Below are 144,179 nucleotides of genomic sequence, written 5' to 3' on the forward strand. Positions count from 1 at the left end.
AATAATTTGGTATGTAATTTTAATTTTTTTTTTCATTTGGGATTTTAATCAAGAAATCTTTATGGAAGTACAATCTTTACTTCCCTACCTGGTTCTACTGAAACTTCTTCACCTGAAGTCCTAGCCTACTGTTAGTAATTTCCTGAAGGATTGTTAGCGATGTTATAAACAGACTGGTAAGCTGTCTTGGATGAAAAGACAGACCTTGTCTGTCTGTCTGTCTGGTAAGACCTTGGATGAAAAATCAGAAACAAGAAAAATCTCTTGGAAAGGGATCCCACACTTTGAATGGTATTGGTTTGAGATGTGTGGAGGCTTAGGAACCAAAGCTATGCATCAGAGCGGCTAGCTGGGAATGGATGGATTAGGCTTAGTTTTTTCAGATTGTATTTCTGTCTCAGAAAATAAGCAGAGAGATTAGGCTTGGAAGGGTTTATGTGCACTGAAAATAATGCACTTCCAAATCTTCATGTGTTTTAAAAATGGATTTAATGAAAAGCATCATGTGGGTTTACAAACTTTCTTTCCCCTTTTCTGTTGGTTTTGCAAACCAAACTGAGAAAATATGCCATATATTCTTGATGGAGTTTTAAAAATAATTTCAGGAGAACTTCATAGGATAGGGAAGTGCAATACTGATACTCAGAAAGCGTGAACTCCAGGGCAGCCCACTATTCTGCAAGACTTTTGTCTACATTCCAAGCCAATGACCTTTGGTGAGATAAAGGCGGCCCTTTCTCGTCTGCTTTTTCAGTGAGAAGACTGTCCAGAGCAGTTGTGTGCATCACGTATTGACTCTTAAACAGCTCCAGCCTTGCACATGTGCTATGGTCTACACACAGCAAGAAAAATGCCACTTAATAAAAATATTTGGCAGTGAATAGCATCAAAAGGTGGCAAATACTCAGCATTATTGGTTTTGCATCTAAATGCAACTTATCTTCAGCTTTAAATCTGTACCTGAACGTCTAAATAGAACCCAGTCTACCTCAGCCATTCTTGTATTCATTTTCTCAATCATCTCAATTTCACTCTGTTTAGCCTTTTGAAAAATTAAAATGCTTGAAGCACATATAATGATGCCTGTTCGCAGACTAAAAATTTAAGTTAATTACAAACTACAAAGCTTAAAACTCTAGACAATAGAAAACTCTAAGTTAAGCAGAAACCTTTTTTTAAATAAAAAGCCTCTAGAGTGAGACCCAGGAGACCTGTTCTGCACCTCTAGACTATACACTTTGAAAGTATATAGATGGAGGCAGTGTCTCTGTAGCAGTTGGCTTGCAGCACGCATGAGTGACTGTGGATAACAACAGTAGCAAAGATGCGGTGGCATTGCCTTTTTCTCCAGGCATCCTGCGTGAGCAAACAGCACAGATTGTAAAATCTGCACCAAATCTTGTACTACCAAGTCTCTGCTGCAATAAATCTAGCATGGCTATGCATATGGTGTAGTAAGGAGTCGGACTGGGGCAAATAAATGAAAGATAATGGATTTTGTCCACCCTTTACCTCATGTTTTATGACAATCCCACAAAATATATAAAAGAAATTAGGATCCCTCTTTTTCTATTGAAGGAAGAAGCATTAACCTTTTACCTCTCCTTTTACCTCACCTGCCTCAGCTTGCAAATGTAACAGCTGCAAATAATATTAAATGTACCCACTGAGTAGTGATGTAGTGATTCAAAATAAAATACTGCTTTGGCATGTTTATTGTCTTTTACAAGACCTGTATTTCTAAATGCTTTGCAAGAGTTAAGTAACTGCCAATACTATATGGTCAAAATTCCAAAACAGTGGAAAAAAGGAGATTGCATATACTGAAAAAAAAAAAATTAAGACATCCAAGGCCAATAACAGACACCAAAATAACTTGAAAGGGGCAGGCAAGGGGAGAAAGGATATAGCTGAAAAATAAGTGGAGAATGGTTAAGGCAGAGGGAATTATGGATAAGATAATTTTGTCTCTGTTAATTGGGCAGAAAATAGACTGCTATCAGAAGAAATGAGAAAAGGCAAATAGTCTATGGTGGGGTGGTGGAAGATGCATGTGCATGAATGCTTTTAATCAATGAGGAAAAAGAACTGGTGAAGAATGAGGTGAGCTGAATGGGGAGCAATTTTTGTGTGCCTTGGAGTTTGCATGTGTACAGAAATCTGTTTTTCAGCCTATTTTGTGAGAGCTGGAAGTGGCAGTGAAAGAAAGATAGTGACAGAGATGGTCTGTATAACTATCTTTACATATAACCTGGCTAAATCCAATTTTGATCACTTCCTAAGCTTCCACTGGAAATTTCAGTTAAAGTAATACTCTTCACTTTTTTTTTTTTAAAACCCTAGAGACAGTAATACATACTCAGTGCAGGTGGAATGATACCTGCTTAAGCTTTTACTGTTTCTAGGTCTTGTCTCAATTCTTTTGGCTCAGTATGAGTAATCATTAGGCAGGAACCCCATTGATGCAATCCACTGGGGACGCTTGCAGGATCAGAGTTATCGCCTGTGGAGCATTTTAGGATCATGGTATTGCTGAAAGGGGAAAAGTAGCAGGTAGTGTAGATTCATAATCTGGCATTTTGGGACCATGTCTGACCCAGCCTCATGCTAGTCAGATTCTGAAATCCTTTAAGGACAGAGTTTCCACAGCCTCCCTGGGCAAACTGTTGAAGTGTTTGATTAGTTCTATAGTAGTAATAATTCCCCCCCCCCCCCCCCCCCCCCCCATAATCTAGTTGAAACCTCTCTGGGTTGAGTTTACTTGTGTGATCTTCTTGTTCTCCTGCCTTGCACTGCTGTGAAGAGCCTGTCTCTGTCTTCTCTGTAATCTTGTCTTGCATATTGCCAAGCTGTGGGTAGGTTCCCTCAAAGCTTTCCCCTTTTCCAGGCTAAACAAGCCTATTTCCTTCAGACTCTATGTGTCTGTCATGCTCTCCAGCCCCCTCAGCATCTTGGTCAAATTCAACAATCAACATCCTTTTAGCATTGGGATTACCAAAACTGCATGCAATATTCCAGGTACAGTCTAATGAGTGCCAAGCAAAGGGGAATAATAAAAATCCTGAAACCTTTGGGGAGTGATGTTTTGTGGAGTATAATGGATTATACCTTTTACAGTGGCAGTGTGATGGACCAGGAATTTTTCTTGAGGCTGTATCTTGCTACTATCCTAGAAATAATTCTTCAGACAGCATTGCTTCCCTGGAAATATGTTAGCTGGAAGTTTGGAGCCTGTGGAACCATTACATTGTATGTCTCCTGTCTTGTAAAAATGAAAAACAATCACAGACTTGGTTTCTAGGGTTTTTTTTTTTTCTTCTTATGTGCAAAATGCTAGCAGAAGCTGTGAAAAAGCACAGTGGAAAGTCAGTAAGGACTGATAATCTTATTTCCCATACAAATGCCATAAGAGCAGTTCTGGAGCAGGAGGAATGGAATGATATCTTGGCACCAATTTTTGGCAGGAAGAAATCTATCTCCATACTGACTTGGTTTCTGGAAATGCTAAGAGTCTTTCCTCATAGTAGCCTTTGTAGTTGCATGTGAGAACCTGATGAATGAACAAAACCAAATTGGGTCCAAAGTGTATGCTGGTCTAAACTCTGTCTAGTGAACCTGCCTTACCTCCAACCTTGGAGGTCTAGCTTTAAGGATATTTGTTGAGGAATTACAGAACAGAATATAAAAGTATTTTAATTTCAAGTCTTAAGTGTATAATGGGAGAAACAAGAAATGGTACAAAACTTTACAGGGTTGTCTGTGAATCATAGAATTTCTGTGATGGTTCTATCAAGAGACTGGGATGTGGCAACTGTAGCTGGACTGTTGTTGATATGAACATCCTACTTCATGCCTTAAGGTGGGAGGGCTCTGCTTGCCTAATTATCAGCAATCCTCAATCTCATCTGCAAATGACATCTTTCTTGTTGAGGGAGGCTCAGCTGAAGGAGTTGAAGGATTTTGTTTTTTCACTCAACATGAAGCTTTCCCTAAAAGGGAAGGATTTCTTTGTAGGCTGACTCGCCAGCACTGTGTAGTGAGGAGGCCTTTTGGCCTTGATCAGAAGTGCAATTGGGAAAATACAGCTGTTTTGTTAATCATCAATTCTTACTGAAAGTCATGGTACTCCTTCACCCCTCACATTTTTAAGTGGAGAAGAACCTCGTGCTTCAAAATCAGGGAATTTGTAAAGTCTGGAAAGTTTGCACCATTAGTAGGTTTAGGCCTGACCATGAAGTGTCTTGCTTGAGGTTTGCAGTGAAAAAAAAGAATTGAAATCTTGCATTTCTGCCACAGATCTCATGGGTCTTTGTGATCCTAAGCCTGTCTAGGAGAGAGGTTATATTCATGTCACTTCCTATTTGGAGAGATTCAATAGGAGAAACTAGGCTGAGGTTTTTAGCAGGGTAGCATAAATACTTACTCCAAGGCCACCTGACTACTTGTTGAGCATGATCTGTGCTAGCGGGCGTGAGGAGATATTCCTACCTGCAAAATGATAGGGGAGCAGGGAACCATATCAGTCTGCGATGACGGCAAGAAGCTACCGGCTTGCAAAGCACAGCAGTCAATGGTGAGTGCTGGAAGCTCAAGAAGCCACATTTGAAAGAATTTGATGATCTTGCCTATCTCATGATTTATGAAGGAAATCGAGGCCTGCTAGTTCTTGGAAGCACATGATTATACTGGTTCGTTTTCTGTTGTGCTCTGTGGCCTTTGTCATCAGAAAGAAGGGATGGCATTTCGGTAGCTGGTGTGCCTCGTGAATAGCTGCATTGTGCCATACAGCCCTGACCTTTTCAACATTCTGCCATCTGAATGCCAGTCGCCTCTTCAGAGCTTCAATAGCTTCTGGAAAGTGTGATGCTATGGGGAAATGTACACTGCTGAAGAGACAGAGTAGTGTGGTTCATTGTCCTACACCACAAAATATGAAGGGTATCGCTCTGATGCAGTGCTCTGAATGATTTCAGTGAGGATGGGCTGAGGGAAGCTTAACGGTGAGCAGCTGTGAGCTTGTGGGCTTTCAGAGGCCTTCTGTGCAGAACAGTGTGGTTAGATAAAATAAGTAGGAAAATGGTATTTCTGTGTGTGAGTGAGGCATCGCTCACCATCAGAAAAGGTAAGACTCTGATCCCCAGGTGCTGTGAGCTGCTGGCAGGATGAATGATATTCTGTGCCTCCCCCTCCCGTGTCTGCTGTCACTCTGGTCTCTTTGGGTTGTAAGGTCTTCAGGGGACGAGACTCTCTTCCTTGGCTCAATACAGCGGGCCCTCCTTTGTCTTTGGCTGTAACTGTAGTGAAGAAAGATGGTAATATTTGCATATGAAAACAGTTTGGTTGGTGTGTTGGTTTTTTTTAAATCACCTTATGATTGTGCCTGTAAATCCATGTCAGTGATCTCTGAAGAAACCTTGAAAGTTATGGGGGGGAGAGAGTTCACTTGAGTGCTGAGGCCTCGTACTTATCCAACTCTTTGTCTTGTTCTGTCTCCCCATCTTACACTGTCTGATCCTTGCTAAAGTTGTTAGCATTCCCTTTGGCAACCCTTGAGATCTTCCTGACCTGTAAAGCCTATTTATTAGTACAGTGTATGAGTAAGTGAATAAGTAACGGGGGGCGGGGGGGGAATGGAATTTTAACATTTATGTGATAAATAAGTGGCAAAGCAGTAAATGCCATTTAGGATCCCCCGTGTCAGGAGAACTGGATGCTTTTTTCCTCACTTGCTCCGTTTCTCTGACCTTAGGCAACTCACTTCACCTCTGTATATCGGTTTTCCAAACTGTAAAGTGGGGTTAATAATCTATATCAAATTGTACTTTGTTGTCTTGATGTATGTACAGAGGAAGTCATGTTAGTCACATAGTTTTGAATGATGCTGGAAAGCGCTAGAAGCCAGGGAATAAAGTGTCAGCATAGCATCAGTCTGTTTTCTCATTCTGAGTCTGTTTTCACTCACAAACGGTATTTAAAGAATATCCGAGTGCTTTACTTTGCAACAAGTTACAAAATGCCAAAATTGTTAGCCCATACTTTTTTCCTACAAATTCCTTAATTCCTACATCATCGAGAACATCAGTGCTTGCTGAATTCTATATTATGTTTTCTATTTTTTTGTTCAAAACATGACCTGTGACTCATTTGCTGTGTGTTCTTCAAACCCTGTTTTGAATAGTAACTTGTTAATTTTCTTCTTGCTTTTTTCCATGGTGCTTATTACTGCAGGAACCATGCTGGGAACAAGTGTTTGAGTTTTGTGCTAGTTTGGAAACTTGAAAAATGTTTCTGTTCCAAGTCAGTGTCTTCTATAGAGCAAAATTTTGAAATTATATTTTGGAAGAACTAGAGATGTGTATGTATTTGCACACATCTCTGTGTAACTGTAAAACACTTCCTTAAAAATGTTTAGCTTTGGTGCTTTTGATTTTGATTTACATTGCAAAGTGGAAATAGTTTTACTTTTCAAAGGTCATGTTACTGTAATAGTCTAAATGTTTAGAGTTATTGCATTAAATATTGGAATTGTGTGTATTTGGTATTTTAAAAAAGAGGAGCAGAAAGATTTACCTATATTATGCTGTAATATTAAGACCCTACCTCGCCCAGTGAATTTGGGAACCTACCATGCGTGTAGCCAGAAGACTTGAGGAATTTAGCAGCTAATAGGGGAGGTAACTCAGTTTGGTTTCTGTTGAAAGGCTCAGAGGAGTTAGTGGTACTGCAGTATGTATGCATTCCACTGAAGCACAGTTTTCTGATGGAAACTTTTTGAACAGCTTGACTAATTATATGCCTAGTCCATTCCCCGCACCCCCCCCAGCGATTCCTTCTGCTGAGGTCAAACATGTTGGCAGTTCAGTCTAAGATGTTGAAGATAACTTTTGGAATAGTTTTGCAGGTTGGTCTGCGGCCTCCTGTACATGCCATCTCTGGAGTACCATCACATACATGCTTGACACGCGCCTGTTCTGCGTTACTGAATAATGTATGAATGAGGGATTGCATTAACAGTGAAAATTAGTGAGGTGCCTAGGCTTTGCTCCAGTGTCTTTGCTCTGTGTAGTGCAAAGCAGCTGGGAAGCTGCCTTAATGAGAGAAGGGAAGATTTATATTGGCTTAAAGGGAGCGTGGGATGTCTGTCCTTGCATGACTGGAAGGAAGGAGGGTGGGAGTGGGAGGAGCGCTTTGTGGCTGTGTGTTATTCAGGGACTGTGTTTACCTCTTACTTGGCCCAGACTTAGGTGGCAGTAGAGAAAAGAAGATAATGCAGAATGGCTTAAAAATCCTATTTCTCTCTCTCTCTCTCTCCCCCCCCCCCCCCCCCTTTCCAGCCTCTGGAGCAGGGAATTCAGTCCTTTGGGAATACTTGTACTGATCTTGCTGTTTCATCTTGAAGCTCGCATTTGTGCATTTTAAATGTAAGCATGTCTGTAAGAAGGACTCTTGGGACATGAATGGCTTCAATTGCTGGAAATCCCTATGTACTTTGTTTTTTCTTGAATTTTTTTTTTCCTTAATAGTAAGGCTTCTAAATACCTTTCATCCTTAAACTTACTTCTGTCCAGTTTTTGCTGAGAAAACAAGGAGAGGGAACATTGGTACTTGAAGGTACACAGGCTTTTCTGGTCTCTGTTTTTTCTTGTGCTGGTATCATTTCTGTCCCCTCGTCCTAAACCACAAATCAGCAAATGTTGTTCTTTCCCAAATCTAAAAGGTTCTTCCAAAGTAAGATGTCTTTCCTTCAAAAACTACAGCATTTTGGAACATTGTCCTTAGCAGTCTCTGCCCATGAGAGTGGAACTTGTATTAAAAGCAATGTTTACAATATTAAAATGGAGCAATCGTGGAGTTTCAGAAGTACAAAAGGTTCTTATGCATCCTGTGACATGTTTGATTCATTTTGGAAAAGCACATTCAGATAGATACTAGTTTTAGTGGTAGGGAAGGACAAGCAATCTTTCTGAAAGAAAAGCATAATGAAGACCTGTGTATTTCATGATGTATCATGTGCTGTTCAGGTGCAGAGGCAAAAATTCAATACTTTACAAGAGCGTCTGCCCAAACTGGAGCAGAGGTAGCTATTTTGCATCCCGCCAAAGTGTGTTTGATCTTGGAAGTTATAGAATATTTGTTTTATGACTATGAGTGTGCCAAGAAATTCTTTGAAGCAAAGTCTGTAACCTCCGAGGCTCAGATGGAATAGGATGAAACAGGAAAGTTACTGGAAGATGACATTGTTAAAAAGAAAAAAAACCCCAAACCCAAACACAACAACCTTCCCCTCCAACTCTTTTTAAGCCTGCCTCTTTTAATTATATTGCCTGTCATGACTCTAATTCTTTAAATTAATTATGGTGACTGATATGGAGTCTGAAATACCTTTTCCAGTGTATATGGGATATGATGGATTGTGACTGATTGAAATATAGAGGTCTGAAGTTTGATAGCTTGTGAGGTACAGTTTGTGGTATAGCCTCAACTTCCATTTTTTTATTGAACTGTGTCTTTCTGAGTGTCATTAGTCAGAATATTACACCCAGAGGGAGACCATATAAATTACAGATCACTGCTGAATGAAATTCCAAGTTTTCCTTTTTTCTTTCCAGACTGAGGTAGCATATTGCACTACTACCCTGACTGTTTTATAGGCAGAAAAAAGCAGTGACAAAGACTTTAATTTTAAAATGATATCTGTACTTGTATAGTAAAGTGTTTGCTGTACTGGTCCTTTGTGGACTTGCTGGGGTAGCACAATATGTAAGTGTAGCTGGAATTGTTAAATAAGAATATATATGTAAGTCCCTGCCAGGGGTTTCTTGTTTTGTCCGTTTTGGTTGTTGAGTTCATCCTGCTGCAGTCAGTTGTGTGACACCATGCTGGAAATGTTGAGTAGAGGGAGTTGGTTGGTGAATAGAAACAACTTCAAATGTCAGACTTGCCTAAATGACTCCTTGTCAAGTGTTTAGATCTGAACCAAAGTCTGTCTTTCAGCCTTCCCTCCCAATAAAGTAAGTTCTGGGCAGCTCTTGTGAGAGACCTTTAACTTTAACAACTTGACTAACTCTTCTTCCAAATAATCCTACAGTAAGCGTGTGGGGTTTTGGGGGTTGTTTTTTTTTTAATTGCCTTAAAATAATCTACAGTGGGAGGAGTATCTGTATTTGTGTGTTGTACAGAACCTAGAACAGTCCTAAATCCTGAAACTAACTTTAGTAGGTGTAGAAATAAGATATTTAGAACTTGCAACCAAAGTCTTTAAAAGGTCAGATTTTGCTGCTGCTTTTAAACCAATCTGAGGCTCCTTTTGTGCCATTGCAATTGGGTGTTGCAGAGGTTATAGATCTCTACCGTGCATGAAAATCTCATGGTATGAAATTATGATGTTTTCTTGAAGAGATCAGTGAAGGCAGTACACATTTACAGAAGCAACTTGAATAAAATGTCTTTACTATCTTTTATTCCTTTTCTGTACCACTACAGGTAGCTAGTCAGGTTTAATTTGAATACTGGACATGACAGCAATTCTTTTTAAAGATCAGACATGAAGAAAGGGGTTACCTGAAAGAAACTTGATGAGCAGAGCTAGTGAGAGACTCTAGTAGAAGGCAGTTGCTGTATTGTGCATCAGGCTCACAATAGGCAGTTCTGCCGTAATACCTGAGCAGTTTTCAGTTAACTTTAGGCAAAAGAGGCCAACCCAAACACCGTCATAGCATTCTGAAGAGTAATGACAGCACAAAAAGAAAGTAAGGCTCTCCCAAGTGATTAAATGCTTTCATGCTGAAAAGCCAATATTTCAAGTTTGGGAGGTTAACTGAATGTCTGATAAAGGGCAAGATTGTATTCTGGAACGTAACTTTCCTGAAGGTCCTGTTGAACACTCAAAGTTTTATACCTAGAGAAAGCAACAGATATGTGCCAGGACTTGACAGAAAAACCATGATACTAAAAGTAGTGATACAAGAGTACTGATACCAGAGAAAGGCATGTAAAACTCGGTTACAGTGTGCAGAACAGCCTATGGAAATGTGCCCGTTCTGATAACCTGTGCAAGACGATGCCTGATATTTGGAGAAAAAGATAAGTGAACAGCAATGGATCATATTATGTTGCAAGAATTCACAGTGTGTGTGCGACCTGGAGAAGAAGGTTGACAATTAAGCTGTTAGCCCCAAGGAATACTTCCTGGGAACACCACCATAGAAGAATATGAACAGAGCATTGCACAGATAGCAAAAGGGCCATTTATTAATTTTAAGTTGAGGATGCTGACACTAAAGACAGTATATAACAATGAGATCAGCACTGAAAAAAAAAAAGAAAGCAGTGGTCAACTGGAACACGACAAGGTAAAAATTTATTCTCAGGAAGAGATTTGTGAAATAATGGGGAATAGCAGTCTACCTTTGAACATACAAGAAGTATTTAGTCATCTTTTGGAGGATTTTTTTCCTCTGCTGACTGTACAAGAAATGTAGACTCCTAAGTTAAGGTATACAGCAGGTTGTTACCCTGTAAATGTATGATTGGACATCATTGCCTATTTAATCCCATTTTCAGGGGCGAAGTATCCATGGTAGGTTTTAAACCTACTAAATCTTCAAATTCTTTGGACAGGTGAATGCCAAGACAGATTTGGGAAGGTGACCTTCAAATCCTCTTTTGAACAAAGAAGTCCCAAATAAAATGGACTTGACATAATTCAACTGTGCCCCAGTTTGTGATTCTGGGAAAAATTTTTAAAGGTAGAAGTCAAAAGCAGTGCTATCTTGTTGATCTGAAAGAAAGTAGAAAAAACTACATGTTAGTAAATTTTTAGAACCCATTTCTATGAAATGCTTGTTGTTCTCAGTAAACAAAAACTGGGATCATTTTGTGAACAGACCCCCAAATAACTAAGTGAATTTAATTACTTCCTGCTAATTACCATGAGAAAACATGAATTATTCAAATACCTTTTTCATAACTACAATATTCTGTCAGGTGGCTTAGAAACACATGACTGTATGGGACATGTTGGAGGTATATTGAGCATTTGCTGTTTTTAGTAAACAAAAGAAAAAAGGATTTCAAGTTGTAGGTATTAATATATTAGTCTGAGAAGCATGTCGGGAAATACAACCATAGGAGACATAAGTGTGGACCAAATGGCATATGAAATATCCCTGGATGCATTTATAACCCCGGCATTGAATGAAGCACCACAGGTAGCCATCTCAGTAGCATAATGAGCTCAGTATTTCTTAGATCTGGGCTGTAATTTCAGTGCCTGTGCAGGCACTGCAGGTCTCTTAGATCTTCCTAATTCACTGTGCAAAAGAGGAATTCCCTGTCTAATCCTATCCTTATTTAAATTTTTATATAGGATCATTAGTAGGGTTAGCTGTAAGTTGTTTGTCTTATTACTGTATTGCTGAAAGAACTTAACCTCAAGAGCTGCAGCTTCACTCTATGTTAAAATGTTATGCAAATTCCCCATCTCACTCAGGGAATCGGAGTGAAACACAGATGCTGTTTTATTATTCTCAACTCACTTTTGACTTTTTTACTAGGCTTTGGGCTCAACAGGCCCAGATGTAATTAAATGCTTCCTTTGTGCTATTTGGAAAATCCTTCATTAGCGATGTTGGCCTCCTTCAAAATTAATTCTGTGCATGCCAAATTGACCTGCGGAGAAGAAAAATATCAAAATCGCTCTTTAAAACCATAAGGGAGTGAGAATTCTTCTGCTTTGTTAGTACTGTCTTAATCTTAACGTAGATTACACTTATATACATGTATCTCATCTATTAGAGAGGGGGCTATTAGAAACCTATTGTTTAAGGTTAGCCTGGGGTCTTTACTGATGTTGTTAGGAGGAAAGTTAAAGCAGTGCTCTAAGAGGTCAGCAGGCTAGGTAAGGATTTTGAAAAGGGGAGGGAAATGTGTGTGTGAATATTTTCATAATGCTAGTCCAAAACAAGACAATGATGGTGACTTTAGCTGGCTTGCTTTTAGGTTTGAGGCTGTCTTGATCCCTACACTGAAAGTATGGCTCAGGAATATTAACCTCTACAGATTAAAGTGAGGTGTACCTGAGTCTTCTCTACGACAGAAACATATTAAAGAAAAATCTCCTGTTTTAGTGGTAGTAGGATACCATTAATTAGGGGTATTTAATTTCCACCGTGCGTTATTTTTAGGTTAGCTTAACTAATACAGTACCCATGATAACATTCAACCAAACTGCTGTTACAATCAAGTCAGTTGGCCTTCTTGAGCAATCAAAAATCCTTAATTTGGAATCTGACCCCACTCCCCGCCATGATGCAATAGATTTGCAACTGTCATCTTGTAGGTATTTTGTCATAATTGATGATACAGTATTCACAAGCTGACTTGGTTATTGATCCTCCTTGCTGCTGTGACTGTATTGGCTTTAGCCAAGAGGTGGCTCTATGTTTACATGGAGTACCTGGGAAAGGAAGACTAGTTCAAGACAAGATACCTGGTTTGGAAATTCTTTGAAAAACCTGCTGAGATGCTGGGCTTTTAAATATTGCTTCCTCTTGACCTTGTAACAGATCCTGAAGCACAGCTGAACAAAAGAACTTTAGCAGATGTATCTTTAAAGATGATGTCCTTCAAGTCAGTGCGACTGTTTTTTAAGGAATGCTAGTGTCTTGAAAAGTGTTGTTCTTTGTCTGAAGAAGTTATGTCTGCTTTGCCTAGCATTTAGAGATGGTAACATTTTTGGTCAACTAAATGTATACAGACTGTCTAGGACCAAATATCTGGTGTTAAAGAATGCTTTGGTTTTGGAAATGCTTCCTGTTGACTCCATGGCATTGGTCAGAAGGTATTTTAGAGACTGGTAGTTAACCAACCTCTTTGTGTTTGGTAAGACACATTAATAAACCTAAATACATAGGCTGTTCTGTATGAGGCTGGGAGAAATGCATAGTTCTATTTGAACAATCATACTGATAAACCCAGAAGAGGATGAGGGCAACCAGCAATGCAAGTGTAATGTCATATTGCTAAAAGCTATGAATGTCTTCAAGAAACTTTGTAAAAGTCATCTTTCGTAGTGAGAGTTCTGCAAAGTTTTGAAACACTAAGATGACTTCTCTCCTTTTGTTTCCAGGCAAGTCATTTCCAAAGCCAACACAGTGACCTGGTATTATTTTCCTGAATTCTTCTCATATGTAAATGTGAAAAACTGATTGTGTCAGTACAGGTGTGTTACCACTGCCTGATGTAGTCTGCAGTATTTCTGAAATCTTTCTGGGGTGTTTTGCTCTGGGCTTGAGTTGAAACATTCTACCAACTTATGTAGAAATTAAGACATTGACCAGTAGTTCTGTGAGGGACTTGGCTTATATGTTATAGATATGTTGAAATTATACAGGAAAAAGTAGCAAGAATATTTCAGTTGAGATCAGCAAGAGTAACCAAACCTTAAAACGAGACTCACAACTATTTGAGTACATTTAACTGAAGCATGGTGAACTCTACTTGGTACGTTGTCTTTCATATGCCGGTGAAAATGTGAAAAGATTATTTTCCAGTGCACTTCAACCTGCTTTATGGCAATTATAGGCTCTGGTAGCAGAACATAGTATGAGAACTTCAGAAAATTGGACGAGTGGTTGTGTTTAACCTTCTTAAATAGGAACACTTGAAATGGTTTGTACAAGGTAAAAGCCGGCGTGGATATGGCGGCAAAACCCCCTACCCAATAAGCCTCTAATGCAAAGCCTTCCTATGAGCTTTTGTCTATAATGACACTTGTATCTGCTTGTGAAGATAGGTTTTTCAAAACAATAGGAAGATATTCTGCCAAAAGATTTCAAAATCTTTTGGAAATTGTAAAGTAAAGCAACGTTTCAAACTCCATAAAACTTCTATTAGGTACTCGTCATCTTTAGATTAATAAATTGTAAGATTTGAATCTACAGTGAAACCTAATAAGCCTTGGTAAGATCAGCATGACTTTTCCTCTTGAATGAGTTTATGGTCAAATAACAGACACTGTAATATTGTTATGACAACATAGCACACTGAAATAATGCTTGAAAGAGTCCATTAAATGAAAAGCTACTTGGGTACTTGACTGTTTGATTTGTGGAACAAACATTTAATTGCTGTTTATAGAGGATTATTTATTAGGGTATTTGGAAATTTCTAACAAAACTAGTGTCAGAAAAATGCTATGAGAAATTAAGTTTTCTTTTGAAAGCATAAGATTGCTGTTATTGGAAAACAGTGACTTTTAAAAATTACTTCTTATTATTGAGTTTTAAATTAACTAATGTAACCTAAGACTTAAGTATTAGAGCCCACTCGGTGCAAACATCTCTGATGTACAGTGGCCATCATTAATAGAAAAGCAAAACGTTAGCCTTGGTAAAAGAAAAGAATAAAGGCTATGTTTTACTGTTGAAAACACGGGTGAGATTCTCACCATTTAAATATTAATCTCTCCTCAAATATGGAGAGTGTTGATGCAGTATTCTAATTCTGGAGTCTAGCTCGGGGCTGAGTCTGAACCCTTGGCTCCTGCAGTTGCCCCAGCACCTCAGGAAGAGCTGCCATGGAAATATCTCCAGCAACTGCAGTTGCATCTTTGGAGTCCAGTCAGGGGTGCATAGATATTAGTAGACTGGAATTTTCCTGGTTCTGAAAACTTTAAGGTGCAAATTCTAATAGTATGTGTTTTTAAAATATTACCAGCTAATGATTGTGAATCATACTTCCCTTGAGGCAGTGCATCAAACAAAAAAGGCTGTGTGTTAATCCTTTTGAACTGTCCTTGGTTTCATCCTTGATTGGGTTAAAATGCCATATGAGAAAACAGGGAGGATAGTTTAGTGTTGTCATCCATCTAAGTAATAATGATGCACTTTAATTTATTGGCATCTAAACTCAAAGGCTTGTGAATATCTGAAGAGAAATAAATAACTAAAATCAAACTTATGACAGAAACAAAAAGCATACTGATATATCCTATTGGTCTGCAAATTAAAATGAGAGTATGCAAAACCCTGTTTTTATTTCTGGCAAGAGATTAAGGGAAATGATTTTTTATTATTGTTTAGAGTCTTGAACAGATAGTGTAAGTAGAAAACTGATGAATACTTACCTGTTTTTCTTCTGCAATGACCACTTGCATCCTAGTCAAAGTTTTTTTGTCTCTGACTTTAGCAGGGAGGTTCTTCAGTTTGTTGTATTTTGTTTTGAGAATGCATGTAGATAATCCTAGAAATGCGGTATCATCACCAGAGGCTGTGCAACCTGCTGCTATTTTACCAAACGTAGCTAGGTAGCTTGCCTGCCTTGCCTTTGTAGCTTGGAAGTGGAATGCAGTATTTCAGGAGTTCATAAAACTGTAAGAATCTCCAGGTTTGGAAAAGCAATCATTCTCTCAGTGCCATGGAAGGCTGTTAACCTTTCTAAGACTGCAAGCGAGGTGCCAGGATTGTACTTCCTTCATATTGTATTCAGAGAGCTCAAGGAGTATGTCATGGGCAGAGGAAAACACTGTTTTGCTGCGCTCACTCAGCAACATTTCAGGCCAGGGTAAGGTTAAGCGTGTAGTTAAGGAACTAAGGCAACTTGATGATATTTGTGGCAGCATCCCTACAGTCTCATTTCCTGGGGAAGTGGATGCCCTGAGTTATCCAGCAGGCCCCACTGAAACCCAGCTCCCAAGGAGCTCAAGAGATGTTGGCCAGTCACTCCTAGCTCAAGAACAGCTGCCAGTCTTGTTATGTAATAGCATCTCGCTTGGCTTCTGCTGCAGTTTGGGTTCCACAAATGAAGCGTAGAGGAGAGAGCTGTGGAGAGAAAGGACTGGGGAGACCAAAGTAAACTGACTGTCAGAGAGCGGGGTGGTACCCAAGAGTTTATAATGTTTAACTATCAAATAAATGTTTTGCGAACTGTTTGGTTGTTACTGGATGTTTCAGCCTAGTAAACACCTGTTTGCATGACATAAGATCTTTGGGAAAAAAATTGTGAAGTTTAATAGTGGGATTTGATGGCTTTGCTGAGCTCCGCTGGAATACATTTACATTGCTTTGGCAAATAACATCTGCAACTTAATGCAGGGTTGAAAGGAATTTATTTAGCTGCAAAATATACTACAAAAGTACTAAGCCCCTCCTATTTCCTATGAAACCTCTGTGCACTAATGCAATTTCTACGGTTCCTCCACAGTTTGTTTTCTTTAAACTTATTTTTAGTCTTTGTACTACTCCAAAGGTGTCATTCTGCATCTTCTGAGCTGAAACTTCTGAAAATGTGAAGGGCTGCCACTGTGTGGCTCTTCAACATTGACTAGCTTTTTTTTCACCCAGAGTAAGATTTGATAGGGGATTTTTTTTTTGATTTATTATCAAATCCTAAAAATGCTAGTGTCTGGTGCCCACAACTTTAAATAATAAAACTCCTATATTTGTTTGCAGATACTGTAATCTTGTTGTTAATAAACTTGAAAGAATACAGCCTTGTCTAATAAACACATCAAACTAATGGGTACCAAAGCAGTTCAGAAAAGTGTTTGTTGTTTGGTGTTTAGATTTCAGTCAAAATTAATCAACAATGGATGGAGCCTGCTGTATTTATTAGCAACACAAATCCCTGTGATTCAGTGCCAGGTCCCTTTGACTTGTTCCAGTGTATGCTGGCGGGGGTACAGGATTGGTAAATACTTACATCCTTGTGACTGTGAAAGGAAAAGGAGGGGGAAATACAGCCGAGAAAACAGACCTCATGGTTGGCATGAATTCCTTGAGAGCCATTTTGAATCTCTTTCTATACAGCGAGCTTGTAAATGGGAAGTCATTGATTCAGGAACAGTAGAGGCTTTTTTTTTCTTTGTGAAACCTTCAGCTTTGCAGATGGCTGGCCGCATAAGCCTGCATGTTTCTGTTCTTGCTTCCCCTCCAGGATACTCTCCCTCCCCAACTTTCATTTTCATTCTCCTTTGCTTTTTATTGAATTTCTTAAAGAGCTTCAGTTATTGAGAGGAGCAATGCTGTTGCAGACATACTCCATCTTGGCAGCATCTGTAATGGTCTAAAACATCCCTTGTCAGAGGAATTGAAGTGAAGGTGTTTGAATGCTTGATGCTTACTTTTTAAGTTCCAGTTGTGAATTAAAGGCAAATCATGGCTCATCTAGTGGAGAGTACAAGTGAACTACTAGCACCAGAAACGTTTTGCGCCAGCCACTTGTGAAACTGGAGATACAGAGGTTCCACTCATGGTGATTTTCTGTCTTGGAATAATGGGAAAGGCTATTTTCCCTGCAGATATCCAAACACTCTCACTTTGCTTCTGGAACCCTAAATTCTGAGTCTGGGAAGTAAAAATGCTCCAATTCTGGACAAGTATGTTGAATTTCTTATAAGAACTACTTAGTGATAAACTGTGCTAGGAAACAAGTTGCAGCATGTTGTTCATGCAGTGTTGGAATTTCAATAATGTTATCTCCGAGACCAGGAGTTGCACTTGATACTGTGACCTGACTGGTTTATTTACCAGTATCTGCTACACATTCTTGCTCTTGACATGACACTTGCTGTTTTATAGCTTTGAACCCAATTTTCTTCTTCTAATGGGCAAATGACTCAAAGTTCAGGATGCTTTCTGAGGAAGAAGGGCTTGCAATAGAAGGGACTTCTGAAAAAACTATTTGAACACAGAGAATTCAGTTATTAACTATGGGAGAAATGAGGACACAGGAAAAAAATATTGTGGCAGTATTGCTATATGTCAGTCTAATCACAGACTTTGCTGCTATCCACTGTCCCCAGCTTCAGAGTTTGCAGCCATTTTAGGAGGTGGCCAAACTGCAATTAAAATTAAACAAAATTCCCCTTTTGTATGTAACTCTTACAAAGAGAATTTTGCAGTCATGATACAAGTGTAAGAGTTCTGCTTGAATAAGGACAGCCAGGTGAGGGGGCATGATAGCACACAGCTCTCAGACAGAGAAAGCTACAGGAAGAATCAGTGTGAAGTTTGTTTCTATTACTACTGCAATTTTAGTTTTTTGTGGTTTTAATCTTCCAAGTAAAAGGATCATGTTTTCTTTTCAAAATTCAAGGATATATTTATTTTTTAAAGCCAATCCAAATGTTGGTGTCGTTGCAACGAATATTTGGAGGTTTCAAAGGGGTGGGAGTCACAAGAGGAGTGTCCAATGCACTAAGAGGGGAAAAAAAGTACTTTGGTTTAGGGAAGAACAAAACTCGCCTGTGGAGGTAAAAAGTCCCCTTTTTCCAGAAAGGTATTATTGGAGCAGGGGAAGAATCAGCTTCTACTTCACAAATTGTCCTGATATTACTCCTGACGTGACTCTTGACATATCCTGACGTGACTCTTGACATATCCTGACGTGACTCTTGACATATCCTGACGTGACTCTTGACATATCCTGACGTGACTCTTGACATATCCTGACGTGACTCTTGACATATCCTGACGTGACTCTTGACATATCCTGACGTGACTCTTGACATATCCTGACGTGACTCTTGACATATCCTGACGTGACTCTTGACATATCCTGACGTGACTCTTGACATATCCTGACGTGACTCTTGACATATCCTGACGTGACTCTTGACATATCCTGACGTGACTCTTAGACTGGGTATGAAAAAACACACAAATTGTGTTTTCACAGAAAAGACAGTGCTAACTCCTTTTGAGTCTGATATCATTATCATTTGTCATATGAAAGAAAAGCAGGACTGGTTCTCACTTGCAGATAGAAACGGTTTGTGGACAGTGTTTGTGGAACTATCAACCAGCTTCTCCATGAGACTGTGCGTGTGACTCTCTCTCAGGCTAGTTCCCTGCCAGTAACTGCTCTACATCAGAGGCTGCCCTTCCATTGTGCGTTTTCCTTCCTGAGAGAAAGCCTATACATATAAGGCGAGAAATGAGTTCTTGTCACTCGAGAGCTTCATCTAACAATGATGGTGCTTATATTTTCTGTCTTACTGAGTATGATATGGAACACGTGCAGTTTCTGTTTACTTCACTGAGACTAACTCAAGTCTCAAGATTAGCCATTTAATGTCAGCTAATAACAATAGTGTCTATCCCTTAGGGTCATTGGGGAGGGGAATTAGGAAAAACAGGGAACTACAGGGAAAGTGAGTTAGCATCTCCTCATGGAAATCATCAGGGAAAGAGAATGATAGGCCTCGCATAGTGTAGGTCTCCAGCAGGAGGTAGCAGCATGGCTCACAGCAAGCATGAATCTATGGCCACTAAAATAGATGCAGATAGACTTTCCTAATGAGCCACAAAAACTGCAGCAACAGGCCCCTTGCTGGATTAACTGCTTGACTATTTGCAAGTTTCAAGACTAATGTTAAGCACAGGACTGTGCTCTTCGCTCTGGTCAAATAGGAGTTGTTAGTGTATAGGAGTTGTTACTGCATAGGAACTGAGCCCAAATGTATGGTAATATACTGTACAAAACGAGTTGGTGGGATGAGCATGAAACAGTTATACAGATGTGAATATGACTGAGTTTAATGGAAAAAAATATAGTTTTCAATTTTAGCATGAACTTAAGTTGTTTAGTGACAAGCTCTATAGTGTGATGAAACGTCCTAGCTGAAACACTGTACTGACTTAAGTTTGACAAACTGATCAGTGTAAGAAGATTGAGATTTCCAGCCTGTATTCTGGGTCTTCCTGCTGTCTTTCTGCCTAGGATCCCTCCAAGATCTGTTGATGAACAGATTTATCTATATAGTATCATCTTCTCTTGGGCTTCAGGAAATCCATTCTGCCTGGCTGAGCCCCCTAACAGCTGCATCTTCAGTGTAAGAGACTTTGTAGGAAGTATAATCTATAGAGCCCCTTTTCCTGGAGGGATTTAGATCAGTGACCTCAGGACTAGATTGGAAGGGGGGTTAAGGATTATCCAAACAATTGACCTGTTACATACATGAGCAGAAATGAGATGCTCGGATAACACACAAACCTGGTATAAATGGTACAAGTCTTACCACAGTAGCATGTTCTTGCAGATACCTTGCTTTGGTACTCCCATGTGCTTTACTCATAAAGTGGCTAATCTCAAATCTTACCTAATCCCCCTGTGATTAAAATAAATCCTGCTTTTTTTCTTCTTATTATTAGGAAAATGCAGAAAACACAGACTTCCTTCATAAATAGTGAGGCTGCCTGTGAAGGAGTTCGGTGCATGGAATTACTCACAAAGGTAGTTCAGTACTTTGCATAGCTGCCTTGGATATAATTTGGCATTTTCTAGTTTGAGAACGTTTGTTTTACTGTTCCTCTCCCTCTTTTATTGTCATTCTAATTGATGTTCTCTTAGGTACGGAGTTAATATTTGGTGAAAAAAATGGTTCAGGAGAGGAAGTTTGATTCAGAATATGAGCTATGTATGAGTTATAGTTCTCACACATTTATTTTTCAACACTATTTAGCAAGTGATCTAGGAGAATCATCTTTATGATGCATGTTGTTTAAGAAATCTTCAGTGTCTTCTCAGGCTGAAATAGCTGAGTTCCAAGCTTTTAAGGCTATGAAATTTATGGCTTAGCATCCTGTGGTATCGTATCTATGGCCTGATTATCTGAGTCTAAGTCAATGATCAAAGTCCTGATTTTGAGGTGAATGCTTTAATTCAACTTTGGCTCATACATAAAAATATTTGTATAAAAGGTTCCTTTCCTACCACCATGCCTTTGAGTAAACTCATTTGTTAAAACAATTGTGGAAAGTGATTGCATAGAGATTGTTTTGTCTTTGCCCCAAGCATTCGCTGCCTTTTTCCTTCCCCGTTGGCACTTCTGTTTAGGTAAGTTCTACAGAATAACCACATAGCCTCATTACACACACAGCAGCTATAAAGGACTACGTTCCCAGGCTCCACAGTAGCAAGGTTGCCAGAATATTCAGCAAACAACTTTCCTCAGTAGAACCTGGTGTTACTGACAGATGGCTTTGCAACTTTGAAATACGGCTTACATGGTTTTTTTACATCTCTTTTCCCTTTTAGGATCATTTGGGTTCTTGCAGAAAATTCGGTTTCAATGAAATTGAGGCAGGTGATGAAACTGTTTCCATTGAAGTGTTCTGAAGAAAAAGAGGAAGGCTGAAGTGCCTTTTTATCATTAGGAGACAAATTTTTGATATAGTAATTTCAGAATACTTCTGAAGCATGGAATCTGTACTTTGTGGTGTTTAGGCAGTGGGGGGGGGGGGAAAACCCCAACCCATAATGTGTTTTGGGTTAAACTTTTTTCATTCATTTAACTTTGGATTTTTTAATTCCTAATCAAAATGAAACTAAACTTCAAGATCTTCCACTAAAGGGAAATTTTCTACCTGGCAACTGTTGTTCTGAGTACTTACTGTACTTTTCTGATGAGTAGATACAGTTTAAAATTCGGCAGATATCTTGAGGAGATGCAGCCGACCTCTGTGTAAGGATTCAGAACATGGGGGCTTAATGGTTTTAGCTGTCGCATGGACTAAGTTCTATGTGGAGCAAGCAGCTGAATACTCTTCTCTTTTTATCTGAAATGTGTACATATGCCAGTCTTCCCCTTCTCCTTCTCCCCCCTCACAAGTTCTTTGGGCATTTGAAAGTGAAATAAGGGACTGGATTCATAAGAGTTGTGTTGTGACTGTGGAGGGATTTGGATCAATTGCCTGGACTGTGGGAGGTCCAGGCGTGACTCCTCCTTTGCCAGACTGGTGCAGTTTGTCACCATTTCTCCAAGAGCAAATGTGCTCACTACCAGGCTGCTCTTAAGCTCTGTAGTTCTTTGATGTTATTTCAGTGGGAGACCATCTGCTGAAACAAGGCCTGTGACAGTGATAGGTCATCCCTGGATGATTACCCAAAGTGAGAGTTAGAAAGCCTTTTGACTAACTTTGTGTTTCAGCTTTGCAAAGTGTATCAGCTTCATCAAGATGGATTGAAAATATTAATAGCTGGAAATTTCTTCACCACAGGGTGAGTACCTTAATTCAGGTTACCTTGGACAGAGGAAGGAAAGTAAATTTTGCGAAACCCAGATTTAAGTGAACAGAAGGAAGGAGGGAGCAACAACTCTAGCGTTAGTTTAGCCTTTCATTCCCCCAAACAGATGAAAATACGAGTTCAGAAACAAGTTGGTCACATGTTTTTTTGATAGCCTGAGTAATTTTTGCCATTCTATGGGAAAATGAATATTCTCTGGAAAAATAACTGAATAATTACCCAAATCTATTAATTATTACTAAGTGCGTTGGCTGCCTTCCCTATTGCTTTGCCCCTTTGTCATTAACCTTACTCTGTTCTGACTTTCTTATCTAATTCCAAGGAAGAACTTATCTTTCCTGGAAGGAACCCTAGGAACCACAAAAAGGGAGGAAAAATCCTTATTTGAGCCAGAACCCCCAAGGACTTTGCATTAGTAGAACCACGCTTATTCTCATCAGTAGCAAACTTCACCTACTCCTCCCACCTTTAGAAACCACAGTCAACCTTGCATGTATCACTGCCCTAATTCTATATACCATGTACTAAAGAAAAAACTTGCCAATGTTGGCTGTATCCATCCACACAGGCCTTTCACAGTGGAGAACTTGATGTGTTGCCAAGACAAGATGTTGAATTGTTTTTTCTAAATGTTTTTTTGACCTGAGCTGTTTGTAGGGTGTATGTTAGCTGTACCCTTAGAAGCACATGATTGAAGAAGCAGGATAAATTCCTAAAATAGGCTTTTAGGTTTTTATTGATGTAATATAGTTGAGTAAACTAGAAGCATTTTAACTATACTCCTTGCAGGTGCCACTGTAAACTGTAGGAAGATTTCAGAAGCACATAGTCTGGTCATCTGCAAGACAGGAGTAAGATTGCCAATGCTTTCCTTTTGACAGCATCTCTGCAAGATGCTGAGGAGCCTCTTCTCCAAATAAAAATTAAGGCCATACAGTGCTTTTAAGGACTATGTTTTATGCAAGTGTTGTGTGTGCACACTAGTAAAAAGTGGACACACAGCAAAATAACATCATCGTTATGAACAGTAGAGTTCATTTGAATAGCATTGATCTGTAAAATATGTAAGGCAATTTCCACCCACCCCTCACCCCCAACTACACAGCACAGAGCTCTATTTCTTCTATATTTGGTCACAAACATCTGACACGAGGTCAAAGAGCAGTGTTCTCTATATTCCTGATGTTCTTCTGGGCATTGCACTGGCAGGAAAGCAGAAAATAGGATCCAGAATAGATGCTTGGACAGGCAGATCACACAGAGCAATTTGAAATCCATGTTGGGAATCTGTTTGCTTATATGTACAAACATTAATGCTGGTTTATATGATCTGGGCTCTCATGACTTGCTTATGGATGTCAAAGTTAAAATCCCAAATTCATTAATATAATGAAACACAATTTACCTAGCCAACCACTAGAAAAAATCAGGCAATTTATAGGTTCAATAACTATCTTTGTTAATAATATGAGGCCGAAGGTGTGGAAATGGTGGTTCGATGAACAGAGGAGAAATTAATCACCCCGAACACAAAACACCTTTTTACATGCTTCCCTTTCGTTACTCACCACAAATGAACTAATAATACCTAATTTGACTGAGTAATTATTTCTCTTTGGGGACATAGTAAAATATTCCGAGATAAATAAAGACAGTGTGACTGCAAGTCAAGAATTAAGGGATTATTTCTAATTTTTGCTGATGACAATGTATGACCTTTTGCAATATCAGGTCAAACCCCCCCCCAGTGGAACAAATCAATGGGAGGAAAAAAAACATTTAATATTTTGTTTCTGGCTTGAAGACCCTGACCTGTAGCTCATTTAGGGCTGAGAGAGGATACAAGGAAAGACCACTACTTTTCCAGTTTTCATATTTTGCTATTAATATGTGTTACTGATTACTGTCATACTTGTGACATTGCACACAATGGACCTTTGATCAAAGCTTGTATAGCAGTCGTCATCTTTTTTTATTTTCTTTGTTCCATGTTTGCATACTGCAGTAGTTACCATTTAGGTCTGCAAAATTCCTGTTCATTTGCCACCTGATAGCATAACTGCTTGAGAACTTCTGGTAAGTTCATTTTTTGCTGGTTTATACTCGCACAGCCACCCAAATCTTGAGAGCGCTGGGTTATTAGGCCTCAACTAGCATGATTCTCAAAGTAGGTATTTTCCCTTCCCACTCATCTCACCTGACTTGAAGTATGTGCCAACTGAATCTAGCCAAAAAGTGCTCCCCATAGCTTAAAGGGAAAGTAGACTCAAGTATAATGACACAAGGAAAAGCAGGGACTTTAAGAGGTTGTCAGAGCCTGCACCAACATATATTGAGATGGTGATGTAATGTTCTGGCTCTTACTTGTGATATATGGCTCTTCAGTCTTGCCAAGGGGAGCTAAGCCTGTTCTCAGCTTTACCCCTGCTCATTTCTTCAGCTAGTAATCGGGTATTATAAAATGACAATTGTAGAATCAGGGCAGGGTGCCTAGCTGGTTAGAGACAGAAGCAGAGTTGTCACTTTCAAGTAAACTGTTAGTGGTCCACTTCATGCATCTTCTAAAGCAGGGCTAGAAAGACAGGATGCCAAGCACTGCCCTTTGCCACAGACCCTGACTGTGTTATATGTCCTGGTAGGAACAGGTGTAAACTGAAATGGTGCTTGGGATGCAGACATCTACACAATCTGTGCATTGTAGGGGAATTCATCCTGGATTGGCTCTAGTCTGGAGTGAGTGTCCATTATTTATGGATTGTGTTAGGCGCATTCCTGGAGTGCATGTCCCAGTTTGATCCAAGGAAGATGAAACCAAGTTTCATGCACTGTAGACTAGTTCTAGCCAGGTCTTATGAAATGAATGCTTGTTAGCAACTGAAGCACATTAGGTGTATACTTGGAGCTTATGTGTGTCTACTTTTCACCAGAAGTAGCCAGGTCACATGCTTTGAGACATCTTTGCAATATAAACCAAAGTGCAGTTAAGTAAGGAAGATGGAGAGATTCACCTCAAAAACCCACTCCTGATCCTGAGATGCTGTAGAATGCTCTCTTTCTTGGGTTAGCTGAAAAGGACTTGAAAGTACTCTTTCCAGTACAGTAGCAGGGAAATAGTAGCTTGTGGACTCCTTCCTTGTAAAGGGAAAAACTTGTAGCAGCTAGTGGCACTCTGGAAACCTGGGTAGTAATAAGAATGTACAAGACACGGCATGATGAATAGAGGAAAGCAAGAGAGAAATCGTATCAGAAGGTAGCTGGAGGCATTATGTCAGTACTTCTGTCCGGTGCCTGAAGGTTAGTCATAGGACAGGCATAGCATGGGCACTGGGAAAGCAAATGCTTCATGCTGCCCCATTGGTGTTGTGAGAAGGACTGCAGCTAAGAGGAGTCCAATGTTGAAGGCTGGCCGGTCCTTAATCTGTCTAGTAAAACTGCTGCTGAGATCGCTATTCGTGCCAAAGTGGCGATTTTTAAGCTATGAAGCTAAGTGTCCAAAGGTGACTGTAGTCGATCACTTAGCTTGATTTTGTACAAGTTGTCGAAGAGCCAACAGATGACCATAACTTTTGACCTCTAAGTTAGCTTTTGTCACATGCAAGTAACAGCTGTGAAAAAACCAGAAGTGTCATATCCTCAGATCACTTCCTTTTTTCTATCCCTCAGGCTCTGTCATTTTTCTTCAGTGTTTATTTGGTTAACTGAACGCAGTTCTTCCTTGCTTACCTCTTCTCAAGTACTTCCGTTGGAAAAAATGAACAAAGAAGCCCCAGCATGGAAGTTTCCAATGGCACCTATTTGCATATACATCTTGGCCAAAAGCCTGACTTTACCAGTTTAAATGCAGATCTCCCTACCCCCTTGATTGTACTAGAAATGAACATGAAGAGGAAAAATGTAAATTTGGCTGGTAACATCTTCTGGAAGGGTCAACCCTGTGATGCACTGGGGTAGAGTAGGAGGAGTTTCTGATGTTAGCTTAGTGATTAAGTTACAGGAAGGAAGATCACAGAGTAGCTGCATGAATAGAGAAGGAAAATATCTTCAGGAAGGCCACCCACACCCCACCCAGGTCCTAGCTACATTCTTTCCAAATGCTATTCAGAGAAGCCCCCTTCACTAAACATAGTCAGTACAAAACCCCTCATTAAACGATGTCAGAAGATGTGGTAAGGCATTCTTTATTTTATTTTTATAATATTGTTTTGATTTTCTTCTCAGCAAGCATAAATGCTTCTTTTATTTTTTGTTTGGTATTTGTGAAAGGAACTCTTGGGTTCCAACTATATACCAGTTGCTGAAATAGTCCTTTTGCATTTATGGGACCGTAGTTAACAAAAATTCCAGTTGCAACCATTAATTTAACCTGTTTTCTTCCTGGAGGTATATTACAGGTCATTCCTTCTCTGCTAGAAATGGCTGTGGGGGAGCAGGCAGGAATGAAATTAAGCTACAGCACAGGCAGAGGCAGTTGAGCAGCCCAGGTTTTGGGTATCCTGCTACCCCCTGGGAATCTGCAGCTCTAAGTCAGGTATCCAGGCGGCTTATCAACTAGAGGCTGGGATCTGGGTGGATGCATTCAACAAGTAAAATAACTTGCTGACAAGAAAGGTAGTAAGAGATGCCCAAGAAAAAAATATGGGATTAGGGCAAAGGAAAAGAGTAAGGGAGACTAATGTCACCATTAAAGTATTCATGTGGTGTATGCATATCCACTGAATGTTGGCATATTTGTACAAAGCAGAAGGATAATAGGAGAAGAAACAGATTTTAGAATCAGGCACCTTCTAGAGATGTGGATTCAAGTGCTGTCTCAGAACTGGGCAGAAGTTGTATAATCAAGCTTTTCTCAGTCTCAGGGATAGCCAGACTACTTGCTTGTATTTAACTCACAGTTTGGGGAATGCAATTTTTCTAGACTATGTGACATGTTAGCTGAGAGGAAACATATATGCATTTAGCCCTGCAACTGCTAGAGGTTGCCTGAGAACCAGATTGACTGGGAAAGAGAAGGGTTCAAAAGCTTCTCGGTGAAAGAAAAAAGCCCCTGGTTGTGCCAGGACCATCTAGTAGTATGTGAGACAGGAGTTCATGCTGTATCAGATCTTCCAGTGAAGAAGAGAACGCAGCTACGAAAACAAAACTTGATGGGAGAAGGTTATTGTGTAGGAGGGAAGAGCGGTATCTATGGCAAGGGAATGATGCAAAGTATGTTGGTTAAGTGTTGGACTGAGCTACTCTGGCAAAGTGAATCTTTGCAATTGGTTAGGCTTTGTTGTGTGCACCTTCAGACTGTTCAAGCTGGAAGGAGTCACGAAAGCAAGGTGTGAGTCAAGGGTGGAACTAACGCCTGTTTCCATACACAAATGGAGAAGATATTTTTTTCTTACTGGTGGGAGGAATGGAATACAAACATGGAGGTAAAAATGTATCTGACTCATGGCAAAGAAGTCATACATCAGTTTGATAGATTCTGTCACGTTTCCTTTGTGAGTATTCAGTTCAAATAATGTGTGACCTGCCCACAGTCTTTTCCATGTCCAAAAATGCTCCTGCATGACACACACCGGAGTAGTACGAGGACTTTAATTTTAAAGTAAAGCTGTTATGATACCTTTTGGTCATAAAGGTATAACTGTTTCAAGAGTAATTGTCTTGCAAAAGGAAAGTCAAGGTTTTGCTACGGCTGTAAAGGCTCTAATACTTAAGTATGTGTTCTTCTGTCTTTTAAACCATGCAAGTTCCTAAACATGCATGCATCTGAACTACTTTAGTGAGGTTACATAAATCATGTCATTGACAGTAATTATTAGTTTCTTAGGGTGATGACTTCAGAATAAACCCTTATTTTTCCAAGCATCAGAACTTGAAATATGTGCATCTTTTCATGCCAATAACAAATATGTTAGCACCCTGATTCATTTCCCTCCCATACAGTCTTTGCCTTTTTGTGTTTCACATGTTAGAGTTAGTGGAAATGGCTGTCAGATTTAATTTTTCACTCACCATGTGTTATTAGAATCCATGTCTGAATTTCTAATAGAGCAGAAATATGTATCTATGTAATAACATATCCTAGCTGCGTTTCTTAATCCAGGTACAAGTCTTGCCATCGGTGTGCTGGGTCATGCTCTTCTGTAGGTTCCTACCTCTGCTCCAGACAAAAGATGATGAATGCCCCCCTACCCTAATCATTAAAATGATGAAAGATGCGGAGTTCTAGAATATCATTAGGGCCTACTGGTCTTGTATTTTCAACTCGGAGATGTACTGCAACTCAGGCTGTAACACCACCTCTGCACACTACTACTGGGTTACCATTGGCTACTTCTGCAGCAAATGTGTGGTTCCTCATTACTTTTGTGTAGGTCCATTTACCAGGTGAGACCCACTGGCTTCAGTTGAATGTATTGTCTCCCATTTTTAAGTTCTTTGTGTCAGGGTTGCAGTACCACTAGATTACAGTGTCTTTTGGGAGGTGTTTTTTTTTTTTTTTTATGTGGGTGATAAGCAGTACAGGAATCGTGGGCTCAGGCAACAGCTGGAACATGTGATGTAGCAGTCAACTGGATGAGGCTGCTGAGGAGGGAATGTAACTAAACAAAACTGATAGATTTAACTGAGTAAGGAAATGTTTAACTTCCAGATGTTTAAGCTCTAATCCCTCTGACAAAAAGTCTTATCCTTTTGTGTTTGGAACGAATGGGTAAGCAACATGCTGCGCCCGCCTGGTTGCTCGCATGCCGCTGCAACACGCCCAAGGTGCAGCCCTCCGCTGCCATACGTGGTGCGGGAGCAGCAGTGGTTGTGCTGTTGTTTCTTCTGAAGGGATACTAACCATTTCTCCTGGTGAATGAGCGGGTGCCTAGCGGATGCACTATGTCTTATGTGTTTTAAATTAAAAAGTGTCAATGCTAGGTATCATTGAGGTAAAACTGAAAATATCTGTCATGAATCCACAAATCCTTGAGCCCGGTTCATCGTTAAAATGTGTCGCTGCAAGCCAGCTAAGGCCTCTGTAGCAGCAAACAGCCAGGCAGAAACCTCTCCTCTGTCCAGGGAGGAATTCCCCTAGCATGGAAAATCCCTACACGTGGTAACGGGCTGCTTCTGCCAAATTGAAGAGGTCTGTGCAAAAACTGTTGGTATGGGAAATATCCTAGGGGTGGTTAGTGTAGGCAATGTTCTCTCATAGAACATGAGCTGGGTAGTGGCATAACAGGACTTTGTTCCTGTAATAGCACTAAACCAGAACTGGAGGCAGACCTGATTATAGGTGCTTCTGCCACATGTGGTGTTCTTGCTGTAGGCATGAGCTTTCTTCTTGATGCCTTCCATGAGGACCTCTCCTTCTCCCACCAGCTTCTACCTCCCTGTGGTCCTGGCCATGGTCTCCTGTTTCAGAGGAAGGGAAGGCTGCCTGTTCGTCTGACACTACATGCTAGTTATTTTTACTGTTTTCCTGGGTCTCCAGCTAACTCCTGCAACCTTTCTAACTGCAGCTTGTCTTTTACTTATCTGGTGACAGGCAAGTCTTGTCATTGCTTCTTTGTGTGATTGTCCAAGGATCTCACGCACATCTATTCTTCAAAATGGCCCGAGGCGCTTTGCTCCTTTGTAGCTGAGCCATTCCCTTTACTGCTTGTGCAGCTGTTGCTCTTATGCCAAGTAGGGCATGTTGCCCCTTGGGGGAACGGTTGCGGTTTCCAACCTGCCATTCTTCTGGATTTTGTCTGGCTTTTCAGAGGATGTAATGGAATGGCCCAAAAAAATCCAGGTGGGGATTTCCTCCTGTTCTGTCTTCAGTGGCCCCACCAGCATCAGTGGGACTTCAGGTTTAGCTCAGAGACTATACAGGGCTTAGCACTAGTTTCAGCCTGCGTTTTCTGTTCTGGGTAAGGCTTGTGGAGGCTGTTTCTTTCGTATTTTGAAGAGATTCTGGCGATAGAGAATCATAGAATAGCTTGGGTTGGAAGGGACTTCTAAAGATGATCCAGTCCAACACCTGTACTTGCAATATACATATGCAACGTCTGTATTTGATTTGCCCTATTTCTTTGCCAATAATGGGCAGTATTGCATGTATGATTTTTCTGCTCGTTGGGATTTTGAAAGATCTGAATACAAAATACATCATGCACATCAGCAAATGTAGTGCAGTGACTTTCCATGGGAATTCAGTTCATGTTAGCTGTGAGGAAAAAAGTGAAAGTCTTCTAGGCTCTGCACTTTCATTTCTGCAGTATTTAAAGGCTCACACTTCATTGTGCCTCAGAACTCTCTCCCTTCTCCAAGAAAACCAAGTACCAAAGGATGTTGACATACAGACTGTTATCTTAGGAGGTAAATTTACTTAACTCTCAATCTGAGTGAATATATCTTTTGCATAACTTCTTATTGAAATCACACTCATTGATAGGGAAGTTACTGAAAAGGAACAAGGTTCTAGTAGTTTCTTGTCTGCATGCATAGAAAACTAGATATTAAAACTGAAAGATATTGAAAAGGTCCTGATGAGATAGAAATCCTCGTCTTTTGTAATAATAGTAGCAGCAGTAAATGATGAGATTTAATGCATCCAAGATTTTCTCGGACCCCAAACAAAACCCCAAAGCCATCTGTGCTCCAAAACATGTTTTCTTGCTACAGAACCTGAGGTTCCGATAATTTTGGAAATTTCCTCCACATTATCATTTTATAAATTATGTAGTATTTCCTTATGCTAAAAGCATACCAGATCTCAGGAGAATAACTGGTCAGTGTATACACACAGTAATTTCCTACTACTAGTTTTACATTTTATTTTGGTATGAATGCAATAGGGCAGAAAGGCACAAAGCTTGACCGTATTAGCTAACCTAATTCTACAACAATAAAAGGTTTTATACTGAGTCAATGTGGTTTGAAGGCTCAAGAACTCACTCTTCAACATAAAGAGTCAGTCCCTAAAAATAAACAGCTTGATTTGAGGAAAGAGTTGACTATTCAAAGTTGTCTTGAGTGATTTTTATAATGCACCTTTGTGAACAAAGCAGTGACATTGCACATGTCATATTAGCAGGACATTGTCCCCAAAACTGTACAGCCATCCACAAGATAGGTGCCACATTAAGTCATTTCTTCATCTTGTTTAAATAGAAAGCTGCAGCAATTCTCACCTGTCATGAATTAACCTTCCTGATTAGCATGTAAGAGAGGCATGTGAACTGGAGCCTGGCTTTGTGTCAGCTCGAGGAATTCAGCGCGCCATAAACCCCCGGAATTGTGATCCTTGTGGGACTGGGCTCCAACCAGTCAAACATCCTATCAATCAGGAGGACCCCTGCGCAGTATGGCATTAACCTTTACAATTCAGCCTAGTGTGGGACTCTGCTATACTCAATCCATCAGTCAAGTCTGTCTGCACAGTTCTCCACAGGGGATACCTCAACCTTTATAATGCTGGTCATTGACAAGCTGACTTGTGATCAATCAGTCAGTCTTCTATCATGCTGCACAACTGCTGCAGGATAACACAAACTAGACTGCCCCATCAAAAAAGTTAAGTAAAATAATCTTAAAAAAAGCCATCTATTCTTTATGTATTGCCCCTGATGACATCCTCCCCATTTTTCTGTCAATTATTTTGCTCTCTTTTCCTTTCCCAAACTCACTTCTGATGAATGTTTTTAATTATGTGTTTTTTTTTATTAAGTTTTGTGTCTGTGCGTGATTACCTAATGGTTTGGCACAAAGAACTGTCTCTGATCAGGCCCAGGCCTAGAATAACAGAAGCATGGCAGGTCAGGATGGAAGAAGGTGGATTGGCACAGCAAGTGTGTTTACATCATCCTTGGCTCTAGCTTGGTTTATCAGTAGATTTGGCCCTATTTACTGTTTCTTTATAGTTAATGGTGAAGTAGATCATATAAAACAAGAATGATGTACAGGATAGTAATTGTTAGGAAAACCTAGTAGTAAATGAAACTAAATTAGAGAGAGATAGTGAGATAATATGCATGGTGTGTCCCATATGTGGGCAAAGGATGTGGTAGTACTTGGGCGTTCATATAGTTACTAACTTCTGCATGCCCCGGCCCCCCAGTTTTGGTAGAAATGAGTAGATCTTATTTTTTTTTACATACGTATAGCTGTATCTATAGATATAAAAATGGTGTGTGTCTCTCTATAGATATATATAAAACCCCATTTTTTCTGTGGTGTCTTGCTTCTCTGTCACTTGTATCAATGACTTTCAGAGGGGTTTTCTTCGCAACACTTTTGTATCTGGGAAAATACTGTAATTATACTGTGAAACAATCTCAGTTTTTAACAGTTGTTAAGTATTTTGTAAAATTATAGGAAAAATATGTCTTCTGACTCCCCCAGGACTTGGTAACAATACAATAGTCTGATAATACATGCAGTTATAACTTGTCTTTTCCATTGATGGAGCCACCAGTTTGCCAGTATTCTGGGCAAGTAGACATTTTTATTTAGCTTTAGAAAAATTAATAACGTAAAGTTCAATGTGATTGAACCTGTTCCTCTGCAGTTCAACAAGTGTTAGGGATGGGGAGTGCCACGAGGGACGGGCTCAGTTGTGCAATGGTAACTAACATTCAAGTTGCAGGGTTTGTGCTGAGGAGAACACTTGGAGTAGCATAACTTTGTGGTTCAAATGCGCTACTTTCTGTGGCATGGGTGAAAGTACCCATGGTAGTAGCTGAGTTTTTATAACTTTCAGGAGCAATGCTTCCTTAGCAGTACTCAGTGGAGCCAATACACTGTTAGCTCACTGCAGCTAAGAAAATTAAGTGCCTGAAGATTTGGTGAAACACTTAAAGGGATACAGAAAGACCCAAACCTTGCTGCTTATCCCTCATCACTTAGTAATGTGAGTTAGGTAGCTGTTTGGAAGGGGAGATGCTCTGGGGCACTGGTCCCTTATTGTCCACATCAGGTCTGGAGCAAGCTGGGACGTGTTCCTGGCCTGGATTGAAAGTTTGCCTTTCTGTTGCTGTCTCAGCTGTTGAACGCCTGGCGACCTTGGCCAAACAGCTCCCTTTCTTCTGCTACCATTTCTCCTTGGAGACCTCTGCTATGTCCAGCTCTGAGATCTGCTAGTGTAGGGCAGCAGACAAGAGCTGGGTAGATTTCATTGCAAATCTTAGACATTTTTTGTAGTAAGTTCTACAGCAGTTGCAGCCTTTGTGCAAGACTACTATTGCTTCATTCTTTCTACAGGAGGAAATTCCGTGTCCTACTTCCTTGTAGAAAACACTGGAAATTTTTATGTTTTGGGAAGAAATGAGAAAGTAGGAAATAGCTTGTGAGCCCAGCCCTACAAATACTTAAATACCGGTGAGGAAATTTGCTAATTTATAAGCCTGCATCTTACTTGGCAGGTGTGGAAACCTCGGAAACCTCTGTGCCAGGGAAGCAAGTAGTGCTAATGAGAAAAGGCAGGCAGATTTGTGTGAGGCCTGGGGCATCCTCAGGCAAGGATGCAGTGGATTTCCAGATCTCAGCATGATAGGGAAAGGGCATCACTGTTCAAATAGGCCACAGGGAGGCAACTAAACTAGAGGAGAAGAATTAAACCTTACCTTATCCACCAAAAGCTTTCTATATAAAACACAGGCCTCTGTCAGCGTGGGAAGAAGTTCAGGAAAAAAAAAAAAAGTTGTACTGGATTCACTAGCTCTTCCCTCCTCTGTATCCTGCCAAAAATGCTATTTTGCTTTAATTTTGTTTTTGTGTTGTTTTTCATGATGGTAAAGTATTGCTTGAACACACATGTAAAACATCAGTACAGTACTGCAAGGCGTGGACCACACAGACATGCAGTCCCTTTCAAAATGCAAACCAGAGGAAACTATCTGCCTTTAAAATTAAACTTCCTCATTAATTTCATTAAAAACGTGTGCAGCTTCTAGGGAATGGCAGAGGATGACTTGAAGGTCCTTTCCAACCTAGTGATTCTGTGAAAACATGGCATTATCCCTTGAATACTGGCAGGCGGTGAATGTGCTCTGGAGGAAAGGGGAGGAAAAAAAAAGACGATCTGAAAGGAAGGTTGGGAAAAGGAAGCGGATCTCCTGCAGCGGTTGCCATTTTCCTACTCCTGTCTGCTTTGCTGTACTCTGCAGACACACAATAATAAGCCCAGTGGGCCCAGGGATCAAATGACGTGTTGCTGAAGGATTAGGAGCAATTCTATCCCCTTGGCATGGGTTTAGGAATTTTCATTAAAATGACCTTGGGTGTGGTGAGAAAGGAATTTGGGCTGCATGGATGGAGAGCTAAACATCCTACCTGGGGAACAACAAAAGGGCCTCTGCAAGCCTTGCCTCCCTGGGCCCCAAGCAGAGCTGTCGTGCTTCTTCCCCCTCAGCACAGTTGTTCATGGATTAGCTAGGAGATAGGTGGAGGGTCAGAATTAAAAGGGGATGGAGGGGGAAGGTGGGACAGTGGAGGGGGGGAACAGGCAAGAGGGCTTGTTTCCTGGAATTGCTTAAAAACAAATATGTATGCGGTAGAGAGCGGAATTGCATTCAATTAAGAAGGGAGCATTGTGCCTAAGTGCTGCAGCAGTAGAAAATGGAAAATTATCGGTAGGTTGTGCAACCTCCTCTTGTTCATCTACACACGCAGCCCGTAGTTAGTGAATTTCTTGCGTATGCGCTTGCTCGAGCAAAAATTTTTATTCCTGGTCTAGGAGGCCTGGTGAACGTCTTCTCACAGTTTGTATATATTCAGGCAGGCAGCATCTTGCACCTTACAGTATCACTTTTCAGATCACTGTGGCTAAACCCTGTTGTTTTTGAGGAAGCAATTAACTCGTAATTGTAATGCAGATACCTATGAAGTATGCAGTTATCTTCATTGGTAGCAACGTTAGAGAAGAAATGGGTTTATCAGAATGAAAAGAAAGCATGATGATGTTAGCAACAGAGCAAATGTAAATACCCATGCTTAAGTTTATAGGGCGTGTGGTTGAATGGTTCCATGCTTGTATGCAGTCTTGACAAATTTAATCCCCTCTTGGTGAAATGTCCCTCCTTACCTTGTATTCAAGATAAATTAAAAGAAATGCTGTGAGCAGGTGTCATTCTTTTCAGGCCAATCTGTTGCCTTTGTCCTCAAATTCCACTTCTGTGTCACTGTCTCATTTGAGCGTTCTGCAAGCTTTGCATCTCAAGCTGTTAAGCCCTCTAGGCAGGCTCTTTAATGCACAAGATGATGACTGAGAGGCTTTTATCAAAATAGTGATAGAAATGATGAAAGAAGGAAAGTGGTGAAACTCACTGACCAAGCAAGTTGAGTTAGTCTCCTCCCATTCCGAGTAGTCATGTAGTAAGCACATAATACTATAGTAGATACTGGTGACAGCAGTCATTCTGGAGCATTTGGATGTAACAAAAGGTTTTAAGAAGCAAGCACTGAAGAAATCATATTATCTGTAGTTCACTTTTTGTTTGGTTTGAGAGGTTTGTTCTGAGCTGGAACTGGCAGTGACTTTGGAGATTCAAACTCATTCTGGAAGATGTCAAGGAACTCTTGATGTCTGAAGACATGACGATCAACACCTGACAATTAGGTGAACCTGAGCTATGTCATAGGTGTACCTGTGCCCAACTGATCCTCATTGGACTTCCCAACCTGACCCCAGACTTGACCTGTAGCCTTACCTTTTTGTACGGTCACTGAGCTGTAGGTGAATCTTCTCACTGTCCCATCTCTGTTTGGCTGCTGGCTTGTCTAGTCTGGCTCCTGCTACTCCTAGAGAGTTAGTGCAGGGAAGGAGCAGGATCCTGGGCAATCAGCTCTCATGGGATCCCTGGGGCCCTAAGAAGAGAGTCCCAGGTGAGGGTGATCGGGGCAATTGAAGCCTATTGGTGCCCTCAGGATGGGGGACCTAAAGATCTCTGACTTCATCAGGAGAGTGGGGCAGGGTGTGTGTCAATTAGGTCAGCACTGGCTTTTTGTGAGAAATTGCACAGCTTCTCTGTTGGGAGAACAGATATTTCCTCTTTGCTAATGTCTTAAGAGGGAAAAGTCATTAAATTGGCTTGTGCTGTCCTGTCGATGGAGTTGAGAAAGCTGGGAGAGAGCTGCGTACCATGATTACTTGCAGTTTGCTGAGACAGGAGGAAACTCCATTACTTTGGGCCATGAGTGCAATCTTGTTGAACGTAGCAGACAGTTAAGAGCCCGTTAGTCGTCCTTCTTTTGATGGTCTCCCTCTGGAGAAGATCGGTTTGAGCTTGGCATGGCCAAGTACTGTCTTTTGGGCGAAGAGACAGCCCAGGGATAAACTTCCCTGGACCAGAGGAATGTCTGAGCATTTTGCAGCAGGTGCTGTGTGGCTGGCCACCCAGAGTCTGTAAACTAGAAGCTGATTGACTGTGAAGCCCTGTCATGTCCCCAGAGGGTGCCCTGGGTGGGATTGCCATGATAGCAACAAAAGATTAACTGTTCCAGGCCTCTCGTTCCTGAGCCTACAGAAACACAATCCATTACTTCAGACTGAAGGAGTTTATTTCAGCCTGATTACATTGCAAGAAGATCCTGGAGTAAGTTCATGCATGAGCGGCAGAAACCTGTCACATTTGAGAAACTGTTTGTCAGTATGCCTGGCTTGTTCCCCTCAGTACCTGGAGGCAGAAGGTGCTGTGGTTAACGGGGGGAAGCCTGGAAATACTAATCAAACCTGTAATCTCCTACAAAGACATGTATAGGCACTGCTGCTGAAGACTGTTATTCTAGACACCTTATTCTGATCTCTTGAATCTGATGTGACTCTGGAAGGAAAAGGAGAATGTAAATGTGACCAAGCTCAGTAAGTGGCTTTTGTGAAAATAAGCTTAGAGTGATTTTTTTCCTTTGCAGAAGACCTATGTAAACTGCATGGCATTTCCCTGAATCTCTGGAGGTTGCTCTTCAAGAGATACATGGGGCCCAGATTTGTAGAGCTGAGGATAGTAGGACCTGTTTTGCATTTTCTTCATCCTGTACCCACAGGTAATGTGGTACAAGTTAAGGAGGGATGTTTTCTTCTTGTTCTGCGTGGCAGATCTCTGCCTCCTTCCCCTGCTCTTACCAAGACTTTTCAGTGTCCTGGGAAAGATTTTTAGTAAATCTTTTTTTGAGAGCCGCCTTCAGTCCACCTGTCATGGGAATCAGTGGAGCTGGAAACGCCATTCTTTCCTTCCAGAAACAAATCTAAGGTGTCTGAAAGCAAAGAGAGCAACTTTATTTGTGCTGGGGCTGCCTGTCCGTTCTGCTCCATGAGGTTGAAAGACAATCAGAAATGCTGAAATATCTGTCATTCCCACTGAGTGAGGAAAAGCAGAGTGTGATACTTTTATAGTGCCCATCTGTCAAGTCATTATTGCTTAAAGGTTTTTTTTTGAGGTATGCAAGTTGGTATACTTATTTTCATTTGCAGAAGGGTGATTTGATGCAGAGAGAGGTTAATCTCTTATATTGGCCAAGTTATATTAGCACTGGCCAAAACGTTCAATAGAGTTTGTTTGCTCACTGTCACTATGCATGGCTAAAAGCATTGGTATGCATTGTCTCTGCCTGCCTATTATGGGCTATCTCAGGTGGCCTGTCCAGCCCATTGATAAGGCCCAGTGGTGACACTGCTGTGACAATGAAATTGTCAGGGAAGGGGTCTCTAGCTGAGCTGCGAGTCCTAAGCCTCTATAATGTGCCCAGCCTAGGTTTTCCTAAGCTGACAAATGTATTCACTGTGGCCAGGGAGTACAGCAGAGGTAGCTAACTCAGCAGTTTGGCAACCCATAGTTTTCTAGTCTAGTTGTGGGGAGACCCAATTCCTCTAGAACCATTTCACTGGCCCCAGAGAGACAAGTTGTGCTTGCCTCTGGTCCAAACCAGGTGACAGTTTTGGTGGCTATTAGGTTTTTTTCTGTTTTCTTAGATCCCCATATTTAGATGTATTACTCTCATCTCAAACCCAACTGTGTTGTGTTCTTGCAGATTTCTTTCAGGAGGAATGGGAGAGGATGTCCAGTAATATTTACTGCATGGGAAATGTATTACTGCCAGTGGGGGGGGAGTATTTAGTGCTAGTGGAGGGATATTTGCAAAAGATACAGCACTGTTTGACAGGATTTTAGTAATTTTGTCAATATCAGTGTCCTGAATCCAAAAAAGTTGTCGCTAAACATGAAGGGGAGGTTCTGGCTACTGAGACCTGTGCATCATTCTTCCTCTCTGGTCCTGCCTGTGTGAAGACAACTCTCGAAATCTTGTAATTCAGAATTTAGAAACTGAACTGGATAGAGTACTGAAAGGGTCTTAAACACAACAGCCAAGAGTTTATGGGAGAGGTTACACAGATCTGGGTATCTTTTCCAGTTTTAATTCTGAGTTTTGCACATATGAAGACCTCCGTGTTGTACTAATGCATGGAAATGAGGGCTATATTTGAAATCCTGAGCTTCTTTTTTATGCTTTTGTCCATGTTTGTGATGTTTCACCATATAGTCATTCACCATATAGTCAGTGCAGTCTCTGACTGACACTTCTCCCCTTGGAACATGTGTGGTGTGGCTAGCAGATTTAAAAACAAACAGAATTGCTTTATTAAAGCAGCTAGACCAGAAGAGAAAAAAGGAAAAAGTAGTCTTGAATTGGACCTTCAGTTGCTGCAGAGGTCTGTTGTCCCTGGAATACCTTTGCAGTATGTGCTAAACGGTCACTTAAAGTCAGCATGAAAAAATGATTTCCGAAGCTGTTGGACAAATAAGGAGACTCATTCTGAGCAGGGACTAAATTGGTTTGGAACATATGCTTGCACTGAGCAGCCAAAGTACATAATCAGGTTTAGCAAAACAAAGCCTGATACCAAACTTGCCAGGAAAAATTGTTTTGTCATTTTGAAATCTGCTCGGTTTTTAAGCAGACCTTCCCAGAACAGAAAACAATGTGTTTCATGCCCCACTTCATCTGCCATTGCTGTATTTTTCCTCTGAAGATTTGTAAGGAAGGAGAAGAATACATAATCCCTTTGTTAAGATATTTAAATTAAAAGCTTGCTTGTGTTGAACTGCCCTTTCAGTTGGGATTAAGATTTGTTACCCAAGTCTATATACCCTGTAAAACAACGACTAATCCAGACATTAATCACAGGAAACATTCTGGACCTTTTAAAAATAAACCATGACATTCTATGAAGAATACATAATTGAGAATATCCTGGACAGGTTGAAAATTAGCCCAGTTGATCGGTTACATAATGATCAGCTGGGTAAGCCAAGGGGAAAGAAAAGAGCACATGGGGCGAACAATGCAGCAGCTTTGTGCTATTGTCTGCCTTTTCCTGTCCCCGAGTTCAGCTCGGTACAAACATTGTCTCCAAACCAAATGATATTAACAGGAGGTGTCTGTACCCCCGATCAACCTCGCTTCCTTGCTCTCCATTTTTACCAACCACGGTTTATATTTTTTCCTGCTACTCTCTTCGCCATTTCCAACCAGTGGTTCCCAGCCCCGATCTGTTGCCCAGAGCAACTTGTGCAGCAGTTGGGTTGTGACTGATCCCTTTCTTCAGGCAATACCTGTCAATGTTCCTCCTCCCTGCCAAAGGCCAGTTACTCATGTCAAGGTCAAACTGTGGACAGTCATTCTGCCTCTGCCCAAGTTAATCCAAACCAAACATACCATGTATAAGTAGCTTATCTCCCAAAATAAATAGATGATAATTAGCATAAGCTACCGCACCCACTCCTTTTCCATTCCTCTCTGAAAAATCCCTCCACCTGAGCAAATCAAGATGCTTTGTCTCACCCATTCTTATTATGTTGAAAAGCAAGCGAGCAAACTCTGGCTTTTGCTTGATTGCGTTTGCTACCTGGCTTTCCTGGACCCAGCCAGTCTTGGTGATGCACATTTGCATGCATCTCTTTCTGCTTGTAAAGGAGATGAGATTATGCCAGGAATTCCTCAAAAACTATCATTTGCAGCAAGATCTACCCCCAGCTCTGGGTCTATCATCATCAGTTGCACTTGGTGTTGCCCTGGTAGTATAAGAGGGCATCACTCCTCGGGCACAAAGGTCCCATCACCGTTTTTTCAAAGACAGGAAGCTAAAGCAGACCTGGCTGTGCAAGGAGACCGAGGTACTTGGAGTTACAGTATGGATATGAGTCAGAGGTGTATTAAAATTCCGTATTTTGTCTGTGGGGCTTTCACTGGAGACCTGCCACACACCAGCTTGCTGCTTGGTGGGCTGAGCCTTTGAGCTGTGGCACTAGGCGACTCTGTAGTGAAAACAGTGTCCCTCCCTGGTGCCACAGAAAACATAGGGAGCGATCCTGAGGGGAGAGAGAGGTAAGGACGAACGCTGATGCTGTCAGGAGGGTAAGTGAAGACGTGATGTAGAAGGAAGAGCGTGAACAGCCGAAGGTAAAGGAAGCTATGGGTCTGAACTGCTCTCTGCCCAAAGTGTGAAGTGGTGATTGATGGTCAATCGTTTACTTCTGTGGAATCATTGCTGGTGGAAAAACAAAAAAGTGGACTGTGAAAAATCCCAACTTAACTTTTAGAGAAGCAAACTGCCTGACGCTGGTTGCTGAAGCACAAGCTGGCAATGGAGTAGGCAGGTGGGATTCTGCTGTGCTGGCAGACAAGAAAAAAATTTTCAAATTGCCTAAACTTTTTTCTACTGTTTTTAAATATCCTATAAGAAGCAAGAAAGTCAGGAAATAATCCCGATGTTTGTGTTCAATGTTGTAGAGATAACATATATGTAACACTTAAGTATTTAATAAATGACTAATAACATGAGAAAATTCTGGTCACTACACAGGGTTTCCTCTCTTATTTAGGCTTGTGTAGCTCCTTTGACCCTCTTGGGACATGTGATTTGTTCTGGAAAAGGGAGTGTCTGTGAGAAGGGAGTTAAGCACCCACACCTTGGCTAGGTTATCATGTAAGGTATAATTTCTATTTAGGTAATTTCCTTTTTAATCTGGGTTTGTGCCTCTGTCACTCAATGCCAATGAAACAAAACATGAATATCTTAAGGGGAAAAAAAAAAAGAAATACTCTAGGATAAGCATGATCTATAGGCTTTATGCAAGAGTAAGAGGATGCAGTATTTTGGGGTGGAGTCAGAAAATTAAAGGGTTAGACCCAGGACACACAGGCTCTGCCATGGGCCCCCAGTCCAGGGGTTTCCAGAGGGAGAAATGAGGTATAAGGTAACCATGACGCATTTGAGTCAAGTCCCCTGTTGGGACAAGGTCCTGGTGTGGGCCAAAAAATGCAACTGCCTTACAATGAAGATGTTTCAGTGGTGCTCTTGTGCTTAACCGGACAGATTTCAGTTTAATGAAGCTATTTGCGAGTAGAGAAAGACAGGCATGTTTTGGATGTGCTTTTAGCCAGCAGCAGAAGTGGCCCAAAGCACGGTTTTAAAAGCAGTGTTGGTACAGTCTGGGAAGCTACACTAGCTATAGCAGCCCAGGAGCACGGCAGAGGTGGTGTGAAACCTCTTGGGGGGTTTGGTTTGGTTTTGTGTAATTTCCATCAATGTCTACCCATCCTTCCTCGGCTTCTGAGGCGCGACCCAGGTGTGCTTAAATGCTGCTGAAACTTGGCAAAAGCTTCTGCGAAGCGGGCGAGAGCTCTTGGGGGAGGGAAGGAGGCAATGGGGAAGTTTCACCTGGTTTCAAGTTTCAGGATAAAACTTTTGCATGAGTAACAGTTTCCAGCTTCGAGAGAACTGTGACAACATTGCAACCAGAAATCCAAAATACTGGGTTTGTATGCAAGACAGGAGCTGTCCGGCAGACGAATGGGATTTTAAGGCAGAATTGAAGAATAGGATAATGTGCTTGTTACTGTACAGGATGTGCTTACTGGAAGTCTGTGGGAAACATCTTTTTGTTAATCACCCAGATTTGGCCACCCTTTTTCTCTCATGGTAGGGGAGGGCAGGAAGGCTTTTGAGGCAGTGGAGTGGCAGTTGTTTCCACCATCTTTTTGAGAGAAGGGCGTCATCTGGCACGTCGCTCGCAGCCGAGCTCAGCGCTGCGTTTCCCCGGCGTGCAGCTGGCCGCAGCTGGCCGCCAGGAGCCTGAGAACCGGCTGCTCCCCCAAGGTGGTTTAGGAGCCGCTCACCAGTGGTGCAGTGCTGCTCATGGGCCATCTGCCAAGTTCAGCGCCGGTGCCAGAGGGTTAAGCTTGTAAAGGAATTACATTGATCGTTGGGTGTAGCTAAAATGTGCCCTCGGTAGAAAAGTCATACATTAATTAAGTTGATGGCCTGTTTAGCTTGTAACCTCAGCAGCAGAGTCTCAACCTCTCTGTGGTCAAATAGATTTACCTAATGTAATGAAAGGCCATACCCTTTCCATTTCCTTCTTTCAGAGCCTTCTCACCACAGACTCTTCTGGTGAGGCCACTTATCAGTGACAGCACATTTTTCATTACTAGCGGAGTATGTGTTAAGATGAAATTTTGAAACACTTTTTCAAATATCACACAGGCTACACTGCATATCGACTGGTCAGTAATCAATCCATCAATCAGTTATCTTTGAAGAATACTTTTTTGTTTGCTTTTTTTTTTCTTGAATTGCATTTATTTGAGACAATGCTCCTTATTCCAGGTAGGCTTGTAGAAAAAAATGCAGACAACTGATTTTTTTTGTCCCCAGTTGAAACATTAATTGCTTCATTGGCTTATTAAGAACATAAAAAATTTATTTTGTACATCTGAAGTAATTGGTTTTATTCTGCAATTCTTCCTGAACTAAAAAGAATAAGGCTGTGTATATATATACATATACATATATATAAATAAAACACTTCTATTCTTGTAATATAGTTGTGTGCTAATACCATGAGATACTCTCTGTTAGTGAGGTCTCTATTTCATATATTCAATGAATGTTAGTAAACAAGGGGTGAATTTAGCTCGTGCACATATGTTCAAAATGATCCTGCACAACACACTGATTATGTAGGTTATGATGCTGCTTCAAGTTAATGAGAAAATTTTTATTTTGCATTTGATTTCGTACTAGTGTGTGCTGATGTCATTCAGATTACTCTCATTAAATTTTACAACAGAGTTCTTGAGTAAAGAATCTGTGTGTTGGGATTTTTTTGCTTTTTTGGTCTTTTTTTGTTGTGTTGTTTTTAGTTTGGTGTTTTTTTTGTAAATGCAGCAATGATTCAAGGATCTGCCCAGTGGCTGAGATGGCTAAAGTTCATGTGCGTAATGTTTTCTATAATAAGGAAGAAGTGTCAAACAGAAAGCAAAAGGATGTAGGAATAGGAATTTGTAGATGGTAGGATAAGAAATCTCCGGAACGGCTTAAAAGAAGAAAAATTGTGCAAAGCATTTATTAAGATGGAAGATTTTCACTTGACACTCATCTTCTATAACATGTTCTATTATATATTCCATTTATTTTATACTGTAAAGCAAATCTGTGATACTTGAATTAGAATCTCAAGTAAATTCAATGACAATGACCTTACTGAATGAATGCAATCTCTAACACATCTGTAATTTCAGGGCTAAAATCTCCAAAGATTTTTGTTTTAGCTATGACTATTACTGTTCTCTTGCTTGGAACTGATTTAATAGAATAGCACAAGTGTCCATCTGTTGAGGATGTTGCTGTTTCAAAAAGGTTTTAACAGGATTAATTGTCAGAGCAGTTCAGACCTCAGGTGTTTGTAGCCTGGTATGCTGCTTCCAGCAGTTGCCAATAGCGACATTTAGGAAAGACCTGGACAAAGATCTAGTTATATATGCTGGGATGGATTTCATAGAATCATAGAATGGAATCGTTTAGGTTGGTAAAGACCTTAAAGATCAAGTCCCACTGTTAACCTTGCATTGTCAAGACCACCACTAAACCATGTCCCTAAGCACTGTATCTACACATCTTTTAATTACCTCCAGGGATGGTGACTCAACCACTTCCATGGGCAACCTGTTCCAGTGCTTGGCAACCCTTCTGGTGAAGAAGTTTTTCCTAATAGCCAATCTAAACCTCCCCTGGTGCAACTTGAGGCCATTTCTTCTTGTCCTATTGCTTGTTGCTTGGGAGAAGAGACAGACACTCACCTTGCTACAATCCCCTTTCAGGTAGCTGTAGGGAGCGATAAGGTCTCCCCTCAGCCTTCTCTTCTCCAGACTGAACAACCTCAGTTCCCTCAGCCGCTCCTCACAAGACTTGTGCTTCAGACTCCGCATCAGCTTCGTTGCCCTTCTCTGGACATGCTCAAGCACCTCGATGTCCTTCCTGTAGTGAGGGGCCCAAAACTGGACACGGTATTCAAGGTGTGGCCTCACCAGTGCTGAGTACAGGGGGATGATCACTTCTCTGGTTCTGCTGGCCACACTCTTTCTGATACAGGCCAGGATGCTGTTGGCCTTCTTGGCCACCTGGGCACACTGCTGGCTCATGTTCAGCTGGCTGTTGACAAACATCCCCAGGTCCTTTCCTGCTGGGCAACTTTCCAGCCACTCCTTCCCAAGCCTGTAGCGTTCCATAGGGTTCTTGTGACCCACTTAGCTTTGTTGAACCTCATACAATTGGTCTTGGCTCACTGATCCAGTCTGTCCGCATCCCTCTGTAGAGCCTTCCCTACCCTCAAGGAGGTCAACAACACTCCTTCCCAACTTTGTGTCATCTGTATTATGATTCAGTGAAACCTTCAGCTTTCCGTAAGAGAGAAGTCACAGAAGCAGTGATCTGCTAAACAGGTGTGTGGTGGTTTTTTTTTTTTGTCATGAAGGTATCCACATTGGGGTGAAACTGAGATTTCTTTAAAAAAACAATTTTTTGTTTGTTGTGAAGGAAGAGTGAGACTTTGCTGAGTAGTTAGTCAGCCTTTTGGTTAGGGTACTATACTGAGATTCCTTTCCTAATAGAGAATGTGGAGATGACATGCTATCTTTACCAGCTCAGGAGCATGCACTAAATACTGCGCTGAAGGTTTCCTAGATTGCCTCTTTCCTGCTGAAACGCTCCATGCTGTGGAAGTAACTGTGTGCTGGGCATCTCTTTTATTCCACCCTGATTAATGTTCTTAGTTCAAATAATTTCCAGAAAATTTTGGCAAATTTCTGATAGAAAAACCATGTCACTGGAAACCTCCATTACCTCTTTCTGGAACAAATCTGGGATGGCCTCATCATGCTGCTGTGTTTGGTTTTGTCTCCTTGTAGCCATTTTAATTCTCAGATTTGTTTTACGTTGTTAATGTGCTGGTGTTTCTAATGCTTAACATGTACAATTACTGCTCTGTCGAAAAATAAAGCATGCCGTGGAAGCTGAAACCAGAGACTGGAGACTAAGAGTGAAAACAGCTGAGAGCAGCAGGGAAGGGGATGCAAGTGGTAGGGCAGGCTCTGGTGCTCTGTGGTGCCGAGATGCAGAGTACTCCTCACTTGTCACCATTTGTGGGGAGCTAAATAAAAGCAAAGTCAACCTCTGGTTTTGTAAGTTACTACTACTATCTTAAGAATCTTCAGAAGTGGAGGCAAAGATAAAGGGTGGAGAATAATCCAGAATCGATTTCTGATTGCTTTCTGACCGTTCCTGTTCTGTCACGTGATGAAAAGATCTGGAGCAGAGTATCCTACTGTTGCAATTTCTCTTTATTGTAGAGCAGGACTCACGGTGGGAGGATGACTTTCAACAAGATGCCAGGCAACTGGTTTATGTATACTCTCTGCATTTATGTATCGGCACAAGTAGGACAAAGCAAAAAGATGCTGGGAGGTTCAGTGGAGTGGTCTTTAAGCACTTTGAGCTCCTAAATGATATGTTGTTAAGCAGAAAATGACGGTAGACTGCCCAGGTAGAAAGGGAAGCTGTAGAAATACAAGCAAGGAAATTTATTTTCTTACAGAGGGGAAGATGAAACACGGATTCACATGATTATGCAGTAACTCTGGCTATCTAGCTAAAGTGATGTATGTAAAAGGAATAATTATTTTCTTTTCTGTTTTAAACAACACAGAAAATATTTAGGGAGTACAACGGAGGGTGCCCTCTATTTTGCTTGTGGCGTTCTCCATTAACGGCAAAATCTGTACGTTTCTGTTTTGTTTAATCAAATGCGATGGTGCCATTCATGTGGCCTACTTAATGGGGAAACCCGTGCCATGTTAAGTGCCTATGGTGTCTGTGTCTGTGAGGGAAATTCGGATACGCTGCGAATAGGATGTTACTCTCAGTAGTTAGTAGACAGAGGCTGTCTCTATATTAGCAAGTAGTCATCGCAATAGTGTTGGACCTGGAAAGGGAAAAAGTTCATACTGAGGACCTGATGCCTACGCTATAGTATATTTTATCCAGATCCAAGGACTGAACACCTGTTAATGGAGTGCATTAGGTACGTTTCTGGAGTGCATTTACTGTATACCTTTGATACACATGACAAAGGTAATGTAGATGCAGTCAGAGAGCCTAGATTGAAATCGGGTAGATCCCTCCTCCCTCACTGAAGTTTCAGGTTTGAAGTAGAATAATAATAAATGTAACGGCAAAAGTCTAGGTGCAAGAGGCACTGGATTGCAAATACTGTTCTTGTAGCATTGAAATGATGAACTTAATCCTGCAGCCATTGCAAAGAAGGATTATATCCTGTTTATGAAAGTATTTAGTTCAAACCAGATTTGATGGTTTTAAAACTCGGCTGTACTAAAGGCCTGAACACAGTGTTCTGCTGGCCTTTAATGCAGTGTGAAAACATTAAGTAACACACAGTGAAATGCTGTAAGTGCCTGTGCGGTATGTAACTCCCCCAAAGCAATATTCCAGTTCCTGAGAATCCAGCCTCTGTGTAACTGTGGAAGCAGCAGCCAGGGATGGATGATTTTTATCTTGCATCTTAATGTGAATAAAATGCGTTTATACTCAAGGAATCGGAAGGAAGGATATACTGGACTCTATATATGCAGCAAAGGGGTTACATTCCTGCTCTTTGTGAAAATGCCATCATAATGACTTAGCAATAGCCAATACCTGAACAATGAAAGAAAACCAGAATTGTTGACAGGGTAAGATACTCTCTTATGTTAAGTTTTATCATCCTAAGGCTGAGTGGTAGCAGATGTTCCTGGTCATGCAAGCTGGTTTCCCACTGGATGAGAAATCGGTGATGTGGAGTCTGGGTATGTTCTTAGTTTACTTAAGACTGCATTCACCAGTTGTGTGACAGGGATGGTCAAAGAGCATACAAGATGTTCTCCTTCATCCTTGTTTTCTTTCCTAGACTGCTAGAACAGCAATGCCAATGGAATGACTTTATTTCAAGAATTAATTCTAGTTAGAGATACTAAAGCAGAGAACAAACTGCCTTGTTAACTTGTGATAGCTCCCTCAAGAAAAGCAGCAACTTAAGCCTAAAAATATTAGCATTTCTTGAAAGATTGAACAGCTAAATGAAAGATGTAAAGTGATGTACAATGGCATCCCTTGACTCTCACCGTAACTATACTGAAATTGAGGATGTAAATTACAGCATAGAGGATGCAAGATACAGCATGCAGCACAAGGGGGTACAGTGCCAAAATAGCTAATGAATTATAATTCATCTGTTTTTAATGGTACAGTCACTCCCCCTTTTAATCACTTCATCTCTTCTGAGTAATGACACAGTCCAGTTATTGTTCTAATGTAGGCAATAAGTAATCATCAAAAACAATTTCTGTACCTGCTGTCTCCCTCTTTCTGAACATAGGAGATTATGAACCTTAATTCAGATTGATAAGTAGGTCCTAGAAAAAGCACATCATCTATTTAACGGCTGAAGTTGTAAACATACATCTAACACTGCTGATTTTATATTCTTCTAGCATGTAAGAAAATTAATTTGGGAATCTAACCCTGAAACACTTTGCATAAAAATACCCTAGTCTCAAAGCAGAAGTTCAATTTCCTCCTTTGCATCTGCTGCAAGTGTTATATTTCTGTTTTGTGGGGGTTTGTTTGTTTGTTTTTCCCCTGTGCCTGAGAAAAGAAAGGGTCTCTTAGTATTTTTCCAGCAGGACTATCTGTTCAGGGAATTTTTTAGAGTAGAACTTCAGCTCCAACAACATCAACTGGAAAAGTCCAATTGTCTTCAACAGAACTAGAGTTTCACTCCAGTTTTCATGCACACCGGGGTTGTGCGCTTCTTCCAAAGTCCAGTTGCATTTAGTACTGGAAGCCCTATTTCTCTTAGCTCTGAGAGCAGCTTGGGGACTCTTGTGCGTGGTAGCTGAATCCCTGAAAGCTATAAGCTATTGCTTGAGTTAGTCTTGAGACATTTAACGTTTCTGAGCTGCCTTGCGGAATTTTTTGTTGGGAGCTGTGTACGCTTGCGCTTGGTTCAGCACATGGGTTGGTTATACTTCTGCCAGGAATGCTGCATGGAACACAGTTGGCTAATGTGGTGCACCCCTCTGGACCCCAAATAAACACCTGGACTGTCTAGTATGTCAAGGTAGCTTACAGTATAGAGTGCTAAGTGACAGCACATGTTCACACAAACATAAAATGTACTCAGTTAAAAGTTTTTTTCAATTATAAAGAAGAATAGTCCAGGAAAAAAACACTCTTGCTGTTAAAATACAAACAAACCAACCCCTCCCGGCATGTGAAAAATGTCATGGCAGAGTCATCTTTTTGGAAAGTTGGTGATGCAGAACAGCTGTGTTTCTCCACATCAGACAGGAGATCAGTTGGTAGCATGATGGCTTCTCACATGTTGGTATATGGTGTCACCCTGCAGACGGCAAAAAGCAAGTACTTATCTTTAGTCTTAGCTCCTATTTTCCTTATTTGTTACAACTTTTGCTCATTTATTTTCACTTTCTCTGATGGTGTTTGGCTGTCTCTTTATTTTCTGAACTGCTAAACCATAACCAGATTTGCCAGTATGTTGAGGTGTGTTTGTAGCTGGCCTGTGGTATGGGGAAGAAAGACATTCAAATGTCATCTTTTTCCAAAAGTGATATTGATGGAAGCGTCGGTTTTGATTTGAGCAGTCAAACCTGAGCCTCACATCCTTGGCCATAGGCAAAAATTGTCACTTTTCTTATTTGAAAAACTAAGGTTCACACTAAAAAAAAAACAAACAAAGGAGACACCAAATGAATCTTTTGCTAAGTCTGTATTTTGCATAAGCGTTCAGAAGGTTTTGGTTTTGTTCCTGTGAAGACTAGTATCTGATGATAAAATCTCCAAAGCTGGTGCCAAATTGCAACCCCCGGTCATCTGTAATGAGGCTCGTAACCATTGGTCCCCCCGGTCAGGGAAAGACCTGTGTGTTGAATTAACAGCAGCTTTCTCATATTATGTGCTTCCTACTCCAGGGTAGTGTATCCAATTATCATCTGTTACCAAAAGCCAGGAAAACAGCGGGGTAGCGTGGCGAAAAGGCTGTATCCACAAAACCATATTGATCCCTGAACAAATTTGTCTAGAGTCCTCAAATACACATAGACACATGTGCGCACGCACACACACAAATTCCTGTGGCTTTGCCACTGCCGCTGTTTACGTGGGTTGGTGTATGCCCCCTCAAAGCTTCACCCCTTCGCCCAGTAGTTTTTCTGAAACTGTCAGTGCAGGTGTTCCAGAAAACGCCTGCGATACATGAGTGGGGATTAGAAACTTGCTTCCTGATAGCTCTCCTGACAGCTGATGGATGGTTCTTTTATTACCAAAAGTTTAAAAAACAAAAGGATCTTGCAGTGGGGTGGCTTGGAGTCAAAGCAAGCTAAACAAAGCTGAAAATTGAGTGTATGTATTGCAGCTCAATTATTTTGAAGGTTGAGGTTTCTGCTTCAACCTTTCATAAGGAAAAAGGCAACCTTAATTGAAGCACTGTCTTTTATCATTCTCTGTGATCTTTCTGTTTTGGTTTTTTGTATGTTTTATGGAAAAAAAAAAGTCAATGCATTTGTTAACAGGTTTACTGCTACTGAACTTTAGTAACCCTGAGCAATGCTGAAGTTCTCTGAATAAAGTAAAGCATTTTAATAAGGGGCACTTCATGAAAGGCGTTTGCTTTCTGGCAGGCAATGGCCAGAAGTGGCCCCAATTTGACGTGCTTCCATTCTGGATATTAACCTTACTGTCCTGAGACTTCTGTTAAAATAGATGGGATGTTTTCTGCCAGTCAATGGGAATAAAGGGAAATTAAATGAAGAAGGGGCAGTGTAGCATTTGCAGGCCACGGAAATGCTTAAAAGGTTCTAATAAAAAGTGAACAAAAATGAGACTGTCCTTCTCTTGCATTTTCTCTACTGGTCTCTGCAGGCAGGTTTTGATGAGATGAGGTATTTGATACCAGTGGGATATTTGCAATGATGCCTGTGATGCAAACTGGTTGGCGAGTCCTTCATCCCACAGTGAGGAGAAACAAATCACGTGGGGTAAACATGACAGCTAGCCCACACCTTCAGCCTGTCTGGATTTGTAACTGGTCTTTAAAGAAAATCATGAGGTACTGAAATGCTTGTATATGCTTTCTGTTGGCTCCCTTTGTATTTCTGTTTCTGGCTGAGGCAGAAAGCAGAAGGGCCAAGAGTATTGTTGTATTCTTCTTGAGTGCCTTTTAAGCACATTTGGTAAGCAGGGCAAGCATCCAAACAGCAACTGATCATCACATCTTTTGACACTCTCCCGCTCCAGCTGTGGACAAATGACCTGGCCTTCAGCAGCTCTGTGGTATGGGATGTCTCAGTTATTTTTGTGTTCATCCACTGTCCTTTTGACTAGAACAAAAAGGAAGCAAAGAAAATTTGGCTGCATTATTCTGCTAGTGCTGTCACCATGTGGTATGTGCAAAGCCAAGGCTTTGGTTCTGAGTTGCATTGGTTTTGGGGTAATCCCAGCGCTTGCAATGGGGTGACTGTAATTTAACTTACAGGCTATTTCCTGCAGGAGAATTTTGCTTAAGAAGTTTTTGTAGGTGTATCAGTGATGTTCATTGTGTAAGGGAGAGTCAGCAAAGTCTTCTGGCATTCTCAGCTTCTGTAGTGAAAATGCAGTCTTTGACTTCCATATTTCTTGATATGAAATTATTTTAAACTCTCATGGGTACCTGAATACCTAGGTAGGAGGCAGCAGGAGGATACATTTCTTCCCTACTTTTTGCAGCGTATCTTCTCGGTAGATAGAGATAAGAGTGTCCATCGCAGTACAAAAAACATCTTAATGCAATCGTAAAATGCGAGCACAAATCAGCAGGAGTAGGATCTACACAGATCTGACAGAAAAGAGAATCTGTGTTCTGAAAAGTTACGTTCCCTAATCCAGTAGCCCTGTGGATTCGTTTAATTATATATGATGTCTTTGACAAAGAAGCTGGCATCTGGGCTGATGTGGTGGTTGAATTCTCGTGCAATGTGCTTGGAAGGGGAAACTGATGTGATGAGAGCTGTATCCTTCAGTTCCTCTTTCAAGTCCTTGCTCACTTTCTTCCTCTATATTCAAAATAAGAATTTGTGTTGGCCTGATACTAAAATTTGGCGGAGGGAGGGGAGAGGAGGAGATCTATTACTGAGTAAAGGACTACTGCGTCCTGTTGGCACTGATGCACATCCTTGGTTTGATTAACACGCTGTGTCAGTTCTTTGACTCTCAAGGGTTTTTGCCTGGAAAGGTTGTTGTGCAATGCAGATGTGAAACGTGAGTGTAATACAACATAAATATGAAATAAAGCTGAACTCTTTAGACCTCACTTGTCATTCTTTCAGTAGATAGGTGAGTTTATTTGTAGTACATGCTTGTTGTACTGAGTACCCGATAAGAGGAGAAGAACAGAATTTTGTTCATTTATCTTAAGACGACATTTTAGGATAAGAGCTGTAAGCTCTCATTGTGAATGTGATTACTGTAGCAGCTGGTCCTCTGTGGTTACAGCTTGCTGCTTCTCACATCTAAACCTGTTACTTCTTTAGTAAGGAGGATCTGGAGGCCTTGTGATGGTGGGGTTGAAAGCCCAAGGTTTGAACTCTGTCTGCAGAGTTCATTGTCTGTGCATGTAAATGGATTATGATTTCTTTAGTTGGGAGCGTAATAGGGTATGCATGCTCAGGGCCAGCTGTGCTCTCCAGTCCTCTACTGTAGTGTTTGGTTATGGATCGGCCTTGTATTTTTTTCTAAAGCTCTTTTGCTGCTTGAGAAGGATTTTGATTTTTCTTTGATCAGTATTTTCATTATCGTCTAGTAAAAACATTGGCATTGTTTTGTTTTTTCATGCACAATTAAATACAAGAGTTAACTGTGAACTAGAGCGTGAGCAGTAAGCAGCCTTTCTGAGTGCTGGCTACAGTGATCGTGTTTTGGGATCTGTGATGACATATCTGTGACACGAGCTGAGCCTGCATGGAGACCCTTTTTTTACCTTTTTGCTTGCTTGGTTTGGTTTGTGTGTGTTGGTTTTTTTTTTTTTTTTTTGTCTGCAGACTCATCAAAACTATCTTATTAACTCCAAAATGCCTATATGAAAGTGTTGGAAGCCTCTGGGGCTATGAGGTCTAGCTGCAGGAACTAAAGGATTTTGCGAGGAGAATGCCACTGTTATTTGCCTGTTGTTGCACTGCAGTTCATATCCTGTTCGGCTGCATGCCAAACCCACAAACTCTCTCTAGCCCTGGTAACTGAGAAGATTACTTGCTTATAATGCTGTGAAATAAGCACTGTACTATTGTGAGCATATGTAAGAAAAGCCTTTAAATTTGATACTCTTTATGTAGAGTGTCTGAACCTTCCTACAACTGCATGATGACTCTTACTCCTAATTTTAAAAGTGGTAAAAAGTTTGCAATATTTTTGTCTATGTTTAATAAGTTAATTTATGTAGAAGCCTCTTAATTTATATTTTTTTGTGGCATGTTGATTTCATCCCCAATAAATTTGAAAGGGCTATTGTATAAAGATTAATGCTGGGCTGTCTCTTGGTAAAGAGTAAATGCCCAAGAAAATGACAAAAACTTGTACTTTTGCAACATTTATCACTACCGGTAAGGAAAGCACACCCCAACACACAGAGCATGGATGCTGGTAGCAGTGAACAGTCTAGCGGATCTTTCCCACCTTTAACTTTTAGCATTATTTAGCAGTTCTCCAAACTTACAGATTAACAAGTTTTCCTCAGTCTCAGAGAAGAGAGTCTAGTAACAGCCTTGCTGTCACTAAAATGAAACACCACCAAATGTATGGGGTCAAAATGCAGCATAGTTAATGTATTTTACCTGGTCATAACTTTGCTGTTCTCCTTGAAGTGTTCTGGTTGGATCCAAAAAATGAAGACCAGAGATGCTGTTCTAAAGGTGGTGTTTTGTTTTGTTTTAAATTAAGACTGAAGAGCTAAGTATATCAAAAGACTACTGTGAGCTTGCTTGAGAGGGAATTCCAGCCCAGACTTGCTGTCCCATATTAGGTGAACAAACACCTGGATCTTTGTATACTTTCAGCCTTCCTGGTACTTCCTTCTGTAACAATACGATAGAAAAGCAGATTGTGATTTTTGCCCAATTTGTGCAGGAGAAGCATCGTGAGTGAATTATTCTGCCCACTGAGTTAGTGGGTTGTTGAAAAACCTCCGTGGCTGTGAGCGTGCAGCACGATGGACTGTCCCTGTGCTTCTGAACAGGCTGAGATGTACAGGGGGGAGCTTCTGTCCCAGCTACTCATATAGCTGGAATGCACGATCAAGTATCTGCTGTTCAGTGCCCCCCTTTTTTCACCGATATCTGGAACCATAAAGAATATTAACCCTTCTGAGCAGCCTTGCCCTTCTAACGTGAAATCATCTTGGATATCGCGGTATTAAGGTAGCTGTATTTTGAATCTTTTCAAGCACTCTGTCATGGTTTGCTTTTCTGAGAGGACTTTAGGTACAGCGTGCTGGAGGATGCTAGTCCTGAGGAAAAAAAAAAGATTAATTTTTCCCTGTGTCTACTTGGGCCCAATTGAAGTCCTTTACAATGTCATGATGTGATGCTGAGGTATGAGATGTCTCATAATCTCAAGCCAGATACAGCTGAGTTTACTGAGGTCTGATCCTATTTGCTCTGTTGTTAAGAGGAATTTAGTAAGTTATTTCACCTGTTGCAAGACTGCATGAATAACTATTGGGTTAATAGATTACTTTTGAAATTATGATGATCGTATGATTAAAAGATGGCGACATTGCAGAAAAAAAAAAAAGCACTACAAGCAGATTTTTGTTTGCTAGGGTTCCCATGTTTCTGAGTCTGTGATTTCATAATGGTATTTGATCTGAATATCCAACGTGCCATGAAGGAGAGGAAGAAATGATTAAACTAAATTTCAGTTGAACTGCCAGCAACAGTACATCATGCTGTGATGGATGAAAAGGAAAAGATGCCTGTATAGTAATGACTTTCTATTATGCCATCAAGGATGTAAGAAGAATTCACACAGCCTGATCTTAGGAGGATAATTTTTCCTTTCTATTCCACAGAACTCTTTAGTTCCAAGAGAACAAGCCCAAAGAGCTTGGCTGGTTCCTAACTTAAGGCTAACTAGTACAAGGTAACTAGTAAGGTAGCCATGAAATACACCCCAGCCTTACAGAGACTGGCGCTTTGCGCTCAGTGCACTAGTTCCTGGGACGGGGTGCAGGACTACCTACCTAATAAAGAGGATTAATAGGGAACGCTATTTATGCTGTTTTTATAGAATCACTGTGGTGAGATGGAAAGCTCTAAGTCAGTTTTGGTGGAGAGTGGGCTTGCAGTAATCCACTGAAAGCTTTGGTTTATCACTTTGCGTTGTTAAAGCTTTTGTGGCTCCTGTGGATTATCGCTTCATGATGCTTGGACAAATGTCAATTAGTATACATAAAAAATTTTCTCATTTGTGTCCCCTGCAAATGGAGGAGGCCCAGAAGACACAATCCAATTGAAAACGGTGCATATGCAGACTACAGCCAGTCAGTCAAACGTTGTGGACGACGTGATTTTGCTGATACCGATTCGTTGGAAACATTATATTTCTTTCTGAGACGGGAATGATTATAAAAGCAGATCTCAAGAGTGCAACTTACTGGAAACCTAAGCCGTGCTGACTAGTAAGTACTTTTACCTGAGTAATTGCGGGCAATTTGCAAACTTTGCTGATGTGTTTATTTTGGGATTGCAGTGGATGTTCTATTGCTGCTGTTGTGGATTTTTATATTTTCCAGGCCACATCTTTTAAATATTCTTTTATGAGCCTCCAATAGTTTACATCCCCAGATATTGTGTTTGTTAACAGGAATGCATGCAATACAATGTCATGCAAATTTTACTCACTTTATGTATCCGCTTTTGAAAAAAGTAGATCATCTGAAGAGATTTGTCGAGTCAGGTGTACAGCTAGGTCAGTGTAGACAAGACTGTATGTATGCTGTTGGTAGTCTTGCTTAGTTTCGAGAATAAGCCAATTCAGTGAGACAGGTGGTAGAAAAACCCATTACTAGAATTTACGTCAGTCTTCACTCAAACAAAAATTTCTGAGTTAAAGTGAATAGATGTGAGAATTTGCCTGGTAGGAAACCTCGTGACAAGAGAAGCTGGATTCTGTGTTGAGGAGGTCCTGCTAAGCGTCTGCCTCTTGGCCTGGTGCCACTCGCTAGTTTTACTCTCTCTGTGTGGTACCACAGGTAAGCTGAGAGATGATCTTGGTATGCTTGGCCTATAGAGCAACAGTATGCATTTTGTGTCGGTTTTAAAACAAGGGTTACTCAGCAGGACAGTAAGTTGGGAACAACAAAATGAAGGCTGTATTTTAAAATCTTAGAAAATTCATTGGGCCGAACTCAGCCAAGCTTCCTTGTGCTTGGTCTGCGAGGTGAAGTGGAAGGAGACTCTTGTGTTTGGCTACTCTGTTTTGATTAAGTGTGCCTAATGGGAAAAATGGTGCTGTGTGGTACTGGCTAGACTGTAGAAGTGAGTGTGAAGAAAAATATACAGTGGAGTACCTCTAGTATACTGGGGAGACTGCTCACACGTACTCCATTAAGTCTGAGTGGAGCTGACAGGATTTGTCTTTGGGGTCGACTTGTCACTCAGTTTCAAGTCCCTCATTTTGCCCGGGCTATTCAGTGTAGGAGAGTGATGGGATTAATCAGAGGGAGGAGTTCTTGGGTGGGAGAAACAGATAAAGGAAAGTGAGACCACCTGTGCTGGCCGGGTGCTCTCAGAGCTGCTCTCAGGTATGTGGACAGGTCCCAGGAACCCGACAGAACAAGATAATCTTCTCAAGTGGATGTTGGGATAAACTGATTAAAAGTGGTACCTGTTGTGCTATCAGAAGGCCTTAAAGATTTAAATGTTAGTTTTCTACGTAATTTTTCCACCAACTTGCTGTTTTGCTTACATATCATATGGCAGTATCGCTTTTAGATACCAAATGAAAAGCACGTGTAACAAAGTAGAAATGTTTTTCCACCCTGTGTAACCAAGGGTAACGTCCAATATGAAAAATGGATTTTCCTGAAGTGGAACATGCTACTTTAATTATTACTTGCAGTTTGGAATCATGGCTATTTATACAATTAGAAGTTTTGAAAGGCTTCCACAACTTCTTTCTACTTGTGCATTAAAGAGACATTTTTATTTTTATTTTTTCTATCTAAATGCAAACTGGAAGATGAATACCAAAAAAAAGCTTGGAAGTCACCATGGCAGAAGAAATATCTGGAATACTGGTATTGCCTGAAATTCACTAAGTATTTCTTAGCTGAGGATTCAATACTCTTTAAAATCTCTGCAGACCAGTGCTGGAAAATAATCTTGTTGAGAGGGAATGGCTGCCATGGCCAAAACACTTTACAGCTTCTCTGCTATTAAGGTTGAAACTGTATTTCGGTATGGGCCTTATATAATTTTAAATTGACAGCTGTTTTCTGGTGTGGGTTTTGTTTGTTGTTTTTTTTTTTTTTAATCGACTTTATTACATAGTGGTGTGCAGGCTGAATTCTGCTCCTCATTGATTAAAAAGTGGAGGGTAGTGGGATCTATTATTTGGCATGTTCTCGAGAGTGAATACTTTGAAATAGTTTTGTTATCGCATTGTAAAATGGCATAATCTAAGCAATGGGCAAAACTCTGATCTTATTGACAGTGGTGTAAATCTAGGTGAATTCCCCTGAGACAAAGCTAAATACGTGGATTTCCTCTACATTTCTACTGTTGTTTTAAAGTGCTGAATCTGCCCCAGTGGCATGATTGAAAGAGCCACTGATCACACAAGAAATCCCCTGCTATTTGATAAGGTTCTATAAGGAAAGTTTATCCTCATGAATTCCATGTATTTTTAATGCAACTTCTCTTTTGCTGAATTGATTAAGCTCTGTTGAAAATTCTTGAATGTGGAAGCAAATCAACTGTGACTGTGGGAGGGATTGGCTGATAATTTAGTAAAGAAAAAATTAGCATGTCCGTAGACTTCTGAAAAGATGATTTCCAGTAGCTGTGATTTTCGAAATAGGCTGTTTTTGAAGTTTGACGGTACGTTCAGAATGGAGCTCTTCCTTTGCTTTAGGCTCTTCATGCACTTTACCAGGGGTCAGGAAGTTTGCATGAAAGCAGGGGCAGTAGGTAAAATCTCTCTGAAATCATGGGTAGAACTCTCAATTAAGCAGAGTCAGGATTATAAACCGTGTCGAATGCAGTAGACAGACTAATATTATCTGTGGAGAATTTGTGTATGAATAAGGTGTGGCTAGTTTTCCACCCTGAAAAGAGAAATACACCTGGTTTAGTGTACTGTCATTCCCTTTTTCTTAAAAACAACGTGGTACATTAATGTCACCAACCATTTCAGCAGTGTTACTGTAATGCTCTGGTTCATTTCTTAGACTGCTTGTAGTATTTTATAGGGATTGTATATAAAGGGGACCATCTTGGTAAGGCAAAAAACTGATCTGCTTATACATATTCCCAGGAAAACTGTGAAAAGTGAGTGGAACTTCAAATGACCACGGCTGTACCAGTTTGCACACATTTCAGTTTCTTTTCTCCAGAAATCATTGGGGGATTTCTGTATCCACAGGCATAACAAATGAACTAGTCTTCGTTTTTTAAGTTTATATCAGGTCTGAAGCATTGCTGCTTCAGAGAACCAGATCAGTGTTGTTGATTCATGTGGATTCTAGCAATTGCAAAATGTACCCCATCCCTGATGTTCCTTTGGCAGATGTGTGTTAGACCTATTGATCACTGAATGAAGGGAATTCTTTTATTCAGTGACCTATGATTGTTAGATCTTTTGTACGGGTCCAGAGCCACCCATTTTGCTTTTTTCAGAGAGATTTCCATCTGGTTGAGTGATAAGGACCTTCCAGCTAGATGATCTGGTCCATTTTCTGTGCACAGTCAAAAGAAGAGTATCTGGGAATAGACTAAGAAATGCTATGTGTCCATGGCTCCCTGATTAAGCATTTGCTGGCAAAATCAATATGTAAGCAATTTGTACATGAAATCAAGTCACTCTACAGTACCCATCTAAAGAAGTAGAAACTAACAATATCAGATAAGAGACCCGATGACTTGTCTTTGCCTTCCCTTTGAACCAGATGTGCTAGGAAGGGAAGAGACAGGGAGGAAGGGTCACTGACTGAGCAAATTCTCACACAAATGCGTCAAGTACCTCCTTTCCTGGGGTACTTTAGTGACATGAGAGTGAACGGAAATAATGTAACTCAGTGTTTTGAACCAAGTGCTGCGCACACAGTCTTTCAGAAAACCCTTTCCTAATGCTAAAACAGAGGAGTCTTCCTCTTAACTCCTTTACCTCTACGGTGACACTGATTTGTGAACTGACTTTTAGGTATGACCTGATGTTGCCAAAGCAAATCGAAGTCATGTCTGAAGCATAGTCCAAGAGACCGCTCTGTTTTCTGGTCACAGTGCTATGGGTCAATGTTCAGGTTACAGACCCCAACTTTAGAAACTCCAGTGTATACCTATGAATAAAAAATCCGCAAGTATGGCTTATCTACCATAAAGCAGTATACAACTTATAATGATGCCTGTCATTCAAGGCAACATGGTACTGTGTTATTTTTTTGTCTGCTTGGGTACAACAAACTGTCTGTGTTTTCCAGCACTGCATTTTACACTGTCCTTTACAATGACTGAATTAAAACGAAAACATGTGAAGCCTGTTTGGTATGGGGGTCGGGCATTATCCAAGGTGGCATGGGGTGGAGAACAGGCATCTTCACTTGAAGAATGGCAGGTTATAGTAAAGAATGAATTCAGTTCCTTTGTCCGAAAATCTTGGTTGCTCAGAGAATCATGAGCAGAGAAAAGAGAGAAGGATGACTGGTAATACTCACATATGTAAACTGCCTTAGTGCAAAATGAACTTCAGCTGTATTTGGATGAAAGGGAAAAGAAAGGTGAATTAGAAAGTGGTAATAATCATCCAGCAGAAAGTCTCCTTCCACCCATGCTGAGCACAAACACAGTATAGTGCTAGGAGGTAGGGTTATTTGGGGTGACATTTAACACAGTGGTCAGAACAAGAATAAGGATAATTACATCTTTGCAGGTCCAGACTTCCATAAATATGAACAGATTAGAACTGTACATATTGGTTATAAGCCTCTAAATAGGGGGATTGAAATGTTTTGCAGTATCAAATACAACACTGTTTTTCAGTGGGTGATAATTCCATTTTCCTTCATTTAAAACGCATCTTGTGTAGATATAAGTAGATAGTTGTTTGTTGGATATATGGTAGAACAAAGCAGCTACATCTCTCTAATACAGAATCTGCATTCTGATGTAAGTAAAACTTTATTTTTCTTATATCTTTCTGCTTAAATCACTCCTTTCAACTGCCTTTACTTGAAAATGGCCATGAAATTGTTTTGCCTCTTACTCCCATGAAAATCTGGGACAAATTATAAGCTCACCAGCCCACCTCCCTTTGACAAAAATAGAAGAAGTTTTCAATATATTTTTATTTTACCAAAGACTGTTATCTCTTGTTACCAGTCTTTGGCTGATAAGTTTAGACTTGCTGTGCTTTTCAGCTGCTTGCAAGAAGCCATGAGTGTGCTGTCTTTAATCTTTATCATTAATGTACTTCTAACTTCCTAATTCCTCTTCTCTCTTTGCCACATGTCAGGTATGACAGTCCCACACGTATATCGAGGTCTGTTTTCAAGTTCTCTAACCAGGCCTTTCAATGCCTCTTTTGGAAACAAAAGGCACCTTTTGGAATCTGGAAAAAGCACTTGCTCCAAGTCTCTCACCATCAGGTGCATTGTGTCCAGATATTGCTGGATCTGTTCTTCTACTTCATTTTATACTAGCAATAATAACAATTTGTAGCAGGTATTATTGCACATAAAGGAGGTTCTTGCTCTTTGCAGAGTAAAAGATGGACACACTGTATATGCAGATGTCTTCATGGCAGTGTGCAATCTAATAAAGTTTATGAAACACTGTGTGGAATACTGACGTTACTGGAAGAAGCCCCTTGTGCTAGGAGCTTTCTCACACTGTTGAAGTAATTCAAGAATAGTCAAAAGCTTGTGTTAGTCTGGGCTGTTCACTACAGATTGAAAAAGCTGTATATAGTGGAGGTAGCTCTGTAAGGCAATTGTTCTGATCCTTCCTTGCCTTGTTTCCTAGTAATTTATGCACATGGCAAGTGGAGTTTCCCACACATGCTGCAGACCTCATATCTGCAGACCAAATCAGAGAAGTCAAGACTAGAAAGTCCTTGGAAAGCACAAGACTGCAAAGAGGATAAATATGCTAGCTGGTGTTGAACTTTTTTGCTTGGTGATGTGAAAATAGGTGTGTAAGAGGCCATGATTGTTTGCCTGAAAATAAGGATGTGGGAGGGGGCCACAGTCTTTTGCATGATCTGGTCACTCATCTGGGTTCTGGAGAACAGGGAATGAGAGAATCCATGTGGGATTCCTTCCCAGCATGGGCATCTGGACCCATCAAGCAGCAATCTAGTCCTTGGTTGCTTGCTTCTTTACCACCTGCCATTTTATAAAAAATTGGATGTTGTACTCAATTTCTTGTTCTCAGACCTTATGGAAATCCATCTTTCTTTTTCCTCCCCCGTTTCGTGTGCGTAGGTGTACGCTCGTGCGCATCTGTATTTTTGTGTGCTGCATGTTACCCGCGACGCTCGGTCATAAAGAACACATGACAGCCATGACCGTAGAGCTGTGATATGGTTATGTTGTGTGAAATGGAGCTGGGAAGGGAGGGCGGGAGACCCATGGTACACATTGAATGTACAGTCATTCCCTCCTTTCCTTGTCTGAAAGGTTTCCAAATCTCATATATTCACAGGCAGACCCCAGCCAAAGCCCGCAGCTGTCATGCATTTTCAACAGATTCCACAGGGCCTAGATGAGGTTTGAAGACATTCCTTTGCTCTTACACATTAGCTAAAAGGAATTACCGTAACATCTGATATTGTGGAAGTGGGAAATTTGCCATCCTGACCTTGCCCAAAGCATTCCGGAACTGGGGGTCCGAGGATTTATTATCTCAGATGGCCTCCAAAGGTTGTCGAGGGCCAGTCTAGCGGTGCTCCAGCACAGCTCAGACAAGCAATGTGCTATTCATTTGGAGGGACTGTGCTAGGCTTTTTCTTTTTGTACGGCTGAAATAATGGGCAGACACATGTTACTGCTGCTCTCTGGATCTTTGTCATAGGAAAAGCATGTTCCATTGGAGCAATTCCCAGCTGTCAGTAATGTGCTGAAACCCCACAGCCAACCATCAGAGAAGAGGCCAAATAAACAGGATGTTCACAATGTGTATGATTGCATGAGTGTGTAACAAACTTTCTGCACATTTCACAGTCTCATAATGAGATTGACATGCATTGCTTAATCTGCATCTGTCTGTTTGGGGAAGAAACACATAAACACCATGGAGACCATGTGCAAGAAAGCTCAGTTTCTTGGCTGCGTGGCTGTTGATATGATAGGACAAAATCTGGTGCGGAGTTGGAAACGAGCAGTGCTTTAGAGCTATTCATTTAGCTGCTGGGAAGTGCCCTATAGTCAGCCAAGCACAGTTTGGTGAGTGTTCATGTAATCAAAGTGGTTATTATAGCAACAGATGACAAAAGTGCCGGAGGATGATGCACAGAGCTATTTTTTAAGGGAATATCTGAGGCGCCATTTGTTTTCTCTTTGTTTTGATTTCAGAATTTATTTCAATTGCTTTATGTATTTAAAAAAAATCCATGCACGGAGCAAACCAACAAAGGAAAGAATGTTTACAGAAATCTATAATTACAGAATGGAATAGCAAAAGCCATTGTGTCTTTAATTTGAAATCAGGACAGTATAATTAGAATGGCAAATATAAAAAGGAAGTCAATGTCCTCACCCTCCAAAGCGTGCGTTTTTCCAGCAGTCAATGTTCTCATCCCCAAAAGCATGCATTTTTGGAGCAGAGTGAATGTTAATGCATGTTAACTATCTAGCTGCACGATCTTTGAGATGCAAGACACAGATAGTTTATCCCACAGTTGGACAATGCCAACTTCTTCCCTAATCCCTCTTTTCCCTGCTGCTAGGCTTTTTCATGGTTCTTTGCTTATAATGTCCTAAAACCTATATGCATTTTGTTCTCGTGAGATTTTTATGGGTGACGTCTGATGCCTATTACCTACCTGAAAAAACAGATCTTAAAAAAAAAAAAAAAAAGTCAAAGATGAAATATAAATCTGATAATCTGTGTTATAGTAGTGGACTCAGATTAGTCAGAGGCCCTTGCAGAATCTGTGAAACTGTGTCTGAAAAAGCTATCATCTTCCCTATCACAGTACTCAGAAGTGTTGTTAGCTTTTCAGTCTTATGGGAGAATGTGTAAGGTGTGGTTATTATGAACACATCCACCATAACTTCACAAAGGCTGCTTTCTGATATAAGCTCCAGGAGAAAGCTAGTGCCTGAATGTCTTTGCAATGAGCTGCTGCAGAAGACATTTCAAATGCTACCAGCGTTGGATGATGATAGTGATGAATTTATTTACTGTAACTGGATAGACTACAACATAAGAATAAAAAAAATGCAGAGTATGTTCTGACTGACTTGTCCAGCTTTGAAAAATTGGCCACCTTGCATTGCATGAGACTGAGGAAAGTGATCAAGAAATTAAAATGGTGCTTTACAAGATAAAGCATTCTAGACATGGTATTCCCTACCACTCTCTTTCAATTTATCTTGGCATTTAGGACATCCAGAACCTTACCCTCTTTCTTTCAGAAAATCTGCATAAAAATGGGCAGTTCTTAATGCAAAACACTAATAGACTATTTTCAGACTATGGATTTAGCATTTCTAATGTGCAGGAATACTGCTTCCCAAGGATGATTGTGAGAAAGAACCCCTTTACTCACAAGAAAAGTCACAGGATGTCCAACAAATGGAGTGGGGAAAGGAGGAGTCAATTATTGGCAATTCTAGCCCAAACCTCTGGGAAGATGTAGGAAAAGGTGACTTTGGCACAGAGTCTTAGAGTATGACTCTTCTGGAAATGCAAGTGCTGTAGCAAAGATTCAGGCAATATGAGTCAACAAACAATATGAGAAAGAACAGAAAAAAAATTTGCTATGTATCTATGAGGAATCCAAAGTTGCTAGTAAGCATAAAGTCAGAAACAATTCCCAGTTCATGGGGTTAGAAGAGAGTCTAGGAAGAGGTGGGTTGCCAACTCCCAATATGTTTGACATAGATCTGGCATAGCTTATTTGAAGAAGCCGTTTTGTCTCAGTGGCTATCATTTTCCAGCATAATCTTTAGCCTTTGTAGGTTCTACAGGAATGGAATTTATGGGAATTCTTTGTTGTTGCTGACTTGTTTGTAAAATGTGGGAAATGGAGGGAGATAGTGATATTTCAGGACAGGTCTTGTCGGACGGGGCATCTAGAGCTTGGAAATGGAAACAACAAACTGTATAGCAGTTGGCATGAATCCCAAGCCACTGGGCCTTAAACGTGCCCCAAACTGTTCTTTTTTTAACTGCTTTGTTGGATTTATATCTTAATCTTATAAACTAGTCACATCTTTCATGTTTGAAGTGCTATCCTAGCTCCCAATCACTAAGAATATTAGGAATTTCTCTTCCCCTTTGTATACCATTGCCTTATGTCCAATTCTACTTGATTTTTCTCCATGAATTATGTGAAAGCTCCTGTTGATTGAAAATAGTCAATGCTGTATTATTTCTGCAGATATGGATTCAGCAGGGTAGAGGCAAAAGTGTGGCAGCAGGTACTGAATGTCACCGTTCAACAAGGTGAAGAGCACCTTGTCATAACAGTTCTGTACCCTGGGAAATCAGACATACAAGCTACAGCCCCCCTCCATTCTCAGCACCCACATGGGCACGTCCGTGGTCTTGCTTCTTTTGCTGGCACCTTCTCCCCCCCCCCCCTACAGTGTTCTTGCCACAAAAGACTGAGCAACTTTCTTTCCCAGCCTTTAAACACTTACTGTTTAATTTCCCACCAACTGAGAGAAGGCCATCACTGGTATTACAGGTCTGTTCAGGTACCCTGAGAAGGGTAGTATTTAGAAACTGTGGCTGAACATACTCCTAAGCTGTATAATGAAAACTAATGTAGCATGCAGGGTTTTGTTTTCCGAACTTTATTAAATTGTGAGATGCTAAATGGATGGATGTTGGTACAGGCAGAAATAAAACCAGAGTAAATCCACTGCAGTGCTCTAAGTTTATATGCAGATTATACAATTAAACCATTACAGCGCTGCCACCCTGATGTATTTAGTATGACCTGAGATGTTTGTTAGCCAGGACATTCTAGATCTCTTACAAATCCACACTCATGAGAATTAAATGTTTCCACTAAGTTAAGCTACTGCAGTAGTGACATTTTTCCCTAGAACAAAATAAGAGGATGGCTAGCGTTTCCACAGAAAAACACTTCTTTAAGTAGGTATTTTTCTTGTTTTCTTTCTTGCCATTACTGCAAGCTAAATCAGACTTTATTTGTTCTCTTTAGCTTCTGAAACTGTATTGGTTTGTACTTCCCAAGAGCTTGCTCAGCAATGCCAACGCATTATGGAATCAATGGGGAACAGGAAGACGACAAGCAGGAAACTGTAAGTGTCCAATGCAAATGTATTTCTATGACTTTATGATGGCTTGAACAGATGTGATACTGTCATCTAGGTGTATACGGTTATTAATATTTTAAGGCTTTTCCTGACCAGAGTTGCTGCTGCTGTTGCTAATCAGTAACCCTTTGTTTATTTCATATGTTTTCAAAATGAGTAGTCATCCTTACCCATGTAACAAACAACCTGTTTCTCTTTCAAAATGAACTTTACTTTTTAAAAGAGCCTTCTTAGCTCTTCTGGTTGACTGTGCAACCATGTGTATTTGGCTGATTACCCATAAAACATTTTTGGGAGTGAATTCATTCATTTGTCTTAGTTTTAGACCTCAATAAAATTATGACTTTATGAGATTTGAAAATTTTAAGTTATTTATCTCCTGCCACTCAACTTATTGAAAAGTGGAGCAGAGATAAATCTGGTGATTTGGTAGAGAGATAAGAAGCAGAGAGGAATTCCTGTAGAGGAAAAATACAAATTGTCTCTGATTCTCATTGCCAATCTGGTCCCTCTATAGTTTTTCAGCATCTCTTCCTTACGAGATGAAGGTCATACCCACCAACTGGTAAAGCTTTGGGAAAGGCTGGGATCAGCAGAGATTGAGAAGAAATGGCAATCACATGCCTCCACAGCATATGTTTTCTAGGAGCTTAATTTGGGCACATCTAATCAATTCCATGCCACTTCAGGAGCCTCAGGAAATGGTGATGTATTGATGTCTCCCTGATTTAAGGCCTGTGGTGCACTGTTTCCAGAGAGCTTGATACAGGATTGTGAAGTGAAATGCAGTGACAGGAGGTCACACTAGATGATCTAATGGTAGAAAGTGGGCATGCTTGTATTGGGTCGACAGTTGGACTTGATGATCTTGAAGGTCTTTTCCAACCTTAATGATTGTATGATTCTGTGAAATCAGCAGTCGATGAACTAGTGGTACTTTCCAGGTTTAAGAAGCTCTGAGTTTACCAGTGGGGTTAGAACTGAACACTGTCATAATCATCATCATTACTATCAATATTTATATACATGTGTGGGATGTTATGTTCTTTATTTTCATTTTATTAATGATTCTGTAGAGCCTGTTCCTGACTTCATGCATCTCTTCTTAAATGAATCTAGTAAGGTCCTGTAAAACAACAGAAATTTAACAGGGGATGTGGGGTGTGTGTTAAGATAACAAAAATGGCTTTATTTTTTTTAACACATATATCTATACACGCACACAAGTAATCTCAGTTAATTGTAAGCAACATGGGAGAGGTGAATTTTTAAGAGGACATTAAATATCAGTAGGGGAAGAACCATGCATATGGCTTCAGGAGCTTGTTCTATCAGAGAAGATGCTTGAGAAATAGATAATAGAGGTGATTTGTGAATGACTGACAGACCAGTAGACAAGGTGCAACATTAGCAAATGTGGATGGTAACACAAAGCTTGAGAAAGAGAGGTAGAGTCAAGGGATAGTAATATAGAACTTGGAAACTGATGACAAGGAACTTAAATATAAGTTTGCAACTGATGATTAGAAAGGGCTCTGAAAATGAAGATTGCTGTGGTCAAACTGATGAGTCAGAAAGGGCAAACTTTGGCTGTACTTTGCATATTGAGAGGAAGGAAAACAATAGTAGACTGGACAAGAAATTTAGAAAAGGAGAGGGAATAAAAATAAGAGGAAAAGGGAGGAAAAGTTTTCATGGTCTCTGGTTACACAGGTAAGGGTGAGGATAAGGAAGGAGGCAAAGAACAATCTCTAGGTTGTTACACATCGCCCGTTTTCTGGAGTCTATGTTTGTACAATGTATAGATACAGAGTAAGATGTTACCATCAGTGAAGGAAAGTGGAGGAAATATGAGGAAAGAACAAGATTCCCTATGCCATAGTTATGGAGAGAAACAAAAAAGTCCTTTAATTATGCAGCTATCTCCTTATTCATGCTCTCTGTTTTGTTTTTAGAAATGGTGGACACAGGTGAGAATTTACTCACTCGTACATGCATATCTGTAGTCTCTGTGTGTGTATGAAGACCTGGGCTAGGCCAGTTCGTTCAGGGGAAATTTCAGTTGGTAGTCTTTAGTGAAGGCTTCTCTTAAGAAAACCTCTAAATAAAGTAAAACTCACCCTGTTAATGCAGAGAAAGAATCAACGATTAAAGAAATGAGAAAATGTTCTGCTTTTGAAATGCTTTTGCAGTGCTGAAGGCCTCGCGGAAGGTCACATGGTGTAGCCTTACAATTTGAAGCTGTGTTTTGTACCTAATTATTTGCTCACTTGCTTAATAAAATGAGTTGAGATCCTCAGACAAAAAGTGTTATTTAAAATGCAAATGATCTTCTGTACTTATTTTATTTAGGGAGTTAACAAACTCTATGAATAGAAGGGCCAGACAAACCACTGTAAAATTTCTATTCCATTACTTTGGAAAATCCTCCCCTTTGCCCTCCCCCTCCTAACCACAACCACACATATATCTGCTATTTTGAGGAATGCCAACATTGTTCTCGCTTGTATTTTCCTTGCAATTTTAGTGGTTATAAATTGAATTCTTCATCTTCTGCTCTGTTTCATATTTTTTAACTTAAATCAAACTCATATGTCAATCTCCAATTGACTAATGCATACCATATAAACTTAAGCAACAGGATTGTGAGCCATATACTGAGAATGACATAATACTTGATAAAATATCAAATATTTACCAAGTTAAATCCAGTGGAAATGGCTATCAGGGGCAGCAGCAGAATTGTGAAAGGCAGGGAACATCAGCTAACTTAGCTCATTTTGACGAGAAAATAACTTTTTCAGTCTAAAAATAATAGTTCCTTAGAGCTGCAAATATACAAAGTGTGCTATTTGTTAGCAATGTTGTTAGTTAATGACAAACAGGTCAATACCCGCCAGTAATCGTAAGCTGCTATAGCTCCACTGAAATTCTTGTAACTCCTCTGATTTTCATCTGTTAAACATCTCTCCGCAAATCTAACAATGAGCAATACTGGTAGTGTGAGCCAACTGAGTTTTTTGAAATCCACATAGACCCACAGAGTCTCCTTTTACATTTCCCTGACGCTTGTGACATCCACTACTTTGGCATTCCGAATAGAAGCAGGACCCTTCCCAGTGAACATGAAGTGCATTTGCCAAACTCTTTCCTTACTTACCAGCTCCATCACGTTGCCTCCCTCTTTTGTGTATTTCTACTGGCTCCTCATCTGGTACTGCATCAGGTTGAAAGAGCTTGCCCCTACTTTCACAGCCTTGTGCGTAAGAACAGCTTGCCCTCCTTAGCTGTCCTCCCACAACAAACTTCCTGTCCCCAGTCCTCCCCATCTGCTCCTCCAATATTCCCAAACCCATCTGCTTCTCATATTATCACCATCTTTTTTTTTATGCTGTCCCTGCTGAACAGAGCAGCCTGCCTGAGTGGTTTGTAAGGCTCTTGCCTTATATGCTTATAGTCAAGCCTTTTTAAGGCTCCTGTTTCATTTGTGACTTGCACTTTAAAGTAACCCTTTTCTTTATTCCATTTTGTCTGTCTCCTCTGAAATAGATAGACAGGAATGATGCCTTCCTGAATGTCTAGGAAACATGTCACCTGATAATAAAAAATCTTCACAGTGGTAAGAAGAAAAGGATGGAAATATCCTCATAAATGTACTGCGAGACGGCATTGGAATTGTCTTGGGATTTTTTTTAATTAAAAGCTCCTATCTTCTGTCCTTATTTACTGCTTGAAGACTCAATCTTACACGAAGCCTCTCCCCTTCACTTGTGGGAGGTGGTATTTGGATATTCCTATGGTACCAACCTGTCCAGCAGTAGGTCCTGCAGGCCCTTCTGGGAAGTGGTGTGATTTGCCAGATTTGCCAAACAGCCATTTGCCCAACTAAGAAATTCTCTTTACAGAGGAAAACACAGGAACTGCCTTGAAAGGGGATCTTGTGAAGGAAAGGAGGCCACGGCTTAGTCAGAGACAATGTACCCCTACTTAGCAGGCCCATTTTGTTTCTAAACTGATGTTTGGCTTTAGTGGATCTAGTGCCTGCCCAGTGGAAGTTAAGGGAAAGCTGAATCTAAACATTACGTAGAATTAAGTTCTGACATAGCGAAACGGGATACAGGGCACAAATATTACTGAGAGGAAGGGAAGTTGGGGCGAGACCCATGGTCTCTGAGGAACAGCACAGTAGGAGCTTTTCATCAGCTAGTCATCAGAAAAGGGCCATCAGTGGCAATTTATTTACCTCTCAGTGATGCAGACCTGAGCCAGCCTTCTGAGATTTATACCCAGTATTTAAGTCTTTTACATATTTCTCTGGCTCTAACTAGCCTGGAAAACATTTTGTTTAACTCAGGCTTATATAGCTTAACACAAGAAGGACCATGAGATTATCTGCCATTAACTTCTGACTAGCTAGTTCTCTACTGAACCCTATTATTTAGGTTTGATAGAAGTATATTTTCTGGAAAAGTGTCAATTTTGATTTGAAGATATGTAGAGATGGAGAATCTATTACTAACTTTTCTTTTTTGTCCACGAATAAATCGTTAGCTTAAAATACTTTATTGAAATTTAAATACACCCAGCTTCGATTTCCAATCATTGGATCGCGAAATACAGTTCTCTGCTAAATTTAAGAATTGTTTAGTGCCTGTATATTGTCTTCATGAAAGTATTTACACACCACGATCCTTCTCAAGTATTCTCAGTTAAAATGAACAAAATGAGATCTTTAAGTGTATCTCATTTCTATGTAAGGAATCTTCTCAAGCTCTCATTTTTATAGCTTTTCTCACCTTGGTCATTCCAGTTTTCCAATCTTCTTTTTAGAAAGTGAATGTCAAAACTGTGAGCAAATATTCCTTAGTGATTTAGTCAGCTCTAGTCTAGAGGTTAAAACACACTTCTACTCAGTACTCCTCTGTTTATATATCTTCGGTTTCTTTATTTACACTTGCCAAAGATTAAACTCAATTTAAGTTACCTGCATACTCTGACACCTGAATCCCTTTCTATTGCTGCTTTTAAAGACATAGTCTCCCACTGTATAGGTCTATAGTGACCTATATATATGTGTGTGTGTGTGTGTGTGTGCAAGCCCCACGATGCAGGTCAGTAGGGATTAATATTTATAGATCACCCATGAAAATGCTGACTTGCATTGGACCCAATGCCAATTTGTCAGGGTCCCTGCTAGGAAACTTCCATTCAGTGACTGTTCCTTATTGAGAAAATATTTTAAGCTAAATCTTAATCCATTGATATGTATCTCATTGATATTGGATAGGGCTATACAAATCAGAAGTGCATGTCTTATATAAGTCTAAGGCTATTGCATCTGTGCAGTTGCTTCTGTTAATGAAATATATAATCTCCTCAAAAGATTGAATGGGATAGGATATGTTTGACAAGATCTACTTTCCATAAAAACATGCTGGCTGGCAGTAATTATGTTGCTGTCCTCGAGTTCTTTATCAATTCAATCCCTTATTGGTTTTCCATTATTTTGCTTAAAGTAGATGTCACACTAACGAGCCTGTAATTACCTGGGTCATCCAGCTTGCCCTTTGTGTGTACTGGCAAATCATTAGAATTCTTCCAGTCTTCTTGAATTTCCCGTTATTAAAAGATTTATTAAAAATTAACTTCATCGGGCCGGATATATAGTCAGCCAGCTCTTCCAGGAAGCTGTGCCTGTTACCTTGGTCAATTGTTTTTAAAGTGTTTATAGCTAGCTGATACCAGTTAGCATCTTCCTTGACTGTGAACTTCATCTGGTAATATGCTTTGGGTTTGTTGTTGTTGTTTGGGTTTTTTGGGGTTTTGTTTTCTTTTTTTTTTTTTTCCCCCTCCCCCTGTAAGGCTTCTGCTGTTTCTGCTTTCATACAAACATCTTAAACATTCTGAAGTATGGTGCATCCTGATCACAGCACTAGAATTTTTTGTAACGGATTCATTAAATACCGTTTGTTATCCTTAACACTGCCATGATTCATTTTTCTTTGACAGTTTTCTGCACAACTCTCAATTTTTATGGATCACAGTCTGCTATTTTTCCATGAATTACGTACTGTAATCCTGCTCCTCCATTGCTGTGTTAATTTTGACCCAGCTAGTCATTTAATCGAGTTATTGTCTGTCTTTGGATATGGTTTTGTGGCCTTTTCCTGTATGATAAACTTTTTCCTAAATAGTTTGATTCATTTATTTGTAAGTTTGTAATTTTTCTTCCCAATCAGTTCAGCTCAGTTTTTTACTTTGGGACGCACGCTGGTTTGAAGCAATAGTGTATATGTCTGAATAACCAAGTATGTCACACTAACCGGGCCTGCTTGCCCTGCAGTATGCTCTAGCCATGTAGGCTGGACCTTGTGCTAGTTAGGTCAGCTTGCTGCAGGTGATTCTGGATGGACTAGTGGCTCTTACTCTGGAAGTAGGCATGCACAGAAGTATCTGGAGCTGATTCCTTCTGATCTACTGTGTGTTTCTCGGAATGCTTCTTTCTGGAAGTAAATAATTTTTCATGTCGCGTGGTTATATAGCATGAAGTAATGCGGCTGAAACCAAAGATCTGCTACCAATTTATAATGATCATGTCAGGTTTTCTTTCACAAACTTAAAACTTGTCCAGACCATCGGAGTGGTAATAGTTCTTGTTGAAAAGAAAGTCTTTTTAAAACAGTTTGTCAGTGTTAGGCTGGGGCTGGTGGAAGTAGGGATATTGGTTTAAAGATACAATAAAGGGATCAAGAAACTTTCAAAAACTGACTCTTAGAAGGGCAGTATTTTCACATTTACTATGGCTTTCAAGAGGCAGAAAACATTTTTTTCAAGAGTGCTATGTGCAGTAGCCCACACTTCATATCTGGATTATTTTAATGGGGTGGTTTTCAGACATGAATGCCTGTCATGGCATTGAGTCAGTTTTTAGAATAATAACTCTTGTTTGTAGCGCTACTGCACATGGGTATGTGGGTGACGGTAAATCCTTATGTCTTCACCTGCCTTCAACATTAATATGAGATACAAACAAATGATTGATTGTAGTAAAAATAAATAACCCATTAGATAGCTTTCAGAGGATGTGCAGCTCTTTTGGTTACTGGCTTTGGTTAATGAAATAAAATTGACACAGGAAAGCCCAGAAAAGTTTTATTGTTACATAAATCTTAGGTATATTTTGTACATCCTTGGAACAACAGATCTTTAGACATTAGCTTTAAATAGATTTACAGGAGTCAAAGGTCATAGTTCCTGAAAACAGAGGAAACTATGCATAGAGATCGTGTTTATTTTCAGTCTCTTAAAAAAATCAAATGAAACCATTCAGTGTATAAAGCAGAAGCACTTTGTTATGAGTAGCAGAACCAAGGACTGCAGATATTTTCATCTCCCTGGTTACAGTGTGTAACAAAAACAGATGTAAAAAAAGTTGTGGCTTTTTTTCATCATTACTTGCCTTAACAGATTTTTTTTTTTTAATACATATATTGCAGTTTGTTTAAATAAATACAGTAATTCTCTGGGAACATCTGCCCATAGAGCATGCACCAGAAAAACCCACAGCAGTTTGGAAGAGGAGGCAATATGCAGTGGCCTCTGAGGAGGGCGTCTGGTAATAGATCTGTACCACCTTCCTGAATGAGTGACAGCTTTAATTACATGGTTTTACTGTAGGATAGATGAAGATAGATTTACAACATAGATGAAAACCCAGCTCTGAGACATTTTTCCATAGATTGAATTGAATTTAATTTTAAATAACCCCTTTTTAAATTATAAACAGTTTTAAATGAAGATTATTTTCCTGAATTGTTGAATACAAAATGTCATCATTATTTAAAGCTGAAGCCCAGAATGATTCAAATCCCCTTTCTGACAAGACTGGGTGTAGCACTGTCTGCCTTTGGACAGGGTGCACAGCAGAGGCTGGGTCATCGTTATTTGCCTGGTGATTTCAGTATTTTTCTGTAGAGGACTATCCAGGATCATATTTATCCTTTCCATCCCTTTTAATCTAAGCCCTGATCTCTACACTAAGTACCATTTTTCAGGGCTTTCCTAGCTTTATGTTTTGGTTTAACTAGTTCACGGTCCTCCATTTACTACAGGGACAAATTGTACTCAGTGCTTCCTACAGATTTGCCCTTCATAGTGAATTATATAGCTGTTGTTCATAATGCTTATGAATCAAACTTAGCGTTCCCTTCTTTTTCCTGCTACGGAACAGTGGCTGGTCATGCCACTAACCAGCCATAGGATTGTTTGCAGACTTCCATCTCTGCTTCCCCAGAAGGCTTTGAACAGTCTCTTATCTGAGTGACCGAAAAATCGGGTCATTTGGCTTACATTTTGATGTCAATTATCGTATCTGTGGTTCATCAACTTGTAAGTTAATGGATTCCTCCTGCCAAACAGTTTCTTTTGGGAGCATACTGCTGCGTAACCTAAGGTACTAATGTATTTATTTATTTGTGAGGCCCTTATCAGAATAAGGGCTAGGTGCTTATTTACAGAGTAAAGCTAAATCGCATTGAGTCAATAGCATTGGAATTGCTGCCACTGCCAAGCTCTGTTCTGAATACACTTGTGAGTGGAAGTATCCAGGTCCTCTGAATGCACTGGGTGTAACGGACATAGAGAGGCTGAAATACCTGGAGGTTGTAACAGGCAGAGGAGAAAACACAAATGGAAGGAGCGTGAATAGAAGGGGAAAGAGGAATGCTCACAGCGTTCATAATTTGTGTTCCAATAATAGTAGGAATACACAAATCTTTCTGGTTTTAGATTGGGCATCACAGAAAGTGCGGTGGTTCATAGACAGGGGTGACAGCCTGAAAATCAAGCTTTCTGAAGAGTCTTATGCTTAGCACTTCTGCTGCTTATGCGTTAGGAAACACGGTGTATTTTTCTTTCACAGACACAGGTATAATGGAACTCCTACCAGATACGTTGCACTTACTACAATTTCAAGGACAGCGTTCACAGGTTCTTTGTATGGCCTGATTTTAGTCACTCATGTCACGTGCTGATTTAGAAACTTAATTTCGCAGGTTTCCTGTGTCTCCAACAGAAAGAAAGAGGCTAACATCAGTAGCAAAAATGGCCTGTGCTTTCCTACGCTCCGATCTTTCAGTTGTTTTGCTAGAGTTTGCCAGTGTCTCCTTTCAGCTTCAGTTAGGAGACTTTAATTGTGTTTGTACAATATATCAAACATATAATGTGCAGTTGATATTTAGGATCAAGATGCTTCAGTGTAATTAGGCTTTTGAAATAATGTATTCTGAAACATCTTGTCTTGAATTTTCCTTTCTTTTTACTCTCTCTGTCACGCTTTCTGAAGTGATTTATGTGATATCTGCCCCAAAAGCTGGCTGTAGAATCCTTTTGGACAGAGGGCTTCCTTAGAGGCACAAGTCAGTGTTGTTTGTGCCCAGGCCAACAATTTTGTACTGGTGTCTCTCTGAGTTCTTTTTATTATTGTGATTGTCTGGCAAAGTTCATCTCTGGATCAGTCACTAGCCAGCACTGTTGTCACCTGAGCAGAGGGTCTCACAGCAGCTAGCAATGCTTGTACCTGTGTTTTGTCATGAAAAAAACCTTTGCTTTTGTGATATACCCACCAGTTCCTAGCTCTCACCAATTGCTAGGAACGAGGTCTCTCAGTGCCGGAGTAAAGTGAGGGTAGGAGGCAGACACTGGGCATTGTGGAAAGTGTTTAAAGCACTGTACAAAGCCAGATTTAGCTGCTCTCAGTCAGTCTAAGCTGACCCTATAGGTATACCTAGGGCACATTCATAAGGAACAAAAGGTCAAAGTGTCAAAGACTCAGAATAATCAGCCAACTAAATGAATGGAAAAAAATACTGGTTCCTTTTTTCCCCTTCACTTGGGGATTGGATATTTGCCACCAAGCTTCAGACATAATTAAAGCAGGGGCCTTGTTCACAGCAGGTACAGCAGAATACTTTCTTTCATAGTTGCTCGACTACAATAATACTGTTTTTCTTGCATCAGAATGATTGTTTTGTTCAAGTACTTCTCTGGGGCATAGCTCTTCCTACACTTTGTGGAGCAACCCATGATTCCAATACAGGTCATCTTTCTCTTCCTTCCAGGCCATGCTGTTTTAACAGGGTAGCGTAGAACCTTCCCGATCCACAAGGAAGCTCTGGAAAGCTGTGATTGCACAGACATAGCTACTGGCAAAGTAAATGGTAATGGTGTAAAGGACATCATTTACTAGTGGTAAATGATGTAATGTTAATCAGACTACAGTTTTGCTTTTGGAAGACAGTGAAAAGTCTATGAGGTAGAGAGGGATGATATCTGCATTGGTGTGTCCAGACATGTCCTGTATCATAAGAACAATGAAGATGTGCATAGTTGTGCCTCTGCAGACAGATATAATCAGTTCCTGTATGTAGTGTAGCTATTGAATGTCACATTTCCACTTGAATATGACCTCCAAATATGATCAAGTTATGAAATAACTAAAATACATGGACTAATATCATAAAATCAGTCACGCTTTTTTTTTCTCTAGTGCAGTTTATCTCTGTGTTATGTAGGAGAGATGTGCCATTCTGAAAAGGTCTTGAGGTTTTTCTGCAAAGCTTTCAGAAAACTGTGCTTTTCCTTTATGACTGTGAGTCAGGTAGGAAAGTCTGTGGGGATGGTGATGGAAAGATTACATTTGTGCTTATATTTTATGTACAGACCTTGGGTCCATTTCCATAAAAAGCTACCTTACAATGCTGCTATTTTGTGAATATCTCTGCTAAATTTTGAGGAATCCACTCTGAACTGGTTCAGTTGAGTATAGTAGACTTAAGTATATTTTACTGTTTATAAATCCAGCTGGTTTCCAAATGTTCTGGGGTCTAGTCTAGCCTTCTAATATAATTATGAAAAAAAAGGTCAGGCTAAATGTCAGGTGTTGACAAAGTACTGATTGTTTCCACTTTGCAGGCTTCATAAATGTCAAGAGAAAAGAACTCTGCTGTCTTGCCTTATTAGAAAAGAATTCAGTGAATGTAATGCGTCTGAAGAGTATTAGTGTGGCCGCACAGCAAACAGTCTCAGTCTCCTTCCATATCAGGTAGCTCATGGAGGAATGGATGGATATGCAGGTTTCTCCATTTTGATTTTATGCTGTATATCCACAGTCACTCAGAGAAGTTATGGGTATGTAACTCAAAATCTCTCTCATTTTCCATTTCACATTTTAGTCTTTCTGCAGAAGTTACCCACTACTCTGTGTTGTTTTTGTTTTCTCTCATTGTTGTATGTTTTTCCTTTTATTTGCTTGAACAAGTACTCCTTGAAACATCATCTTCAGAACTCCTTGTCAATATTGTTACAATCACCATCACCCTGCACTCAACTTTTTCTGTTTCTACTAGTTAATGCCTATAGTAACAAGATACCTGTTCCCAGTAAGAATATCCTGCAATATTCTTGATCGTCCTCATCAGTCACTAGGTTGTATCCACCAAGTAAGTACTTGGCACATGATTCAGAACTGTTGATTGCCTGATGGTCCTAACAGGTAGTAAGAGAGATTTTGAAGAAAGTTAAATACAGTAGAGTAACTATTCTCGAGAATTGCAGTATGTGATCGCAGCGTGTCACTTTTTATTTAACCAAACTGGAGCATTATTTAATCGTTCAAAGCCTGAGAGAGGGTAAGAGAGCATTTCTTTAGGAATGTAGTCCAGAGTTCTAAGTGAGCCCCAGAAAGCTACAACAGTATCATTGCAACCAGATATTGTCTTCTGAGTGTTTGGGAAAGGGCAGTAAAACAAAAAAGCATACAAAGAGCCGTAGTGACATATTTTGGGCTCTATTTAGTTGCTGACTGGTGTTATGTAAGACTTTTTCAATCCAAGATATTCCTATTGGGTTGGGATGTGGGACATCTGTGCTCTTATGGAGAGAAAGTTGGAAGCCAAGTGGGGATATCAAGTGTCTCTAAATGCTTATGTTTATACAACAGAATAGAGTCCATGAGGCCCTTCTAACTGCTTCCACTGTCTCCCGCTAACATGCAACTATGGCCTTGCAGTCATTCTTGAGTTGCAGCACAGCTTTGGTCAAGGGGCCCTCTCTTTTAGACAAGCACTATCTTAGTACACCTGGTTGAATCACCTCCCAGACTTAGCCCTATTTCAGCCTCCTCTCTCCTCTCCCCTTCTAAACAGCTAAGTTTTAGTTGCAGCAACCTGATAAACCATTTGTCCTTAAATGGCAGTCCAGTTTCCAGTCCTTTCCTTCCCACATCCATAGTCCCTTTGCTTCCTACCCGCTGAAGCATCACGGTCCCCGTTTGGACCTAATAGGTCCCGTTAAGCAATCTATATACATAGATGTGCATATATGTTTACCTATGAGTTCAGTAAGTGATAGCTGAGAATACTGAATGCTTTTATTGAGAAGTGTATCTGATGTCTATTATAAAATTAATACCATGAGCAGAATTAGGTGAGGACCTTTTCGACCTTTTCTAGGTTAGAAGTTATTACATAATGACTCTGACCTCTGAATGTCACGTTCTTTCCTATCCTTAATGAAGACGCCTGGAAATTAAGATTAATGCTGAGAATAAATTTGCAAATATTCGTGAAATTTTAGTTTCCACATGTAGGATCAACACACAAAGACTGGGGCTGACCCGTTCAGGTCAATGGAGACTTTCAGGTGACTAACAGTATGCATATACACTTGCAAGATTATCTCAAAACCTGTAAAAGACAACTTTAAAAATAGCTTATTTAAAAACAAAGTAGTATTGGGACAAAACAGAATAGTTGTGCCATTATGAATTTATTTAGAGTACATCGTTTGCCTTTTAATGTATTCTGCTCAAATTTGCTTGTTTAAATCTCGGGAAGAGTAAAAGTAGGCAAAATGTTCTCTTCTGGCAGAAAGCTGTCTCTGCATTTCAAACACATACATTAAGGCTTGCTACCAGGGATTGCTCTTTCTGTATCTGTAACAGTGTGCCAATCCTTTGTGTGGCATCTTTGTCTGTCACTGTGTGGTATGGCACAAAAAGGAACGGATAACATAGATTGCTCTTGATCTGGGAAACTGGTGGCTGCTTACAACATAGGAGTTTTTTTCCATGCCACTTGGGAGACTACAAAAGGCATTCATTTTAAAAGTAGACCTGGGTAATTACCACTACATTTATGTTAGAGGTTAACATTAGTGTCATTTCCTCTATTGCCTGGTTTTACAGAATGTTATGCCCCACTGCTTTTATTAGATCCAAGCAATGGATGAAATAAGTGTTATTAACCTCTAACACTTGAAAAAATTAGTCTTAAGAAAAACAGAGACAAAGCTGGGCAGTTATTTTTCCCTGCTCGTTGGGTGAGGTGCTGTAAAACTTTGCAAATGTAATAGTTATTTCATAATGTATCCATGAAAAAAAAAAAGGGAAACAAAATAAGAAAACAAAAGTCAGTAAAATGCTTGCAGCTTTTCTTAAGTCATTAAACATTTACATAAAATAAAACAATAGAAGGTTTTTACTGAGTATGAGGTCATTTGAACTAAAGAAACACTAATATGAATCTTAACATAAAATGTTAACCAGCTATATTTCATTGACACCGTATTTGAGAGTTGAAAACATTTTAGACACTTTACTTTGTGGTTGCACACAGGACCTCAAACAACGCTAGTTTAAACAATTCCAAGACCCATGTGCTTAGTATAGTTGGTGACTGGTTACAGCATCAACAGAAATAAGAGCTGAAGAGGTTTCCCGCACAGTACAGATTTAGCAAGAGTGCATATCCTGTCATCGTTAGAGAAATCCCCAGAGGATGAAATCAGAAGAAATATGGCTGGATATACTGGGATATGGATTCCTGAGGTCCCTTCCTAGGCTGGTCACAAACCGCATATATTTAAGGCCATGGATGCACAGCTCACTCTTCCTCTTCCTTGCCTGTAGCGTTCAAATAATGGTGTTTCTTACCATACTGTCCTGAAGTTCATGTGATGAATAATGGGAATTTGGGAAACTGAAGAGTAATATACAGGGGCTGTAAAAGTGCCTATGACCATGGACTTTTTTGAGATCAGTTGTCCTAGGAGTTAAAATACAGTACAGAGTTATGAATACAATGTTGGATGTAAAATTTTTCTGAATTTAAATTATTTTAAGGTCTTCAAATTTATTTTTAACTGCAGCTAAAAGTAAATAAAATTGTTGTTTTCAATTATTTTTTTATTATGTTATTTCTGATTTCTCTTTGTCCGTTTGCCAGCACAGCCTTTGCTAACCTTACAAAGATTGAGGTCCTCCCCCATGCTGTCCCAGTCAGATTTGGATTTGGTTTGACTTTTAGTTTTGTAGATTTGGACGTGGTTTGACTTCAAACTTCTGGTTAAATTCCATTTTCTTCCATCTGAGTTAAATATATACCCAAGTGCTCTTTGAAATACTCTTTTATCAATATGTTTCTTCATTTCTTAATAAGAATTTTTCATACAGTGACCTGAGGAACAGTGGGGAAGAATGAAAAAGATTTTGAGGGCGGGAAAAAAGAAGTGTTGTTTTAAGGCCACAAGTATTGTCAGAAAGAAGTAGAAACAAGAGAATGGATGTACCAGAGAATTTTAATTTATTAAACACACACATGCACACCAACCAACTAACTTCTTATTACTGGTGTTTTTCTAAAAGCTGATATAATCAGCTTACAGAGCTGTCCCAGTACTCAGTGCTTTTGGAAATTGAACTGGTGATCTCCTTGGTCTTTCCTATCTCTAATTACTACGAGGTTATATTTTATTTCATGTTGGAACTTTTTAAAAGATTATAGCTAATTGCTGGTGATAAGGGTATGTGTAATTTAAAAGAATGCTTTTAAAGGTGACATTAAAGGATTCTGTAAGACTCTTGTAGTATAATTTCTGTGGGGAGAAATTATGGTAGAGAGCATGCCCTTGAAACATGATTTCTGTAAACATGCATTATTGCCGTTCTTTAATATTGCTGAAGTTCGGAAAGTAAATACTGTCATTTTCTAAACATCTAAACTATTCAGTGACCCAACTAATTTACTTTCAGAACATTCAGTTTTTACTTACTTTGTTAACTCTCTCTTCAAAGCTTAATTGAGTATTTTAAGCCAATAAAGTGCCCTTCAACATTTCTGTCTGGAAGCTCAGTCAGTATCCAAAACAAGCTTGTCATTAATGAACGCTTTCTCAAACAAAAGAAAGGAAGGCAGCAGATCTGAGTTGTGGACGTTGTTTGGTTCCCTTATTCTAAACACATTAGTACACTGTATTTCCCCCCTTATATAGGCTTTTGTATGGTGAGCATGTGACTGTTCAAATGTCCCAGCAGGACATCCAGAGACTGCAAAAAGGAGAGGGAAGGGAAAAAAAAAAAAAAAAGGAAGAAAGAAAAAGAAAAGAAAATTGTTTGGAACAATTTGCATTAGTTCAAGGGCAATGTTAAGCATTTTACAGCTGGTTTATTGCTATTCTTGTGCTGTTTAAACTGTCTTTCATGTCAAAAGTCCTTTCCTGCTTACAAATCATCAGGAAGAATTGCGGCCACCACGCTGTTCGGCTAAGCTCCTCCAGGGGTTCTGGCCCTTTGATCACAGATATCGTTTGCAATCGAGTTAAAAATAGGGGGCTGCTGAGATAAGCCGAGGCTCTGACAGGAGACCAGCTTTCCTTTCTCTTTCGGACTTTGTTCGCTCCTTCTGTAGTATGGGAACACGTAATCTTGGCACAGAAGGAGTAGTGTTATGGCTCTAGGAGATGCGTTTGAAGGAGTCGGGGAGGTCATTAAAGAGCGCAGCCCCTTGCAAGCGCAGTCCGGCTTGGCGGGGTCCCCGGCTTCAAAAGCAGACTTGTAAACTAGAGCCGCAGTACATAAAATGAACAAAGGTAAGCCTGCATCTGTCTTTGAGGCAGATTCAACTCCATGCCAAGATTTTAGCACTTCCCGGCACTCTGTAGTCAGGAGAAAACTCTCTTTAAAACCGAAGACCACTTCCTCAGTAATTCCATTAAAACTGTCAAAAGAACCCTGTGCTTATTCAAGTTGATCGAAAATTCTGGCTGACGTCGGTGGGCATTAGATCAGGTTTAAAGTAAGTGGCTGTGTTGTGGGGGAAAATCTCCAGAATAGCACATGTACTTTCCTGCCGTAGGTGGAGCAGGGAAAAGTTTTTCTTGAACAGTGTCCGTATGTGCAATCTGAAGAAGACAAGACTGCACTGCCAGTGAGGCTAATACCCCCCTCTGAAAGTAAATTAATTTTATTTTTGTGTTATTGCCTTTTAAAGTTATTCTAACACCTCCTTTTAGAAACATCTGGGGTTAGGGTAAAGAGGTCTTTAATTTAAACTGAAAATTTTTGTCCTTAAAAAAAAATCCAAATAATGTAAGGCATAGTCCACACAGAGACTGCACAGCCCACATACAGGCTACCCCTATTAATATTATTTATTTGTTTGATTACATTGCTTAGGAACCTAGGTCATGAACCAGAGGCCTGTTGGGCTGGATGCGAAACCAGAAAGGCAAATAATGAAAATACAGTTTCTGCAGGCTTTTTGTAACCGACAATTGAAATACAGGGAGAGGCAGACCAGCTGTCACAGCACATCAGCAATCTTTGTTTTTAGCAGTCCTTGTGGCAAAGGAGATGTTGCAGAAGGGATTTGAATGCGGATGCAGAGGTAGCTTTACAACCATTTTTTGCAAGACATGCAGCTTATATCTCCTTGGGTAGAGAAGAGGGAGACAAGATGTATAAAAAAAGCGCAGTGTTGTAACAGCTATGATGTTTAAAGGGTGTTGGGGAGGAAAGATTAGACGGGGGAAGTAGATTTTACTAGTTGGATAGATTTATTGGGGAGAAAACCTCACAAAGATCTTAAGAAGGGCCTTTGTGGCTGGAAGTTTTTTTTTCCTCAGCATAGCAATTGGTATAATGGAAGATGTTACTCTCCCCATAAACTGTTTCTTCTTCACAGAGAAGACTTACATAGGCTGTGAAATAGGCTACAGATATGATCGTGCTGAGTTTTGGTTTCACTTATGCCTTGATCGGTACTGTAAGAGGAATCTTTTTGCTGTTGTCCGACTAAAAGGAATCACTGCATGTTCTTGTCCCCCAAAATAAATGGGGATGGCGGTAGTTAGGTCTCTGGGGTTTGCTGTATGCAGTCACATAGGAGCTGTGATCTGACCTAAGTAATTTCATAAGAATATGATATTTTAGGAAATCAAGAAAAGGTGAAGTGGGAGAGAAAGTAAATCAGAATTGAATTTTGTGTGCTGTTGTTCAGCTGTCACAGAACTGCCTCAGTGTATGCGAGATTAACAGGTCGGAACTTTTACTGCTGAGTTTTGCATTTGGGAGTCTTTTAGTCATAAATACCACTGGCGGTAAAAAAAAAAAAAAATCACTGGAAACTTTGTGGGGAAAAGGTTTTCAGTGGGTTTTTTTCCCACCTTTTTTCTGGTAACAGAAATTTTTTTTTGGATACTTTTACTGGTATATATCTTGACAGAAAAAGCATCAAATGGCTCATTTATCTTTACAACAGAAGATACTTTTTTCCCTACGTATTCCAACTATTTGCTTAAGATTTACTGTCTATAAAATAAAAGGAGAACCTTTATAATTTTTTAAAAAATGCAATAAATATCATTGTTAATATCTCAGATTCAGTAGTCACGGGGAATGACAGTTCTTCAGTTCTGCCTTATTTTGTGCTCTCTCTATTACCCTGTAGACTGTTGAATTACAAAGCCCATTTTCTCTATCACTTTTTGTCTTTTTAATTGACTATTATTGACCAGAGAGCACACAAGAAGCCTGTGATCTCATAAGAAAAATTGCAAGTCTTTGCTAATAGTTTCTAAAAATTGTCAGGGAGAAATTCTGTATTTCCAAATAGAATTCCCTGATGCTCTGACATAGGTGCAAACGTCCCGCCTTGTGAAACTCAGGTGGGAAATTAGTCTGGGAGTCCCAAGAACAGAACTGAGGCAAGCCACTACAAAGGCAACACAGCAACCTCATCTGGAATAAAGAGAATTGTTTTCTCATGAGCAAGATATGTGATATGGCCAAAGATGACATAGCACAGTGAAGTGGGGGTCCTGGACTGGGGTGGGATCACTTGATTTGGTGATGTGGTTAGTTGGAAAGGAGAAGGAAAAACCTGACCAGGTGCACATCTCTGCCTCTTTGAACTTTCATAGCAAACGGGGAAATATTTCTACTATAGGACAGCTGATTCTAAGGGTGGCTGGCGCTCAAGTGAATGTGTAAAACAGGTCAGGCAAATTGCATATTAAAAGTTTTTGTCTCTCTTCATTGACCCTGAAGGAGAGGCCTAAAACAACTAGGGCAGTTATCTAAGACGATGTGATGTGAATTACAGTCACCCACACCAGAGGACAAGGGTCCTGTCGCCTGCTGTAGATGTAGCACAGGGAACGGGCTTACTTACGGTTTCCTTTTGATGGAGAACTAAGGCACCTACTTCAGTTTTCCGCTGGCTCTGTTACTCCCAAAGACTGGAGGTCCTGTCCTTGGCCTGGGGAAGGCGGTGGGCCAGAAGACCGCTGTCCGCTGGGAAACTCCTGACCCTGGAACTGAGCTTTTATGGATCACCATTTGATGTCAAGTGGAGCTGCCTACCCAGGGGTGCTCCCACTGACTGCTTAGCAATGCAGGGAGGGAACTGCAGAAGGGGCACGTACAAGCTCTCTTCGGCAAAACGCTCGGTAGCCTTCTGGGCAGCGTCGGGTGCTCTCTGGACTTGCCTCTGATGTGTCTATTTACATAAGGGATTCGTTTTTAGTTGGCTTAATATTGTAAGAAGAATGCAGAGTAGATTAATATTTCTCCCATGTGAAGAAAGCAAAGCATTTATTTTAGACATATGTAAAATGTATAATTAATATACAGAGAAAAATATTTACTACTCTTTAATAGAAAACATAATACAGTAAGTGCTCATAACAAGCCACTGTAATTCTATATTGTTGACAATGTCAGTGTGCTCATCAGATTCAGTTATCATAGTGTTGATGCTAATTACACAGCTCATTTGCTAATTAGATGTGAGCCCTTCTGTAGCTTCTAGAAGTGGGGCTATTGCAATTTGTATTACAAAGCCACTTAACTGCATGATGTTGAAACAGTCGTGGTTGGTTTTTCTTGAGACAAATGTAATCAAAATTGCTATGCTCTTGAGGCAAAATTTGGGAATGTATGAACCTTGTCTCTGGGTCTCCCTTCTGCTGTCCAACATGGGAGAAAGTCTTTGCATTAGTCAGAAAGATTAGGATATTCTTAGAAAGGAAGCTTTTGGGTGTGTATGTCTTTGAAAGAGATCATCTGTCACATGGCCTTGAATTTAAGAAATTTGCGGTTCTAAACTAAGTTCTGTGACTGAGGAAGGCAGTTTCCAGTGTAGTCCTGTAGTCACTAATTTGTAGGCTTGACCTGCCGCGTACGTAGGCTTTTGAAAACGGAAAAGTAACGTGATCAGAGATGTTAGGTAGGTATCCCTGTTTGAGAGGAGATGTAGGCTCTACACTCGAGCCTCGACTTTTAGTGTAACATGGCGGGGGGAAGATGTTTTGCTATTTGATAAAACCAGCTTTCTTCCTCCTCAGCCTTTAAAAAGAGTTTCTTGAAGTTGGCCTTGCTTGTAATTTACTTGTGCAATCCAACATCTCCAGTAAAATGGCTTAGCTCTAACATGATTGAAAATACCAATTCCTAATGTGTTGCCTTTTGTATCCGCATTGATTTCCTTGTTCACTGTTTTTTCTTACTCTGTTTCTAGCATATTGCAAAGTTCTGTGTAGTGACATCTGTGGCAGAAATGACATGGTCTTTTCGTATAAGGTATAGCATAAAAACAACATTCAAAATTGTCTGAAATTTCTTTCCAGTGATCTGGCCTGAGGGAGGGAAGATAGGGGAGGGATAGGAAAAAAAACTTTGAAGAGAAAGGAAAATCCATTTGCACAGATGTCTGGAAAATCAGTTTCCTTCTAAGCTGTTGTAAGACTTTTGAAGAAATCATTATATTACCTTTTAATCCCCTAGTGCCAGCAGTTGCCTGTGTGACCAGACGTTGCCAGCAATGGTCTGTGTGTCTGACAATCTTTCTTCAGTGTCCACATGTTAATTAGATTTGCTCCTGTGGAGAAGCACATTCATGTGCACATAAACACATGCATTTTTTGTTTTTCAAATTTTGACAGAGATTATGAATTGCAGGTATTAATAGAACCTGTCAAACAGTATGGAACACGATTTATTTCCTTCTTGGCATCAAGTATATCCTGGCCCTCTAGTGAGGAAGTACTACTGCAAAAATCTTGGCATCTGCCTTGCTTGTGATAGCCCATTCACCAAGAAACTGGGATACTCAGCCTTCCTTTCTTCTTTTTGCAGGACAGTGTAAACTGAATATTATTCTAGTATTTTTTATATATCTAATTACATATTATTTATTTCATATATTTACATCTGTATAAATGTGCACATTAGAAATACCTGATGCCGTAATCTGTGGCATTACTCTTGCTTATGTCAACGGTGGTGTGGTGTATAGACAAATATCTGTCACGCATGATGTTACTAGCATTTCTATGTACGTGACTTTACAGTTGTCTCCTGGGAAAAAGAAACTGTAGAATGACGTACTGGAAAATTTGTAATACTGGTGCGTGGAGGACTGGGCTATAAGGGGGTCTTCTAGGTGCACAGGGAATACTCTGTGTTTTGTATGCATTTTTATATGTTAAACTGCTGTCAGTTAAAGGGTTGATAGATTATTTCATGCTCTGAATACTACCATCAATTATCTACAGCCAAATCTCCATCCCTTATTTACTCAAGTAACTGTACAGAAGTGTGAGATCTTACCCACCTAGGTAACGTTAAAAAGAAATTGTCTCATGTTGTGTAAATGATTGATTATTAACTCAGTAAAGTTACTAATGTAGAGGTAATACTACGTAGTTAATATGATATCCCACGTAAACAATACTGTCTTTGTAGTCTTACTACTGAATACACAAATCCACGCAACTCTTTGAGTAACAAGGCTTTGCTTTAATTGCTAACAAAATCTGGAAAAGTTCTTGTTGAGGATATGTCTTCATATAAAATGTTTTATTGGGCACCCTTGGGTAGGAAGTGGTGAGCCAGGCTGATTGCTTAAGCCTCAGCCACTGAAATCATAACTGTATGTGTTGGTGACCCAGGGATTAGGATAAAAGAAAGTCAGTCCCTCTGTTTTTAAGGTCATGTTGCTGTGAAGATTTGTTAGAGGAGACTATTTTCCCGTTGCAAGGATGGCACCTCTCCCTCCCCGCCCCCCCGCCCCTTTTTTTTTTTCTTTTCTGATCCCCATACGAGCGATGTGGATGCTGTCTGAGCTTTGTTTACCCTGCCGCAAGGGTGATGTGCCCAAAGTCAACCAAGTAACCTCTCGAAGCCACTTAAACGTGCATTATCTCGAAGGCGTGAGCAGACACATGGTAATTGGCTTTCTCCTGGTGGTAAGTAGAGTTATGTTAAATGTGGGCCTGAGGGGAACCCCTGTTTTGGGTTGTAGTTTATTATTAGGTGAGGAAATTACTGGACACCTCCAGCTGCCATTAATCAGCCGTGGAGTCTGACTGGAGCCAAGTGAGAGGCCTGTGGGTGGATGCCGCTGAACGGCAGGGAAATACAACGAGACAGAGACAAATGTTTTCCAGCTTAGCAGCACTAAACTCTGCCCTTTCACAGTCCTTAACATGCGTGTTCAAATTGATTTAGTCTGTTTACCCCCTCAGCCTAACCATCTATTTCCATTGAAGACTGACAGTTTTATGTGTTGCTACCATGTTATTATGTGTTGTTGTGCTGCCAGTAGCTATAGTATTTCAGAAGGGCTCACTTCCAGACATAAAGGGAGAAGGGGGGTGGGGAGCTTCAGTCACTTAATTCCTTTTTACAGGGTGCAAAACATGTTGAGCATGACACCAATTCTCTGCCCCTCTCTCGTTCTTTTCTTCCTTCCTTTCTTCTCCCTCCTTTTATTTACGTATTCATTTATTTATTGATTTTGGGTCAACACATGCCACGAAAAAGCCTTAAATGAACTCGCATGCTTGAGAAACACATCTGTCAGGTGATGTAAGTGTCTGGCTTATTCCTCTTTCCTGTTTAGTTTACAAACATGCCGTTCCCTCAGGGCTCTGGTATGCTGACCGAGAGGCTGCCAGAGCTGGGTGCTGCTCAAGCAAGGAGGAGCGCAGGTAGCGAACCCGGGAGCTTCAGCTGACTCCTAAACGTGCTCTGGGCCCATTGGTGCTGCTCAGCTGGGAGGTCAGCGTACTGAGGTTGCAAGAAAAGCTGAACTTGTTTATTGTACGCATTCAAAAAATGGACATGCAGGGAAGGAGAAGCGAGGAGTTTTTCTGTTTGGCCAGTTTTTGAGATGAAGCATCAGCTCGTTACCTAAAAGCCTAATTTCAGAGACTTAGACCCCGCTAATGGCTAATGCCTTGTTTCCACGGTTTGAGGGCTGGAGGGTCTAGTCAGCAATGATAAAGGTATAGAGAGAGCGAGCCAGGATGTGGCTTTCTCTCCCCATGGGATGATCAGTATTTTGTCAGTTGTTTTATATTGAAATAAAAAAAAAAAAAACAACTTCTTTTTTTCACTTGAATGCAAGAAGCTGTGAAACCCCAAAGAGAAAGAAGTGGCAGACAAAGTGAATTTTGAGCAGCTCAGTGATCAGGCTTGTCCTCTGGGGCTCACTTAGGTCTGTCTTACGAATTGCAGAGTTCAGAGTTTCAGTGCACTGAGGTGGTTTTCTCTCTCTTCCAGTTTTGAAGGTTTCTTGCTCCTTTTCCAACCTGTTTTCTCTCCAGATTGTGCTTCTTAACTTTTTTTAAATGTGTGCATATATAAAATATATGATAACTCTGTGGAGTAATTGCATCAAAGTTAGCCTGCAGTAGTAACAACATCCTCTGGCAAAAGACTGCCAGTCAATGAAGAGGATTGTTTGGGCTTCCCCTTGCAGTGCCTGACTTTGTTCCTGTTGAATAACAACACGTTCAGAAACTGAAAACAAAGGCAAAAAGTACTTATATACAGAAAATGCTGATTTTTGAGCTGAGGCTGACGTGTACGCATATTACGGCATGCCAGGCCCCGTGTACCTTTGACAGGCAGATCCTGTGTTCTGCTTTGCATTGAAACACCCACAGAAACTCTGAAGTATCTTCAACAACGTCTTGAATGATAATTTAGTAAAATTATTTAGAGAAATAATTAGTAAACTGATGCCATAAGCAGAACAGTCATGACCCACAGTGCACTACGTATACGGAGCAGATATCCCTTGTAGTAGTCCTGTCTCTGTAGGAGAGAAAGGATGTCGTAAGACCTTCCCCAAACTGTCTTTTGCAAGCAGGTGATCTTGCCTGACATAGTCTTTGCTGTCTTGAAGGGGTAATTCCACCCTGAAAGCCTATGCTGGCATCCACGTAACATTCAAATTGGGTAATATCATAGCACTCTCTAAATGAATCTTGCAAAAATTACAAAAAAGTTATGGTCTCAGAAAAGAGAAGCATTGCTTGCGCACTATTTAGTAGCGGCTGCCTGCTAAATTCTTATTAATCCTTTTTTTAAAAAAAGTCTTATAACAGAGTTTGTATCATTTCATAACATCCTATATTACATGGTACTACTTTAGAGGCCTGCTGTTTTGATATAACTAATAATTTTTTCCAGCATTTTGCATTAGGAGAGCTAATGGTGTGACCAATCCACCCCAAAGTTTAGGTTTCTAAAAATTGATTGATTTAAAAAATTATTTATTTTTTTTAAAAGTTACTGTATTTTTATTAGTACACAATTAAGGCATTAGCATCAAAACAAAACCATTTTATCTGCAACAATCCCCTTTCTGGGAGGTGGGGGAGAAATGAAGGCAGGGGCTGAAGAGTCAGGTGCTGTGAAAAAAGTTTCTGTTCTGATGGGTACAGACATCCTCCACACCACATTTCTGTACTCATTTCAAAATGACATTTTTACTCTGTTCCCTGCTCGCGTTTATGCAGGACCTGTGGTTTGAAGTGGGCTTTCCTGAATACTCTTTGCCTGCGGTCATATTCTATCCATGGATAATGGAGTCGCTGTTTACAAACCCTGGCTGCGTGGCTCTGGAGAAGCATTCTTATGGAGGTGGCGGTGTGGCCTGTGAAAGCTGCTGTCAAGCCCCTAATGCCATAAACACTGATCAGTAAGATGAGGAAGAGCTCAGAGGTCAAAGGGTTGTTAGTTCCTCTCCCTGTAGTGGAACCTCTGCTTTTGCAAAGCCAGCTTTTCCTAGCTGGCTCTGCACATCCTCTGTCATTCTCCTTCTTAATGGCTGGTTTGGTGAGATTTTCTTGTGTGCCAGGACAGCCATCGACTCCTATTCCTTCCCAAAGCTGGGCAGGCACAGTGACCGGTCCCTTCCAGAGATCTTTTAGGTCTCTCAACTGCACCAGCTTTATTTGCTGTCTCTTTGCCCTCGCTGCCCTTTCCAGCTTCCTCTACTGATGGTTCTCATCTCTTGACACTGCTGGGTTCTCCAGGATCCAGGAGGGTTGTTCCTGAGTCTTCCTTCTGCTCTGATGTTGTTTTTTTTTTTTTTTATACCACCGTGAAAAAGACTAATAGTGTCAAATTTTATTTTCCAATTTCCAGATTGGGAACATTATGAGATGTAAAACACAATAGCTTTTCTTTTAAAAGTATATCTATTTGTCTTTCCTATGACGGCCGCGTATGAAATAACCCTGAAAAGCTGGCAGAAGGATCAACAAGGTAGGAAAAAGAAAGAGAAAAAAAAAAAAAAAGGCAAATGGTTACGTTAGAACATTGATCCTGCACGGCAAGCTAAGTAACTGAAGCTCAGTAAGGCCAGGGTTTGGGGTTTGGGTTTTTTTTTTTTTCAAATGGGAATAAATTTGAACTTAGATTTTTGGTGGTTATGTTTATGTTTGTGTCAAAGCCTCTGTTGGAAAAAAAGGAGATGAGACAGCAAAAGTCCTGTATTTGTAGAGTATTTTTAATCCTCTTATGTTTAAAATCACAAAGGAAAATTGTTTGGGTCTGTTGATGAATGAGTTCTAAGGTGTCTGTTTTCACACTTATATATAGCTTGGGAGCTTCCTCCTGGACTCAGTAGGAGTCACAGGGAAGTTCACAGGAAACTCGCAGGAAGGACAGGGAAATTCATCCTTAATGATGTGCCAGTCTTTGACAACAAGATAACTTTTGGCAGCAAATCTGTATGCTTACTTCGTGTTGGATACTTTTTTTGTTGGACCTTGAACATATGTAAAATAATATTTGCAATAACATTTGGAGCCATTAGCATCATGATGTTCTTATTTGTGGTAAAAATCATCCTCGGACCTTCACCAAAACAAGGGTAAAGTTTCCATGATTCTGTCAATGACGTGGCAATGGAATCCTTGGCATTGTGTTGTGTATTTTAAATGTTTTCCAAATGCTTGATGAAGAAGTGGGATGAATATTGCGGTTGGGAAGCTGAGTGAGCTGCAGCTGCAAATTGGGGGGCAGGAGTTGTGCGAATACCAAGTGGCTCTCACTGTTGCTTATTGAGTGAAGCCTTTGTTGAGTTACTGTATGTGACAAGTATGACAAAATAGTTGTCAGAAGTCCTCTGTGATGGCTTTGGTTCCAGTACAGAATTGATCTTTGTGGATGAGTCGAGTATTGTACATAATTACTGCAACACTTAATATTTGTAATTAAGTACAGAACTGCTGTGGCACCTTATCTCTGCTGGTGTCTGGCCGCTGGTTGGACGCCCGATGTCCTGACACTGATCGCAGCCCTTTGGGCCCAGCAGTTCAGCCGCTTTTCAGTCCGTCTCCGGGTCACTTACCTAGGCTGTGCTTCATCAGTTTGTCAATGAGGATGTTGTGGGAGGCAGTGGACTTGACTCTCCGTGCTGTGAGCAAGAGCACAAAGCAGGGAAACAGGCCTCTCAGTCACTGATTTGATGCTGGTCATTATTACCATATTTTTAAAATGTGCTTTTGAACATACAGCTACGCCAAATTAAAGCAATTGCCTTGAATTGATGTATACTGCATATACAGTTCTCTTTGTACTAATCTTGTTTAATAATATTTTTCGTTCCCAGTTGTGACTCTCAAGTTCTTGTTTCACTAAAAGTGGAGTTCACATTGCAAATTTTAGACTTCTTTTCCTTGCACGTAGTGCTGAGTCGCGCAGTCAGTCTTTAAAATTTTCTTTCAAAGCATGAATTGTGAAGTGAGAGCATCTGTTCAGCCTCTGCTTCCACTGAAATACTGCTTTGTAAAAGTAATTCTTCAAATTAATATGCATTGAAATGATAGAAAACATTTTGTTCTTCTGGAGCATATCTAACACTAAGACATTGTTCATATAATTGCCTAACATAATTACTTTTTCATCATTAAAAAATTTTAAAAGAGAAAAATACGTAAAAAAAAAGATACTGTTTTAAAAACAACGTGCCTATCTGGAGAATATATAAAATGGTGCTGCACTATTTAAAGATATAAATTGGTCCTGTAAAGGTACCTAAGAATTTCTTTTCAATTGGTTTCTATTCAAAAGGATACAATAATGCTTAATATCTCAGCTTTGGAATCTACAAAAAGTTACCCACATGCTGAGATTTAAGCACGTGAATTGAAGGGACGGTGCTATAGGAACAGCTTCATTGTTTTGCGTTTAAAAGCTGCCTTTTCTGAAGAGGAAAAGCAAAGCGAAGCGTCTCCAACTTTCCAGCATAAATAACAGCAAAGGTGGAGAATACCAAAGCCAGTAATTATCATCGTATTGCTAAATGCGCAGTGCCCAGGGAATTTAGTTCAGGGCCTTTCCTTAACTCTTCCCTGCCTTCAGCTTGTTCCTGTAAACACGCGGGTAACTCCATGTTATAATGTAAGAAATAAGTATTTCTTTATGTAATGTAAATCTAACTTTTGGTGACTTACCTGTAAAATTGCTTTACCCAGTGAATTTTACACGGCTGGCCTATACATCCTTTTCACTCAGCTGTTTTTCCTTCTGGAGATACTTAAATAATATCTTGAGGGTGTTTCCTCTTAATGAGGTAATAACACCCATATCCTGGGCTAAATAAACTTGAGGCCAAAGGCCTAGGTGTTTATTAGCAGAGGATGTGGTTATTAACAAATTTAACAGGAAGCACCCTCGAGTTATTATTTTACTGACATTTCTAATGATTATGCATTTGAGAAATAATTGGTTGAAAAATAATACTTATACTTTTAAGAGGGCAGGTGAAGCAGAAGATAATTTATAGGTTGGCTTATGGCAAACAAAGCTTCTATCAGTCTGGTACCTTCTGAAGTTAAGTGGTGATATCAGAGGTAGGAGGATCAGTATGCTTTCAACTGTTGTTGCCTTGGGCACATGAGGTCAGCATGCCACTCTTCTGAATGCAAGAAAGCCCATGGAAGTGTTGGTTTTCAATTCAAAGCCGGTTAGACTGTGCATCCTTTTAAGAGACTGCAGTTATTTTTCAACAACAGAGGTAGCAAAAGCACATGAATTTGTGAAGTTTGCATGTTGTTAGCTCTAATAAGTGACAATTGGCATCCTAACCCGCTTTAGTAAGGGAATTCTGCCCCCAAAGGAGCAATAATAATGAGCTTAGCACTTAGAAAAACTGGTTCTCATCTCTGGATCTTAATTGGTTTTGCAGAGATGGACAGAGGAACTGAGACAAAGGGAACTGAAAGAGCATGCCAAGTTCCTGTCGTAAGTAAACAGCAGTTTGGAGAAGATTCTGAACTCTAAGTCTGGTGTTCCAGTCATGTTGCTTCCTCTGCCTCCTAATACCACCGTCCTGCAAATATTTGTGCTGCATGAATAGATTCAGCGGCCTTGGCTCCGCTTACCAGGCATCTACCACTGTGGATAGAGTTTTATTTGCAACACTTTTCATTTTGTATGATGCAAATGCTGGCAGAGTGCAAACGTACTGATGAGAATGTGCAAACTACTCACAAACTCAAAAGCTGAGCACATATGTATGTATTTGCAAGATTGGAGTCTGAGAGGGATCAGATTATGCTGTTTAGTTTCACTCATATGAAATCAACAGCCACATAAAATCCCATCAGATTCCTTTTATTGCTACAGAACAGAAACTTACTGGATTTAAACATACAAAAAGAAGGTGATTCAGTGAACTGACAAGTCTCTACTGCTCTTTGTTCAGGGCAGAAATTGTATTTTCAGGATAACTAGCATCTGTGATCCAAATTTTTGCCAAGCTTGATATCCTTCATTAAAAACACGGCAGTGACTAATAGCTATGCTGACAGCTTGCTGAAGTTGAATATAGGATGCTAAGTTCCTCATGTTAGAACAAAAACAAAAATACAATGGTGAGTTACGTTTTGCCTACAATTAACAGAATAAACATCTTAATAGGCAGAGAGGACCCAAACAGATGTTCTAATTGCACATCTGTGAGAAACTGATATTTACTAGTTCCACTGTAGCTTGACCTCTGTACCTCGGGAAGTTTGAGTTCTGTAGGATTTAAATGATTTATTAATTGGGATGCAATGAATATTGCAGAAACATTCTGTATTTCTAAGAAGTTAAATACATCCTCATTCTGGCTAATACTAATTAATGTTTGAAAGGAGTCCACACTCTGCTTCAATTGGAGTGGAGATAGCAACATTGTTCACTGTATCCTTGAGTAAGTGGGAGGAAAGATGAAAGAAGCAGAGGATATGATACTGGGAAACTGGAGGAATGTGGAAACAAGGAAATGGTTCCAGTAGTTACATCTTTCTCTTTAGGCTTCTAAAAGAAGATCTTGAGAGATGGACCAAACAAAATGCAGTGGAAAAAACCACTTTTTCGTAGCAAGCTTGAAAAACCCCTCATACCCTACACTGAAGATTAATTTTGTATCACAGTTCTCTACCCAGAAACTAGAAAAAAGCTTCATAATATGTATAAAGCTTTTTCATAAGCAGAGTTAAGGTTTGTATTGGCAAGTTTCAAAAACAGCAAATAATGAATATTAGTGACTTCAAGACCAGCTGCAACACAGAAGACTGCAAAATAATATCCTTACCTCTACACTGGAAAATTGACCATAGTAAGTTTGTATTAGTTTTATCTTGTTTATTTTTTTGGAATATTTGCTTGCATTGTTTTTGTTGATTATGCCTTTGACACAGCAAATACTCAGTAGCGTGTGTAGCGTTTGTATCTTGGGAGTTCCACTGAAGTCAACACGTCAGACATGGGAAGACTCCAGTCCCAAACTGGAGGGCTATGTTGTCTACCTAGCTACCGATCTTCCTGCCAACAGTTAACACCACGTTGAGCTGAAGTACAGCAAATATCTATGTTTTTAACCGCACTAATTTTTATATGCACATGTCTGAAATCAGTGCAGAGGAATAAACAAATGGCGTGCAGCTTGATTTGTTTAACCTGCTAGAGATCACTGGATTTTTTTGTGGGTTTTGTTTTTTATGTTTTGGTTTTTTTTTTTCTTAAATGTTAAACAAGCCTGAAGTTAATTTTGCTAAAGGAAAGTGAGATTGAGGAAAGTAACAAATCCATTGCTATAGAGGAATGGATGGATCTTTCCAGCTGGGATCAAAATGTCTGCAATCAATAGGGAAGCACCAGGAGCATGTGTTCCCTCCCTGCAGCTCAGCTCTGGCCAGCTGTGTGATGGCCTCCTTGTTTCCATGTGCTCATGGGTGCAATCTGGCAGCATGTTAGGAAAACTGCTAATGCTTAAAAAGAGAGTGAGTTGAGAAAGCAAAATGGTGAGAAGAAAGAGCAGAGGGAAGATAGCGAGGGAGTGAGGACAAGAGTAGAGAGGTAAGAAGTAAAACGGTGGGGTGGAGCAACTCGCTGAATGAGCCAAAAGGGAATGAAGATCTTCCTCCTGCTCATCATACTGGGCCTCCTGCTGATGGTACCCCTGGCTTGTTTTGCTGGGATCTGGATGATGACGACCAGGGAAAGGAGTTGTCTCTTCTTGTCATCGTGCTAGCTCTCTGTGGTGGTTTGGAGATTGCTGAGGGGTGGGGAAATGGAAAGCTGTGATCAGCTAAGTACAGGCACGCCTTGGTACATCAGTGGTGGCTGGATCTTTAGGCAGCTCTGAACTCTTCCACTTGGGAGGTTAATGTTTGTTTCATGAAAGACAGATTTCTTCAACAGAAGGTGGTTATCCCTTTTCTAGGCTTTAAACCCAACTAACTCCTAAGGAGATCCTAGTTAGTATTAGAAAATAAGAGGCTACCATTAAAATACTGTGGTAATATATCTAAAATACAAAGAAAATTCACAGTATCAATAGGAAAATGCACACATGCATTCATGCATCTCTAATGTGTATAAAACTCTCTCTAAAGGATGACTCTATTAAGGGCAGGAATATTACATAGCAAGCAATAGCACAGTGTTTTCTATTTGTTATTCTTTTCATGTAATTTTCATACCTCCTTTTTTATGTCACTTTTTTTGGCAGAGGTGCTCTGCCTTGCAGTTTTCAGATTATTTCTGTGGTGCTTTATGGGTTCTGAAATATTTTATGTGACAGGTAGAAACGTTGAATTGCATATCAAAGAATGATTTGCCTTCTATTTGAGGAGCTAATATATGGCTTCTAAATACGTGGGCATCCTCCAGGTGTTTTCAGTTAACTGTTTGGTGTATTGCAAACACATTTCATACATGTTGTGTATTATGCCCATGTACTGTCTGGAGCTATTGTAAGACAGTATTTACTGAGGAAATCATTGAAGATTTCATATATATGATTTTAACGGCACAATTTCCCTTTCCCTAGAGGTGATTTATATGTATAATATGTCAAATTTAAAATACATGACTCCCAAAAAAGCAGCTACAAAACACAAGACTGTGGTCATATAACACAACTCCAGCGGCAAAGAAAGGCTGTATTTTAAGACTTCGACATCATTGTAATGAAATATGGCTTAATATAAAACTAACTGAAAGTCAGATGTTATTTTGCAAGAGAAAGGGACAGTAACTTCATGTTCTTAAAGTTCCTGCGGTAATGGGATTATGTTACACGCAAACGTTGTGATAAGGCACTGCTAAGGCTAAAAAATGAAAATTAAGAAATAAAAAAGAGATCATGCAGATACTCAATTCCAAGGCAAATTCAGCTGTGAGCTGAAAGCCTTCATTTAACTTTGTTAGTATGTGAATGAGACTCAATCTGGAGCATCACAGTCCGTCTGTCCTACAGCATATACGTGATGAGATGGGGACAAGCATGTCTCTCTCCTTTTCTGTCCTTACAGAAAGCTCCCACGGCAGCAGATTTGGCAAGGTTCTGCTTCTATTTGTTCCCAGCACACCAATGCACTTGTGTCCCTTTGGATGCTATGACTACTGGGTTCAAATAACAAATTAGTCCAGTATTTCTTTATGTTGAAGCTAGTCTATGGACAAAAGCATTGGTATTACTGGATCACTGTGTATAAATTTATGGACAAAACAGATTTATAAAACTTGTGGTTTTTATAGTTGAAAAATGAACTTGATTTCAGCAAGAGAAGGTCCAGAATTACTAAAAATGATTGTACTTTTCAGCGTACAGCAGTCTATCAGGGCAACAGCTTTTTTTGCACAGTTTATTCTTGAGCAATAAGATGAACTTTTTGTCTGTAGTTGTGAAGGAAATCAAATAGCTATGCTGAGTTTGTGTGACAAAAATGATGCGCATATTGTATTTCACCTCCTGAGGCTATTGATAGTGTGAGGAGCTTGCTGTAAACATAGTGCAAGTCTTACATTGCTCTGTATTCTTAAAATAATTTTTACACTCTGGCAGGAACCAGGACACGTACTGAAACTTGTGCTAGTCAAATGATAGAAATCAGATGTAGTGAAAATCAAATGTCTTCATTACTGTGGTCAATGAGAGTCTGTAACTGGTTGCTACGTGATAATTCTTAAGATCCTCAAAAAATAACGGTAGGGTTGATCTTGCAGTAAAAGATACGAGCCAGCATATAAGGATATTAAAAAAAAAAGTTCAACTTATGTAGTCTGGAGAAGGCACAGAGATAATGTCAACTTTAATTACTGTTTTCTTCTGAACACAGGGAATAGGCCAAAGGGCATGAATGGAAATTAAAGAAAAATGGAAAACAGATGGTAGGAAGCATGCTACAGGAACTGGAATACAGGCAGCACTGTACATAATTTACCAAAATTATTTTACCAAAAAGAAAAGGGGCCTTATGAGTTATTTTGTCCCATTTTAAACAACATCATCTTATGGTCTGTTTCACAACAATGTTCTTACTAAATCAAGTCCCTATTGATAGCAACTGCTGTATTGTTGCCAGAATTTAAAATTCTCCCTTCTCCAGCTTTTATAAGACATCTTTGAAATATAGGTCAAGCAAAATTGGATGCTGAAAGATAGCCACATGAGTTAATAGGCTGACATTCAAAAGTGCTGGTCACCAAAGCCATCGTGTATTTCAGGGGGTACTGGTTGAATACTTGCCATTTTGGAAAAGGTTGACATTGATTTAAATGCTTCAGCGTGGGATTAGGAGCCTAATTTTAATAAGAGCTTTTAAATAAATCATGTCAATATTTATGATGATGTATTGCAAAGTGCTGTTGCTTTGTTTTAGAGGCTTTGATCTGGATAGGAAATCATGTAGTCCAGGCAGAATTTCTTTCCCTTTACAGCAGGCTTCTCAAAGTTGAAGGAGCTGATTAGGAAATGTCCCTGATGTGCAGTGGGGAGGTTTCGAAGTCTGAAATCAGGAAGGTTTTAAGTCACGCTAAGCCTTACATTGGTGAAACACAAAACCCAAATGGTAGCCCTTGCAATTAATCCCAAAATTCATGCTTGTTTTTGAAATTAATTTTTTTCCTCCTCTTCTCTAAATTCTGCCCCATGAGGGGCAGGGCGACAAGGCAGGGTAGGCAGTGGGGCTGACGTACTGCTGAGCACCCCACGGGCTGCCCCGGCGGCCGCGCCTGCTTCACTCTCCTGATGTTTTGGCCCTCTTGGGCCGGTGGGGAGCAAGGGGTAGCCTGCGAGCCAGCCCGCTGCCAGGAGCTCACTGCTGTCCTGGCCCTGGGGCTGCACGCTGATCTCCCCTGAGCTGCTGCAGCTTTCCTTTTGGTCACCTTCTCCTTCCAGGTGGGGCCCTGGGGCTGTACCCTTGACTCCGTATTGGGACTGTCACTGATACTCAGCAATGTTTTGCTGCCCAAATACTAGCTGAGGGGTCTTAGTGGACCAATAGCAAAAAGCTGCCTTGCCGTGGCCTCTCCTGTCTTACAGGCTCAGCAACCAGCTGGCCTGCGTAAGTGAACGTCCTCAGTGGCATGGGGGCTGCCCGCTGGTAGCGCTTGTGCCTGCACCGTGCTCGTGCTTGAGATTCTGAACTAGGTTTTGTGTACGTGCGTGAGTTTGAAGCCGCTTGGGTCAGCTGAATCACAGGCACCGTTCCGCCCAGCCTGTCAGCGTTAACGGTGTCACTCAGCGCTATGCAGACCGGTAGTAGCTTTAGCAGCAGACAGCTCTCCTCCTGGCTACCCTATATAATGTTTGTGGGGAGCCAGATCTATGCTTTTCATGAGGAACTTCTAATTTGTTGGGTTTTATCTAGGATGAAGCACAATCATGTTCAAACCACATATGGAACATTACGGGCGTTATCTGAACAGCCTTCGTCAGAAGAGCTGTTTCAAAGGAGAGGGGAAAAAAAGGCTGAATGGTTACTTGCAAACATGTTAACATAAGCTCAGTCGTCCCTAGGCTTCCTGCACCATGATGGGAGAAGGTAATGAGGTCATGGGTTGTTTTTTTAGGTTCTGAAGACTGACTTTGAGATCTGAAGAAAAGTAAATAAAGGATTATTTATTAAATCAAGAAAGGATTATCCATTACAGGATAAATCTTGCTTGCCTTACGTGTACAAATAGTTCCCATTGACTATGAACAAGTCAAATACTTACATAAGACATTTATAACTTTTTATGTAACCTTATAAAACCACATATATTCTTCTGTGTCCTGGGTTAAGAAGCATGCAGATGTTAGCCAGTTAGGTGAATAATGAAACAAAGTAGCCTGATTTTGACTACAGAGATCTTCAAAGATGGGTTTAAACAAGAAAAGGTCTTCTCTATTTAACCACCAGGGAAATCTATCCAGAAAAATATCCAGATAACTAAGCAAGTTTCACTGGAGAGTCTCAATTGCTGTGAGAACAGAGTGGCTGGGAGAAGGAAAGGAGTATCATGCAAAGCATGAAAACATTCAGAAGTTTTTTAAATGGAAAGTTTCTCCTCCTCCTGCGCATTCCTCAGAGTCTCTCAGAACATGGGGCAGGGCTGTGCCCAGGGATGCTCCTTGCTGGATAATGGAAACATTTATTGTAAGACACTACAAATTAATTTCAGAATAATTTTCTTCCAGCCCACTAGCTGTAGTTACTCAAGGCAGATTAACCAGAACATGATTAGTTTCAGCCCCTGTCCAACAGTGCGAGCTAAATACCACAATTACAGGGGATGCCAACAGAGCTAGGGTTAACTGTTAACATAGTGATACTGCTAGCTAATCCCAACCGTCCCGTCCCTGGGCTGAATTTTTCCGAGGTACAAGTGCAGCGTCACTTAAGGAATTGGGAGGACTGAGGCGCTTCTGTCACCCTCTGCGGGTGATGCATGGGTTCATACCCACAAGATACTCCATGGCATATGGGTGCCCTGCTCCTGCCCCAACTTCTGTGTCAGCTATACATGACACGGTTGTACTCGGTGACCATTTGTGCCTCGTGTGTCTGGTGTTAAGTTGCTTGGCAGTTTGTGCAGCTTTTAACTGATGTTATGCTCCATACACTAGATACAAAAACTGTTCTCATCATCTTTCGTCCTTATTGATTCAGTTAGAAGTCACCCTGCCTTATGTTTCCCGTAGTTATTTCAGGAATGCGTGGATAATGGCTTTTCATTAAAAGAGAAGGAAACATTCAGCCTCCTGTTTTGATTTTATTTAGAGGAACAGCTGAATCCAAAAGGAAGGTTTGGATGTTTTCCCCTCTTTCTTTGAAAACTCAGCTACAGAAATTGAGGAGAGCAGACTTGAATCACCACTGGACAAGTGCATTCAGTGCTGCTCTGGAGTAACTCACAGACATTCTTTTCCCTGTGGTGAAATATTTTGAAATCTGTTGTTTTTGTCTGAATGGCAAATGCCAAAACCTCAGCGATTTTCATGAGGAGGAATTCTTGTCTTTTGGCCAGCTCTGTTAGCTTCACAGCAAGAACTGGGAAGTTAAGGTTATGGCAAAGGGAGGATTTCCACATTCATGTGGAAGTAGACAGCAGTTGCTTTCAGTCCTTTGACCTCTTGTAGCTCTGAGATTAGAATCATTAGAATATGACACTGAACAGAAACTTATCAAGTCAACTCAGTTCCTCAGGGCTTTGACCATTATCTCTATCTATAATTTTTCTCTGAAGATGGTTTAGTTAAGCTTAGACATTCATCATGTAGCTAAAGATCATGCCAGGAAATTTTCACAGCAGCTATCAAGTACTCCATGCTAACTTTTTCAGAAAAGAAAAAAAAAAAAGGTAAAATGATGCATTCTGTCAGTTCCATGGTGGAGTATGTTTCCTTTCTGATCACAGTACATATTGCCATGGTCTAACCTATCACCCATAATCTGAATTCAGTCTTCAGCTTGCTCTATGCTTGTGCTGTAACTTTTGCAGATTCTGTTTTACATTAACTCAAGGATAGGGCAGTTTTTATCCAGCTAAAATATTTGACTAGGCTTCTGCTCACGTCTTTTCTGTGACAACTACAGTCCTCCCTTGCTCAGCTCCCCCAGAGTGTGGTTGCCAAGATTACGCTCCTAGAACATAGTTTTGAGTACATCCCCCTTCCTTCAGTGTCCCTTCACTATCTGCTTGTCCTTGGTCTGAAGGCCCTTCCTTACCCCTCTGCTAGTCAGTATTGTGATGTCTCCATCCAGTCTATAACACCAGGCCCTATTGCCAAGCTCTGGTGTTGTCCAACGAGCTCATGTTAACCTTGTGTGGGCATGGCAAAGACACAGAAAGTGACTTCAATGCCGTCCTTTAAACTCCTCTTCATTAATGTGTTACCAGTCCATCCCCTTGCGAAGGGTGATGTTGTGCATGTGATTGCGGGATTGTTTCACCATTTTTTGTGCTTTCCTGCCTGTCCACAGTTACTGCTTTTCTCCCACAGCTTGTGGTACAGCCTTTCTCTTTTTCTGTGTCTGCATGCCATCTGGCATGGCGGCGTGGGGTTTGGTGAGCAGGGGTGCCTTTCGGGGCATCCTCGGGAGGCTGTGGCTGAACATCAACACTCCTCTGCCTCCCAGGAGTCTCGTTAGTCACCTTTGACTCTTCAATCCTTTCCTTAACACATGGGCTTGTAAGCATGACCCAAAAAGTCATACTCATGTACCTTGCTGTGTCCCAATGTGGCTTCATAGGCAGCAGTCTTGGAAACACTGTTTTCTGAGAGGGAGAGAGAAACTACGTGGCCAGGTTTTTGCCTTTGCATAGTTTTTCTCTGGTTGGACAAGTTGGCCACTGTCTTCAGTTGACTGGGTTTGTCAGGTGCTTTCTTCCTTGGCTGATCTCTGTGTTTGTCTGTCTTATGTGTTTCGAGAACAGAAATTAAATTAGCAGGGAAAATATACATTACATGTACTGTAAAATGAATCGGTAGAGGGGCTCTACCCTAAAATGGAGGCATTGCAATTAGCACCACACATAATTTCTGGAAACTCTATTCATGTTCATATTTTTTCTCAGAACTCTCCCAGCCCTCCCAACAGCTAGAAGTAAGAATGCAGTGTTAAGGATGGCAGACATTATATTGCTACTTCCAGTTCTGTCTCTCTCTAGCAAGTACTTCCCATTTCTGTGGGGTTGAAGTGTTCGCTTTTAAAAATAATTACAACAGGAATTAAGGATTTTACAATGGCTTTGTGGTAATGTAGTTTTAAATAGAGGTATATCTGTGACCACTGCAATCTGACATAATGATGTTTCCTTGGAATACTCATGGAATTTATCTTTGGGAAAAAAAAAAAAATTAAAAAATCAAACATTTTGATAGGTTACATCTGCATCTGATTTTCTTATTAGCTGGTTTGGCATGTAAAATTTGCATTGACACCTAGCAGCTTATTGTATGTTAAGCTCCAGGAGCACAACATGCAATTTTCTAGCACTAACAACAATTACGTAGTGTTAATAAAGTGCGTGTTGACCTGCACTGTGCTATATAGTGCCCCACCAATCAAAACTGTCTTCTGAGAGGAGGTGGAAAAAAAGTCTCCAGTAAGTAATACATAAAAGTAATGGTTTATTACACCCCATTAAGCTTCCTAACCAGTTACAGCAGTTAATTCTAAGGAATTTTTAAGCTAAAATTCACCTCATTCAACCTAGTCCTTTTTTCATGTTTTAGGATATTGTTGGTGTTGTTACCACTTGTGACATGACTGTCACTAGAGTCTGTAAATCTTCCAGTGGGAAGGTTGGAAGAGCAGAAAACCCCTAGGTCAACGGACTATCTCAGCTATTTTCCAAGCTAACATATTAGAAATGAATGATGGACTGTTTGTCTTTAGAAAAACATGGATCTTTCTAGAGATGGAAGGTTTCTAAAGGCACTAGGGAGCAGGTGAGGGAAACATAGCAGTAGGTGCAAACCTGGAGATGTAGGCCTGAAAAGGATCAACAGCGCTCTGGAAAATCTTCTAGACACGAAACTGGAAGTTTGAGCCATTTGTGATGTTGTCCAAGACAGATGAAACTCTTGATGGAATAAGTTGTTTACATGCACTTGGCTCCCAGGACTGACTTCCAGCATCAACGCTGCTTGGTCATGATATCTTCTTGGTCAGCACTGAAGTCCAGGCTCCTTTTTTACTTTCGCGCAGTTTCATGTTGCGTAATGGGTCTCGTGCTCCAAATCTGTCCTGCATCCCTGGTTAACTGAAACTCAGGCTCTGGAATTCAATCAGGTGAACTAGAAACTTTTCAGGGTGGACACAAAGCACTGCAAGGCACCCTGTAGAACCTGGGAGCAAGTTAAGCGCTTTGCAATACCCACACTAATAGAAAGTGAATTCAGCAGCTGTTCAGTTAGGTCTCTTCTCAGGAGCTTTCCTGGAGTCATGAAATACTCCGTGGAAAGAAATTAGTCCCAAGAAAAGTATTTTTTACTCTTGAACTCATTATAGACTGTAAGGGCTGGATATTCAGCTTGGTACTTCAGGCGGTGCAGATCTGGGTCTCAAGCAGTGTCACTTATTTGACACAGTTTAAAGTCACAACTCTAGCTGCAATTCACAACATGAAAAATAGTTTCCACTGGATTCCCGTAGTTTTGACTTCATCACTTGAGTTACAATGATTACTTGTTGTGCCTGACAGAGTCCACAAACTCTGCAATTTACTGCTTCCTGCAACAGTCTGACACGGTCCCCTGTGGGAGAAAAAATAAGTTAAACAGAGAACTTTTTCCTCTTAAGGAATTATATTGATCTTGCAGATGTCGAGTTGACTTACTGTGTTTTTCCTTAGAGCACTTGGCTGCAGATTCACTTAAGAGTAAATAGAAGAGCCCTATTATTTCAATTCCCCTTAAGCCTAAGCATTATAATCTCTGTCAGTCACTGACATGCAGTTTTTCTTTTAAAGATGAGATTTAATAGGATGAAACAACTCTTCAGTGTTTACTAAATTCTGTGTCATTATTTCCCAACGATAGCTATTTAATTTCTCTCAAAAAAATCTGTGGTTTATATGCAGCCTGAATTTCAGGTGCAATATATAGAAAATATAAATATTTAAATTTAAGATATGGTTTACACTGTTCTTTACTGGAGTGTCTCTTCTTGTTTCAAAAACCACAAAAGCGTAGCTTAAGTAGTCTACTCGAGAGAGCAAATTCATCATGTGTGTACTTGAAGGCTCTCTTGTTGTTTAAGGGCTAGCTAGGCTGTGGTAAATAATCCACAGACCTTAACAAGAGGCAATGCTGACTCACATTCCTTCTGGTAGAGCACCAGCTTGCATCTTTTGGTATCTTCCTCCTTTTTTTTACCCTTTTTCTCATTTTACCCCCTTATCTCATTTTCTCTAAGATGGGAATGAAGAGGTTCTTTCATCTCTAGAGACTTCTGTGATGTTTATTTGATGCAGACCTTTATAGTTTTATTTCAGCTTGACTGGGCTCCTCCAGGACAGTTTCCATATTCTGCAGCTAGCTACAATACCTTCTTCTCTGCAGACTGTAATCTCTGTTTCCAAAATGAGGACGACTCTTGGCATGTGACCATAGACCGTATGTTCTTAGACAGCATGAATCTGATGGCTTTTATCTTCATATAAGATGAGGAACCTCCTCGTGCGTTTTCCTACCTTTGAAGTTCCTTTCACATTCAGCTTCAGGCACCTGCGTCCACATCAGGATGTATAACGATATACGTGTATGTATATAAAGATACGTAAAGGATAATCAAAGAGTATGTGACCATTATCCTGACCTCAGCCAGGTAGTATGCAGTGATTTTTCTGTCTGGAGGCAACCTTGTGGACATCATCAGGTGTGCTCTGATGAGGCAGGACCACATCCATAATGCAATGTGATTATATTTGGATTTAATGTTTGGGAATCGACCTTTTGTGCTAGGTAATGTAAACATGAAATAAAAGAGGCAGTTTTGGTCCCAAAGGCTTACTATTTTAGTGTATGAATCTAATGTACTAATCTCTTATCTGTTGCTGAGTAGTTGTGTGCAGAATGTGTAGCTCGAAGGGAAAATACACCGCCGTGGCACTCCCTTTAAAGCTCAGTGCGTTGCTCGCCATCCGGGCTTACTCTTACCATCTTCCAGTTGCTTGCTGTATTCCAAGTATTTTGCATACCAATGCGAAGGTGATGTTATGCTATTGGCAGTTTTGCCATAATTCAGCAAAAGCAAGTAACTTGCTTTCATTCTGCAGAATTCGTGTGGCTGACAGAAAATTACCCTGACTTGCAACTTATATTTCCACAGTGAAAGAGACCATGTTTAGTAGAGAGAATGATTTTAACTTCCCTTAGTAAATAAAGGGGGAAAAAAATTAATCTCTGATACTGTGTTTTACAGATAATTGATTTTATAAAATGACTTTGCTTCCTCATTTATAGCTAGGAAGCAATAAAACTACGTCCCTCCCTTCAATTCAGAAAGTCATCACAGAGATGTTGCAAGTAGAGAGAGCCAGGAAAAGAGAGAGTGTAAAATACTTTTTAAACCAGACATCACATTTCTCTATAATGGTAGGTTACCGCAATAATTTTCCCTTTCTTCACAGAGCACAAGGGATATAATGCTCATGAGAATGATGCCTCAGCCCTTCAAATGCTCATTACCCTATTAGACAGTTTAATCAGAGATGCTATTTGTTGAATCGAGCAAGTTGCAGACAGCCACTGGGCGTTACTGTGGAATGCAGGAGTAAAGGGAAGTCCTGCTTCATATTCGGCTTTAAAAGTTGGACAACCGACAGGGTGTAATGTGGCTGGCTCAGGCTTTGGTAACATGGAAGTTCATATAGCTGTGCCTTCTCTTGTGCTGCTGTGCTGAGATCGGGCACAGATGCAGACCCTGCCTTCCCTCCTCCCCTCCTTTCTACCCCGCTCCGGTGTGGAGCTGAGGTCATAGTCTCTGAGGATTGCCAGGACAACTGTGGTGGCACGAGGAGATGGCTCTCCCGGAGCAGTGCACTGCCTTTGCATTGCTGAGGAAAACTGGGGAGAGGGAAAGGGCTAAGCCTTTCCCAATTTAAGTAAAGCAGCACAATCTAGTATTAAATGCAAAATCTGGGGTAGCGCTTCTGAGCTTTCACCTCAGTGCAGGTGTGTGTAAGTTCTCAATGACCGTTCTCCTCTGCTTTTGGCAAAGGCTCATTGCTGATGCTTTTAAGCGTACTTGCGCACAGAACATCACATGCTGGCTTCTCTCTGGCAGTCTTAGCGGTGAGCTAAGAGCCGCCAACGCCGTTTGGAAAGAGGAAGGAGCATCTGGGTACGTAGCCCATGAAGAAGAGTTCTCAAACCAAGGCTAATAGGTTGATACAATCTTGTGAGGAAGACTTGAGGCTTTTTTTCCTTTTAATCAACTAGAGTTATTCAGAGGTGAAGTGTTGGGTAAGGGCGGGGGGTGCTTATGAGGGTAAGAGGAGTCGGTGCTATGCATTTCCATCTCAAATTACAAAATGAGCATTATGAAGAATTTTCATGAGCAAGAACAAATTATGGGACAGGAAAATATAAACCAGTTTCCCTAAGTCCCTCCCATGCTTCCTGTGAATGCTACTAAAAATTGCAGTGTGTTTTCCGATGGCTTTTAGTAGCTGCAGATGATTATGGGGTACTGTGACATAACAAGTAATTGTAATTTCTTTTTAAGACCCAGGTGGGAAGAGAGTATGTACTTGTACTTTGGCTGCTTCTACTCTTTCTGTTCATAGCCATGATGAGCAATTTAATTTTTTTTTTTTTCAATTTTACCTCTGCTGACTCCCTAAAAGGATAGCAAATGGTTTAATTGAATTAGGCTAGTAGTTTCTGATATATATAAGCCTAGGCAACTCCCTAAATTATTGTGGGAAAAGTGCTTTTTGAGAAGGTTGTCACTGAGAAGATAAAGATTTTTTTAACAGTAGAAAGCGTGAGAGACAAGACGTAGTTGAGGTCTGTGGTGTTCTTCAGATTGTGTTCCTTTTAGAAGGAGCCTTTTGCCGGTTAGAAAAACTGCTTGGTGCTTGCGTAACATCAGCTTTGCAGTTTTCTCTTTGACACCTTATCTGAGTTACTGTGACAACTGTGGCCTTAGAGTTGTCCACTTTATGGATGGGCAAATAATGCGATCGTTAAAGATGTGTGCTGAGGTCAGGGGTTGGCTGATGTTTGTTTAATTGAGTCCCACGGCAGAAGCTGGCAAATCCTCAGCAAGAAAGGTTGTCGTCCAGGGCACATAAGAATACTCAAGTAGGTCAAATATCTTGAGTCTGACCTTCCTGCTTTAGGATTTTGTGCGCAGTGACTTCAAACCACTTTTGCAATTTCCTGATCCTAAACATGCTAAATCTATTCCTGTCCAATACTGTAACACAAACTCAAGGTCCTAACATGTGAGACAGCTACTACTGGGTTTAGTATTTTTTCATTATCATAAGCTAGATTCTGCAGTGCTATAGCATTTTACTTTGCATTCAGTTAATGGGAAAAAAAGAAAAAGAAGGTAAAATGTGGAAGAGGACAAAGTCTCCCTAGTTTGAGAGGTACAATTCTGTACCTGAACGAGACGGCTGGCACAGTTCGTTGATGAACGTGAGCCCGGAATGGTGTGCCATTGCTGCTGATTTTGCAATGCAAGCTGAAAAAGAAACATATTCCTGGTTAGAGACGGGAATTTCCTGGTGTGCATGTAGTGCCAGTGGGTGCCAGGAACAGCAGAAGATCTTTAATGCACAGAAGGGGTTTAATGACTTAATGAACCCGCTGTACTGAATCAGTCAAAACCAGCAAGTAGAGGTTTTAGAAAAACACGCTGGTTTCTGGCAAGAACTGCTTATGTACTGGACTTCACTTATTTTATGGGCTATGATGGATCATTACTTTCAGATTATATATGAGGATAATTACAAAAAATTCAGTGAAGTAGCCATCTCTCTATTTTCTGTGAGAAGTTCACGTATATATAGAAAAACATGCTCATTTATTTATGTGATTTCCCTCAAGAATACTCAAAAGCTTGACGTTACCCATGTGTTCTCTCTCTAGAAATTTAGTTTCACTAACATATAAATATACTTTGGGCTGGACCATCCAGGAGAAGATTAATAATCATAATTGTGAGGAATAAAAAAATTTTTTTTTGCACTGAGACTGTAGGGAGACAGTCTGTTTATTGGCTGGAACAGAGACTTGGCATGCTTGGATTATATTACTTTACTCCTACTCAGTATGTTAAAGAAGTGCAAAATACCATTTTTGTTTTTCATGTGTCATGTACGTTAAGAACTTTGCACTGAAAGAGAAATGAGTGTACTGGAGACTCATAAAAACCTTGGGATGGAAATGGTGGGTGTGTAAAGGCAAAATCAGGTGGCTTAGAGTAGGCTTATAGAAGTGAAAAAGCTGGCTTAGGTACTTTATGATGTTATCTTCCAGTGTAAACCATATATTAGTGTCTTGTAAATATATACTATTTGATATCCATAGCTGAGTAGTATGGGAACCTATATGCATTCTTATAGTTATCTGTATGGTGAAGATTGGATATAAAACTCTTTGCAAAGTAAGGCAAAAGTATTTCAATGGATCATAAAGGTCAGACTCAACTGATCTCCAACAGCTTCTTAGCATAAGTAAAGCTGCACATAAAAATGAGTTTGAAATTTTGCACTTACGGTCACATCCTCCCCTTGCGTAAGGCGGAATAGATTCCTTATGTCCCGTCGAGCTGTGACAATTTATAGCATCTGGCAGCTCAGCTATATACATTTTAAGTGTATAGATTCAGAGGGGAATGTTATTTTAAAAATATGCAAAACGTTATTTTCAGAGAAAACAAAAATATATAACAAAAGTTATGTACTACAGAAAACTTAGACATGCCTCAGTTTCAGGTTTAGTGTGAGCCTTAGAAACCTGGCCTGTATTCCTTAAGCAGTTTTGCAACCACAGGCCAACTTTCCAGGGGAACACCCTGCTCCCCACGGGGAAGGATTTATGATTTTCTTCAGGATGTATGAAATGCGATGATTTTGGCTGGATTTCAGGAAACAAAAGAGAGGGGCAGCGTCTACATTAATTTACACCCCTTTCACTCTGCTTGTTGTCAATGAAGTTTTAATGCCGCTGCACAAAGGCAGAATGTGGGCTACAGAATGGGAACCGTGTGGTTTGTAAGAATGGGCAAAAAAAAAAAAAGAAAATTTGCTGACCCTTCTGTGAGCAGAAGCTGCTGGTGCTGGCAGAGCTCTGAGAAACAAGAAAATTGTTTTTCAGCAGCAGCAGATTCAGAGAGCCCCCATCGGGCACCTTTCTTCTAGATCCTGAGTTCTTGTTCTCTCTGGTGCACTGAAACGATCTGTTATAATACAGTGTGAACGCAGTCTTTGGATATAGATGAAATCAGCTGTGTTTCCAGAATTCCTGTATGTGCAGAGAAGTAACTGTGTTCCTGGAACATGCAGGAACTTTTCATCCCCTGAGCTGCGTGAATGGACGTTTACGCGTTTTGAGGGAAGCTGTTTGAAGCGGGATTTTTAAAACCTAAGGAAAGTGCACGGTGTCCAGTCAGTCGAAGGAAGTGCTTCCCACTGCTCCTTCTCCCCGGTAGTTCAATGTTATCTAACACAGGGTGATTTTCATTTAGTGAAAGGGGGTGGGGTGGGGGGAATCGCTGTCTACAATAAGCAGTTCCCAAGCCAGCTCCCTGGCGTGCATCCCTCGCCTCCGCGCCACGGGTGCACGAGGGCATTCCTCGGTGCCGCGGGAGCCTGGCCCCCAGCACCCTCACGCTCGGCCGTTCGCGGGGGGAGCGCGCCTGGGGCGCAGCTGGGGCTGGGCAAGAGGGGTCCTTAAACCATTTGTGAACTCTGGCAAGCCCCAGCCGCTGAAATGGCCCTTGGGAGGGTGTCGCAGCTGAACGCAGTTGTGAAGAGTCTGAAGCAGCGCGGCGCTGCCGAGCGGGCTCCCAGCAGGCCCCCGTGCGGGGTGGGAAGTCCCGAGACTCTTGCGGATCCTTGTTGCCGTGCTCGGAGCTTGCTGCGGGAGGTGGTGACCGAGTATCTGCGCCCAAATACGCTATCAACAGCTTCAAAAAAAGAGAGGCAGGCTTTGCTGAATGGGAGTAAAGACCCCTGCCTATCATCTAAGCATATTTGCATTCTGTAAGCAAAGCGGTGACTTAATAATACGCTGGGAGGAACGGGTATTGCCTGGGAGGCTGAAAGTGAGAACTGAACTAGTGAGCTGTGTTCCACCTGGGATCTGCGAGAGCCTTGAGGTCATCGACAAAGATGTCTTGACTTGAAACTGTAAACTTTCTTTGGGATATGCTCTGTGCTTGAATAATCAAGTATGGAATGATTTATTGACACTTTATGCAGATAGATGAATCAGTCTAAAGGGAGACAAATATGCTGTTGAAACAGGTTTCTTTTTGATGGAAATAAAAATAAAATGCTGGGCTTGTTTCGTACCATGATGTAGCTTGCAACCTTCTACGTGTCCTTAGAGAGAGAGGGTTCCTACCCACTACAGATGCATAACGTTAGCTATCGTTAAACTTTTCACATAGTGTCCAACACATGCACATTGTGGACCTCATTACTGCTCCACGAAAAGCTCTCACAGCCACAAATTAATTAAAAAAACAGCAGCAATGCAGCAGCATGCCCATATGAAACCAGAAAGTCACCGCTACAAGTGTTAGCCACAACAAATCAAAAGTCTGTCTCACCATACTAAAGGGGTCATGTGTCTCTTCCTTCTCGTGTACTAATATTCCTAAATACAGGGTAAAATATTAAAATGTAATTACACAGCAGATACTTGACTGGAGAACTTTCCCTCACCTGTAATATATGTCTAGCTGCTTTGTTAATATTGCCATTCAGGTACAATTTAAAATCAACGGAGAAAGTTATTCCAGAACCTGCACAAGAAGGTCACAAACTCCCTTTGAAAGCACTGATACTTCCTTTTGTTCACCCTTATATATCTGATTACAAATTACTAAATCCTACTGCTATTTGAGAACTTTTAGATTCTAATCACTACTTTGATGAATGCACAGCACAATAATGCAGATGAGTGATGTCACCTTTTATGCGTACAGAAGCGTGCATGGATGAAAATGTGGAGAAACCATTCAAAAGTATGGGGACCTTTGTGATCTAGGAGCTTCCTTTGTAAGCAATCCCGGCTGTAAATTGTTGCCTAACAGCTAGACACTGTTAAAATGTCTAATTAAACATTTTTAAAAAATCACATCAGTACAAAATATTCTGCTTAAAATGTGAAGAGTTGCCTTTGCATTGATAAAATAGAATGAAAATCTGGACTAAGGAAACGTTACAGAAATTGACTTGAATAAATAAGGAAACATTGAGAAGGTTTCAGCAATGTCAGCAAACTAAAGATCTTCTCTTTAGCATTTAGGAATTAGGTAACTTCCTAACACTTTGTGCTACAGTAAAAGGAGACTTTTTATTAAATTAAGTAGTGATAAACATCGTAGCCTTTTTTCGTGTAATGAAATGTAACATAATTAAAGGAAAACAGTGTAGCCAGGTGTTAATAAGTAAGTGAAAAATTCTTAAAAGATAGGGCGCTTTCATAAAATATGATGAAACCAAGCCATTGAAGTAAAAGTCATGAGTATAAACATCATGCTGTGTCTCCTTTTTTTACTGCAAATGACATGGTCCTGACACGTTCTTTTAGTCTAACACTTATAATCAGTATTTTCACTGGGTATGAAAACTCCATTGGACTATTGTTTAAATGAAAAACTGCGCTGAAGGGATGTGAGGATGGTGCTGTGAATTTGTGAAGGGGAAGGAACGCAGAGATCTGCCTCTCTGATTCCTGTTCAACACTGGCTGACCTCGCAGAAGGGGTAACACCTGTCCGGTCTTACATAGTCTTTGTATTCTTTGCCTGTGTGGTTTTGCATTATAACGTAAATATTCTTTTAATGTGGATTATGAAGGAGTGACCTTGCCTTGTTTTAAAACACACACCATTAAACTAGGATAACAGGCGAGTTTCCTGTAAAGAGGACTTTCCTGGCAGCTCGCGCTGTGTGAGTTGTTCTTCTGAGGCTACTCGTGAAAACGGTAACAAGAAAAGGAAATGTAGCCAAAGCATATGCACCTAAATGCTATGTGGTGCGAAGAAAAGGGTTCTCCGTAGAGGTGCTGCAAACTGAAAGCAGCTACTCTTTACTTTTAGTAACCTTCCTCCTTTTCTCTGCCAGGGACTGCTGATGCTCCGAGCCCTTTAGGCTGGTGCATCTGAGGTACAGGAAAGACTTTTCCTGTGGAAGTTGTTTGAGTATCGTAGATAGACCTCCTCCCTCACAGGTAATCAGTGCTGCTTATTGGTCGTAAACGTGATGAAGCAATCTGCTGTGCTTATATCAAACTGGTGATTGAAATAGCGTAAAAATACTGAACCGTAAGTTTAAGTTGCCAAGGAAGTTTGTCGCTAGGACGGAACAGATCTTATGAATCATAGGATTGTAGACTCTTTGGATTGGAAGGGACTTTTATAGGCCATCTAGTCCAACCCCCCTGCAGTGAGCAGGGACATCTTCACCTAGATCAGGTTGCTCAGAGCCCCGTCCAACCTGACCTGGAAGGTTTCCAGGGATGGGGCATCGACCACCTCTCTGGGCAACCTGTGCCAGGGTTTCACCACCTTCAGTGTCAAAAATTTCTTCCTTGTATCTAGTCGAAATCTGCCCTTTTTTAGTTTAAAACCATTACCCCTTATCCCATTGCTACAGGCCCTGCCAAAAAGTCCAACCCCATCTTTCTTCTAAGCCCCCTTTAAGTCCTGGCAGGCTGCAAGAAGGTCTTCCTGGAGCCTTCTCTTCTCCAGGCCAGTACCATCTTCCACGGTACTAGCTGTGATTGTACTTACATATTCAGTGTAGTTTGTTTTTGATTCAAGAACTAGAAACCAACTTCTGTGCTCTTGTAAATTGAGCCTGTATCCTTTTATTTTTCTATCCATTCTTTCTGAGTGTGTGTATATATTTATACAACTCCAATTGTCTATGCTGTTTTATCTGGGAAGCCCATTACACAAACCTAATGCTTTTCCCAGCTGTGAATAACTTCTCCTTGCAGTGTGTCGCTTTTCATTATCGTGGGGCGCTGTCTTTTCAACACTTAAGCGTGTCGTGTCACCACATGATTAACATTTAAAGCAGTGGTACACTGCTTTTAGCAGTGGAAGTCAGTATTACTTACATACTTGGTTTCCTTGTGGATTGTAATATGGAAAGTCACTATCCTCTAACTGGACAAATATCTTTCAAGTGAGGTTGAAATAAATGCGGGCGGTAAAACTGTAGCAATTCAATTCATTCCTCCTCCTTCCTCTTCTGCCATCATGTCTAATACATCTGATGCACTTCAAAAGATCCTGGGCATGAAATAAACTGCAGGAAGTCTCCAGTTATTTCTAAAGGGATCAGGGAGTCTGAAACATTGGAAGGGGTCACCTTGAACTCGTATAAGTATGAAAAAGGCAGGTATGCTAGCCCAGATGGCCTTTATACTTCTTATGCTCTGAAGAGGGGCATTACTGTTGCTTGGAAGGAAGAGGTTTTATGATCAAGAGCAGAAGAAAAGGATTTAGAATTGTTAATATACTGCTTGAGTGCTTTGCCATTTATATTTACAGTAATTGCTTCTGGAAAAAAAAAAAAAAGTCCTTTTCCTGCCAACATGTAGGAAAAATAAAGGCTGATTGAATTAAGTCTGGGAACCAGTTTGATTAGAAATTGAAACAAATCTCCTAGGACTCTAGGAACCTGGTTCATTTGTGGCATTCCTTCCATACTCTAATGGGCTCTAATGCTTGATACCGAACGATAAGAAGTGCTCGTTTCTGGAAACAGCTGTTGTGGGTTTGCTAGTTTGGAACCACATTTTGAGAGCTGAATGTAAGCCATAAATATGTGGAAATGCAGGCAAGTCAGATCGTTCCTCCAGATATGATTTGAACCAATAGTCGTTATTTTAAATATGTTCACAAAAAAGCATTAGAATTAGACCTTTCACTGTTGGAAAAAAAACCAAGACCACCATTACTGCAGTTAGTGATACTGTACAAAACGTCTGTAGCGTATAATGGCACATGTACGCTGTGTGACTTTTAATAGGCACTTGGAGGTACTACGTGTCAGCATTTCGGTGTTTACTGAACCCAGAGCCATTTTGCTGGGATGGTGCAAGTATTGGTTCAGATATCTGATTAAAAGAAATGCATTTCTGTTCCACACTCGTTGCCACAACACAGTCCTTCAAATACATGAAAAATCATGACCCCACTTTCCAACTTTTCTATCACTCTCTAAAATTTATAAGGGATGCTTGGCTGTTAGTGCCTTGCAGGGCTTGGAGCCCTTCACCTCTAAGCATTGCTCCCAGTGCAAACTTGAAAATTAGCTTTTTGAGGCGCTTACTGAGCTTCAACTTGTGAGCTGAGAGCAACAAAATCCTTTGGTCACTAGACGTAGCTGCGTGTTTCACTTCCCCGCTTTCTTGCTCCTGCTACTTCCACTCATGACAGTTAAATTAGGTCAAAACTCCTTGTTCCGTCCCTGATGTAACCCGCAGCTTGAAGACGTGTGTCGCAATTCCCGAGCGGAGGCTGCAAGGATGGGGGTAAAGGTTTCTTGACCCAACCCATCCCACTGTTACTGCTCCTAGGTCTCATGATACCCTATGCAGAGGCAGAAAATCTGCTCAGGGACAACAGATCTAAATGGCTACCTGAGATATGGATTTCTGGTGGTTTTGCCAATTTTGCAAATCCTGGACAAAACCAATAAAGTGAATTTGCTTTATTAAATGGTAGTGAAAGTACACAAACACTGAGACAAAGAAGAATATTTATGGTGCACGCATGAAACACAGGCTGGGGAAGGAGTGTCTCCTGCACCAGTGTTGGAAACGAACTCTCTGGTTTTGCATATTTTTAAATAGAATAAAGGGAAGTTTCCATGTATTGATGATTGCAGAGATAGTCTTTTTATAAAAGAAGTTGTGTAATAGCAAATGCATTTCACAGGTAGCTCTGTTTTCCAGGTAGCTCTTTGAAAATGACAAATGATTATAGTTTTATATAATGTATAATTATCTATTATTTACAGGATAAAGAGTGACTAGTGAAAGTCGAGGTCATGCCATAACATGCAGTACATGAAGCACTAAAGAATACTTTTTTATGTGGCCACTTCTTTCATCACTCGGAAATTGTGGGAAAATATTTCTAAAATACAGCCTTGATAGACATTGTATTTCAAACTGCAATTCATGAAACAGACAGCACAACAACTAATTAACATCGACTTAATTTTTAAAATCTTAAAACACCTGTTTTTTTGGTATGAGCTAAACAGAGTAGAGTCTTGCTGAATGCAATTTTTATTGGATTATTTTTAAGACTTTTGACACATGATAGAATACGTGTCAGAACTGAACAATGTAAATTCAGCCCGCGTTTTGGAAAACAAGTTCTCACCAACTTCAGTGTGTGATGGAATGATATTTGATGATTTTTGCAACAGTTGCAAAACGCAGTTAGGCAAAGAAAGATGCGTAAAGAATTGTCTGCATAAGGCGTGCACTAGCAGTTTGCGTACAAAAATTTTGTGGAAATAGAGATGAAAACCCCTGTGTAACCTGGAAGCGTAATGCATAAAGACTGTATGTGTAGTTCTGAAAAACTTTTTATAATCTGGCTTCCTTAGAGCAAATTCATCCTATTGTACCAGGATGATGTACTGAAGACAGATCTGTCTTCTGCCTTAGCAGCCCAAAACTTTTACAAAAAAGAGGTAATCTGGAGCATTTGAATTTTAGATGTTTACAAATCATTGAACTTAAAAATAGAAAGTTTATTAATTCTATTCAAGAAGTAGATGCAATAAAAAGTTGATGAGTTAGCAGGTTCAGTTGAAGGTTATATGCTATTTCCCAAACATTTTTGTCACTCAAATCTGTGGACCAGATGAGAGGGATATGGGCAAGACAGTGACGCGTAGCTGGCGTTTCAATACATTCCTGTACGTTTGCTGCGGTTTCTGTTTGATTAGGTTGTGCGCTTGGTGGGATCTGCTGGCTGGCTCCACGCTCACTTGGACGCTGTGCCCCGTGCATTCTTGCCTGTGCCCTTGGTGATATTACGGTTGTTGGTTAACACCTGTGGAATACCCCACGTACCTAAAAGAGCCCAAATAATTTTTAAAGGGTTTTGCGGTCACGATTTCAGTCTCAGGCTTAGGAAAAAGAAAGGATTCATTTATCACTGGAGACTGAGGAGGAAGGAAGGAAGCTGGGAAAGGACGAGGAGGCAGGGGAAAGGTGGGCAAGAGAAAGTGAGAGAAAGCATCAGGTGTAGAGGTAGGAAAGAATGAGATGAGTAATAATGGAGCAAAAAATGCAGTCTGACATTTTGTTTTTCTTTGCTTTGCTTTAATTGCCCTGTAAGCAGCGCAGGCCCCAGGCAGACAGTTACACCAGCAGGCACTTTAGATGACATTAGGCTGCAAGGCAAGCTTTGCTCTCCGTGGTTTACGATATCGTTTGAACCCCCTGAAGGGATAAAGGATATAATTTGTGATGTGACTCATACAGGAAAGCAGATAATCGGTGGTGTGCCATATTACAAGTGAGAAAAAGACAAAGTAACAGTCAAGGAGCAGCTACAGTGGACATTGTGTTCCTTTTATCTCCTGATATTGTTTATCATATTAGTATTATCTTATTATTTGCTAACGTTATCACCTTGTGACAAAAATTCAAGGCTCGGAGCCAGGATCCTAGACAAAACAGCCTAAAATGCTTATGGCAGTTTCTTCCTTTGTTGGCTATTAAATTGTTTCTGTGAATGAAAATAACGATAGCAACAAGGAGAAACGTACACCATGCTGTGACCAATTTCCTGTCGCGCCATGAGCGATGCACATAACCGCCTTCTGCAGCTGGAACGACGCTCTTGGAGGGAGGGAGCGAGCCTGAGTGCGGACCCGAAAAGTGTGGCTGGAGTGACCTCCTGAATTGCGCTGTTAACACGGAGAACACAGATGCCTAATTTAGTTCTTCAGGCTGCACGGCTTCCTGCATACTGAAAAAATGAAAATACAAGATAAGAGGTCTGACGGGGCGGTTGGCATTCAGGCTGAGGTTTCAGTATTTATTTGCTGTGGGGATATCACTTTTATGGCGAAGTTAAAAACTTCCTAGCTTGCCATCTGTATCTGCATTTGCTGCCTCTTCTCTTCCTGTGTTTTTATTTATTAAATTACACTAAAGGGTGCCAGAGCAAACCCCTGATGAAAATGAAGTGCCGTGTTTTTTCCAATAAATGAATAATAATTTTAAAAAAGGCTATCGCCTGCAGTTTTATGCAGAGCCTTGAGCTACGCTATGTGTCATATTTTTCTAAAACTCTTTTGTTAATCCTTTTGTAGGCAGACTTGAGAACTTCAAGAATTAGCTAATGTTACACCGGTAAAAATGTTTCTTGAGAAAGACAGATATGAGGAACATTTCTACTGGGGATTAAATTTGGTCATATTTTTTCTGTTAGATCATGTTTCTGTGGCGTTCCTAGACTCTTATTGGAAGATCCTGCTGGCTCTTGGACTGTGATGCAGAATGTCCCTTACATTCATTAGTAGCTTATATTGGAAGCAGAGGGCTTCTGAGCTTTTCAGCTATAATTCAACAACATTAGTCTTAGGCAGGAAAGTGAAAATTTATTTACTGAAAGTAAAATATTTGTTTTGGCCAGAATGCAATTTTTGGCACTAGTACTGACGCCTTTTAGGTCAAATTTTGGTAGTAGGCTAGTAAGCCTGTGATTACAAACACAGGCGAATTTAATGAAAGTTCAGTCCAATCTCATTCCTCTTCGTGTAAATCCAGAGTATTTTGCTGAAATCCATTGCGATCTGACTAAACTGTTTCTAGGGTCTGCCAGTGGACGCAGTATTTGGTGTTACCAGCCCAGAGTACGTGTATATTTAGATTTTCTCATTATTACAGAAATTAAGAAAAAAGTAGCCAACCCACTTTACAATTATCTATGAGTAACGGCAACCTAGCAATCCTAAGCAGGTGACATAAACTCATGTTACTGATGTGACATTTATCTGGTTTAGTAATAAAGATTAGCTGTAACAGTAACAATAATAATGCAAAAATGACCTCCCGAGGAAGGTGAGGATTACTATCCCCTTTATGCTGACAAACTGAATCCAAGAGGCTAAACAGCCTGTCTAGCTCTTCCACGTAAGGTAGAAATGAGACACATGTACACAAATGATGAATTATGCCACCTGCATAGTGTTACTTGTGACTTTGTGATCAAACTTTGCTGTACTACTACTTTAAAGCTTGTGGAGGTAATCAAACCAAGACTGAGTACTTCCCTTCCCTACAAGATGAAACTCCTGTATGTGCTACACAGGAGACGAGTTTAGCAAAGAACCTTTGCTTCATTGCACTCAAAAAAAAAAAAAAAATTCTGCTTGTATGTAATGAGATGTTTTTTTGCTTTGTTTTCTAGTTGGTCACCATCTTCATGCTTCCTTTTCCAAAACGATAGCTGTTAGCAAGTTCCTGTAGAAGTTGCCCGTATATCTGGCCTTCAACAGGTCAGAGAAGACAGTAATCGTAAGTTTGGAGTCCCTAAGAGTTAGTTTCCGTGTTTTCCAGGAGACTGTGTTGGCACTAAAATACCTTGCACAGCGGTCACTTGCTAGAGAGGCCTAACTACCTGGGGATGCTGGGCCACGCAGACCTCTTGTCACTCTGCTGAACTGGCACTCTCATCCGGAAAATTAACACAAATTTCACTCACTCCAGAGTTTCACCTCTCTTTTGAGTGTCCCATCTCTTGGACCATAATTTCCAATTTTGATTCCCTAAATTAACTTTAACATTTGAAACAGGAGCTAGATAGTTAAATTTAATAGGATAAACTTACTGTGGAGGCTCTGAGCATGCTGCAGTGATAATGTCAAGCACCCTAATGCAGATACTTCAAGCTTAGTGGTAGGTATTAGCAGCTTTAGCAGCTAAGGTTAGGAATTCTGGTTTACACTTTTAGATCTGGCCTATGCTTGTAGACATCAGAAATTATTTAAGCAGCTATTAGGCCTGCAACAAATTGCAGTGGAAAGATCAACAGAGCATGGAGAAGCTCTGTTTACAAGGTACCAGGAACCACTTGTATAACGAATTTGTCAATGATTTATAAAGTATACAGACACAGTATCATGGAAAGTCTCACTCAAAACAATTGGTTACTCATTACCACATTGTTTCAGTGATATTCTCATCTTACTGGATGTGCTGGACAGCAGGAAGGCCTGCCCATCTCTTTAGCACCTGATGATCCTTGGACAACTTTGTTGCCCTCTCTGTAAATTAATGTCAGCTTTCCTACAGAAGATTAGGACTGCCTACTGAAGTACAATGCCTGTTTTATTTGAATGTTCTCTGGGAAACAGGTTAGAGAGCATCCATATCAAACAATTTCTGCACTGCAGTATTTGTACCTCAAAGAGTTAGGTCAAGGGTTTTGGATCAAATCCTAGCTGAGACTGTGTACGTCATGGGGCCCAGGGAGAGAAGCATTAAAGTTCTTGCTTAAAATTGGCTGTTAAATGCAAATGCATCATCCTTTGTGTTATATAAAATCCAAGCTGAGTGTTCTGTATTTTCTTGAGGCAGCGAACTGTTGAACAGACTCCCCTTCATTTCAAGGTCTTTCAGTCAGGCTCTTGATGAATTCATTAAACTATATATTCATTATAGGTGATGAAAAGTATATAACCTTTCCGGGAGGGAAGTGGTCTGCTCCATAAATAAATCTAGCCCTGTAAATTAAAGATATGCTAGAATGAAATACCTGGATCCAATAGTGCTGTAACTTGAGCAAGGCAAGCGTTTGTAATGGTGGCTTTGGGAAGGAGGTTACTCTCAGTGGAATGGATGAACCTTGCTAAGTAGCCTGATGGTCTAAAAATCCAGGCTGCGCTGGATCAGGGGAAGAAGTAAATTCCAGCATTGAGGTCCCTCAGGGAGGAAGCCCTGCCAGAGTTTCTCATTTGCTATATATTAAGCTCCTGTCTGAGCATGACCTCAGATCAAAAGCACTGCAGTACTAAACTAACAGAGAGGCCTAACAAGTAGGAAAGTTTTGGATTATATTCTGAGAGGTCATCTCTTACCATCTGTGTCCTTTAGGAGATCAGAGGACGGGTACTGATGGAACACTCTCCCTAGTTACTTGCTCTATTTAATACTGAATCCATTGCTTTCTGTATTGTTTGCAGTTCCTCGTGACTATGAAAACTGGCTTCAGCATTGAAAGCCCTGTAGTAGTCTTAAGGAAGAATTAATGAGTCAATGAGTTCTACACATCCATGTTGCCCAGAAACATAGAAAAGTGCATGGTCTTTCTCACTGTTGTTTTCAGGCCAGTTACGATCAGGTGGCAGCTAAGTACTTAACCAGGTCCATATCCAGTAACGCCAGGTGAGAAACATCAGACGTACTCCTGTGCAAGAAGGTCAGGTATAGCCTTTGCTGTATCTTGCTAGTGGTTTTCCTGACGTGCCGGTACAACTTTGGCTTCTGTGCGTTATACTTCATGTGTATCCTAAAAGCAAAACATCAGTCAGCCCCTAATTTAACTGGAGACTTCAAAAAAGCCCCAATCCTCTACTTCTATTATCAAGATTTCAACACTTCAGTGTATTGTTTTGGGTTTTTTTCTGTTTTGGTCGTGTCGTGTGTCCCACTCCACCTGCCCCCAGTGAACTGTGAAGCTTTGCATACTTTGGTTCTAAATGTAAGTGCACTGCAGCCATCAATCCAAGGCGCCGTTTTCTGACCTTTTGCTCAGCGGCAGCTTGTTCATGGTATTATTGTCGAATTTGTTGGCACAGGGGATTGGCCACAATTGGTATACTCCACAGCACTTGCTATAGCGGCTGGATGCCAGTGAAGAATGTTTTATAGCAGTGGCAGTGTTACAGCATCTCAGTGGTTTTTCTTAATGATTGGACGCAATCCAGTCACAAACATGTTAGGATACAAAAGTAATCTGTGTTCGTGGAAAAATAAACACCCCAGCTAATACCTAAGCAAATCCTCCTCAGTACTCACTGTGCCCAAGGTATGAGCCAGATCAAGTACGGAGAAACAAATACTGTCCTCATATAACGGTTCACATGAAAGCTTTACTGTATTAAATCTCTAGTTGTTTTACATTTGAGTACCAATTCATGATACAACCAACTTAAATCTATTAATTGCTACCTTAATTTTCTTAAGTTGGGACACTCCCTCCCCACACTCTCCCAGTAACTGAATTTTGATCCTGTGGAACCAATCCTGCTCTCAATGAAGCTCTCAGGAGCCCTGCAAAGCTATTGTAGACAAAGGGGCTATAGTCGGTCACTTACCAGACACAATGTACTTTTTTTACGTTTAGTGTGGACTCAAAATACGAGCCACATATTTTAATTTTAGCATGACAAGTCATGTGCACCCACAAATCATGCTATTGTCATCAGGGTCTTAAAAAAAACATACTTCTCAAGAGAAAAAGTAGACTAATGCAGTTAAACAAAGTACATTACAGGAGAAGAAGAGGAAAATCCACAAAGGCGGAAGGGGAAATCAGCATACTACTTATTAGTACCTTTTAAAATCTCTCTTCTGTGCCTGAAGTATTAAATAGTGGGGTGGAAAAATGTAGTCTTCCTGCAGGAATGTATTGCTTCCTTCAGCATTAATATCAGTGTCTTAAAATGAAAGCTTGTCAGCGTGTGAATTGTACTCTTACTGTGGTGCAAGGCAAATGCTTCGTGCTATTGAAAGAGTTTTCCTTAAGAAAATGCAGAGGCTAAGATGGTAAATCTTTTGAAGTTGCTCCTAAACATGTAATATTTAGCTTGAGAAGCAATAGTGAGGAAATGAACATGATAAGAGCTCATTCAGTAACAGCCCTAAATTGATTATTTCCTTCCTTATGTAAACTTATCAGTCAGCCCTTTGGGCTCACTTCCGAATACCAGCTCAGCACAAGAGTCTTATCACCAGGAAATGGAACGTAAAAGCTCTAACAATTTTGATAAGGCACGTACTTTGCTTATGATACGATCTCTCCCCTCCTCCCTTTTAAATAATTCATCTGCACTAAAAGGGGAGATGCCCTCCCTCTAACTTTTGTATAAATGTAACTTGGTAGTGTTATATTCAGAATAAACCCTGGTGGTTTATTCTGCTGGTTTCTCAGAATATTCTTAGGTAAAGAGACTAGAAGGTATATTGACAATTATAAGCAGCTTTGGAATGGAGTGACATAGTGCTCTGAAGAGATTACTTTTGAGTTTTCAGAGACATTTGTATGTGTTTTAGAGACAATCTGAAGATTCTCACTAGAGCGGATACCATAGGAAACTTAAGACATTCTGTTTTTATTTGCCACCTATACCCCTTTACCCCACCCATGATGCCACGGGTCTTACATCTCCATGAGATGGCAGAACCCAGACTGAGTAAGAGTCCAACAGCTCACAGTACAAAAGACAAACAAGCAAACTAAAAAAACCTACCATGCGAACACCAAACCACACACGCAAACGTACTTATGGCAAAAGAAAATTGGCAAGCAAGCTCTACCCGCCAGCCACTACAGCCTAAAATTTCACAGTTCTAGCAGCCAGAAAACAGCAAAGCAGCCCAAAATACAAATTTAACTTCATTCACTTGTCCCAGTAAAGTAATAATTTAAAAGTATACGTAACAAGTTTTGTGGTTCATTGCATACCAGGACAGCAAAGCCTGATAAAAGTGCTCAAATGACAGTACTGTTTTTGTTTGAGATGTGATGACATGCTCCTTAAGCAAATGTTATAGGCAGCAAATCCATGACCCAGTAAAATACACTCCAGACCATCAAAGTAGTTCTACAGCTTGATGAAATCCACTCGTCTCTTGCAAGAATGACCTAAAACTCTTTAGAGGAAAAAAAAAAGTGTGGTGGAATTCAGAAAGAATGTTTTTTAAGCAAACAGTGACATACCAAAGTTGAGCGTAACTTTTCCAGTGAAACCTAAAACTAAGCCAGACTTACCTGATATATTTTTTCCGCAGAAACTCAGATCTTGAGTAATTTTATGCAAATTAGGGAAAAATCATGACTGAAGCTGAACTGACATGGTTTTGATTGGCTACTTAGCAAAATCTCCTCTCAGGAATACTCATCATCAAAGCGACATCATAAATCAAGAGGAGGCTTAATCCTGACAGTGCTGAAGTTCATGGCAAAGATACCATCGATTTTAATAGGGTTAGGATTTCTCCAAAATTTTCATGGTGCTTTGCATGAGGAAGCCCCTAGACTTCTTCACAAGACATCCTAAATGCATACTGTGGAAGCAAAGGTCTGTTGCAATGGCAAGTATATTTGGTGAAGCAGTGTGTGACAGAAAGAAGACTGGAAAAAGGTCACGGAGGAAACCTAGAATGTACCTATGTACACATGAGCACCCAGAGGAAAGGAAGGCTTTCTGGTGGAAGGCTGGGGTCCGAGTAGATGAATTTGTGTTGCCTGTGCTCTGTCTTTGTGCACAGTATGAACTTTCATAACTCAGCTTTCTACGCCATACTGATACCACCACACCTGTAGCAAACTGTATGTACCAGTAAGAAAATCATGTTAATGTTTTGGAAAAAGAAAAACAGAATTAAAAGGGATGTGGAAAAACTATAAATTTGCTAGGTAACAAAGTAAAAGAGGGTGTAACTGCATTGCCAGTCATTTATTTTTTCAGGCCTACATCAGCAAAGTCCTCGGGGAAAGGAATTACAGTAGGAGATACTATCTTATTTTAGTGCTGTATTTCCTATCTTAAATTAATAGAGTGTAGCATTTTCATTATAATTGATATAATCACTCATGAGTCTATTTTGTTACGCAAGTGAGTAAAGAGCACTTTGCTGCTCTGTGAAGCCTGGCTTGTTTTATGGAGTTTAAATGACGGCCTTCTAGATATTAGTAAGGTAGACAAATACTGTTGCTGAAATTTTCAATCCAACAACCAAATTAGTGTTCAAAGCAGAGAGCAGACGGAAGGGCTGGGATGTTGCACCCATTTCTGTAAATGCTGATGTTTGTGTTTAACTCCATAGGGAAAAAAATTTAGTGGCTTCAGATACTCTACAGCAACTGGCTGTGGCATGCATGGGTTTTGCTTTGTGACACAGAAGCTCGAGCACTGGAGAAGTGCACAGCAAATCATCAGATGGTCTGTAACAGCACAACCCCTGTTCGTAATAGGCTTTATTGGTAGTGATAAAAATGAGGGTGGCCTTATACTAATCGGTCATTGATTGCTTGAAGGCAGAGATAGTTCCCAGCAAAGCTCAGCTGTCCATCTGTGAGCTGATGGCTGAGCCTCTTTGGGTTGGGTTCTGCCACCTTTACTGAATGTAGGACCATGCTATGAGAAGAGGCACACTGGAAAATTTTTGTGATCTCCTTGAAGGTGGCAGAATTGGGTATTTATTTAGGTCAAATAGACTCAAGTACGTGGAGATCTGGGAAGCTTATGCAGTGCACTGGCTAAGTGAGCATGGTATGAAGGAGCTACATCCTGCACAGCTGAGGAGAGGCACGGATGGAATAACCACACACTCTCTCAGTAGGTGTCTGCCGACATTTCATGGTGATCTGGAGACAATTGTGTGGCCAGAGACTTTCTAATAAGAAGATCTGCAGAGTCCCAATGAATTCCCCACACACGCCCAAAAACTTATGAAAACAGACCAAGCCAGAAGATTACAAAGATTTTCCTATCTTGTGCTTCTTAATCATGAGGTTTTGGAAACACCTGAAGATCACCTACCACCCAGGCTAGCCTTCAGGCTTCTGTACTACTTTGAAAGAGTTTGGGCTGAATTCAGGTCTCAGGTATTTTAAAAGATAAACCAGTACATGTTATTGTCTTGAAATGTGCAGGAACTGTTTTAAGGAGTTCAGCTTGTCTGTCTGGGTTAAGTAGAAGGGCATTAAGTCAGCCTGGTTTATTAACTAACAATAAATGTTTCCTTCTTTGCTGAACAGGAAAGCTTGCACAAGGATTCCATCAGGTAACTATATGTTTATAGCCAAAATTAATTGCAAGATAGTTTTCTTGCTCCTGCATTCAGCTTTTGAAAGAGCATTTCCCTTACTTCTCTTGGTCCTTTTTTACAAGCTGCACTTTTTTTCCACCAATTAAATATAATCCTTGCTAATACATGATCCATTTCCTGCAGTGTTGCCAGTCATGAATAGCTGCTGTAAAAGATGCAAGTCTTGAATCAAAATGCGTTTATTGTATACTGTAGCTCTAGTGCTGGTTATGTATTTATTAGATCTGTGAAGCTGCATCATACATTGTTACCTGCATTTCCAACAGGCAAATAAGAGATCAGGTGAGCAACATGTGTTCACTTTGCGGGCTATCACAAGATTCAAGGGAGTGGTGTAAGTCAGGAGCCTCTCTGCCAGCTGGTGTGATGAGCCATGAGGTAACGCATACGTAGTGCTCTGTGCCAGACTCAAGCGCTGAGGAACGGTGCAAAGGTTGTGTAACATAGGGGACAGCGTGTAGCTGCTCCAGCGAGAAAAGTTGCCAGGGAAGGGTTGTGGCCTATCTTACTTGCATGCTTCACGTGGCAACATCATGCTGTGGAAGCAAATTATGATGACCTCCTGGGGCCATCTTCTCAGTGTTGTTTAGCGCCCTGTGACTGGAAGTGCTATTGTCAGATCAGGTGCAGGTTGTTCCTTTGTATGAGAGCCCTCCTGCTTGCTTGAGAACCAGCTGTTTGCAGTCAGGACACGTAATACAAGTGAGACAATTGAGATCTGAATCACTGCCAGTATAAGTGGTGAAAATAACCTGTTGCAAACCAGATTCTTGTCCATCTCGGATGGCATCATGCGATAAGACACTATCTAGAGAGGCTTCACAACCAAGCTGAAGATAGGCATTAAATTGACCATCTGGTTTAATGTGGTTGTTCAGTGTGGTTTTGTTCATGGCCCCATGGGTGGCATAACAAAAAACGTTGCACACCAATCTGTGAGGTTACTGTATTTTAAATATATCTTGAGTTCTTCACTCTGTAGAAGCTGTACCATGGAGCAGACCTATTTCCTCTTTTGGAGAATTAATCTTGTATATTAGCATTACCATTATATTAGCCTGAGGAAGCTGCCTCCCCTTCCATTTCCTTTTCTTTTGTGGTAGATCAGTTATTCACAGGAGGTTCGTAGTTTCTGGAACGAACGCTTTGTTTTGCAAAACCTTGTTCCACCCCTGCTGTCTAGTAGAGACCTGTTCTAAGCTCTGTCACCAGCTGGGAACGCACACAGGCAACAGAAATGCTTTTCTTACAAAACAATCTTTGCAAGCATTGCATCTGCTCCCTGCCCTAAAAAGGAAAGATTTTGTTGAGAACAAGTAGATGTGTATGCATTTCCCTTGGGAAATTCTCCTTAGTGCCTTCAAAAATTATTGCTGAAGATCTGCCTTTGAGGAAATGGCCTGCACATCAAAATAGGCAAAGAGATTTCTCGGACATCTTCTGTCACGATCTGTAACACTTCAGTGCTAGTCAGTTGTGAGTTGTTCTGCTTTTAATGGTTCCAAAATTTTGAGTCAATTCTGTGAAGTACATTTTACTTAATTACATCTGATAGTAGAGTTTCCATTCCTTCAGGTACTGGATTTCCTGCTACTGATGGAAATAACTCCTTCCCTTTCATAACCAATAATCATAATGACTGTAATCTGCACTCTGTATGTTTATTTTGTGTGGCATCATTGACTCTTGAGACTTGCATATCCAAAGGTGACTTTGTCCTGATACGAATACATGGATATTCCCAGGGTCTGCATTGCCTTGTATAAGTTTTAAGAGGAAACCATATGCTAACATGGAAGATAAGGAATATTAGGGAAGAATATAAGAATACCTCGTTGTAAAGCTGGAAACAAGTCTCACCAAACCTCAGATACCTTTTTATTTTTTTGATTGAATGGAAACAGAAAAAAATGTTTCAAAGGAACTGACTGTGCCTAAGATATGATTCAGGCTCGTAGATAAATTTGTTCAGCATAAAATGTTTTGCAGAAGACATGTTTTCATTGAAGGCAGTGAAATGAATGGGACAAAGATAAAAATAATAATTATTAAAAAAAAAAATCAGGAAGCTCTGTGTCTCATCTTTATGCATCTGTCCTGGTGCCGTGTAGATAGTTTCTGCATCACGTCTGTTCTATAGAAATTGGACATGCTTTTTAATTGTCTGAGGGCTTGCTGAGAAATTGGTTTGTTAGGGTTACTGCAAATAAAAGAAGATCTCAGTAGTCAATTATTTCTTTGTCTGAAAAAGGTCATTAAATTTGATGATAGAAGCTGTCAATGTATAAAAATATACAGCTGAATGGAAGGTGAGAACAAATGCTGACAAGTGTAGTATACAGCCAGTGCTCTTGACAAGACACAGGATTGAATTGAGCAAATGGCTCATAAAGCTCATTTAGCAGGAGGACAGTAAAATCCTTCCTTTAAGGTGATTTAGCTTTTTAGTAAGCATTTATATGGAGACAGGGGTCCGCCCTGGTAGATGGGGGTGCTTGCTTTTACTAGGCACTGCAGACAGCACTGCAATATAACTTTAGTTTATTATAGCACTAAAACTATTAAACTGTTACAGTCTTTTTTTCACTTGTGGTGAGGTTTGTCTCTAAGCAAAAGGGGATAGCCATTCCATTCCTATGCTGGCTATTGTTTTTGATGGACAGTCATCTCTGTGTCTTTTTTAAAAGCGTGAGTTCACTTTGTGCAAAATGGCAGCAAGGGAAAAATGATATGGAGTTAATTATAGAGGTCGATCAGTAACTCACAACTACAGTAGCTCCACTTCACTTAGAAAAAAAGTTAAACCAGTTGCTCCGTTCTCTGCCTTATTGATTAGCATCATCCAGTTGATAGCAGGTAGCTATGGTGTCTGCTGCAGGACGTGGCTCCAGGAGGCAATTCCCTCTGTGGATAGGTGTGGGTGTTGGATATGTGGAATCCCCAGATCCCTTGCAGTCAAGTCTCCAATAAGACAGCTGACCATTCTGGACTGAGATGGCGGGCTCTCTAAGCAAAAGGCTACAAGACTGCTCCTCAATGGCAGCAGGCCCTCTGTCTGATGTCCTGGCCAGCTTGTGTCCACCACTGGTGTGTCACCACTGCTCATGGTAAAAGACTGCTCCTCCTAGCTGTGCCCCTGCCTGTCCAGTCCCCCATTCGGCGGGTGGCTCCTGTAAGGTGCCTGGCAGGCCCATGGTCCTGGGTTCACTCAGTTGTTCCAGTTTGCATGCTTATTCTGGGGAGATGAACAGAAACTCTCATTCCAACTTGCAGAAGTGTTTTCCAGGGTCACTCTGAGGTCCTCTGAGTCACTGAGGTCACTTTGACATAATGTAAGTGTCTTTAAGAGTCCTTTGAAAATTACTGCCAGCGTTTTCTCTGACCAGGGCATTATCTGCTTACTGAATGAAAGGATGTTTTGTAATATTCACACATTTTCTGTCAAACTGAATGAGGTAAAGATCTTGCAACATGAAAGTCCTCATTTGGACTGAAAGCTCATCTTTAAATTAATGAGTTGTGTTAGAAAAAAAATCTAAGAACACTGACAAATCACTTTCAAAAACAGATTTACAATAAAATAAAAATCTTTATTGATTTTATTCAACTCTTTCTTCAGGTAGAGTGTTCAGATGAAATAAGATTTGTCTTCCCATTTGTCATCTTCTTCTTCTGTTAAGAAGAGACGTGTCCACTCTGTTATTAGCAATCTCTGTTACAGAAGCTCTCACATACTTACTTTGTTGAAAAGAAAAGGAAAAAGAAAAAAAAATAGGCTGCCATCAGAGGCAAACACCAGTCCTAAATCGAGGTCAGGTGCTGGGGATCTGGTTCAGCGTGACAGAAATCCTAGTGCTGTGCAGAGCCTAACCCAAAGCCGGACTCTGTCAGTGCTGCGAGCCCCAGATATGATGCTGACCAGTGGCATAAACTAGCTGGCACTGTAACCCGTCTCTGTGAGTCTCTCCTCAGCAGGGTAGCCACCTCATTCCCAAGAAAGTCTCAGCTGTAATCTGAATGCTTTAGTTTAGTCCAGGAACATCAAGAACTTGCAAACTAGAACACACATCTGTCTCATATGGACACCAACACGGGCTTTAAGCTGTCTTAGAGACTTTTTCTAGATCTGTTTTTTCACCTTTTGCTCTATAACAAATTCCAGTATATTCATATTAGCAGATTGTTCTTACCATTCTTACCCACAAAATTGAGTATGTTTTCTACTATACCTATCTCACTCCCAGACAGAAAAAAATTATAAACAGTCTCATATATCCCATGTTAGCTAGGTCAGAAACCACTGTTTAAGTCACGCCTACCATTAGTCAGGTTGACCAGGCTACCCTGGCATACTTAACTTTAAACCCATACCTGACCTTAAGTCTAGCATGATGGTTCTGTTCAGATCAGAATCCTATGATTTCAAGCCCTTGTGGTCCTTCTGGAGACACTTACTAATTTAGGACTTTGAGTCATTTAATGTCTCTTGCAGCTGTATAATTGAGCATTATACAAAATGCGTCAATTTTTATTAAACCACTGTCTGTGAGCAGCAACCCAGCAGGTATGTTAGGAAAACATGGCGGAGAATGTAAGCTCTGTTTCTTAAGTGGGTGAGAGACAATTATTTACTATATTTTGAGAGCACCTGGCACTAAGTCTGTTGGCCATCAGGACAACTTAAGTGAAAGTCGTGTTTATCACAGAGTTATGTTAAGTGGATTTCAGTGCACCAGAAATAAACAAAACAGCCTCTGGAAAAGTTTCAGTGAGTGAAACTGGTGAGTGCTCTGGTGTTGCAGACAGGTTATTTATTAGGAGCCAAACAGTCAGCAGAAATGACAATGTGTGCTTTAATGTTTATTGGTTTCTTTCTTTTGTTTTTGTTTGTTTCCTTGTAAAGAAGGTGGATTTCATAGAGCTATATTAGTGTGCTACCTTTCCTCTCGCTTAAAAAACATCTCTAGCCTACCCATCTGACAAATCCTACATCTTCTTTCCAATACACTCCTTTGCTCTCCTCCTCATAAAGAAACTTCTCCTTTGCTGCTTTGCTTTTTCTTATCTGACACGAACGAGACAATTCTGGTTTCCTGTAAGTGTGGTAAACCATTTAAATTTTTACTAACCATTGTGATGCGTGCTGCACGGTTTTCAGAAGTGGTATTTTGGTAGGTGATCTAAAATGGACAGATTGCGTGCTACAAATTCCAGGATGCAACCGTCTTGCATCTTGCTTGCAAAGGTTGCAAGATTTGCATATTGGCTGTTTTCTGCAACTAGAAACACCTTTCTAGCCACAGAATGGACCTCCCATTACTCCTAGCTAAATATCACTTCTTCATTTCAAATTAAGAATGTTGAATCATTTCTGAGTTCAGCATGTTACCCAATTTACCAGACCCAGCAATTTCAAGAAGTCCAAGATGGAAATCCAGGACTTTGTTTTCAGGTTGGTGACAGTGGTGGAGAGTTTGTGAGACATCCCCTTAGCCTCTCCTTTGACCTACTAAAATTTCTAGATGCGGAATGTGTCCCTACATTGCCTTAAAGTTCTCTGTTGCAGAAATAAGCATCTGATGGGAGGAAGCTCATGCAAGCATTGTCTTGTTGGTGATCTCTTGTGGCAGTTGCAGTTGTTCTCTCCAAATTTGACATGGGAGGATGAGTGTGGATAACTAGGAGAAGGTCATGGTAAAAAACCCAGTTCTACTGCACTTGTTCCTCCCCTACTCTGAGATTCCTGATATACCTTATTCAAGTGGTATAAATTACTGCTGGCCCTGGAAAGAATCTGTATTCAGGCACAAAAATGTTAGAAATAGAAGTCAAACCCACTAGACATAAACAACTTTAGGATGTGTTAAAAAAAGTGAAATTTTACTATCTTGCCCTCTGTCATTAAAATGTGAACATTATTATAGTTTTCTTTCTTAATACTTAAGGATTTTACATTGAAGTCTAAGAAAACTTTCAGAAGTACCTTTTCTCGAAACTTTGCTGCTATGAATATCATTACTATCAAAAAAAGAAAAAAGTCAGCATTTTCACCTTTTAATGACATAGTATGAGGCAAAATGTAGTTTTGATTCTTAGCAATTTCAATTTTTTAATGGAAAACTTATTTGCATCTTCAATTTTACATTTTGGGATAAAACTTTTGCTTCTCTCTGGTTTTGAAGTCCAAGCACACTATTTAATTCCTTTAATTATGCCATAAGAATTTAATAAATAAATACTATTTTTTTCCTATTGTTTCAGTGCATTTATGCTAGATAGAACGTCATTTTGATCAATGATGCATTCAGTCCATCAATTACAGAATCCTCTAGAGTTTACAATTAGGAAGTCTGATGGATTCAGTGTCTCATATGCAGCTGATTAGAAATGTGCGGTAAATTATCAGATAACAATTATCCCCTGTAGCTTTACACAGTATTTCTTGGGAATCATCCTGTGACATTTTATTTAGAGCATCTGTCAGCATATATGTTATTAATTGCATTGGACTTCACTCAGCAGCCCCCATTCCCCTGTCTACAGAAGAAGGTAAAGAAACCTGCTAGATTATCTGTAGCACAGCTTCTTGAAAGAGACCTACTTTCTCTTGTCTGATTTTTTTTTTTTTGGTCTTGTTGTCTTTGACGAAAGTGAAAACACCTATAACATGGCTGGCTGCTTACCTTTGGTATTGTTCTTGAAATATTTTGTGGTTTTGTTGTTGTTGTTGTGTGGTTTGTTTTTTTTTTTTTTGGTTTGGTTGGTTTTTTTACTTAAAGTAGTAAAAGAATTCATTAGACGGGGAATCAAAGAATACGTGAGGATGGAAAGGACCTCCAGAGAATGAGTGCAATCTCCCTGCTCAAACCAGGTCCAGCTAGATCAGGTTGTTCAGTCAAGTTTTGAGCATCTTCAAGGATAGAGGTTCCTCTGGGCAATCTGTTCCAGTGTTTGATCACCCTTGTGATAAAAAAGTTTTCCGTTTATCAGGGCTGAACTTCTGGCGTTCCAGCTGGTGTTCGTAATTTTTTAGTTTCTCTTTGTGCTAACTTCTGAGAAGAGTTTTTCTTGATCTTCTTTATAGTCTCTGATCAGGTACTTGTAGGTGGCAATGAGGACTCCTCTTAGTCTTCTTTTTGTAAGGCTGAACAAAGCCATCTCTTTCAGCCTGGCAAATGCTCCAGCCCTTTGAGCCTCTGGGTGGCCTCTGCTGGACTCACTTCAATACGTCAATATTTTTTTTGTACTGAGGGGGCCCAAAACTGGACACAGCAGTCCAGGTAAGGCCTCACAAAGACCCAATAGGTGAGAGCAGTCGCTTTCCTTGATCTGCTGGCTGCACTCTAATACACCCCAGGGTGTTGTTGACTTTCCTTGCCACGAGGGCACACTGCTGGCTTATGTTGCTCTTGTCAGAACCTCCAAATCCTTTTCTGTGAAGCTACTTTCTGTCAGGTCAACCCCCTGTCTCTATTGATCTAGAAAGTTATTTCATTCCAGATGCAGGACTCTGCTTTTGATTTTTTTAAACTTCATGAAATTCCTGTTAGCCTGTCAAGGGCCCTCTGAGTAGTAGCCCAGCCTTCCAACATGTCAGCCACTCCCCCTAGAATGGCCTATATAGTCTACAAACTTGCTGAGAGTGAACTCTGCCCCATCAGCCATGTCATTAATAAAGACATTAAACAGCATTGGCTATAGTATCGATCCTTGAAAGATGTTGCTAGTAACCAGCCACCAGCTGGACCTCAGCTCTGTGAGCCTGGAGATCCAGCCAATTTCCCACCCACTTCATTATCAACTTACTCAGTTCATATCTAACTTAGTTCTAGTTTCAACTCCAGATCAGGTCTGGTTTTCCCAGCTCCATCCCTGCATGCTTGAGCAATGTCACTATATTCCCCCAAGTAGTCCCTCCCTGCTTCCTTCCTCTGCATGCTTTTTGTGTTTAAACTCGGTCAGGATTCCCCACCCTTCCATGTTGACCCTGTCCTGACATTCTGCACCTCAGTTTGGTCCATTTTTGTGCTTTGAGAAGGGTGTCTTGCCGTATCAACTAGTTTGCTTAGTCTCGTTGGCCTCCAGCCCAGTCTCCCATGGGATCCTGCCCAGCAAATCTGTGAATAATCTGAAATTCACTCTCCTGAAGTCCAAGGGCTGTGATTCTACTGTTTGTCTTGCTCACTTCTCTCAGGTTTTTCAACTTCTCAGTCTCATGCTCACTCACAGCTGCCCTTGACCTTCACATTTTTGACCAATTCTTCCTTGTTTGTAATGGGTCCAGCCGAACACATCCCGTAGTCAGCTCATTGATTACTGGACATACCTAGTCCTCCCCAAGCCTTTCCTCTTCACCTGTGTCCCCAGACTTTATAGTCACTCTTGGTATGCTCACCCCTGTCAGTGTCATTGTGCTTGCATAAATGAACAGCAAAGAGTAATAGTTCAAAGTCCAGACAATCTCATTAGTGTCTCTGCAACATCCCAGACCAAACATCTATCAAGCAACAAATCCCCTGGGAGGTAAGACAGGTTGGCAGGTTGGTCGATCCTTCACAAGAGTCTCCAATGGCTATCATCTGCCTCTTCTTGATGCAGATTTAGGCTTAGCTGGCTCTGATGCATCCCTTGATGGGTCTCATTCCTCCTCAGTTGTTCCTGGGGCACCATACATGTTTTGCAATTGCAGATCTGCAGAGATACAAGCAACCTTTCTTCTGTTGCCAGGAGTCACAAGTTTGAAGCATGACTTGTTCCAACAGCTGAGTTAATAACTAAGCTTTTAGTGGTTTTGGTAGCGGAGCAAAGCTGGCATGGGAGAGGTGAAAGAGGAGGATCATGTTGGGGGCATCAGACCTTGCAAGAACTCTGATGTGTGTTATTGGGCCAGGAAGGCAGAATGTGGAGAGCATAAGGATGAAGAAACTTTGCAAATCTGGGGAACTACCAGGTGCACTCATTGAGTGCAGTGTGGCTACTGAAGGGAAGGGACGAGTAAATGAATCTGCTTTCAAGTGCTGAGGATGATCAGAATTAAGATGTCATAGAATAAAATAATCTCCAAACAACCATTTAAAGCTTTCCTTGCTTATTTCCACAGCAGAGAGAGGCAAAATCTCCAAATTTCCCAAGCAACCAGATATTCCACCAAAATAAAGTCTTATTGAAAAGGTTGAGAAAATACTATGTATGATGTTTCATTCTGATTTTGATTACTTTTGTATTTCTCACTGTATGATAAATGAAATGAAAATAATTTTGAGCAGGAAAATTGAGGAGGAAACCCTTCTTCCTTTCCCTGTATTTGTAGGTAGATACTAAATTAATCTCAAAAAGAAATACAGCAGAAAAGGATTTATTTCTGCAAAATGTGTTTCTGTTAATGGTCCATATTACCTGTTGATGAATATCTCAGCAATTGTACTTTAGACTCTTCTCTTGAAAGAGAATGGGATACCTTTACTGGCGTGATGAGTGTTACTCAGTCTTGAAAAGGGTGTTCTCTCTTATGCCTAAAATCTCCACAGGCCACGAAGACTGTTTATCCCTTTCTATTTCTTTATTTAAATCCTTTGATGACTGGACTGTGTTCTGGTAAGTCTATCTGTAATGTTAGTGGCCTAAATGCACTTTTTCTTCTTTCTTAACAAGGTGTAATTGGTAAGAGGATGGAGAAAAGAGATATGACTGAAAATGTATGGTGTACTAAAAATGTATCATACACACTTTACATGTATATGCTTCATATGTAGTCATCACCACTCTGAAGTACTAGCTTCTACTTTGTGTGTTGTAAACCAGCTTCTTAATAATGAGTTTGTGAGATTTTGCATGTTAGAAGTCTCCCAGAGTTTTTCTAAATTGTAATTTTTTTGCATTAAATCACTGAAGATTAGAAAAGTGTATGTGCCTAAAGTGGGATGCCACTTGGACAGAATGACTTCAATGACATTGAATTCTTGACTTGTAACTAAGGCGGCTACTCAGGGTGGTTATCTAAAGTGTTGCATGCTTATAAATTTAAGGAATTAAACTTTGGAAGCTTTTGTCAGGGCCCTGCTTCAGCAAAGTCCTTAGTCTTATGTTTAACTGTAGATAAGGGCACACATTGCTTGTAATGTATTTAATAATGCAGTTTATTCTTTCCTAGAAACATTTTCAAAACCAGCTCCTGAGTCACTTTGAAGCTAAGGCGATTCGAAAACCTAGCAGTTTGTTGCAAACAGACTGCATTGTTGCCACAGGCTGTTGCAAAAAAATCACAGTTGACCCCTGGTTCATCTGAACCACTTTCTAACGTTTCTTGTAGAATTTCCCCAGACAATGAGCCCATGAAAAATGTATGTTGCATTAAAAAAACCCACCTTACAAAGCATCTAACCACAAGCAAAATTACAAGACCAAGTCTACCTTGAGGGGAAATGAGAAACAAAATGAAAAATCCAAGCTTGGGTCATAATGTTGCTTTCCTGTATCACAAACTCATTATGAAGGTAGCTTTTACTTAACCTCTTAGTTCTCACATCACTCATGTTAATGGCCAAGTTTCTGATACCAGTGACATTTATCAACTGATCATCTGTGACTCCATGAGTCACTGTCTCCAGGCTTGACATAAACCACCCAGACTCTGTGCTAGGGTCACCTGGACTTTGTCACTATTTAACAATTGAAAAGGAACAGTATTTTCTTAAAGCACAGGCCAGACCCTCCAGTGATGTAAACGAGCACAAGAGAAGCAAAGTCAAGAGAGCGCTGATGTTTCCTAACGCTTCAAGGCAGCTGAGCAAAGGGTGAAGCTTTGTTTTCCCTCTGTGCTTTCTTTTCTTTGCCCTTTTGTCCCTTTGCTCTCTTCTGTTGTTAAATCAAACATACCTGGGTACATGCAGTAGTTGAAAAGAAGCTGTCGATTTATTGCATCCAAATACTAGGATGCAGTGACTATATAGTAGATGAAAAATGTTGGGCTATTCATCTTTTGCTCTGCCTATAATGTAAATCTAGGAGTAATGACAAGATATTTGTTTTCCTGCTTTTAAAGAGAAGGCCTTCTGAATGCACAGTGGTTATCTTGGTGCTTTTTTACAGAGCATAGAAAGGTAATGTAGGAGTAGCACATAAGAAGGAAGTTTTTTATTTACCCTGCTTTTTAATATAGTGTTGCATTATAATATAATGGGACTCTTCAGCCCGGAGAAGAGAAGACTCCGGGGAGACCTTATTGCAGCCTGCCAGGACTTAAAGGGGGCTGATAAGAAAGATGGGGACAGACTCTTTAGCAGGGCCTGTAGCGATAGGACAAGGGGTAATGATTTTAAACTAGAAGGTGGCAGATGTAGACCAGATCTAAGGAAGAAATTTGTCACACTGAGGGTGGTGAAGCACTGGCACAGGTTGCCCAGAGAGGTGGTCGATGCCCCATCCCTGGAAACCTTCCAGGTCAGGTTGGATGGGGCTCTGAGCAACCTGATCTAGGTGAAGGTGTCCCTGCTCACTGCAGGGGGGTTGGACTAGATGGCCTATAAAGGTCCCTTCCAACCCAAACTATTCTACGATTCTATGATTTTGGCCATACAAATGTTATAACTCTGTGTAGAAGATGATTTCTTAAGAGGCAGAACATTCAAATTAGGCCCATGGCTAATTCTTTCCCATGCCCGCATCTGTAAAGAAAATTCTGTGGAAAGAGGGAGAAATGAAAAGGCACTATCTCTTCAAAGACAATTCACGTCTCAGTTTTTGTGCAGTTTAAAATCTGTATCAAACCTGGGACCTGCAAACTGCTATTGCCCTCTTCACATAGGCTGCAATCTACTGTACTGCTTGCATACAGGTAGTAAAGCTATAGGTAGAAGAGGGCCCAACTGCAGCATGGGGGCCAAGGTTTATCAGTGAGCCAGAGCCACTGACAAAACTGTGTTGTCAGTCAGTCCTGTTCTTGGCAGCTAGTTTGAGAATACATACAGGCTTTTTCCAGGTCAGCTGGGGCTCCAAGCATGTTTAGTGAACTTCTTGAAAATTGCAGTTCTTGTATTCCTGGCCTGATAAGTAAAAGATAATGATGAAGTTCAGAAATATGTAGTAGTGGAACTTTCATCCAAGTGCCTGGCGTTATTTTTTTAGTACATGAAGTCTTTAGAACATTAGACTAGGTCAAGAGGCTCAGACCACTGACTCGATGCAGAGAATTTCTCATTGCCAAAACACAGTCTGAAACTTCTGCTGGGAATTGAGTACTGCTGCTAGTGTGCAGCCGCTGGTTAGTCAAAGGACATGCTTATCTCTATGTCTCTGTTACTCTACTTCAGTCCTGCCCTGAAATAATGGGTCACAGGATCTCTTTCTGGAGCAATGGCAGAAGTCACCAAACAATCCTTTCAAATTACTCTGTTGACCAAATGAAGGCTTAATTCTCCTCTGAAGACAACAAGGCCAATGTAATGTTGAATGCTGTAATTAGCTCCATATGTTTTGAGGCATTAGGGTAGAGTGAAATGACCAGAAGTACACTAATAAATAAAGACCATATCCTGCTATTGATCTGCATGTGGAACTTACCTCTGAAATCAATAGGGAGCACTGAAAAAAATCAATGGCAGGATATGACCCTTAGATAAGCTAGTTTCAAATCATTCTGTCTCTCTACTACAAGAAGACGGGTTACTTTTGTGTTATCTAAGCCCTCAAACATCCTCAAGAAGTTTGGGAAATAGGAAAAAGCCGCACGGAAGGGAACCGATATAGAAAGATTTACAGGACAAAATACTTGTGTTTTGTAAGACCTCGACTAGTCTTCATCAGCTCTCTGGATGAAACATTTAAACTGTTTCTTGTAATTGAGACTGAAAGTCTCTGAGAATACCTTGGGGAAGAGTGAGTGATGCGGTAAAAGGAGCCAGTGTTTATGTGCGCTTCCTGCTAGCATTATCGATAACCTTGCCCTGCATTATAACATGGGGAAAACTCTACAGAAATTAGGCCTTCAGGCAATTGCTCTGAACGGGAAATCAGCCATGTGTTGAAGAGAAAATGGAGCTAGGAAGCTCAAGGGACATAGCATACCTTCTTTTCTGAGATATGGTTTTGATAGATGAGCGCAGTATAGCATGGTTGGTTTTCCTCTACTGGATATCAAAAAGGCCTGTTCTTGCAACACTTAGGTTATGTTTCTTGGCTGTATTTGCTTGTGTTAGAACAGTGCTGTGGGGGATCTTGTGAAGCACAACACTGCAAACAGGGGCCTCCCCCGAGCGTGTTACAGCTCCCTTCAGGCTCGCAAACTTGATTTCTTTCCTTCAGAAACCAAAGTTCACTTGGTCTGGGCATATGGACGTCTGGATACCTGTCTAATATGGCATCAAGACGCAGCTGAAACTTACGTGCGGGCCTAAGTGCGCCAGTCCTGGCTAACTAACTTCAGTACTCCCATGACCTGAATCAACAAAGAGCTTTAAGATGGCTGCATGTATACTCCTCTGACTAATTGTTTTCTGCTGATGTGAGTATTCCAAAATTTGTTATTTGCTGTGAGAGAAATCTTCAAGCAAATGTTTCTTGGAGTGAGAAAAACTCTTTTTGATACTCCAGAGTTTTTTTGTGGCCTTACTGTGATGAACATTGTCAAATTCTAGTAATTTGGTACGAGGTATGCTTAATGCCAGGTAAAAAGAATTGCTATAATATGGAGAAAATTGTAGATATGAACCTGGAAAAAATTCAGCTAAAAGCATTTACGCAGAGAGTTTCTATCTTCAGAATAACTCTCTTTGCTTGCCCTTGCTTGTCGTCTTTTTTTTTTTTTTTAATTGCATGCACATTTAATGCACGTGAAATGTTTCACATTGCCAGACATGGTATAAGCCTGCACTCAGAGCCTTGTGGACTTCTTGTTCCCGATATTGGAAGATGTAATCTAGCCAAAATCCCCTCTAGATGGCTCTGATGCTTTCATTACATTACCAGTCTTTGCTTAGATCCTTGTCTGACTCTTTTCCCTATCTGTAGCTTTGTTCTCATTTAGAATTGTAAGTTTGAAGGTTCCCATTTCTTTTTATCCATGAAGGAGATCTATCTCAGTAATACAAGCTTTTGCATGCTGCCCCATTAGTGTCTCATCTTAATCCATGCCTTGAGGGTCCAAATCTAGGGAGGATAGAGTAATTCAGTCTCCATACAGACCTTGGACTCTTCTCGGACTGTGCCAACAAGTGTGCCAATTAAAATTGTGTTTTCATGACATTGCAAGCCAGCTCATTGCAGAGAATGTGGAGAATAAAATAGATTTATAATTTAGGTTTCAGAAAAAGAATGATTTTCCCTCCAAAATTATCTGACTTGTATCGTGTCATTGTTCATGATTTAGTCAGAACCTGGAATGCTACCTTCAGATTATGGAAGCTGGCAAAATTCATAAACTTGCAAAAGTGAAAATATTCACATAACTCTCGGCAAGAAACCAAATCAAACTATTCTTTTTAATTGCAGGTGAGTAATAGCACTCTTACATTTCATACAAATAACGTCAGCACTCTCCTGCTCTGTGATTGATGGGATGTTTTAAATGGAGTGCTTTAGTTCAGCACAGCTGGACGTCTCTTGTTGGATTCCCCTCCTAGTCCAAGGAATTTTTTGTTTTAGATGTATTGGCAAGAGCTTACCCTCTTAAGGCTGAAAAACATCCCTCAAGAGACTAGATGTTGAATCGTCAACTCTTTGCTCCACTAATGAAAACTGGAGATTACTGTTTGGTTGTTTGTCTGGTTTTTTGAACCAATTCACTCGGCCTTCGAGGTCTTGTTTGAGCTTTTGGATTGAATTGTAATGGTCTGTCACAAGTAACATGCCCATAGCCTAAGCACTTCCTTGTAGTACGTTCAAAAGGAGTTTTTCCTTTCCTGGGATCGCTGCCATTTTGTCGCTTCCCGAGGCTAGGACTAAGCAACTGGCTGCAGAATTAGGAGGCCTTAGGAGGATTACCTCCTCTAACCCGCGTGTGTGGCGAGCGGCAGAGGAGGGCTCCTGTGGGGGTCATAGGAAAGGGCTGATAGGGAAAAGCACCCCTTTAGCTGTGCAGGTGCTTGAGAACCTAGCTTAAATCCAGTGCAGGTTCAAAGAAGGGGACTGTGCAGCACTAGTGCACAGTCCTTCGTACCGTCTGCAGGCCACAGCGCTTTGCCAAGCCAACAAAGGGTATCTAGGGAGAGAAAACTGCTGGGTGTTTTGAGGAGGGAGGAAGACTTTAAACCATTTCTGTTAAGCTTCCAAAAGGGAGGACTTCAATTGTTCAGCAAGCGGAGCAAATGGCAGGATTCTTTGAGGATCTTACCACGCTCCCAACTATGGAGTTCATTTCAACTAGGCATATATGCACTTAGTGTATTACGTTCCCTAGCATCAGACTCCCATGGATTTATTTACAGTCTCTGACTAGAATCAACATGAGCTTTCAGAGCCCTGGAGTACATAATAACAGGAAAATCGTGGCTCTGGTTAAACACATCCCCAGGGAGAGCCTGGTAAATGTTCAGGGTAGTGATTAGGAAAGGTTAACTTATGATGTGACAAGGAAAGTAGTACAACTTAGATAACACTAATAAATGACACTGGTGCCAAAAAATGATAGATTATTCTGATGTGTTCTGTTAAAAAAGAAATAAATAAACCAAGCAGTTTTTAGAAGAATATCCTGAATCTATCTGTGACTATGTGCAGTTACTTACTATTCTAGCATATCGATTTGGTTGTCTATGTGTGGAAAATGTATTACAGAAGGAATTATTTAATATATTTAAATTTTATTTAATATATAAGGAATCATCTGGTGTGTTCCATGTAGGACAGGACAGTATACGAACTTGAAATTTGTGCAGCTCTAATGAGCGAGCACCCACAATGCCATTTATATTGGAGGAAAATACCAGTAGTAGAAAGCATTACTGAATGACTGAAATTTGCAAGGGAGAGACAATTTTCTCTTTGCTGTAGTTGGTTTTATGCTCCATATATTGTAATCCTTAGATTATGGAGTGAGTAAATTGAATTGTGGGGACTTTTTGCCATAAACAAGCAAAACCGTAAGCTTCCAACACTAAAAAAGCCCTCTCTTTCAAAGATGAGCCGTTTCGTTAATTGCTGATTTTCTTATGTTAGAATTTACACCATAATCTTCTTTCCTTCCACTTCAGTTATATGAATTATTACTGCTGTGTTCCTGGCAAATAGATATTGTTAGACTTTATTCCTTGTTACGTTGTAAGCTCTCAGTTTTTTACAGACTTTCAGATATGCTCTCCCTCTTACACAGTGATTTGAAATACAGATTTCAGCGTGAGAGTTCATAATGAAAAAAAATTAAGCAACACTTTAGAATTTGGGATCTAAATAGTTCTGTCTTGTCCTGAATAATTGCTCAATATTCAGGACTTCCCGTTACTCTGATGGACTCAGCATGTCTGTTCAGTGCCAAGGACTGTGGTGCACAGATATCTGACCCGTCTCTGAGAAATCCTGGTTTGTCTGTGCAGTGCTGTCTGGAAATTGCAGAGCTGGTCTCACAACTCGAGCAGAGCCCTGCACCGACACACTCCTATGGCATCCAGTTTGGCAATCAGTTTAGCTGCTGTTTATTTGGGTGTCACTGTATTACGCTGCACTACGCTGTGTAGATGTACTCAAGTTCTGTCTTTTATGGGAGTTGATGGAGACATGTCTTAGCATAATGGCAAACAGAGACTACTTACCGATGCATCGAGATCCTGTGGGCATCTGTAAAAAGCTCTGTTTCCTCAGGTCTGGTCTTGAAGTCTGAAACAGATGTTTTATTACGCTTTCACTGACTCTAAGGAAAAAAATCTCTCCACTTCAGCAGGAAGATGAGGCCTCCTGACAACAAAGTTTTTGTTCCAACTAATATAATGTGTATTCTATGGCTCATAAAGAAAAAGCTGCTCGAAATACTAACTAGGGAGATGCTTTCCCCATCTCTCCCATAATGGGTAAACAATATTTGCCTGGATGGTGCTGTTATAAATCATACATGTATTATGCAATAATGCTGAAATGTTAAAACCTGAGTGTTTATATGCCGAGCAAGCTAATGTTCAGCAAGGTCTAACACACATGCTTTACACCGTGGTCTACAAGATGTCTCACTGAAGTGTAAGCTGCTGACCTTACAGACTCAGGCACTTAGTCTAATTTTGCCAGTCAGTGAGATTTAAAGACCTCAACATCTCTTAACATCAGGCCGATTCTTCAAGGCTTGCGCAGGCGTAAGAAGATTTGTATCAGAAATAAGCAGCTGTACAAATGTAGTTACCAGTCGAGAAGGTCTCTTGTGTTGCGTTACCATAGGTACGTACCTGTGGTTGCTTGCTTTCTGGCACGGGTTCTTACTGCTACTCTTACTCTGCTTCTGATACAGTGGTAGGATTTCCGCAGGTTTGCCCTGTTAAGGGTGTTCTCAGTGTTGCAATGTGAAGCATGAACAGGCACCTGGGGCAGCTGCCAGCCTTGCCCGGAGCACAGACTTTCACGGAGGCACTGCCGTAGAAGCAATAGGTGCAGCGACCACGGGAAGCTCCCGGGCAGCTCCTGTCTGAAGCGGCCCTTTGCACAAACCCCAGATCCCACCTGGTACACGGGGAGCACACCCAGCTGGTGCCTGACCGGGCTGTGGGAAACCAGGGCTTTCCCTGTGGAGGTTTTTCCAAGACGGTTCTCAAGGTATCCCCCCGTGCCCAAAGTGCGGCCATTTCGCTCTTTCTTAAGCTGTGTTGCCTGGACGGGGAAGCAGTTCAAAACAAATTGGCTTGTTGTCTGGGCTCCAGGAGGCTGATGCTCAAGAAGAAAAAGATAAAAGAAGAAAAAGAGGAAACGCCATAAAAAGATGTGCTTTTCAGCCAGCTAAAACTGAATATATTTACCACTGAGACCAAACAAAACCTGGGGTTTTTTTGGTTTTTGTTTTTATCAGCTTCATTTACAGGATACATGAACAGGCTTCATTTACATGGAGGTGCAAAGTTGAGAAGAAAAAAAGAATCAATTCTGTATAAAGTTCTCAGGAAAAAGATACCTTTTCACTTTGGCTGTATGATGAGAGAATCACTAAGCCAAAGCAAAACACAGAAGAAGGATGTATCAAATCTGAGGACAGTTACTGTAATGTCCCTTGAATTCATTTAATTCAGATGTTTGTAGTGTGTAATATGAATCTTTTTTTCTTAACTGGCTGCCGTCAAAGCTATGACTCTCTGTGCAGTGAACTGAAGCTAGAATCCTGTGTGGTTCAGCCAGTTAAAAATACTAAAATTACTTTCTTCCCTCCTGCTCTTCCAAGCTTTCTTCTTTGCAGATGGCAGAGGACAATATGCGGGGTCTGCAACAACACTGACTCAAAATTCCTTACTAATTGTAAGATAACTTCCTAAAGATTGCAAGCAAAAGGAAGTCAGAGAACAAAGCAATGTCAAGTATGCACATGTCACAACACAATGTGCTGATTCCAAACCTTTGGAAACATGCTGAAAGACATGTCTGGGGAAAAAAAAAAAAAGCAACAGGGAAGTGCTTCCACACAGTCTTTCAGCATGAAAACAACAGCTGAATGTGCCTGTTCCCACCAGGAAAAAATACCCTGAAATAACAAAAGGTGCTGGAAGGCTAGAAATGAAATCATCAGGTGGCGAGTACGCTCTTTTGTCTGTTCCTAAAATTTACATAGACTGTACTTCCACTACATTGTAAATCAAGGCATCGATCTGATGTAGTGTTTGACTGAGAGGTGCCAAGAAGACCAAGAAAAATGGAATGTATAAACAGGT

This window comes from Phaethon aethereus (genome assembly GCF_964289735.1).
Source record: "Phaethon aethereus genome assembly, chromosome: 4".
NCBI lineage: Eukaryota > Metazoa > Chordata > Aves > Phaethontiformes > Phaethontidae > Phaethon > Phaethon aethereus.